This window comes from Argentina anserina, chromosome 7 (assembly GCF_933775445.1).
Source record: "Argentina anserina chromosome 7, drPotAnse1.1, whole genome shotgun sequence".
In the NCBI taxonomy this organism is placed as follows: Eukaryota; Viridiplantae; Streptophyta; class Magnoliopsida; order Rosales; family Rosaceae; genus Argentina; species Argentina anserina.
Genome location: NC_065878.1, coordinates 22,498,071 through 22,632,636, shown reverse-complemented (window position 1 = coordinate 22,632,636; position 134,566 = coordinate 22,498,071). Strand labels below are relative to the sequence as shown.

The following is a 134,566-nucleotide window of genomic DNA, read 5'->3' as shown; positions in this document are numbered from 1 at the left end:
TATGTTTTGGACTTTTAAATACACTCACAACTACTGAGTAACATAATTGATCTAAGGAAGACCGGAAGGGAACAATTAGAGTACATGGTTTTAAAAGACATAAGTGAAACAAGAGTAGTTGGCTACTGACATATTAAAAGAATGGTAAAAGAATTAAAGAACTTTCTAATTGAGGGGCTTCTATATTCATGTACTATAGTATGTTTTAAAAAAATCTTGATCAAGTATCCTTTTCCTTCATTATTAGAGGCTTGCTTATATGACATTGTGATAGTCAAAAGAGCAGTACTCAGAGCTGCATGCTGACCATAAATCAGCTTGGTCTGTATGATAGTAGTCTCTTGAGTCTTTTTTCCACCAGATTGTTTCATTTCTTGGATATACTCTTTTGAGAAATTTTCTATAGAATGACTTATTCTTGGTGATACCACATGATTGTGATGCTGTTTCATTTTTGTAATTGCTTTGGGCGGATTGGGGATATTGGGGGGTGGGGAGTCTTAATGTTTGTGTGGTAGTTCAAACTTTGCAGTATCAGTGCTTATCTCTTTTGATTGCTGACTAAGTTTTCTTATATTTGTTTGCAACTAGATGAAGTCTTACATCTGGCTACAAACTGCTGATGGGTCAATCCAACAAGTAGAAGAAGAGGTTGCTATGTTTTGTCCCATGATATGCCGTGAAATACTTCAGACAGGCATGGGATCTTCCAAAAACTATGCGATATCACTTCCTCAACGAGTTAATCCTGCTGTTTTGGGTTTGATACTTGATTACTGCCGGTTTCATCAAGTACCAGGTCGCTCTAATAAGGTCTAATATCTGACTGTGGCAGTTAGTTTCTTTTGCTTTCCTTGCATGATATTATTCCCCACTTGGAAAGAGAGCTCCTGATGTTCTTACTATGGTGGAGTTGAAATTAATAAGATGACAAAATATCTTAGTAGTCTATTTGATAGCATCATTATCTGTAGGAACGCAAAACTTTTGATGAGAAATTTATTCGGATGGATACTAAGAAGTTATGCGAGTTGACATCTGCTGCTGACAGCCTACAATTGAAGCCGTTGGTTGATCTCACCAGCCGAGCACTTGCGCGAATTATTGAAGGAAAAACACCTGAAGAAATACGGGAGACATTTCATTTACCTGATGACCTCACTGAGGTATGTGATCCATCTAAACTTACTGGTATACAGTTGCCAGCATCTGTGACATTTACTGATATAAGGTATTATTCAGGAGGAGAAGTTGGAACCATTAAGAAACATAACAGATGATCCACGTATCCGGCTTCTTAATCGTTTATACGCAAGAAAGAGGAAAGAATTGAAGGAGAGAGAGAAACTGAAGGTGCTTACTTTTTCTCGAAGAGTTTGAAGCCTTTACCATATGTTAAAATGCGATAATTGTGGTAATTTTATATTTCATAACATTTATCTATTTGATTATTAAAAAAAATTATCTATATGAATTGTATGCAAAGTATGTCCAGTATAAATATGTAGAAGCACTAGCATCAGACCTGCACTGACATGCTCGTGTTACTAGAAAGTCATTTCTTTTTTTATGTTTCAGAATGTTGAGATGGAGGAGGACCGTGTTGATCAGCGTTCCGTCGATGATCTCTTGACATTCATTAATGGTGGAAATGAAGGTATAATCCATAAATCTGCGATGATAGTCCTGATTGTAGATTGTTTCCCTTTATTCTTTCACATTGAGTTTCAACTTTTCGAAGCTCCTGTATCTGTATGAACTTGTTGTTATGTTTGAGTGTGTTATTACTCATTAGTGGTAAGTAAAATGTCATAGGTTGACGCCACTAGCTATTGAGTTTACTTCCAAAAAACCACCTTGTACAAGTTGACTTGCATCTGTCTTGTAGCTTCAAGGACATGGAGCAGAAACCTGTACTTAGATTTTGGTAGATGCTTCAATCCATAGATCACTTCTATCTTTTTGTCACATCACTAATATTAAATAAGTATCAAAATTTGTCACCTTCATATCATTCTATCGATTGTAATATTGAGAGTTGTCGCATGCTTACATATCTTAAATTCTTATATCTCCTCTGCAAAAACTTTTGGTATAATGGATATTCTCTTCAGATTCAAAGGGAGTTAAAACCAATAAGAGTAAGAAGAAAAATCGAAGAAGAAAAGATCCCACAAAAGATTCTTCAAACAATGTCAATGGGGACCATAATAAGGTTGGAGTCTCTCTCTCTCTCTCTCTCGCAGGCACACATCCACACACATACAAACACACACACACACACATGCTTGCACAAGTCTCTTGTGACTTTTTCTCAAGTGTTTACACACTTCGTGTTTACTATCTACTTTTTGTAGGAATTGGAATCTCTTTCTTCCGCTTTCCATGATCAATCCTATCCTTCTAGCTCGTCCAACTTGCAAGATTGTACAGCTATTGAGTTTGATGACGGTGATGTTGACGACGATTTAGATCCTGCCATGAAGGAGCAGCTTGACAGGTAACAAGAATGCCTCAGATAGGAATAATGACATTCAGAAATTCTCACATCTATCATGAAATCATATAGGTTCTTGAATTTCCCAACTGTTTATTTCAGGTCCACTCGTTTTCCCCTATTAACATCTTCATGCTTGTTCAGTAGAATATATATGTTGCCTAATGGCTTATTCCTATGCCTTGCTTCATATAGGGAAGTAGAGGATTTTGCACGAAGATTGAATTCAGATTGGCCAGAAAGGATGCAAGAAATTTTATCCTTAGGCCAAGAAGGGAGATTTACACCAATAAATGCGAATGGAAATGGTTCTGCACGTAGATATACAAGTATGTTCCCTCTTTCCCTCTTGTTTTCCTTCTGCTGTGTGTTGCTTCTTGTGTGGCATACTTTTCTTTTTCTTTCTGAAACTTCTGGAAGAATATATGTAATCCCTTTGTTCAAGGATACTGTTGGGGACTTCTTGAGGCATTTCATATCGTCTTCCGTTGTGATTTAAGGCTTCATGCCACCACCACCATCATCATCATTATAATAATAATAATAATAATAATTATTATTATTATTAAATTGTCTGTATACCCAATATCTTTATGTTATGAGTGAGAAAGTTGAGCAAAATTGTAGTTAGGCTGACAGATTCGGCGGCTGATTGGCTGTTGATTGCAGGTTTGGATTAGAGATAATGGTTCCATGATAAAGTGTGTTACTTGATGTCAATCAGCTACCAGATCAATTGGATCGGATGCTACTAGAGAATATTCTTCTGCAGAAGCCAGAAGAGTGATCACTGTTTTTGGTGTTGAGAGCACGTGAGTATATTTGTTTGTTTTTTCCATCACCAAATGCAATTGTCATTCTGTGGGCATCTTTGTATGTTGAAGATGAAAAAGAACAAGGTGTTTAAATCTAAAGGGAAAAAAAAGGAACTTGGAGCCTTCAATTGGCGCATAAATTTCTCATTCTCTCGAGCTTCTTCTCGTTTTGTGGATGTTAAACCTTCAGCTCATCACTGGCCCTCTCTTGTACACTCGACTTGATGCTCAATTTAGAAATGTTCTTATTCTTTTATCGGTTTAAAGGCCCCATTTGGTATGAAAAGGTCTTGCAGGAAGTTGTAAGTGCTTAGTTTACGTAATGAAATTGGAAGGAGAAGCAAGTTATTCTCTGTTTCTTTCCCTTTGTACAGTTTGATCTTTTCAATAAATTGCGACAAGCTATTTAAACAGGTTAAACTCGTGGTATTGAGCTTCCATTTGGCCAATCCCTGTTGTCCTCTGTAGAAGAAAAATTCTCAACTTCGAGCAGTATGTTAGCAGAATATTCCGTAAACTTGTTTATATATAGGAACTCAGTATTTGTAAAATGTAATCTAGCAGCTCGGTTTCAAGTAATGTATCTAAAAATTCTCAACCCTATTATTATTTAGGGGAAATGACCATTTGATCAATCAACTCAAAACTTGTTATGGATTTTCCTATGAAATATCCACAGAAGAAAATCCAACAGAGGAGTTTCATTATTGCTTAAAAAACATGATTTGATGACAGAACAACTACCATAGTTATATAAGAACATGAAAATTTGACAGAAATTGGGTGTTATTTGAGTGGAAAATTCATGATTCTGGGCTAGTCGGTACTACTTATACAAACCCACAAACAAAAGAACATGCTATTGCCATACAGAGGAAAAGACCTAGGTAACAAGAAAAAAATGGATCTCTTATTCATCTCTTTGCTTACAAGACTCAGATTGACAAACAAGAACAGATACATATGGCGACACACATTTCAAAATTCTTTCACTTTATGTGTGGAGTAATATTTCTTGAAAGCTCTAGGAAGATATACCGGCAATAAGAAACCAAAAAGATTGAAGCTCCAAAAAGCCATGTTAGCAATAGCAAGAGCTCTGCCGAGGTATAATCTCTTAGCCGATCCACCATAATCTTCGTAGTTTTTTGAGAACTCACTTGAGAGCCACTCCACAATAGTGAAAATCCTCCTCGAGTTGTAGAAAACCGGCACGAAAACACGTATTGGTGTCGAAAACTGGTCACTGAAAGCCAACCCTTCCATGAAAACTTGGCTTGCAAGAAGGAAAACATGCGGCGAGGCTGCGCTGATTCCTTGCTTGTCACCCTCGAAAATTCCCTCAAAGATGTAAGCTATAGGGAGCAGCAGGCCTATGATGGCGCCTACGAGGACATAGAGGCGTAGGATCTTGTTCTGGGGGCTGAAGACTGTAGGGTCTTTGATGGAAGATTGGATGGGGAAAGCAACTTTTGAGATGAAGTACATGTAGGCAACGGAGAAGAGAACAAAGGCTAGGTCTTGAGGGCTTACCATGCCACTGGCGGAGAGGACAATGATGACGGCGAGGGCATTGAGCTGCCGGAAGGAGAACGAACCCGGTTTCCGGTTAGTGGCGCTGTGTAGGGCTTGGCTGGTCTTTTGAGATTTGGGGCTGAGTTTAGAGGAAGAAACAGGGTCATGGTGTTCCTTGAACTCCTGTTCTTGTTCTTTGGGAAGGCTAATGTCACTAGTTGGACCAACTCCACCTGACATTGAATGTTTTGTGTGAGAAAAACAGTGAGGAAGAGATAGAGAAATGAGTGAGAAGCTTAAAGGTTTTGGTTCCCTTGGTAGTGATCCAGAAGTTGTTGAAGATTGAGAGGAGAAATGGAAATGGATTAAGAAAAAGTCTCGAATGAGAAATTAGAAAAAATTTAAGATGGGGGGAGGAGGAAGATAGGATTGAGCATAAGGTTAAAGGTGAGTAGGGAGGACATGTGGCTGTGTTATAGGAATTTAAGGTGGAAGTGAGCAAAATAGGGTCATGTGGACATTGTTTTGTTCCTCAGTTTTTGGACGAGTCAAACTTGTTAAGTTTATCTTTCTTCCTTCTAGGTCTTTGTTCTTAATTTTCAAGATTGAAACTATACGAACTTATATGTCTGAGGTACTTAAGAGGCCATGGAATTGGTTGAAACTTTGATGAGAGTAAACCGTGGGTCTATCTGAATGGAAGTGTTTGTCCTACTAATGGTATTTTCATCTCCACTTATTCTACTGAGGAATAATTAGATTGGTTATATCAAACATTATGTACACAATAGTAGTAACATAAGGTAGCTAAGAACACAAGAACTAATACATGATACATATACCAATATATTAATTAGAATCCCCTCAAACCCAACTCCTTAATCTGTTTTGGCTGCAGCATAATATTTCCTGAAAGCTCTAGGAAGATATACAGGCAACATGAAGAAGAAAAGATCATAAGTCCAAAACACCAAGTTAACAATAGCAAGAACTCTCCCAAGAAACAGTCTCCTCTCACTTGCAGATCCACCAAACTCTTGATCATCAGCTTTTGAAAACTCTCTCTTAACCCAATCCACAAGGGTGAAAATCCTCTTTGAATTATAGAAAACCGGCACGAAAACCCTTATGGGGGTCGAAAACCTGTCACTAAAAGCCACTCCATCCATGAAGACTTGGCTCGCAAGAAGGAAAACATGGGGCGCGGCAGCCCTGATTCCTTCTTTGTCTCCCTCTATAAACCCTTCAAATATGTAAGCAATTGGTATGGCAATGCCTATGACGCCACCGAAGAGAGGACCAAGCCGAACCAGATAGCTTTCGGGGTTGAATACCGGGGGCTCTTCCATAGGATCAGTGAGCTTGGGGAAAGCGAACTTCGACAGGAAGAAGAGATAGATGATGGAGAAGACAACAAAGGCAAAGTCTTGAAGGCTAACTAAGCCACTGGCGGAGAGGACTACCATAACCATGAGGCTGTTGAGCTGCCAAAAGGATATGTAGTTGGCTTTGTGGACAGTTCTGAAGGTTTGGCCCCTTTGGGGGCCGAGTTTGAAGGTCGAAGTAACCGGATCTTCGCTTTGTTTGAGTTCATTGTACTCTTGCTCTGTGATTTGAGAGTCAGTGGCTTCATTACCAGATGACATTGTGTAGTTTTGAGTTGGGACTTTGTTGCACAGGAAACTGATCGAGGATGAGAGAGAGAGAAGCTAGGTCAAGTTATAACAGACTATCGGTGGCAAAGTGATAGGATGAGCATGCATGGCCCGGACAAGTGGCGATGTGTTTGAGCTTTGAGGTTTTACCTGTATTTTATGTAACCGATTGCGAAGGTCTCGACCTTATCTTTGTTTCTCTGGGACATTGTGTTATTAAGTTTATCAGAAATGTACTTACAGACAACTAGGGTTTCAGTGCATGACAGAGGCTTGCTATGCAATGTGGGCAAGTGTCATATCGATTCAACTTTTAATTAATTTCTGGTGTTTTTTTACTTCTTTCCCAGCTCTACTCGATAAATTCTTGGATTTCTAGCTACAGTATTCTGGAAAAGTTTGAATTTAAGAGTTTTTTTAGTTGTTAGATTAGAGTGAATAATGATGATGATGGTTATAAGTTGCCTGTATCATTTTTAATGGTTATACGGATTCAAAGTATATCCGCATAGCCAAATGATCTGCTTGAACTTTCCATTTTCCAATAAAAAATGTAGATTATAACACACAGTTCAGAGCTAAAACTTCATCTTCTGAATCTGTCACCAGAGCTTCTCGATTTCTTAGCATGAGCTTATGACATTCCAAAGCTAATGAACCTCAAAATTATTAGTGTTCATAATTTACTCTGCGCTATTGTTTTTGATCCATTCTTACCCACAATCATGAACTAGCACACATTTTTCGGGTTGAAATAACATGAATAAAGGTTTCCAAAATCTTCCCACATTCTTAAAACACTTCCTGAACTGAGGCTCAAATCCTGATTCATTGATAGCTTACAAAAGCAAATAAGAAAATTAAAAAACTTCATACTGTTCTAAATCGTGATCTACCAACATGAAGCTTATGTTTGGGAACATTTTCGAGAGAATAATTGTGAAAATAATTGTGATCTACAAGAGCAGCTAGAAACCTGTAAAAGAGGATCTGTCTCACAAGGACAAAGAATATAGAAGCAAATGGGACCTTTCAAATAACTAAAACCAAATTTATTACAGAAACTTTTGACAATTGAAACAAAGAAAAGAGAAAACCTCACTAATCAATCTGGTATGGCAAGAAAAGCAAAAAGGAAAGAGCTATATCACTCATCTTCCAAAACCTTTTCTTCACTTTCTGACAGAAGACCACTGGAAAAACTGGAACCCTCTGCTATGAATATAATCGCTGGCTAAACTGTGCACATTGTATAACCAAAAAAAAAAAAAACAATCTGTTTCTCTCTATAACTAGGTAATGGTGTTCTGTTTGGGTATATATTTTATCTTCACACCCTTTTCAGGCTTCTTTGACCTATACTTGACTTTACCAGCTCCCGCAACTGGAGACTCGACTACCTCCACATTCACCAACCGGTTTTCTGCATTCCTAAGAATGCTGCGTTTAAACCTTAATGAATGAGTTACTGCTACTTCACTGTCACTATCCGGGCAACTAGGAGATTCAGAACCTTGGGAAAGAACCAATTCTACATGGTCTCCGGCTATAGCCTCTTTCCACCCTGTGAACAAAATAGTTGTTATTCTAAAGTACAACTTAAGCCATTAGGACTAGCTAGGAGGATGCATGTGTACACAGGAATAAAGAGCACAGCATCTTTTCAATGAAATAATGTTTAGAAGAAAATAAAGCACAGTAGATCGAACTTACTCTGTGCAAGAAAATCTTTTGCAGCACGAGCAGAGAAACCCATGCTTCCAGCTAGAGTTGATCCATTGCCACTGACATCATTTGGATATTTTCCGTTGCCCATGGTGCGACCGTTTGTCTTTTCGGCTACGACATCAGTTTCAGATTCTCTGCAGCTATTATGAACTGGCAAAGGAGGTCCCTTTGTTCCATTCCGGCTCACTGGCCTCCAAAGTTTCAATGTTGATCGGTTTGTGCTAGTCTGAACCGAATCAGGTTTATTGGTTTTGTCCTGAAGGTTGTTCTTAGGCACTTGCTGCTCCAAAAGGCAATCATCACAAGCACCAGCCAAATTGTTACTTTCTTGGCAAGAATTTCTAAGATTGACTGATATAGATCCAATCAAAACCTCGTTATTCTTGATTTCATCAGGCTCAGTTGCATCCTTTTGTACTCCTGCTTTCAAACTTCCCCCACCATTTTGTGGTTTCGGCTTTCGACTCCAAACTTTATTGCTGCTAGACACAGCTCTTGAATCCCGGTAGTTCCCATGATTTGGGATGGATGGAAGGTTTAATGTTTGAGAACTCTGACCTGCATGAACTCCATTAGCCACACCCCGCTGTGATTTCGGCAACACCTGCCATCGAGCAACTGCACGCCGAGAACCACCTCGTTGCACTGTCCGCCGTTCCACATTTGTACCAATCAGAGGATCAGCTTGTCCAAAGCCAATTCCAGTCTGAGATTCAGGATTCACATTTTCATTAGTGCTTGAGTCTTGAAATGCTTCAACAGAGTGTGCATGATCTAGCACGTCTGGAATGGGTGAGTCAGAATCAATGGTTGTTGAATGACTTGATGTTTCTTCCAGAGCTTCATCAATGCTCTCTTTACCATTCACAATCTCTTTGTCCTTTGCCTTTAGTTCTTTCTGCCTAAGCTTCTTCTGCCTTTTTCTTTCCACGAGTTCAGCTTGCCTACAGAATCAAAGAAAAAAAAATCAGAAATCAAACATGCAGCTGTAACTATTCGAATCCACAATCAAACCCATTATCCCAAACAACAAGAACCAACTAACTGATTTAAGCAAAAGGATAAGACACTAGCTGTTTAATCAATTGAATTGTTTGGGTACCTTTTTTGAGCTGCTTCTTCTTCTTCCACCAGTAGCTTTTGTAACCTCAAAGCTTCGGCATCCTTGTAAGCATGCCAAGCTTTAACCTGAGCAACAGAAGCACAAAATACAGGTCATTATCTCCAAGCATTTGAGGGTGGCAGGCACAAGTGAAAGTAAAGAGTTTCTTATCAGGTTAAAATAAGATTATATACCAATTTTTGTTCTACTAAGAAGCTGGTGCAGGCAACAAGATTCTTTGTTTCAAGGCCAGCCTTTCCAGCATCCCCGTCAAAAATATATCGTTGCATTGATGCAGCTGTACCAGACAAGAATGTTTTCTCACTTGCATCATCAAGTATACTGAATAACTCCTGGGAAGATATTGGGAACCTGGACGGTCTAGCTTGGACAATATCCTGCATAACATACAATACAGATAAATCACATCCATTGAGTCAGGAGATCACCATTTACTTCTATAAAAGCTGATGCTCAAGAAGAGTGATCTCTTACCAGGAGGGCAGAACCAGCCTTCAAATAAATGTGGGGCAGAGAAGTGAATCCAGGTTTCCGTAGTGTTGTCAAGGCCTTTATGATTGAAGACCCTGCAACTTCCTAGAAACTATAACAAATTAGAAACTTGAAGAATTACCTAACTTATAATAAGATAAAGGTTAAAGGTATCATGGAACAATAAAGATTTGTAATGAAATTGTAATATAACTATTCCCTTCAACTGGTTGCAACAAAATAAGATACTTTTAATAAATATAAAAATTTGTGACGCAGAGCCAAAACAAGTACAACGAGACATATCGATAGCACAAATATCACCCAAGCATGAGATAGCTCTATCATACCATCAAACCTACAAGAAAGAACACGAGATATAAAAATTACCTCCAAATTCACATTCTTGAATGATACAGATTCTTTTGCCTCTTCAGTGGAGAGCTAGAGAAAATAAAATGATGGAATGCAGTGAGCACAAATACTTAAAAGGCACCATTAATGTCAATAATGCAATGAAAAATTTACCTTATCCCAAAACTCTCCAAGAAGATCCCTATTTTTACTAGAATCCTACAAGATATAAACAACATCAAGCATTTAGGATCTATAAGCAAAACATCTTAGTTAAAACAATTAAGAAAAAATTGAATGGAGACAGTCATAAGTATTGTATAGTAGTAAGAAACCTTATCAAGCTTTTTTACTCGATGGTGCACGCGAGTGTGCCTTCTGTAGTTGATGGGTGAACAAAATTCTCGGGGGCATTTGTCACATTTTTGCATTTGAACTTTAATGGGAGAGTGCAAGGGCCAACCTGGAAGCTCTGCCAAAAGTAAAAATTTGTCTTCAGACTTCTGTTAAGTTAACATTGGCCGTAACAAAGGCAATAACATCAGAATGCTTCCCCACTTCTAACTCAGAACAAAAGTTAGCAGGTACCTTGTTGATCTAAGGCATGAAGTAGTTGAATCCATGGAACTGCGCTATCACCCACCCTAGAGAAAGATATAGAAGGCTCTTTTGCAACTTGTCTTATGATAGTGTCAAGGGAGTCATTTCCTTCTTCCAATTTCATAGCATCAGTGTTCGAGGTCTTCAGCTTAGCAATTGGCATCTGACCAACACACATAAAGTCTCGAAATCATTAGGTGCCTTTGTGCAGAGTAGAAAAGAAATGACATAAATCTTTTCACATATATGACCGAATGTAGAAAAGAAATGACATAAAATTTTAAATATAAACAACCTTCTTGATTCTATATAATCCATATCCAATAACAATGCAAACAAATTACATGTACACGTTGTTTATGTCGCAAAAAAGTAACTCCTCGAGATTACTAAATCAGTCACATTAACAGCCAAACTCTTCTACAAATTGAGTAATCAAAAATGGAAACTTATGCTTCCAAACCAGGCCATCATAGTTAACAAAAATCCTACATCCTAAGAATCTCTACAGATACAGATCTACCGCGAATAGCTAAACCGCCTCTGCCTCCGCCGCAACGAATATCCATGGATTCCGTGCAACCTCCTCACAGAAACAACTCCACATTACACCACAAACCAATGTCGAATCAAAACCTACACTATAAAGCTCTTCTAGGTCTCTCCTACAAAATCTAACAGTAAAAAAATGCAAAACTAACATCTCAAACAGCATAAACAAGCAATCAAATTAAACTAATCACCTCTCAACTAAACGGATATCTAATCAGAAAATCAATTCTCCCATTTCAATGAACCAGCTATATAATAAGAACAGCAGGAATTGAAATCGAAAGAAATTAAAAGAGAGCATAAAGTGGATGAGAAAACGAAGCTTCGCGAAGGCTTTGAGAAGCGTGATCTAGAATCGGTAAGCGATGGTGGTGAGTGTGATTGATTGGTAGAGAAGAAGAGAGAGGGAGTAAAGGAGTAATCGGGGGGTACGTACCAGAGGAGGTGGATCGGCGGCGAGGAGAGAGATAGGCTCCGGCGATCTGAGGGATTCCGAGCAGGCGGGAATGAGATTCGGAGTGTTCGGCGGGAACGAAAATCGGCGAGAGAGAGAGAGTGAGTGAAGAGAGAGTTCGGAGAGAGAAAATATAAAGGCGAGAACTTGAGTACTAAGAAAAGAGAAAAGGGGAAAAGGAATTTGGAGATAAATATTTCCGGATTTGTGTCGAAATGCCTTATTTATGATGTCATATTATGATGTCATATTTTTCAATTTTGTGATTTTATGATTCATTAAAATAATTACTAATAAAAGATTTATTTTGTTAGTTAAAGATTTATCTCATCAACTAAACATACATATTATACAAAATTACTGTTTTTTTTGTGTTGTTAAATCTCCAAGTGTATGAGTTTTTTTTTCGAATAAATTATATGTCTATATTTTTAGTTACATGCATGATGTCAGTGTATGAATTTTCTGTTTGTTTCTTTAAAATTGAAAACAGTTGTTTATGGATAAGTGTTTATATATATTCTCATTTTCTGTATCCCTTCCGTAAGGTTGGCCTTGTTCGTATGTGTCTGAAATCAGTGAAATGTATAATTGATGATTGAGTGGTGTTGCACAGGTAAATCAGATAAGAAGTGATTACTATTCGCTTTCAACCACTAAATGTTGACGTCTAAATCTTCATAATCAAATCAAGGGATTCACTAATGGTTACTGTGGTATAAATATTGAATGGTCGAATCACAATAAAATAGTACATGTAGCAAACTAGACATGCAAGAATCGACTACTGTAGCTGCCACTGATGAATTGCATACTGAAGCGCATGATTGGGAAGGAGATTGCAGTGTTCAAGCTCAAGATTTGTCATTGGAGAGGTACTGTGTCCGCTTTTGAACCATCCTCGAATTGCATCTTCTTCATATGTGTAACCATCTGCTGCTATATGCGGATCTGTCATGACTTCCTGCAAATGCAAAATAAAAGAGCCATGGTGAGGAGAAATAAATTTGGAACAGAATCCCAGTCGCCCATCACTATCCAAATGCACGCAGTTCGTGTTCAAGTTTCAGGCTCTATCAGTATCAAATGAATGATTGTACAGTAATTGAATTATATGTAGAACAGTACATGTAGGTTACCTGAAAAATGGGGCAGACAAAATGGGATGGTGTACGGAGAAGCTTCTTTGAAATCGAACACGATCCAGAGGCAGCACATGAAGTTCTCATTACCTCATGGGCGACAGATAGGTCCATCCGATTCAACCTGTTCTTCTCACAGCACCTCATTGCTAAGAGAGCCAACTCCTTTGCTTGCTCTACTGGCCAGTCTCCAGCTGAAACGTCCAACAAACCACTGATGCTGTCATTCTCTAGTGCGCATTTTACATCTTTCACTATCCCAGAAAGTGGTCTTGCAGTTAAAAGCCTTAATAATATAATCCCAAATGAGTAAACATCTGATTCTTGTGTAAGCTTTCCTGTCTCAAGATAATCTGGATCCATATATACAGAAGTTCCATTTGGATCATTACATATTTTGGGGATGTCGGCTGGATCTTCATTTAGAGGGATCAAGGAAACAATTCCCAAATCACCAAGTTTGCTCACAAAGTCTGCATCCAAGAATATATTACTTGGTTTTAGATTCCCATGGACAATACGAGGGATGTTCGAGTGAAGGAAGATAAGGGCAGAGCATATTTCAGTAGCAATGCATGTCCGAATTTGCCATGGAAGAGGTGGGGATTTGTCTTTGCCTGCAAGGTGGTCCTCAAGGCAGCCATTTTTAAGGTATTCATACACAAGTGACCTAGATTCGGGACACACTCCAATTAGTGACACCAGGTTTGGATGCCTTACTCTGCTCAAGACCTCTACCTGATGAAAATCCAACCATATTAAAGAATACATTGCTGCATTGTCAGTTCTCCAACAGAGCGTACAATAAAAAAGGTCATAAATTTACCTCATTTTGGAAGTCTAATTGCTTCTTAGAACCATAAGAGGGCAACATCTTTATTGCAACATGCATGTGGCGAAGAATCCCTTTATAAACACTTCCAAACCTTCCTTCTCCAATCTTCTGGGATGGGTCAAAATTCTGAGTTGCCTCGTTGATCTCCATAAAAGAGAACATGGGGAATTCCACATGAGAAATGCTTGCAGCTTTCCCTAATGTGCTTAGCTGTCTAACTTTTCCTATTGCATTTCTATGCTCTATTTGCATGTTATCCCGTTTTTCTCTAAAACTAATTAAGAGATCCACTGCAGATACGATCTTCTCGTCCAACTCCTTTTCTGTACATCGTGACTCTGCTAGTTGGTCTTGCAGCACTAAGTTTTTGTTCCGGACTGTCCTGACTTGTTCTATACATTTATCACATTCATCCTTTACACCTTCTGCTTCCTGCCTTACTGTAGCGATCAATTCTTCCAGATCTTTTTTTTTTGCCATCTCCTTAGTGCATAAGCTTTCAAATGCTTTGGCCTGTAAGGAGGTCGGATAGACAAAGCTTTTTTGGTGAAATTGAGAAAAACTCTACTATTAGATCAAAACGCATAAGTAACGGAAACAAGGATACTTGAATAGTAGTGTATACCCACATCTTAAGAAAAGCAGAAGCTTATGCTTTCATGCTTGAGTCATAAATTCTTAAAATGGAAATAATAAAGTTTAACTCAACTCATTAGGCAAGCATGATGCCCAATATAGGGGAGCACAATTTTTTTCCTCTTCTTTTATTTTTGTCCTCGTCAAAGAGCAGAGCTTACTAGGTCCACAAAGATACACACTGCCCTTAGGGTTTGGGTGAAGTGGGGAGGAAAATTGGTTACGGGAATATGATAGGTCAAGGATTCCGCTTCCAGTCTAGCCCCACAAAAATTAATGACTAAGGAAAAGAGTAAACAAAATTGAGATGCTAATAGAGAAGAGCAGCATCTCCGCCAAAACCAATACCAATAGAGAAAGAGATTAGCAAATGATCATTTTTACCCTGCATTTGGCCACCATGGCATCATCTTCGACTTTCCACTTCATCGTTGTATCTTTAAATTCCCTTTGTTTTGAGTTCTTTCTGTCCAACACAGCTTGTGTTACTTTATCATAACTTTCACCAGCTGCTTCTTCCTCCTGAGAAGATGCGGCATCAAAGATTAAATGCCATCAAAGCTGTAGATGATCAGCAATGAAAATCATCTAACAATAAAAACTTTTCTTTCACCTCTTCTATCATTAATGTGGTCAACCTCCACGACAAATCTTCCACTTCATCGATATCCTCCTCAGCATCTGCACATCTCTGTAACAATGTCACTTGTCTAGTAGTCTTACATTAAAACCAATGTCATCTGTAACAAAATTTGTCTGGATAGTATGCCTACCTAGATTTCTCAACCAAAGAATTGACTCTGTACTTAAGTGCTCTGGCTCTTCAGTTCCAGAAGCCGAATTTAGCAGAAGCAAAGGAGGGGTAATCTCTATTTCAGAATTATCTTCTCTATTTCCCCTGTCATCACATGTTTCATATAAGAGGCAATCACACATAGAATGTAACTATATAGCACTACAAATTACGGATGAAAACTTGAACTTAAACAGGAAATCTACTAATTTCTTGGGACAATTGGATAAACAACAATGTGAGTTGATCTGCGAAAGAAACTAATAGTACCTCGTATATATAAGATGACCCTCACAAACAAACCAAATATGACAGGAACTAGCAGCCTTTTGACATACAAAAACAGCCTTATTGGACCGTATCTCCGCCAATCTCCTGAAATTTTCCAAGTATCAGTCACTCGACTTAAATCAAACTACCAAAAGCACACATTCTCACTGAATTTTCAACTAATCCGCGAACACCAACACTAATCTTTTATCTACTAAAGTTTCCACTCCAATGAAAGTTTATATCTTCAAAAAGCATAATCACTAGTACATACTCGGAATAGCATTCATCTGCAGCTGCCCCCATGACAAGCCACCTAATATCATGCCGAGCGATCAATTCGACAATCCCCTCCTCAACATTGTCCATCTCAATCCACACTTCATTAGCCTCCACCTACATTGATAAGCAAATCACACCACAAATCACTCGAAATGTACACGAAAACATGCTGATCAAAACTAAAGGGGATTGAATACTCACTCCAGCTCCGATCAGAATCAGTAGGTATTCATCTAGAAGCTTCCGTAATTCTGCTAAACTATTTTCTTCATCTACGAAAAATTAGAAATGATAATTACGATTATGAACTGGAAATTAGGAACAGAATTGACACAGAATTTGAACCAGAACAATTAGAACTCACGGGGAGAAGGTTGTTGAACATGGAGGAGGCATATTTGCTTGCCGACGAAGTTCTTGACGGCCCAAAACAGCGTCGTTTCGCTCTGCTTCACGCCGCTCCCCACCGCAACAAAGATGGTCTCTTCCACATCCCACACCCGCTCTTCTTCGACGCTCCCCATCTGCTAAATCCCGGGTTTTGGGGAATTAAGGGAATTGGTGTGATGAGTTTGAAGTCGGAGAGTGGGACTGAGTCATCACCGAGTCACAGACCAGCTGAAAATTCTGGTAAACTGCTTTTGGCAGTGGTTTGGTGTGCCTGCTTTTGGTTTTTAAGAGTTTGGGCTTGGGGATCTCTCCCTTTGGATTTTCAGATTCTCATAAAAAGTTCTCAATAAACTTTTGATTTTCTTTTAGAAGCTCCACACTTAAAAATAGCTCAAATACTATAGTTTCAGGTACAAGAATTACTAATGGCAGTAAAAAAAATATAAGGTAAAATCATCATAATTTTAGTTAATCAGTACCATAAATAAAAAATAAAAAATTTCTAATATTTTCATCACCACCGGCTGTTTTTATTGTTATTTTTAACTCACGAGCTAATAATTTTGTAATGCAGATTTATTAGAAAAGGATATGGAGTGTAGTTGGTACTGTGATGTTGAATATTCACTGAGCATTGACAAGGTCATCCTTGATGTTGATATACAATTCGCCTAAGCAATTACGTTTGCAACCATGACAATTAGATGCAAAGTAGCAACAATGTAATGACAATATCTGATTACCAAAACTTGGACCTTTGTCTATTAAAGAAAAGAAAACGACACCAATATCTATGTCTTTTTCTTTAAAGGCAAAAGTCTTTCATGACGCTTCTTCAAACTCGAAAATAAAAGTAAATTAATTGACCAAACACTAAATGGTAATTAAAATATTCTACTGATATTCTAGTTAGCATTAGCCATTTATATATTTGGACCACCTTACATGTATTAAGAAGTTTCTAACTAGTGATTGTGTCGTGTATTTACACGTCGTCTATTGAAGTGTTGTCGGGATTTGATTAGGGGTAAGATTGGGCCGGGTTCAACAAAGCCCAAAAGTTAGTTAGTCCACCAGTCCGCGCGCCAAAATCGTAGGACGCTTTCCCTCACCTGACTCTCCCATTTCGAGTTTGACCGGTAGCTCTGAAACTCTCTCTTCACTCTTTCTTCACTATGATCCCTAATCATTTTATACTCTACCGAATATGGAAACCGAAACCCAAATCAAAGGCCCAGATTCGCCGACCGCCACAGACACCTCCGATCATGATCATCTCCTCCGCGCCGAGCTCGAGTCCCTCCGCCACTCTCACCGGAGCCTCCAGCAGAAGACGGCGGCGATGGAGGAACGCCACAGCCGAATCCAGACAGAAAGAGACGACGCGGCGGCGAGAAACTCCGAGTTGACCAGAGCCGTCGGAGAAGCCTCCGGCGAGAGGGACGCGCTCCGGGAGGAGGTGAAGAAGCTGGAGGCGGACTCGAGGGAGAGGGAAGACGAGTGGGCGATGAAGATCGACGAGGAGGTGAGGAGGAAGAAGAGTCTGGAAGATGAGGTGAGGTTGTGTAGAGAGAGAATCGAGAAGTTGGAGATGGAGGAGAGAGAAAGAGATGAGCTTCTGATGAAGTGTAGCGATTCGATTGGGCCGATCAGGGAGGAGCTGGTTGGCATTATTGAAGGATTGTGTGACGAACAGTGTAGAATAGAATCCGAGGCCGAGTCCGAATCAGGCCTAGGATCAGAGGAAGAAGGAGGAGTTTGGGGGGAGATAATGGGAATTAAGAAGCTAGTGGAGGCGGCCGGAGCGAGAGTGGAGGAGTACAAGGAGATAAGGCATAATGAGAGGAGGCAGTTAGGGAACAGTGTGGTGAGTTTGACGGAGGAGAATAGGGATATTAGTGCATTGTTGAGGATAGCTTTGGTGGAGAAGGAGGCAGTGGAGAAGAGGCTGAAGGGCGGCGAGACGAAGAGGGTGGCGATTTTGCAGAGAGTTGGGTTAGGGGGTTTCGGGTTTTTGATGGGGAGTGGTGGCAGTGAGCAGGGATTGGAGGGTAAGGTGGTGGAGGGGATGGGGTCTGGGGCGAGTAGCAAGTCGGATAGTAGTGAGTGTGAGGAGGAGGTTGTTAGTCTGGTGAGTCATGCTTCTTTTGTTTTGGGTTCCTGATTGGGTTTAGCTTGGTTATTTTTACTAATTTAGAAGATTGGAAGAAGATATTGTTTAGTAGTTATACTGTTAGCTGCATTATTGCTTTGATTGCTTAAACTTTTCGATGGAATGTGGCGCATTGAATCTTCCATTGCGGCTTGGAAGTTGCAACTGTGATTTAGTGCAATAGGTAGCAGTTTACAAAAGCTTGCAGATTTCCTGCATAGTGTTTCTTGCCAATTTTGTAGTGCTTTATGAGGAGAGTTCTGGCTTTGAGAAGTAGATAATGCACTGCTCAAAAGAAGGTTGGAAGAAGATGTTGCTAATAGTTATACTGTTAGCTTTGAAGGCTTAAACTTTTTCATGGAATGTGGTGCAGTGGTGCACTGAATTTTCTGTGGCGGATTGAAAGTTGCAACTGTGATTTAGTGCAAACAAGTAGCAGTTTATAAATAGTTTGCAGATTTCTTGCATGGTGTTTATGATCATTGTGATTTAGTTATGGGTTTGAGATGTAGATAATGTATGTACTGCTCAAATATTAGTGTAAGCTAATCACGTTCTAGTTGACGGATAATAATGTATTGTGTCTGTCACTATTCTTATCAGGCATCTACTGTGGAGAAGATCATGAAAAACCTACGCCTGGAGATCACTCAATTGAGAAGATCTTTGGAAGAATCTAGGTAAACCTTTCATCAAGTCGTATGCCTTCTTCACATCTCTGTTTTGTAATTAGGTTGTGAAATTGCATCTATATAAGAGTTATGCTTTAGAAGAGAGTGTTTCTCCAACGTTGTTTCCAGAAGTAATGAATATCGATACGTACTTCTTAGTCAAGAGATTGGTTCAGACAGACATGTATGATTAAAATTCCTGGTACTAGGCCATAAAAGTTTGTCCATTAGTGAAGGTTTGTATACTTATCAATTACTGCAAGATTTAACTAGTCTAGTAGTCTACAGATGTCGAATATCATTGCTTTTCAAGTGTGGATTACTTACTATCATTTCTATGCCAGGTCAGACACTGAGCGCCTACAGACTCTCACAGAGAAACAAACTCAACAAATTGCGGAAAACATGTTGTACATCAAGGAGTTAGAAGACAGAGAGAGGGTGTTAACCGAAAATGTAATTGGTAGCTCTATAGAAGAAATTACAGTCATTTTTGTTGTACCTACATGAAGCATGCTGACTTCTCCATTGTTTTATGGATGTAAGGTTGAGGCACACATGAGTGAAATGAAGGATGCTGAAGCAGAGGTTGCCAGGTGGAGAGAAGCTTGTGAGTTGGAAGTTGAAGCTGGGAAAAATGAGATTGAAGAACGCGAAAAATTGGTAACTATAGTCACTTCTTGCAAAAGATAATTTCTTTATGAATCATTTCTTCCTTTCTTTCTCTCTCATTCTTGAAGTTCTTTATGGTTTCCTGCTTCTGCGGTTCTGTCTATAAAAATGTCCTGTCTTGGATAGTATCCTCTCACGCAATCGCAAGTACTCACTTTAGTTTATATCATTATTGTCTTTAGATTGCCATACTGAAGAAAGAATTGGAGAAAACAAGGGCTGCTTTGGACATATCAAATGGCAAATTAAAGCTGAAAGAAGAACTTGCAGCTAATGCCATGGCTGCTCATGCAGCAGCAGAGAAGTCCCTCCAGCTGGCTGACAGTAGGGCTGCAGGACTCCGTAACCGTATAGAGGAACTATCAAGACAGCTAGAAGAAGCAGAAAGCAGAGAGCGCCATAGTCGAAGGGTTAGACATATATGTTGGCCATGGCGAGCCCTCAAAGTTAACCCAGCGAACAATTCACATGTACGACGATTGCTACCAGAAATGCAGGCAATGCTTAATTATAATGGGTGATGCGTCGGGTAACATGTTTTCACTTTGCTTTAGGTCAGTGGTAATTTATTTTCATGTTCTTTCATAACTTTTAAACCCCTGTGCAGGTTGTCTCCTCTGTTGTATTATATGATAATGCACTTGCCGTCTGTCTCCTTTGTTGTAATATCAATGGGTGATGAGTCAGTAAAAAATTTGATTACTTTCATGAACGCTAGGGTTGGAAATGAGACTCGATGCTGTCTGATACAATATCATATAAAAGAATGAGCAGAATGTATGATCATTGGTTAACACGGAGATGAACAGGTATACCATTACAACAAAGCAAGTTACAAGAAATTGCAAGGCAATTTTATATTGCCATATCAAGTTTTGTTCTTCTGGTACATAACTCTACAGACTAAAACAAAAATGCACTCATTATATGGTGATTCTCGAAAACATGACTAATTAAAAAGCATCTCTCCTGCGTTCTTCATTAAGTTCTTAACCTGCGTACATTAAAACCAGAAATACTGAGTTCAGTTCAATGACCTCACATAAATGGCGAAGATTCATAGAGCCGTGCTCAACTTAGGTTTGAAAACAAGGAGGTACCTGCTTCACTGAAAGTCCAATACTTTGTAGATCATCAAGCTGAAAAGATACAGGGCATTCGTTTTAATTAGTGACCATGAAGCTTAACTGCTATTGTTTGAGTTACTAAGTACTTACGCTCTTGAAGGGTTCAGGAGATTCTTCACGGCAACTCAGTATATACGTTGCTCTTTTCTCTCCAATTCCCTGTACCACAAATCTTGAGTAACTTAAAATGGACACAGGGTTGCAAATACACATTATAATAACGGAGCAGAACTGGTGCTCACCTTTAATCTTATCAAATCTTCCCTATTTAGACGAAGGAAATTAAAAAAATAAACGGTTAGGCTTAAAGAGTGAGAACATAAAGCATATCAAGCTATGAGAGAAAAAGAAGTACATGGGAGGACTGGATACTACAGGCCTTGATGTAGAATCATGGAGCGTTCCATTTAAAAGAATAAAATAAGTACAATACTGATCAGTAGAAACTTAGTGTACATAAACTTACTTGCTAGCGGTGTTTAAGAAGCTAAGATATTCTTGAACAAGAGATTGCTGCAATAACAACATTGAATTTGAAACAAAATCAGGGAGTAGACTGGGCGAAGAGAACATAACGTTAGAATCATACCTTGACACCAGTACTGCGGACACTCAGCGTTTCCCAAGGGCTGTTGACATTTGCAGCCTCCCATCTGTCATTGTATGTTATATCCTGTTTGGCAGCTGGAGTCCGTGGTTCCGTAATGTTGTTGGCATTCGCAAGCTCCCAACTATCATTGTGGCTTATATCCAGATTGGAAACTAGGGCATTTGGTTCTGCAGCGTCAGTGCAGAAGAAGTTATCGGATAAAGTATCTTTCTCCTCTGGCACCTTCATGCACAATGGAGTTGAAGAACAAAGTGATTTCATTTTTAATGCTAATTCCTGTAACCTTGCACTGATTGGAGGCGATGCATTTTCATTGTTTGGGATGTTATTGTTCTCCTTCTCTATGCCATGCACTGTCGGAAAAGAATATAGAAGAAATTTATAAGATTGTATTGATGCAGAGAGTTCATATGGTGATTCATATTATGGGCAAATGGGACCTACCTTCGTCAACTAAAGCCAATGCATATCTGCTGCTGGTATCTTCACTAGGGTTAACTTCTTCAGTAGAGCAATCATCATTCACAGAAGCATCCTGGAATAATTGACTAATTTAATATGCCACATATGCAAGCCATGATGTTTTGTTGGCTCTACTGTTGATTACCTTTTCTGCAATTGAATTATCTTCAACATGCTTTAGACCATCCAGTAGTAGATAATCCTGCACAGAATGTTGATCAACATCACACTACTTTTCTCTGTTGTATGCTTATATGAATTAAAATCTAACACTACATCTCATTCTGCATGTCCTGCTGGTTCAATTTTTGTACCTTTTCTTCATTCAAAGAAAGTTCCGCATGCTTTGGATCATCTGATAACTCATCCTGCAAAAAATGTCTGTCAAATGACCTCTTTCAACCTTAAGCATGTCGCAGCTTATATTACCAAAGACACTAGCTACTAGGCAGTTTAAACTTATTCATCACCTTTTCCATAATAGCAATAGGTTCTACTGGATTAAAAGCAACTGATGATGGATTCTCCTACATAGATACAAGCTAACATCCGTCACAGATTCCAAAGCTATTATCATATAACGGTATAAGAATACAAATAAAAGGTAGATTACAGATTTAAGCTGCTCGGTTCCTTCAGTAACAGTTGAAATGGTATCTTCCTGCACATATGCAAAGGCATTCGGTAAATAGGAATACAAAGATAACAGCAAGAAGTGTACTTACTTCTTAAAAAGTTAAAACAAATCATGGGAGCAAGTAGTTCAGGAAAACCTACCTTCTCAGCTACACAAGCTTCTATGGTTGAGACAATATCTGAGATAGCATTTGCCTGCATTCAAATTTAGAAAGCTAAAGTGCAGGTTGAACAATGATTATATATCTAATAATAAAAGCAGATGACTTCATATCATCAAGAAATTGGGTACCTTCATTGATTTGGTCAAATGACTTCTTTCATCAAATAGTTTCCTAAAAAAGAGGGAAAAAAGAAGAAGCAAAAACAGAACATGTTAGGTCAGTGCATTGGAATGGGTATTCACTATTCAATCATAACTCACAATACGAGAAGGACCTTAATAACATACCTTCCTTTCACTGCGGAAGTCATACTACTATTTTCTTTCTTAGAAGAAAGAGGTCTGTTGAGTTTCTTCTCAGAGAGTGGCAATCGGGAGACAGTTTGTTTTTTTTCTATAGCAGAAGTGGTCATAGATATATGGCCCTTATGTGATGAACGCACTTCTGATCTTGTCAGACCTTTAATTTTCTTTGTTGAGCCTGTGACAGGCTGATTGGTGTTTTGAGAAGAGCGAGACAGCAAGCTTACCATGTAAATGGAATCTTGACAAAATGATGGTTTCTACAGTGAAATGGGGAAGATACAGATAGTTAAGGTAATCCAAGAAAGCTAAACATCAGGAAACCAGAAATGGAAAACTCGTATTGAGGCCTTACCAAGCAAGTGATCGTCAGAACTCTACTCATCCCTCCCAGGGAGTCTTGCAATAAGTGTGTGAGTTTGCTTTCCCGATAAGGCACATGGTTTCCATTGGAACTCACTGCATTAACAACATTGATCATCGCATAGACTGACTTATTGATTTTACTGCTCTCAACATGATTAACACAATCAATGCTCTTCCTTCTTGTATCTTCATAACCTGTTACAGACAGTTTCAAACAAAGTTCTATAAACATTATCAAAAGAACCCAAAAACAACTGAAAAAGTTTATGAGCCTGTGGTTCAGGATGTACAACCTGCTAAGTCAATAAAGTTTAACTTGCTGACTTGAAGGGTATCAGAATTTTCTCCTTGAGATGATACATATACTATCAATCCCTTGTGGCGCCTAAGAGAAAGTTCAGCTGGCCCCTTTGGTGCTTGTTTACGGGTAGTACACCCACTAACATACAATTTGCTGAACTCTGACATGGACTTCACAGGCACCTGCAAAAGATAAGATGAAATGTGAGCAATAGTTCACATGAATACAAATCCACTCAACTACCATAGAGTGAAAACACCAAATAACTTGCCTGAGAAAGCCCTTTAAGTCGAATTTTTCCTTGAGCGTCTCCCAGTACCAAAACTTCTGTACGTGATGGATCCAATATATCATAAACGTGGTCCTGATAAACCTCATACGAGGATACAGTAATTGAACATCCCTTTTTCTCAGCCATTGACATAATTTCATCGACTGCCAGCATCGCCAAACCTGGTTTCTCACTCGAACCCTTCAAAAACCAAGTGGTTCAACAGATTACTCCACAATCACAAAACCTTTTTCCTGCGAAAAATAAAGTAAAAGCTGATCCTTGTGAGCATACCTGAATTAAGCTAGTCTTTCCACTACCTCTAGCTCCCAAAGCAATGACAGTAGCATTACAACCCTCAAAAACTCCTGGAATCAAAGACTTCACTTCTCGAATAAATATCAGACCATTATCCTCATTTTGGTCATAGCAAGAGTCCAATTCATACGACTCTTTACGGCTGCAAGAACAATACAGAATATCTTATCAACCAAACTCTTATTAACCTATCGCTAATTCATACATATAAAAACTAAATTTAACTTCAAATTATACGCAATCCTATATATACAGACCAGAAATCACAACTTGTTCTTCAACTAAGCAAACCTCAATTCAATTTGGTCCTCCATAGCTTAAAAAAAACACATAATCGTATCGAAAATCCAACTCTTTTGCTTCAATTATGCTCTAATCCAACACATAATCTTATGCTATTATGTAAATTCAATCATCCTGAGCTAAAATCAAGAAGATAAATCCAACAGTAAAACCCGACCCGAAAAATCAAAACTTACCTTGCAGACTCGTCTCTGAAGGAGAGAGTGACACTCTCCGAAGCGTCTCTGTTCACCGAGATCCACGACGCTCCGACGGAAGGCTCCGCCGCAGGATCTGGAGCGCCGCCGATCTTCGCCACGAGTCGGACCCTTGGCGATGTGTTGGAGCGGCGTTTGGGGGCTTTGGTGAGGTCGGGGTTGTTGGAAGCCATGTGAATTAGATCTGAGAACAAATTAGGGTTCGGATTGGAATTTGAGAGAGAGAGAGAGAGAGAGGGTTGGAGGTCTCTCACTGGTTTTGGTAGCCGTTTGCAATTTGGGAGGTTAATTTTCAAATTTCTAAAGCTTACGTGGTAACGCTCCCTCTTCTCTTGCAAAAAGGAATTAAATCAATAAACCAATACATTATATACTTTGTTTTAAACATTCTGATATATTACCGATATTAAGAAAACGATACGATATCCTAAATATCATTTTAAATTATCGTTGACCGATAATTTCACGGTCAAAATCTGATATATCGGGTCAACTCGATTTTAACCTGATATATCTGACCTTTTTTATTTTATTTTAAATAAAAATGTTATCATTTTACTTTTACGAATAAATAAAAAATGACAAAATCTAAAATTGAGACAATACGTTTTAAATCAGTTAAAAAATTCATCTTCTTCGAACACAAAAACTTCATATTAATATTCAAAAGTAATTTCGAACGCCGATATCTTAATCAGGAAAGCTGAAAACATCATCAGGCGAAACTTCTAACTTCATATGTGGAGTCAAACCACTGTCTATCAGCCTCAAATTCAAAAAATCCTTATTTAGACACTTGTTTTTATTATTTGAAATCATTTGTGTATTTTTATTGATACTTGGTTGTAGTAAAATTCATAAATATAATAAATTTAATTAAAAATATCAAATACGATAAATCTGATATAATCCGATATATCTCTGTTATATCATATTTTACAAAACCGATACGATGCCAATAATTGCTATTTAGATCATTGATATATATAATGCAATGTTATTATGGCTAGGGGTGATAATTTGGTAGATTAATGAGCGGGTTAGAATATCTGTTTTAGTACGGCTTCATTGAAATGAACGAGTTAAGATTACGACACATCATCAGGCCTTACAATCGTTCGTTGAGAATTTCAGTGACCTTTCAGAGTGATCGTTGGGGCTTGGAAACAATGGTGGTGTTCTTCAATTTTTTGTCGATCTGATATTGGGTGTTTGTTGAATGTCTAACAAGAATTACAAGATAGTCACATTCTTAGTAACTTGGTCTTACTAAAATGTTCATTTGATTAGTAATTAAATTTGTTTATACTAACTCAACTTTTCCTCCATTTACATTTGATTGTGGTTGGACATAACTGTTAAGTGAACATTATTGTTGTCTTGACAAAGTTACTGATCCATTCACGAGCCATGTTTGCAGTGGTGGAACCTCTTGGAGGTCAAAGGGGTGCATGGCCCCTCCGGTGAAAAAAAAATTCTCCCTTAATTAGTTGTTAATATCATAATTAAATGGTACATTTAGTGTAAATTGCCCCTCCGACATAATTAATGGTACATTTAATGTATATTGGCCCCTTCGAAATCTTGTCTCAGGTTCCGCCACTGCATGTTTGTAGTGGAGTTACTAAAGTATCTTCTTCACTTCATGGTGTTTAGTTCACATTCATAGTCTAACACGATACTCATTTATGTAGTAATTTCGTCTTACCAGAAATGTTCATTCGATCAGTAATTACATTATTTATACTCGTAAAAAATAAAACAACTCAATTTGAGAATAATTTTTTCCTCCGTTTACATTTGATTGTGGTTGGGCACTTGAGCATAATATTTGTGGTGAATAATTCGCGAGCCATGTTTGTGGTGATTTTACTAAAATAGCTACATAAGCCAATTGGAGCTTGACCCAATGCCATATATGAAACGCTGCGTTTGATCAAGGTCTCCTTGATAAACCTTCTAAACCAGTAGTCTCGCTCTCATTGTACAAGTTCTTCAAGCTTTGGCACCGATCGTAAATAATGGACGACAAGGCGTCGGAGACCAAGAGCAACGAGGCGAAGAAGATAGTGTCTGCCTGCGATGTTGAGGCCCTGAAGAAATGCTTGGAGGAGAACAAGGGCGACTACGTCAAGTGTCAATCTCAGATCGATGCGTTTAAGTCTTCTTGTGCTGTGAAGAAACCAAGCACATCCTAGAGTCTGTACCTTAAAGATCAATTTTGATTCTGATGTTCATCTTTCATTTACTTGAATAATAAGAACACTTACCCATCTGGGTTTTTAATACTTGCTACTGATTTTACTCTTGCACATAGTAATTGTTTGCTAAGTTTTGTATCTGAATTGAAACACAGAAAATATATAAGAAACATATCTACGTTGAAATCTTTATTCATCAGTGTGGATTTTGTTGAACTGGTACTATTCATCAGCAGTTCAGCATACATTACAACTCTTCCTGCATGTACCTTAGTAATCATCCGAGCCGATCATGAATACAGGGTTCCTTTGACACTCCCCAATGTCTGCCCACCTGGGACAGCTATCGTCTTCGTCAGTGCAGTCGCTGTTATCCGAATTGGATGAGGAATGTTCCTGAGGAATGGCTTTTGCATGAAAGAACTTTGTAGCGCACCACATTTCGCCTTCCAGTACAGGGCATCTGGCATGGGAACTGGTCTTGTCGACAGATGCATTAGGATGGAGACTGAAAAACAAAATTGCATTTCCTTTGGTTGGTCTCGAGATGGTGTTACCTTTTCCACAACTAGACCAGGCCTTACTTTTCAGCTGCAAAAGATTCAAATTCACATGTAGTTAGTATACAAGACTAAATTATAAGCCTCTTAAGTATGCAAGTAAAGCTTGTGTTTCACTCTCACCTCTGAATCAGGGAATAGAATCTCACCACCACGAGTTACGTTTGAGAGATAAAGAATAACTGTTGCTAACAACGGCTCACTTTCTTCTAATGTGGATTTGTTGCCAAAATAGTTGTAATTCTTCTCCGCATCCTCAAAATTGTAATGCAAAACCTGTAAATGCCTGCTGTTTTCTGAAAGGGTAATCATGAACAAATTCTATGTAAGCATGTAAACCAAAACATCCAGTTCTAGTAGTAAAATACTACAACAACAAGCCAACACCAAGCGAAACTACCTTTAGGAAGGAAAGTCCAGGCTAATATCTTTTCCTCGATCCTTGAAACTATACCATCCTGGAAACCAAAAGACTGTTACTAATAGAAGTGAGATTGGAACAAGCTCTAGCATTTTGGCATAAAATGATTAGCAACATACACTATTAAGAATCAGTTGTCTAGTATATTCAGAATCCATATGACAATATTGAGCCAAGCAAAACATAAAACCTTACCTCCATGTTCAATGGAAGTTCTAAGCTTTTAAGCCTTCTATTTGTATTGCTGTTTCCGGGTTCATCATAATCTGTAGAAGACTTCGCTTCTCCACCATTTGCCTAAGCCCAAACCACAATTTCAAAACTAATAAGCAATCTCTATCAATCAATATACTGATAGTCCCCAATGAACAAGTCGACAATATACCAAAGAAATAAGGTGATCACACTCCTCATCAGACAGAAATCCTTCATACATAAACACCCTATTACACAAACAATGAAGTCAGACAAGTAAAGCAACCCGCGAGCCTGTAAGCTTCATAAAAACTCCTAACATAAGAAATTCATCAATGTACCTGACCTTGGTCGCCAAGAAAGTTGAACAACCCGCGACGGATCAATTCTGTCGTAATCAACCAAATGCTCCAACCGTATCAATGCTTCCTGGTTGAATTCCTTACTCCTTAACTCCTTCCTGCTACTGTAACAGGATCATGGCAACAACAAAAAAATATCAATACCAAAGGCAACACCAAACCAACAGTTCAGAGTAAAATGAAACATATAGATATACATACACACATACATACACATAACACTTAAGAAACTTAACCAGCTAAATTGCAAGCAAATGTTAACTCCTTCCTGCTACTGTAACAGGATCATGGCAACAACAAAAAAATATCAATACCAAAAGCAACACCAAACCAACAGTTCAGAGTAAAATGAAACATATAGATATACATACACACACATATATACACATAACACTAAGAAACTTAACCAGCTAAATTGCAAGCAAATGTTAACTCAATCCAATCCACACTATCAAACCATGGAACACATGTACATGCAAAACAAACTAGAAAATCATTAACACCCAGAAATGCAAACCCAGGAAGGCTAAGCATTACAAAAGTAGAAATGTGAGGATCAGGAAACTAGTGAATGCAAAATTTAGTGACAATCAGATATGGACGGCAATAAAGGGTTGGATGATTCAATGAACAAGGGTAGAAAAGGAAAATCAGGGAGAAGTTGCTTACATGTCGGCAGAGGAGGAGGTGGAGAAGATCGCCAGAAGAAGAAAGATTGAGAGAAGCGGCGAAGCCATTGAAAGAACTTCAGAGCTCAATTTTTCAGAACAGAAACTTGTTATGCGTGAAACGCAGAAGAAACCGGGCTTCATTATCGGGGCGGGGCGGGTCGGTTTACTAAGCCCAAATAGCCCAATACTATGCACCGGTTCGCCTAGTTACTAGTATAATTGAGATCCTTATCTCAAGTTTTTTTTTTTTAAACATTGCAAAAGACTTCGGTACAATTGAGATCAAGTCAATAGATGAAGCAGAGTTCGGGGAATTATCACATACAATTAGAGTAACGATTTGAATGGAAGATATGAGTGGAGATTTGCAGTAACAAATGTTGGATAAGAAGGCTTTTTCAAATGTAGAACACTATCTTTCACTATCTATTTCTCATTATTCAAGTTTTAATGACATTGTTTGGGGCTCAAGAACAAATAAATGAATGCAGCTTGTTGCCAACTCACGGTATATGTAAAAAAGGACTAACATCAATATGAATTGGTCAATCATCATATGTACAACAACAAAAAATGACCTCTCTTTTACTTTCACTGTTTTCTCTTCAAAACCGCTCTACAAATGTCTTGCTTTTCTTAGTTGAGCCGAAGGACGATTCCCCGCTTGATCCATAAGAGTGGTCCTCCTCTTCCCGCTCGTCAAAAGTTCCGTATGGTGATGGTGAGTATGCATGAGGCACGGCCAATGTGACAGCCCTCTGTAATGCAGCCTTATACTCCTCGGTGTGTTCTTTCACTATAGTCTCTTGCCGCTCCATTCTTTGCTTTGGTGGGATCTCCATACCCTGAGCTCTCTCCAACATTAACTGAAATCCGAGAAATTCACACCACAGTAGATTTTTAGTTACAACAACTTATTGTGAGCTGCAGAGTTGTTTCCAGCAAAAGTAAACCAATTTCTTTGACCCTTTTTCATCTTAAACTTACATCTAGAGCCCTTTGAGCTTCTCTTTCTATCCATATGATGGCATGATCCGAAGTGGCATTACAAGAGAGAACTATATGCTCAAACCTCCCATCTACAGGTACTGCTGTCTTGACAACTGGGGGAAACCTTCCTAACCTGCAAAAAAAAAAACATACCGATAGCAGACAGTTTTAACAGCATCAACTAAACAGCTGTTATCTTACTACTACTCCCCAATCATAAAGTATCTGCGTAACAGAAGCTTAATTTCAAGTTGGATGTGGCAAATTTTACCAAAACCAGGGTGTAGCACTGTATAACATCCCTAAAAATGCATTTATAATACTACATGGTAGATTACAGCCTAATATAAACACATTTTCTAATGACAAGTACAAGAATGATACAATGGAATCTCGTTCTTAAGTATTGACATCTAGGGTTTCTGGATTTAGTTTAGGGAGATATTTGACAATACCTGCAGGGCTTTCTCTCAACAATATGATAGAGGCGGCCAGGCGCATACAGCCTCCTTGGATCTTTGATCATCTTCTCCTCAGGTATACATGTGTCCCGCATACATTGTAAGCATAGCAGGCAAGGTAAACTGTAAAATCACACCACATGTCATGATTTGTCATCTTTAATATAATTCCACACATTATAATCTGCACACTCCTTAAACGAGTTTAAATCCTACTTTTCATCTTGTTCTGTACTCTAGTAGTACCTTTATTATCAAGTAAAAGTTGAAGACAACTGAAAAGAGGTAAATCCTACCAGAAAAGTGACTTGAAAATGTCTTCCAAGGGTGTGGCTGTCCGTGGTAAAAAGTCATCCTGGTTCAGCATAATGATCACAGTCAAATGTAAGAAATGTGCAGGAAGCATCCGACTAATCTAATTTATAGTTGTGGAAAACATCTGAGTAAAATAAACTTCTATCTCTCATTAGCACTTCAACCTTATAAGAGGTACTTTTAAACTGATAAATTTACGCTATTAAGGAAATAGAACACACCAATAAGTCTAAAATATAAGGTTCCTGAGGCCACGTTAAACTAATTGCAAATTTTTTTACTGATACCAGAGTGAAAGGAAAAGACTAAGACTTGCCTGAAGCACAACAGAATTGATAACGTCTGCATATCTGACAGCTAAGTTCAATGACATACACCTCGCTGGTGCCATCGCAAATCCCCTAACCCTCTTCCGCTCAATGTCTCCCAATTTATCCCTATTCTGCACCACCAGCATTGTTAACAATGCTGCTACACCCGAACCTAGGGAGTGTCCTGCAAAAGTCAATGTATATTTTGGATACTTTTCCACCAAATCTTTCAATGTCCCACATTCTTCATCAAGAACCCATCCAGCAGCGTTCAATAGCCCATTGTGAACATATCCACCATCGAACTTCCTCTTCCCCAGCTTATTGTCCAATAAAACTGCATAGTCACTCTCTCTTGCCAAATTAAGGCCTCTAAATGCAAGAACTATATCGGCATGATTATGATCAAGATACAATATATACGGAGGAGCTTGGCCTTGGGTATCCACATATGTTTTTTTCGAAATCAACCAATCCGGGTTAATTCCATACCCACCAGGGGGTTCCCAAAGGGGTTGCCTAAGGTCATCCTCATAGACAGCTAGAATGTAGCGGCAGATGCGAGGAACAGGCTCAAATTCTTCAGCACTGGAAAGGCCCCAAGTCTCACTGTCATGGCCTGCTGTGTGGAGGCATCGCTTATAAGCCCACCGAGTACAGGCCAGACAGTAAACACACTCAATGAGAGGGCAGCCGCATAGGATCGACATTGAGGCCTACAGTCTAAGCAACATACACAACAGATCAAAACTCACACATTCAGGGATTCAACAAGATTATAACAGCCAAGTACATTTGATCACAACATACATAAGATAAAAGGACTTGATTGAACTATAAATTGGGTTTTCATAAACAAGATCACATCTTTAAATAGAACAGTGTAGCATTGAATAATGTCAGACCAACTCAAATGGACTAAACAGATTATAAAAGCAGAACAATAATACGGGATAACTATAGGGTATATAGATTTTGCTAAATACTCTACAATAAATTGACTAGAATGATTGGCATTAAAATCAAGGGTACCTTTAGCCCGAGCTTGATGATCAAAATTAGGATCAGAAATGTTGTTTTGAGCACCGAGAAGCTGAGATTTCATAATGAACTGAACTGGGTCTCAACCATAACTCTATTTCTATGCACTAGAAGAAGTTTCAGAATCACAGCAAACAGGGACAAAAAGAAGAAAGCAACAGAAACCCAGTACCATGAATAAGGGAATCTGACGACACAACACGAGATTATTAGGTGGATTTCACATGGAACCGAAGATTAATAAGGCATGGACTTCGTTCTCAACATGAAACTCAAGAAGTGGTTCTGTTTTTTTTTAATGGTGAATTGAGTAAAGGGATGGAGTTGTTTAAAAATGTGTTAAAGGGGATTAAGGTTTAAAGGGGAAGGTGAAGGGTGGTGTGTACCTGCAAGTCAAAGCCCATATGAGTTTGCCTCTTGACACTTGAAGACGACGAAGTGGAAAGAAACATGAAAGTGCACTAGTGCAGTGCTCGGTAAAAGCCAATAATGATTGGCAAAGCCAACCAGTTGCATTTGTTGTCCTTTTAATTCATCTCGCGGGCCACATACACCTTTCAATTAGTTCTATATTTTACAACCGACTAATTAAAAGATTTGGTTAAGATTTTTGTCTTCTTTTTGGGATCAAAGGTAAGACACTAAGACTTATGAAATTATCGTGATTAACGCACGAGATAAATAGAGAACAGAAAATGTTGATACATAAGAATATGGGCAATGTCTTTACGAGTTACATGATGTACTCGGACTCAGTTACATGATCTACTCGGACTCAAACGTGTTAGTAATTTAATGATCGTTTTTATCATAACTAGTTAGAAGTTTGAATATTATTTATGAATGTCCCTCTAATCAAAGTACATTGATAAACAACGAAGAAGCATATAACATAGGAAAAGAAGTAAGAATGATCTAATGTACTATCATGGCCAAATCTTAAGAGAAGAAAATTATGGTAAAACGGCTTTATTTTGAATTATGAAATGAATCAAATGATACACCGTTTTTGTATTGAAGATGTTGATAATTACTTCAAAGAATGGAAGTTATGGGTATATGTTGGAGAGACTAGTGTGTATGTCCCTCTGCCCGTTTGGTATGTTTGTCCATCCGGTCTGTCTATTCGTCTTGTCTGTCTGTCTGTCTATTTGGTATGTCTATCTGGTCGTCTGTCTGTCTGCCCATCTGCTCTATATATCTGTTATGTCTGTCTGGCCCGTATGCTCTGTCTATCCGTTATGTTTGTCTGGTCAGTCAGTTTGTCTGTCTAGTCTGTTTATCCGTTTGGTTTGCCCATCTGTCAGTCTAGTTTGTCCATCTGTCTTGTTCGTCTTGTTTGTCCTTCTGTCTACTCATTTTTCAGTATGATCTGTCCATCTGTCTGCTCGTTTGGTCTGTCGGTCTCTCTATCTGGTATGTATGATTGTCTGGTCAGTCTGTCCCTCTACCCGTTTGGTCTGTCCGTTTGTCTGGTTTGTCTATCTGTCTGGTCTGTTTATCTGTTTGTCCATCTGTCTGCCCGTCTGGTCTATCTATCTGTTTGTCCGTCTCTTTGTCTTTCTGTCTGGTCAGTCTGTTTATTTGGTCTATCTGTTTGTCCATCTCTCTGGTCAGTCTGTCCCTATGCCCATCTGGTATGTATGTCTGTATGTCTGTCTTTCTTTATGTCTATCCATATGTCTGATATATTTGTCCGTATGTTTGATCTGTATGTCTGTCTGTCTTGTTTTTTCGTCCATCTGGTCTATCTGTCTATCCGTTTGGTCAGTTTGTCCCTCTGCCCGTCTGGTATGTTTGTCCGTCTATCTGTTTGTTTGTTTGTCTGATCTGTCTGTCAGTCAGTATGTCTGGTCAGTCTGTCCCTATGCCCGTCTGGTATGTATATCTGTCTAACCGTCTGTCCGTCTGGTATGTTTGTCATGTCTCTCCATCTATATGTCTGGTCTGTCTGTCTGGCCCATCTGTTATATCTATCTGTTATATTTGTATGGTTTATCCGTCTGGTCTATTTGTCTGTTTGTCAATATGTCTGTACGGTCTGTCTATCCGTCTGTTCTGCCCATATGTCAGTCTTGTCTATCAGTATAGTTTATCCATCTGTCTTGTTCGTCTGGTATGTCCCTCTTTTTGGTTTGTCTATCCGTTTGCCCATTTGCCCACCTGGTCTGTTTGTCGTCTGGTTAGTCTGTCCTTTTTGTATGTTTATATGTCCGTGTTTCTGGTCAATCTGCCAGTCTAGTCAGTCTGGTCTATCTGTATGTCTGTTTGTCTTATCTATCCATTTGTCTGGTCTGTCTGTTAGTATATCTGATCAGTCTGTCTCTCTGCCCGTCTGGTATGTCTGTCCGTCTGGTATGTTTGTCTGTCTGTCTTGCATGTTTGTTTGTCAGTCTATCTGTCTGGTCGTCTGTCCATCTGGTCTATCTGCTCGGTCTAGTCGTATGTCTGGCCCGTTTGCTCTGTCTATCTGTTATGTTTGTCTAGTTTATCCGCATGTTCTGTTTGTATGTCAGTCAATCTGTCAGTCTGGTCTGTCTATCCGTCTGTTCTGCCCATATGTCAGTTTGTCCGTCTGTCTTATTCGTCTGGTTTGTCTATTTGTCTGCCCCTCTGCCTGTCTGGTTTGTCCATCTATTTGCCTGTCTGGTCTGTCTGTATGTCTCTCTGTTTGTTTATCTGTATGTATGTATGTATGTATGTACGTATGTATGTATGCATGTATGTCTGGTACGTGTGTCTGGTGTGTATGTGCGTATGTATGGCCGTCTATCTGTATGTCTGTCTGTCTGACTATCCGCCGGATCTGTCTGACTATCCGTCCGATCTGTTTGTCTATCTGTCCGTTAGCCCATCTGCCCGTATGGTTATGTTTGTTTATTTGTCCGTCCGTTTGGTATGTATGTTTATATGTATATATGTATGTCTAGTTTATATATCCGTCTGCCTATCAGGTCTGTCTGGTTCGTCGGGTCTATCTATCTATCTGTCTCTCTGGTCTGTGTGTCTGTCTATCTGTCTGTCTGCTCGTCTGATCTGTCTGGTCTATCTGTTTGTCCCTCTGCCCGTCTAGTATGTCTGTCTGTCTACCCGTCTAGTATATTCGTCTGTATTTATGTCTGTTTGTCCGTCCGTCTCTCCGTCTGCCCGTCTGGTTTGTCTGTCTGTTTTTCCGTCTAGTTTGTATGTCCGTCTGTATGTCTGTCTGTTTGGTATGTATGTATGTCCGTCTATATTTATGTATGTCCGTCTGTCTATTATGTTTGCCTGTCTGTCCGTGTATTTGTCTAATCTTAACCAATTTTACTATATATTAGACGCGTTGTAGGCCGTAAGTTGTTCACAAGCATTCTCTATGAGAGCCCATATTTTCGAGATGATGATTTACGTGACTGTCATGGGATGGGTTTCCTTTTGGGTAATGTGTAAATCATACAATGACCAAACTACCCTTCATACTTGCAGCATCGTCATTCACATATAAAAGCAAAGCTCTGAGCCAAAACCCTAGTCCTTTTTATTGCTCCGTATCCGTCTCACAGAGCTTCTCCAACTCTGACCGATCCACAGGTAAAACCCTAGCTCCTCTTCTCCTCTCATTCCATACTGCATAAGCTTTTTTCCTACCTATTTCCACAGATTAGATTCAATTTCCAGAAGTGTTTTAAGTTTTTCAAATCAAACAAATCTGTAATTTTTTTTCTTCAGATTTCTATGCTTGTTTTAACAAATATGTAGCTGGAATTTTTACATTTTGGAATCGAGATACTGAATTTGTTTATAAAAATGCGTTCTTGATGATGCTGATAGGTTCTGTATTGTTGTTGTTGTTGAAATCTTTGAGATCCTATCTTTTGGTTTTGAATTTATTGTTGTTGTTGAATTATGGATGTTGATTTGTGGGTGTTTGTTGAAGCAGGTAATGGCTCCAGCTCAGCCGAAAACCGGCCTCTTTGTGGGGTTGAACAAAGGGCATGTAACCACCAAGAAGGAATTGGCTCCACGCCCGTCTGATCGCAAAGGAGTAAGTTGATTTTGCAGTCCATAGTTTTGCACACGCAATCTCTCGTATATTTGCGGCCGTTCATTAGCTGTCGAGTTTACTAGGTTGCTTATGTATCGTAAAACTAAGCACTGATTGTCGAGTTTGCTAGTTTGTATTGGCAATGCTACATATCGCTATGGTCATTCGTTAATGGTTGAGTTCACTAGGCATCAGTGTTTATCATAAAACTTGGACATTTGAAGTTTAAGGCCGATAGCAGTTAAGTTTAGGTTCTAGTGATGTAGGTGATGTTAAGTATTGGACCGAGGTCATTTGTAGTTACGGTACGGTTAGGCTGAATGTGCCAGGTTGACATTAAGTATAGGGTGAGACATGGAATTTATGGTGCTTGTTTGCTTTGGCAGAAAACCAGTAAGAGGGTTCACTTTGTCAGGAACTTGATCCGTGAAGTTGCTGGGTTTGCACCATATGAGAAGAGAATCACTGAGCTTTTGAAGGTTGGCAAGGACAAGCGTGCACTGAAGGTAGCTAAAAGAAAGTTGGGAACCCACAAGAGGGCCAAGAAGAAGCGTGAGGAGATGTCTAATGTTCTTCGCAAGATGAGGTAATCATCGATTCAGCATTCTATTTCTTATAGTAAAGAAGAATCTAAAGGAATACTCGGTATTTTGGAGTTTGAGGTCTGAAAGCTTTTGAGAATTTGTATTAATAGTTGCTTATTTATTTTATGCAGGTCTGGAGGTGGAGCTACTGAGAAGAAGAAATGAGGAGAATCATTGATGTTTTCATAGTTTTGTTTAGAAATTCACCTATGCTATGTGTTTCCTAGTATCGAAACTTGAAGTTCTGATTTTACAATTTGTGTTCCATGTTGAATGTTGACGCCGAAAGTGGGACAAGCTGCTTGCCTATTTTGTTGACCCTCTTTTGTTTACCTTAATGCCAGCAACAGTTTTGCAATCTTTTTCGGTTGATGACATCTTGAGAGGTTATTCGATTCTTCTCTAACATGGCATTCTTTCATGTCAATGACATCTCCCTAATCCAACTCTTCCCCACATGGAATTGTCCATCAGACTCTCAAATGCTAACACTAGTGTATTTGCGACACCTCTCACTAAGGCAATAACTATGCGTCTAAACCAAACTCTTTTAAATAAGATCCCAAAAAGTGATGAATTCTTTGCCAGATGAAGCTGTTCTACTTCATCTGCTCTATAAAGCATGTTATTATTTATGTTCCTCTTCTGCTTCACATGTATGAAGGTATACTTGTACAGGCATATAATTGCCATTAATACAACAAAGGGAGAATCACAGCCGCAAAATTTTTAGGACAAAACAGTGATATCATGTCTTGAACCTTTGGGTGAGTTTCTCCACTCCTTCCCTACAATCATCTGCGACGCGCTTAACACCTTCTTTGACAACCAAGCGGTATTCTACTGTGTTATGCTGCAACTCTTGTGCTGATCTGTTCACCTTTGAGATGGCTGTGTCTTTAAGGTCTCCTGCCCTTTCTCCAGCTCTGAAAACCCATTCCTTCAAATTTGATACAAGCAAGGCTATCTTTTGAATGATTTTAACAATTACATCTTTGCTTCTTCCTTTTATATCCATTGCCATCGCCTTGAGTCTGTCCATCAAACTCTCGGCTCTGCTAACAGTCCCTTCAACTGAGAACTGCTTACCAGCATCAACCCACGTAGCTTCTCCCAATGCTTCTTCACGAAGGTCATTGTCAACAACTACTTTGATGCCATGCCTCTCCCAGCGATCTCTAGCCTCCTCTAGTGATTGCGCTTGTTCTCTTGCTCTTTTAGCCTCATCTTCAGCCCACGCCCTGGACATAGAACAGGTTAAAAGTCTCATAAAAACAAGTTACTAGATGCTAACACTCAGTTATAAGCTTGAAAAGCATGAGCTTTAGGTAAGTCATAGTAATTACCTGGCCATGGACAAGGCTTTCCGTTCAACCTCTAGATCATACTGTAAACGAGCAATCTCCTGGCTCTCATTTTCTGCATCTTTCCTAAGTTTGGTGACTCTTTCCTTTTCAAATGATATCTCTACTTTGTTACTCATTAGGTTCTCTAATTGCTTCTCCACCTCATGCCTCAACCTTGCTAAAACTTCCATTTCTGATTCAACAGCAGCACGGTCCTTCATGAGGGCAATATTATCTTTCTCTCTCTCAGCCCTCAACATTTCCAATTCTTGCTTTGCTTCTTCAGCCATTTTCTCCACAGCATCAATTTTTTCCCTCTCAAGAAAAAGATCCTTCTCAAAAGTTGCATTCACATCCCTTTCAACCTGGGCTACTAAAGCATTATGTGCATCAACAGCCTTTTCAGCCATTGTTTCTGCTTCAATGCGTGCAAGCTCCTCGTTAACAACATCAGCATACTCGCCAGTTGCAAGAGCAATAGCAGCCTGGGCTTTTGTTACTGGCTTATTTGGCTGAAAAAGTCTGGTGTAACCTTGAACAGGAAAGGGTAAAGGAAAGGAAGTGTTGATTATCAAACTCGTAAAATCGTGTGAAAAGGTAAAACCGTAGTTGATTTGTTAGATTAGTACTTACCAAAAGCAAGAGCAACAATACCCTGTTCCCCAGATAGGTCAGCAACAAGTGCAGGACATGCATCTGGGTGTATCTTGTCAGTATCAATGAATCCTGATATTCGATGGAGGACCTGTCAAAGTGCACAATAATAAGTACTAAGTATGGAATTCATAACTCACAAATTAAAAGCACAAGCTAGAGTTCTCAATCAACGACCTTCCTGTCAGCTTCTGGGAGATGCCTTTTCTCTAGGGCCATCTTCCAACTTACAAGATCTTGACGTGACAGAGGACTGCAGTAAGGAGTTTCAGGCAAAAAAATCACAAACAGTGCTAAAGAGATCATCATATGAAACAAGGACGTCAACGCCCTCTCCCTTTAAATGCCAGGTTATGCTAAGTGAGATCAGTGTATAATGTGTGAAGGTGATAAAAAAAAATGAATAGAAACATAATTGATGGCAAAGTGATTCACGGCTGCAAAATCTACACAGACACTATTTCAAGAGATTTATTACATCACCTTTCAGGAGAGAAGTAGAATGGACCCTCGTCCTCATCCAAGGAAGGATCCATATCACGTCTAGAGAGCTTACTTGAGATAAGTCCAGATTCAGCCAAACCTGATGGATGCAAATAAATTTCCATGAGAAAAGAAACGCAATCACACTGACTTTCTCTATAACCCAAACACCTTAAATGGCAAAGTGGCAAACCTTGAATGGAAGGGAAATCGGGGTCTTCAGGTGTAATATCATCAAATGCCAACTCAGAAATATTTTCAATATACATTGCAGGATATACTTTAGATACTGAGTTCCTACAAGTGGCAAGAAATCATAACTTTCAATATGAGTCTAACTATATAATTCATCAACAGATAGTAGTTGTGAAGATTTATAATGATTTATAACTTATCCATCAGAATGAAAGGAAATTTTTATACCTCGAAAGTGCACTACTTGCAGATACCAACCATCGAGCATACTCACGACGTGTACACAAATCACCAGGCTGAACATCACCCTCTACAACCTGAAAACAGTTGCCATGTACAAATTAAAGAACACAAAAGGCTTCTTATAAATAAATTTCCAGTTCAAAAATCTTTGAGAATACAAATATAAATAGATATTATGACTAAATTTTATGCAATCTATGATGTAAGGCAAGTACCTTCAACACTTGCAAAGCAGCTACTGCCTGCCCCTGAACCTGATCAACAACTGCAGGTACCAAAACCTTTCCAGGAAGCACCTGTACAGCTGCAGAAACCATAGTTGGAGCAGGTATACCAGCAGAAGAGAAGGAATTCCGAGGACTTGGTAATTGTGATTTTCTTGTATTCGTATCATTAGAATAATTTGTGTATTGTTCATTTTCATTTGGATAGCCTTGTTCTGACACAGATATTGCAGATGACCCACTTTCAACTATGGTATGCACTTCCAGGGAGGAACTAATTTCCTCAGCCAAGACCAGTACTGTTTCCCTTGGCTCAAGGTTTTCCTTGGTTGAAGACGAGGCCACAACACCTAGGTTATCTTTAGACAGATTTAAAGGTTCTGAAAGAATGCTAGATTCTGAAGAAACTGAAACATCCAGAGCTATAGGTTCATTGTGTTCATGTGCATTAGCTGTAGACGACTCGGATGAGGAAGTTTGATTTTTACTTGACCCAGGAATTTCATCCAGGGATTCAATGCTACGGTTTGAATTGATAGCATCAGAGACTGGCAACTTGATTGGTTCGACGCTAACGGGATTCTCTTTAAGTTCAGAAGTCAAATCTCCTGTACCTACAGTGAGGTTACTATTAGAATCCTCAGGCCCAGAGGCAACTAAAGAGTCATTGCCATGATCAGCTTCAGGCAGATCAACCTGCCTTGTTAACATATCAAGCTTGACTGACTTTTCAATAGAAGTTGATTCATGTTGCAAATCCTCTTGCATGAAAGCGCCGTTGATGGCTTCAGAACCAACATTACTGGATGCATACTCTTGTACTGACAACTCCCCTACATCATTATCATTACCAACTCTATATAAACTCGGAGACTCATCAATTTCTCGAGATGAAGAATTGTCCTTTTTAGTACCTGCCTTTTCTTCCGGACTCCCACCATCTTGCTTCATGCCACTCTGCTCCTCCACATCTTCCGCATTTCCATCATCATTCACCAATATCACCTCCTGCTCTGTCGTCAATGGCTCCATCTGCGGCTTTGGTCCTGTACACGGCGGAACATTTCTAAACAAGATAACCAATAGAAATGCAAAACCATGACGCAAATTTCAACCCTTAAAATGAAATAAAAATTAAGAGTTACTCACTTGTACTGACTTTGTTTCCTGAAGACAATGTCGCGATCGCAACCCCTGCAACAAGAATGACTCCGGCAACTCCAGCTCCGATAAGCCCTGAGAGATAACCACTCACATTGTTAAGCCAGCCACACACATTGCCAATATCGAAAACCTGATCAACAAGTTCAAGCATATTTTTTTTTACCTCCAGACCATTTCTTCTTCTGCGAGTCGTCTTCATTAACGGAACCAGACCACCCGGAGAAGCCATCGCCGGCCGACGACTTCGACTCCACCCAAGAACTCCCATTGCGACCCCGCTGCAGACCGTTGTTTCTGTCCGGAGCAGCACAGAGCACTCGAACGCGGCGCATATTCACCGTAACCGGTGACGGTTGGCGGCAATTGAGAGCCCAACGGAGCTGGAGCGAGCTCGGAGACCATGTTGCAGTCACATTGGCCATGGCACTTCACTGGACTGAGGTTATTGGATCAAAATTGAAGAGCAGAGATGGTGAAGATTCAATTGCGGAAGTCAAATAGGGTTTTCAATTTGAGAGAGGAGGATCTGGATCGAATTGCAGAGAATTGATCGAATTGGATTGAGATTTTTAGGGTTTGTTTTATTGAAGAGAGGATGTGTTCTTATCCCAAATTGATGAAAATGACGAGGGTATTTATTTAGATATTTGCTTTTGGTAAGTTTTGGTATTTACATGCATAACGATTTTTTACCGCCTACTTTATACGAGAAAAAAAAATTCACCAACTGTCACTGAACTCTTAAGACACTGTCTGTTAGATCTCTGACATTTAAAATTGATCAAATTGATCCTCAACTCGTTTTTTGCTATCAATAAGATTCCTCCATCCAATTTACATCATTATACCGCTAATTTCATGACGCATATGTGGATCCCATAAAAGAGGGCAAACGACGTTTGTAACCCTCGCTCTCAATTAGAATCAACTTTTCGCCAAGTTTGGAGTTAACTAAACGAGTTTAAGTTTGAGAAAATAAGAATTTAGTTATGAGTAATATTGAGTGGAAACGACTTTAGTTTTTCACTTTTCAGTAAAATGTCTCATTTGTCATTTTGTGTGCGACCCACACATGAGCTAGATCATGAAATTAATGGAATAGTGACGAAAATTGAATTGAGGAATCTGGTTGATAGCAAAATACAAGTTGAGAGATCAATTTGATTGATTTTAAAGATCACGGATCAAATTAATCGTGTCTCTTGTTACATGACTGTTGGTGAATTTTTCTCGAGTAAGCGTTTGACAATATTCTAATGACAGAGGGTAATAAGGGAAAATTAATTGATTTGGTGTTTCCTGGTATTCTTGGGAAAATTAAGATGGGCAAAAAACGAAAATGAATTCATTTCATTTCCTTTTCCCATGAACTACTAAATCCGTGGTGTATTAGAATTCCTACTCCCAAAACAATTAGGGGAATTTAGGGTTGGAGATGGCTTGTATAGATATATAAATACCAGTTCGACTTGTGAATAATCTCCAGAGATCGGGAAGCTCGATCGATGGAGACGGTGCCCATTAGTATAAGGCAGTTTACAGGTGTACGTGGAGCAAGAACGCCCACCAGCAATATATTTTATGGCGTGCACTGATAGGACTCTAGTCAAAATTCGATTTCACAGTGCAATCTACGACCGCCGTGGCCGTGATGGCCCATTGGAACTGCATTCAAGACAGGCATATCACTGCATCAAGCATTACACTGACCTGGAAGATACCAAGGAGAATCCATCCCCCTTCCGCTCATGTAGAAATTCATGCTGAGGTTTCAAACTCAAGTGTGTTGATTCATTCAAAAATGTTCACAAACAACACGGTTTACAGCATTTATACAAGAGAAAAACAAAGTCTCTAAAAGTTCCTCACAACATGGACTAGTGTTGTTCCTCACAACATGGATCAGTGTTCCCTAATTGACAAGCAGAAAAAACTAATCAACTCTATTGCCATAAAACAAGGAGGAAATGACTGGGAGGATGAACGTGCAGAGCACGTAACACTGTTCCAAGCTGCATGACAGAACAACAACACTTATCTCAATACTCCCCCTCAAGCTGGATTAAGAGAAAAACTTAATCCAAGCTTGGAAAGAAGACGTTCAAACTGTGCAGAGGAAAGGATCTTGGTAAAGAGATCGGCAAGTTGATCACAGGACCGGGTATACACAGTCTCGATAACCTTGGCTTGAACTTGATTTCTAATGAAGTGACAATCCACTTCAATGTGTTTGGTGCGTTCATGAAACACTGGATTGGCAGCAATATGCATGGCTGCTTGATTATCACAGTACAACATGATAGGATAAGGATGTGAGATACCGAGTTCAAGCAATAAAGCTTTCAGCCAAATGAGTTCACAAGCTACAGATGCCATAGCTCGATATTCTGCTTCAGCACTGCTCCTTGCCATAACTGATTGCTTCTTGCTCTTCCATGTAACAAGATTGCCTCCAACAAATGTGCAATAACATGTGGTTGATTTTCTATCCAGTGCATTTCCTGCCCAATCTGAATCTGAATATGCAATAATCTGATAATTATCATTCTTGTTCATTGTGATGCCTCTACTCACAGTACCCTTCAAATAGCGCAAGATTCTCTTAACCATATTGAAATGAAAAGAGTTAGGAGAATGCATAAATTGGCTAACCAGGCTCACTGCATAAGTGATATCAGGCCTTGTGATAGTAAGGTATATCAGCTTGCCTACAAGGCGTTGATATAAGCTGATATCATCAAGGATTGTGCCTGGGGTGTCCAAATCAATTTTGCTGCATAAAGGGGTTCGTGCAGGCTTGCAATTTGACATTTCAGCTTCATGTAGAAGATCAACAACATACTTTCGTTGATTTAAGAACAGGCCAGTAGAGGTATGATGCATCTCAATTCCCAAAAAATAACTTAGAGAACCAAGATCCTTGATTGCAAATGCATTATGAAGAACATCCTTTAAGCTATGGATTTCACTTTCATTATTTCCTGCAACAATAAGATCATCAACATAGACAAGAACCACAAGTTTTCCAGAAGTACAGTTTTTCACAAATAATGATGAATCAGAATGACTTATTTGGAACCCTGATGAGATGAGAACATAACTTAGTTTGGAATACCAAGCCCGAGGTGATTGTTTTAATCCATACAAGGCTTTGTGGAGCTTACAGACCATACCAACTTCATTCTCTCTTGGATGACCTGGAGGAATTTTTATATATACATCTTCTTCAAGGTCTCCATGTAGAAAGGCATTTTTGATATCCATCTGAGATAGAAACCAACCAGAATTTATAGCAATAGATAAAAGAACTCTTACTGTGTTCATCTTGGCTACTGGTCCAAAGGTTTCTTTATAGTCAACTCCAATGGTCTGCGTGAATCCCCTAGCTACTAATCGAGCTTTATGCCTTTCAAGAGAACCATCCGAGTTGTATTTGAGCTTATAAATCCATCTAGCACCTACCAGCTTCTGACCTTTGGGAAGAGGGACAATACTCCATGTCTTGTTTTCATCTAGAGCCTGAAGTTCATCTTGCATATCTTTCTGCCATTCAGGGTACTGTATTGCATCAGAAAAACTTCATGGCTCATGATTTGCAAGAATTTTACTAAGGAAGGCACACTGAGCTGTATCAAGCCTATCAAGGCCAAGATTCACTGGATGTTTTGTGGTATATGTAACAAAATCTTTCAGCCTTGTAGGAGGATTTCTCCTAGGAACAATGGGATATGATGAACTAGGTAAGTCACTTCTAGTTGAAGTAGGAGAGAGCTGAGTAGAATCTTCTACATCGATGACTGCAGCCGGTTCTCTATGATCATTCTCAGTGACAGGAGAATGAAGTTCTTGAGTTGTTGTATCATCTTCCTCAGTCTCATTAAATTCTGAATGCATTGAAGAAGGAAATAAATCCCTGAGATACTCCCCCTGAGACTGAACATTAGTAGCACAATAGAAAGGAAGATTTTCATGAAATTGCACATCTCTGGATACAACTATTTTTCTGGTTACAGGATTGTAACACTTGTATCCTTTCTGTGTACATGAATATCCAAGGAACATACATTTTACTGCTCTCGGATCAAATTTATCTCTTTTATTAGCTTGAACATGCACAAAACAAATGCAGCCAAAAGTTCTGAGATGGCTAATGTCAATTTTCCTTCCCTTAAGTACCTCCAATGGAGATTTAAAATCAAGAACACTGCTAGGTAGCCTATTTATCAAGTATGCAGCAGTTTGAACAACATGAGACCAAAATCTTTTTGGAACTTGATTTTGAAGCAGTAAAGCCCTAGCTTTTTCCAGTAAATCTCGATTTTTTCTTTCTGCAATTCCATTTTGTTGTGGTGTGCCAACACAACTGGTTTGATGTATAATGCCATGTTCACTTAGATAATTAGCCATGGTATTAGAAGTGTACTCAGTTCCATTATCAGATCTCAGAATAGATATTGAAGAGTTAAAATGATTTTTAACAAGATTATGAAAATCCTGAAAACTCTTAAAAACTTCACTTTTGTATTTCAACAAATAAATAAAAGTAGAACGAGTGTAATCATCAATGAAAGTCACATAGAAACTATATCCATCATATGAATTTACTGAGGCAGGACCCCATACATCAGAGTGAATAAGCTCAAAAGGCTTGGTTGCTCGAGAGTGTGAAATAGGAAAGGGAGATCTAGTCTGTTTTGACAAATGACAAATTTCACACTCATGAGCAACCTTACAGAAATTGTTTCGGAATATCTTAGACAAAACATGACATGATGGATGACCAAGTCGATTGTGCCACAAAAGTTGCTGAGAAGTTGACTCGGAAGAGGAAAGAAAGCATTCTGAAAAACTGGATGATCTTGGATTTGTGAGGATATAATACAGACCATTCAAAAAGAATCCCTCACCAATCTTCATCTTGGTTACTTGGTCCTGAAAAATGATATTATTAGATGAAAAAATGGCAAGACAATTTAGTAACCGAGTTGATTTTCCAACTGAGAGAAATTTAAAAGGGAAAGATGGCACAAACAAAACATCTGACTTAACATTTTTTGAAAAAAGCTGTAATTTTCCTTTACCATAGATAGGAACTGAATTTCCATTTGCAATGGAGATATGAGAAGGTTTTTTTAATTTTTCAAAAAACATCAGATTTGAAGAATCATTTGTAATATGTTCTGAGGCTCCTGAGTCCACTATCCAAACATCACCAATCTTGCTGATATCTAAGGCAGTTGATAAAGCAACAATAATACCTGGAATATTGTTTTCTGGAGCAAGATCAGATTTTTCTAAATAGCCTGCAAATTTGCCAAGTAATGCGGTTGTATTTTCACTGCTACATAATCCTCCTTGCTTGCTGTTAATGAAGTTGGCAAACTCGTTGATAAGAGTTATTGGATTAGAGGTGAAGTTCACAATTGGCTCTGTGGCACTGCACATATTTGCCTTGAGAGTAGACTTATGGCCTTTATGGTTTTCATTCCACTTAGGTTTTAATTCGGGATGAAGAATCCAACATGATTCCCTCAGATGACCAATTCCAGCTCTCCCAATGGATTTACAGTGAGCAAGACAATTCAGGTCTTTTCCCTTTGTACACTCGAGCAGCAGGCTGGCTTGCAGTAAAGGCTCTAGCATCAGCACTTCTTGATCCTACTTCTACATTCATGACTTTTCTTCGAGTTTCTTCACTGTGTATGACATTAGTAACTGTGGAGAGCTTTGGAAATTCTGCACTCATCAAGAGATGGCTCCTTAAATCCTCATTTTCTGGTCCAAGACTGGCTAGAAGTTGAAAGACTTTGTCTTCATCAGCTCTTTTCTTCAATATAGCTCCATCAGTTGTAAAAGGTCTGAAAATATCAATCTCATTCCATTTAGATTTTAAGATACCAAGATGTTGAACAAAGGAATTGGTACCTTGTTGAAGGTCAAATAACTCTCTCTGCAGCTGAAAAACTCTTGCAGCATTATTGACACTTCCATAAAGTTCCTTTAATGCTTCCCACATTTCAAATGCAGACTCATGATAGTTGAACACTTCTGCAATACTTAGTTCCATAGAGTTGAGGATCCATGCTCGAACCTGCTGATCCTTGCTCAATTCTTTATCATGACTTTCAACACCAGCTGCTGAAATCTTGTTTTCTTTAATGTAGCTCATCCTAGATCTTCCTCCAATGGCAAGCTCCATGTTTCTCGACCAATTCAAGTAGTTAAACTGATTGAGTCTGGTGGCCACAATGCTCTGATTCGAACCTCCATCAACATACTCAGTTCTTATTGGTGAAGGATCAAAGGAAAAGATTTCAGAACTACTACTAGGACCTTGATTTTGATGTGCCATGATTGGCTAAGAGGATGAGATAATGGATGGAAGAGCAGAAACAGGTCCTATGAGGATCACTGCTCTGATACCATGTAGAAATTCATGATGAGGTTTCAAACTCAAGTGTGTTGATTCATTCAAAAATGTTCACAAACAACACGGTTTACAGCATTTATACAAGAGAAAAACAAAGTCTCTAAAAGTTCCTCACAACATGGACTAGTGTTGTTCCTCACAACATGGATCAGTGTTCCCTAATTGACAAGCAGACAAAACTAATCAACTCTATTGCCATAAAACAAGGAGGAAATGACTGGGAGGATGAACGTGCAGAGCACGTAACACTGTTCCAAGCTGCATGACAGAACAGCAACAACTTATCTCAATAGCTCACATTGTGAATGTTTTTTCGGAGGCCTTATTACCAAGGGAGATGAATGGATTGATATCCCGAAAGAAGCACAAGACAAGGGAGTGCGCAAGTTGTTCCAGGCTATTGACGAGGCTGTCAATCCCAATCGGCCGATTCATTTGGAGATGTGGGAGATCACTGTGCGTACTTGGGAGGCATTTCCGAGGATCAATTTTGTTCCTGCGACCAGTGATTCAATTCAAGGCTTGGAAAGATTGAGGTTGTTGTTACTAGGTTGCCCTGCTCACACTATTTTCATGCAGATTGCATTGTGCTGTGGCTGCACACCCATCACTTGCGTCCCTTGTGCCGACTCGCAATGCCGTCGGACTGAACAAAACCTCCGAGTATGAACCTCTTTTAAGTTGTTTCTCTGCTGTTGTTTTAGTTTCTTTCTGCCGAATAATGAGTTAGTTTAGCTTTCATTTCTCACTGGCGCATAGTCTTCAAACTCATCTCGACTAGGTTTGATGTTCAGCAAGGGTACTGTCTGTGTTTCCATTTTGGTAGCAAGGAAATTGAGATCAGCTGGGATTGAGCGATAGTAGAGACTATAGTCGTATGATCTGTCTTGAGATTAGTACAACTCTTAACTTATACTACAAGGTAAGTTCTTTACGTAGCTACATTTAATATAACAAAGCAAACAACGCGTAGTTGGGTCTGAAGATCTCAGATCTCACAGCAACAGGTCCCATATATAATATCTGTCTAAAGTATTAACTATCGACATGTGCCATTCTAGACCCCAAAGATGCTTGAATAAGAATCTTCCATTACCAGAAGTACATATTTTTTTCCGTGCGACCTAGTATATAACAAAATATGATAATATACTTGCTGATTGTAAATCTAATATAAAGGAATGAAATATTAGCATGAGATCCCACAAGAAGGTTATGCAGGCCCCAACATCTTTGCAATTGTCATTATTTAGGTACATAATTATTGAAGTGCTGATTATTCAGTACAGAATTATGTTCATACAAATATAGAATTAGATTTCTACATTCTTCACATAATCGGTCGCTACTCAAGGCTGCCCTTTTTTATTTGATCACGACATAAACGAGTATTGGAGAAAAACACACCTGAGTTTTCTTCAATCACAAGTTCGTAAGGAAGCTTATAATATTATCAGCAAGTTCTTATTTCTTGGCTTGTCCACTTCTTTATGCGCTTCGTTCTTTGCTCCACCTGAAATATCCAAAAATAGAATGATAAGTTGAACAACAATAATGCAAAGGAGGGAAAATGTAGATGAGATTAGAGAAAGTTGATTTACCTCATTGTACTCGAGTTGGTTGTGTAAGTCAAAAATAATAGGAATTGGATATCGAGCGCACTTCCACTTATATGCTACCATGCAGTCCCCCTAGTTATAGAATTCACAGTTATGCAGAAAATGGAATGATATGCAAAACATGGTTTGTAGAGGACGATCGTCTACAGAATTAGTACCATTGGACCCAAGTATACTCTAAGGCCAAGAAAAATTGCTAGTGGGAGTTACATATTTGGAAAGGCAGCTAAAATATAAACTCGGATATACAGTTAAACTAGTACACATACTTGGAAGGCTCGGTATTATTTGCGATTGAAACATGGGTTTACGAGCTTGTATATATGCTTCCATGAATGAACTGTTAGAGCAATTTTTTTTTCTTTGGCAATTATGATCGATGCATGACATGAACCATGCATGTGTCCTCCTTTCGTGCATATAATCAGAATGGAGAGCTATGGTATTAAGCAAACAAGAAAAGAGCATAGCTGTGACTAGCTAAAAGATGTGACCTATCTTCATGTAACAGACCATTAAAATTTCATTACAAAAGCGCACAAAACTGAACGACATTCTTCTGGACGCTAAGAACCCGTAACAATCTCAATGATAGGTATTCGTCACCTGTAATTAATGGTTGACATACCAACTTATTGAGGATACAATTTGAGCGCATGTCGTAAGAACTGCAAGTAGAGACAAGACACTTACTGGAAGGCATTGAGTTGAACATCAGTAACATTTGCAATCATATCACTGAAAAGGAGGATAAGGAGGGCACACTCTACTGCAATACCAATAAATGTAAACACGGTATCAGTACAGCCAGGAAGTAAAGAAATCAGATACCGGCAAAAACTGTATTGATCAACCAATCAAACTTCACTCAAAATGCTTCAATGTAGAAAAATTCAGGGACAGTGGCAGATTATAGATTGCTCATACGGTAAATGCAAAGTATACACAACTAAACCAGCAGGTCACGCTACAATACACTTTTGCATTGGTTCTAACTGTTGGATGTGTTTGAGCATAACAGTAAGTGAGATCTTAGTGACGAGAAAAAGTTTGTCATGGCAATAACTCATAAATTAAATCTTAGGAAAGATGTGAAACACCAAATTCACCTCAGATAGGCAACAAATGCACCTGAAAAATTAAGGCGACCGAATTGTGCCCCAGGCTCAGATTTAACAGTCCAATAGAGACCCCATTCAGAATGCTAAACCCCGTAAAGTACTTTGACTATCTTCATCTTCTGATTCTACTTAAAGTACTATGTGGTAAACTAATTGTGTTGATTGGACAACAATAGACTGAATGAATGCCGGTTCTTTGGGTTTAGACAACAATATTATCTCTTATGTTTCAAAGTAAACTATTTTCTTCATATGTTATATGAGAGCCTTTTGTGCCATGCAACTAATCTAGATGATCGGTAAATAATTTATTCTTGGTTGACGGATTACAGTGACATTGACAACCCAGCGATTGTTTCTTCTGGCACAGTGATGAGAGATGGCTCTTCTCAATAGTCAATACCGGCAGCCTATCAAGTTTCTTGAGACTATGTCATAGTTGAGAGGATACAGCCTCTAGTCCTCCTAGTGTAGATGTGATTTTTCCTACGGCCATTAGGGAAAGTGTTTGGTAAAGAGGTTTCATGACCTCTTTCTAGAATTGGTTGTTGGAGTGGGTACAAGCTTATTTTCCCATAGATAAGAGAGTTTTTTTCACCAACAGTCCCTCAATTCTGGTGTACCTACCAATGTGATACCTCAACTCTTAATCGTACCAATGTGATACCCAGACTCTAGTATTGCTATCATTGAAGTACTTCCGTTAGTTTTTTTAAACTTTTCCGTTATTTTGGTGACGTGACAGGTACGTGAGGCCCACAAAGAGGGTTAAAAGACAAAATTAACCTCATCTGAGAGGAGCAATGTTTTTCCCGCCCTTTACCTTGAGAAAGACACCCAACAATTCCAATTTTGGCGCCAATTTTCCCTCTTTACTCCTTAATTTGTGTCTCTTATCTAAACTAAAGAACTACCGCCAACCAGTCGACCACAATCTGATAAAACCTAGATCAATCTCATTTTCTATTTTTACCCTAGCACTTGTTAAACTAACAGAATAAATATATAAATTTATATGGAACATCTCATTTCCACAATCTCATAAGAATATAAAAACACATAACTTAACGAAATTCAAATACATGTTTAAGTACCATTAGTTGCCACCTTTTATGTTGATCTGCCATGATTTTTGCTTGTAAGAACTAATGGTACATGTAGTTGAATTTCGTTAAGTTATGTGTTTCTATATTCTTATGAGATTGTGGAAATGAGATGTTCCATATAAATTTATATATTTATTCTGTTAGTTTAACAAGTGCTAGGGTAAAAATAGAAAATGAGATTGATCTAGGTTTTATCAGATTGTGGTCGACTGGTTGGCGGTAGTTCTTTAGTTTAGATATTAGACACAAATTAAGGAGTATGGAGTGAAAATTGGCGCCAAAATTGGAATTGTTGGGTGTCTTTCTCAAGGTAAAGGGCGGGAAAAACATTGCTCCTCTCAGATGAGGTTAATTTTGTCTTTTAACCCTCTTTGTGGGCCTCACGTACCTGCCACGTCACCAAGATAACGGAAAAGTTTAAAAAAACTGACGGAAGTACTTCAATGATAGCAATACTAGAGTCTGGGTATCACATTGGTACGATTAAGAGTTGAGGTATCACATTGGTAGGTACACCAGAGTTGAGGGACTGTTAGTGAAAAAAACTCTAGATAAGATGGCTGACCTTCTGAGAATTTTATAAAGATGCAGGCATGGTAGATATCAGCAGCCATGATGCGACCAACATTCCCAAAAAAGAAAAGAAAATCTATGGTCAACATCACTATATGTCACCAAATACATCACTTCATCTATTACACTTATATATATTAAAGCTCACCATCTCTCATTTCTTTGTCACCTTTCTCATACTTAATTTAATCAGCCAAGAAAACCACTCACCATGCAAACCTGGCTCCTCCTTCTCACCATCCTCCTCATCTCTCTCCTCATCAGACCAACTCTCTCCCTCCTGAAAACCAAGAAGCTCCCACCGGGACCAACCACCATCCCCATAATCAGCAGCCTTATATGGCTCCGGAAACCCTTCTCCGAACTCGAGCCAGTCATTCGAAACCTCCAGGCCCGCTATGGTCCAATCATCACCCTCCAAATCGGTTTCCGCCCTTGCATATTCATCTCCAACCGCTCCCTCGCTCACCGGGCTCTCATTCAAAACGGCGCCGTCTTCGCCGACCGCCCCCCTGCCTTAGCCACCACCAGACTCACAACCAGCAACCAGCACAACATCAACTCCGCCTTCTACGGCCCCACGTGGCGCCTCCTCCGCCGTAACCTCACTTCCGAAATCCTCCACCCTTCCCGCGTCAAAGCCTACGGCGCTGCCCGCAAGTGGGTACTTGACACACTCTCCAACCGCCTGACTGAATCTCAATCCAAATCCGACGTAGGAGTCAAAGTTATCGACCATCTCCGGTACGCCATGTTCGGCTTGTTAGTGCTCATGTGCTTTGGAGACAAACTCGACGAGAAACAGATCAACAAAATCGAAGAGGTCCAAAGGGGGTCGCGGGTGTTGCTTAGTTTAAGCCGGTTCGGCATACTCAATTTCTGGCCTTCATTAACAAAAATCATACTCAAGAAGAAGTGGGCCGAGTTCTTTCAACTCCGAAAAGACCAAGCAGATGTGTTCCTTCCTCTCATCCGAGCACGAAAGGAGGTAAAGCTAAACGAGGATGATAGTTATGTGCTTTCTTATGTTGATACGCTCTGGGATTTAGAGCTTCCCGACGAGAAGAGGAAGCTGACGGAAGACGAGATCATTAGCCTGTGTGTAGAGTTTCTTGATGCCGGAATTGATACTACTACAGCCGCGTTGCAGTGGATCATGGCCAACATAGTGAAGTATCCAACTGTGCAGGAGAGGCTTTTGGCTGAGATTAAAGGAGTTATGGGTGAAACAGATGAGGAGGTGAAAGAGGAGGACTTGCAGAAGATGCCTTATTTAAAAGCTGTGATCTTGGAGGGTCTAAGGCGTCACCCTCCAGTGCATTTCGTCGTGCCGCATTCGGTTACGCACGACGTCGTTTTGGATGGTCATTTGGTGCCGAAGAACGGGACGGTGAACTTCATGGTGGCGAGTATGGGTTGGGACCCTGAAGTGTGGGAGGACCCTATGGCTTTCAAGCCAGAGAGGTTTTTGAATAAGGGAGAAGGAGAAGGGGTTGACATAACTGGGAGTCGGGAGATTAAAATGATGCCTTTTGGGGTTGGGAGGAGGATTTGTCCTGGACTTGGTTTGGGTGTGCTTCATCTCGAGTATTTCGTGGCGAATTTGGTTTGGAAATTCGAGTGGAGAGGTGTCAAGGGAGAGGATGTTGATTTTGCGGAGAAGCAAGAGTTCGCTATGGTCATGAAAAATCCATTGAAGGCTCATATTTCACCAAGAGTTATGAAATGATCGGAACACTCTAAGGTTCTGGGTACTGTACGTGTGATCACTAATTCACTATGAGTGAAAATTTATAAGAGTGCGGTTTGTGAATCGTGCCTTATGTTTGTGAACGTATGTAGAGCAAGTAGATTTGTTTACAAATTGCTAGTATCATTAATTGTTTAATTCCATTGTGAAGTCGATCTGATAGTTTTGATTCAACAATATGCGAAATCACATTACTGTGGTATAGATCGGGGGACTATGAATGAGCTGAAGTTAATTGTTGTTGAGCATGTGTTTTGCTTATGTATAGCTGATTGGAGTGCCCTTCTGTGTTGTATATACAAAGAAAGCATTTTTGATTACGTAGATTAGAACGTGCATGTCTAGTCATTTAACCTCTTTTGCTTATGTTACAATTCCTAACATTAAATATGAATAAAAAAAACTCAACTAACGAATTATATAGGAGTCCGGGAGAGTGTATACAAACCTCTCGTTATGTTATCACTTATCACAACATTTTTTTTTGCGGTTGAAGATAAAATAAGAACATTCAAATTATAAAGCATGGTAAATTTGCTTATGTCCTCGGTTTTGATGGTTTCGTTTGATATGAGATTAATAATGACTCATTAGATGACATTAAAAGTTTCATAAACCCAAGGTACCTTCTATTCTCACATACTTCTTGTTTGTTTATTCACTATAATTATGGTATGAATAGTTATTTTTGTCTTGATTATTCATTATTAATATTGTCTAAATAGTGAAGTTTTTAATGATTTTGTTTAGGTTCACTAAGGAATAACTTGAGGACATAGACATGAAGGCTCAAATTTCATACACACTTGATGGTGGTGTGGTTGCATAAAATGATCATTTCTCCACTGATGCAATAGTTGTATAATTTTCTCTTTTCCCCACTGATACAATGGTTGCAATTATTGTCACTAATGTGTGGTTGCATACTTTGCTCGTTTCGTTGTTCATCCATTGGCTGGAAATCGCTCATTTCACCGGTATGCTAGATGTTATTCTCATGTTATTCTTTAGGCTTAACTGTGAGTATGATTAAAGTTGCATCGAATTTGCAAATTCAGCTATGATTTGTGTCGATAAAACTGTCTGATTTTATCATAAATTTTCATTGTTCCTACTTACAATTCAGGTTTTGTGTCTTTGTAGTAAATGATTGTTTACAAATTGTTAGTATCATTACATGTTTGGTGAACCATTGTCTGGTTGGTAAGGTAACTTAACTAACAACATTAAGGTCATGAATTCAAACTTCACCGGCATATATAAGGTAGTGTGAGTTATTATAAAAAAAAGTATCATATATTGTTCGATTCAAATTTGAAGTCTCAGTGTTGATTTAATAATATGTGAAATATACATGGCTTAATTTGTCAGTCTTTAATTTTTATTGTGTGTGCATACACAGTTTAATTAACAACATTGAGGTCATGAGTTCAAACTTCACTAACATATATAAGGTTGTGTGAGTTGTTTAATAAAATATATAAAAAGTATCATATATTGTTCAATTTGAATGGGAAGTCTGATAGTGTTGTTTCAATAATATGTGAAATATGCATGACTCTTTACCTTTTATTATCTGTGCATACACATTTTAAATTACTCATGATAAGTTGAACCCTAAACAACTACCTTTACACGTACCACCATGAGTCCACGAGAGTGAATAAAAACTTGTCGTGATGACATAATAACATTCAAACTATAAAGCATAAAAGAACGGACAAAGCTATTGATTTCTTTTGAGAAGTATGACTAGAAAACTAGAAATACTGGAAAGATAAATTCAATAGTAAATTAGAAATACTTGAAGAATGATATTCTGAATACCACTTAGACCTAAGACATATTGTGCGTGAGAAATAATAGTAGTTGTAACCAGATTATTGGAGTGATGTATAACACACATTTTAATTGATTGTGATGCGATTACTCAAAAATAGAAATGGATGAAAATGTTAAGTACCGGGTAGAGCCAGCTGTGGCGGTGTTTTTTGTGGCTTTCGTGGCTCTTTTCTTGGGGCATTTGCTTCTAATTTTAATATTCCTAGTATGTTTGGTCAAGGCAGAAGTCATGGCTAGATTGTTATTGAATGGTTGGAAATATGCATGTTTCGTATATCTCTATATGGTTTTGTAAACAATTTTCAACGCAAGCACTTGTCATAAAGTGAACTAGTCAAAACTACGACTCTTCCAAAGACACATAGAAACTTAATCTTCTAGCTTTACCAATTATCAAGTTTCTTGAAACCATGGCGCCCTGGTTCTTCCTCATAGTAACTCCCATGTTCACCTCCTTCCTTGTCAAAACTATTCTCAATCTAGTCTAAAAATTGCATAGAACATGAGAACTTAAAAAATAAGCTGATTCACCAAATACTTTTTACCAACTTAAATTATGAAATAAACCCATAATCTATCAAAAACTCGGGGACAAATTGGACCTTAGTCAAGTGCTAATACAAGAAAGATTTAGAATCTTTTGTGACAACGGATAACGTTTAAAGCAAGGATAAAAATGTGTCCGCAGTCTATTGATATTTGGCTTGATTTCAAGTCTAATAATAAAAATGTTAAGATTTGAATAATACATCTGTAGCAACAGCAGTAGATGACAGCTACACTTCGATGAAAGGAGGCAAATAATCAAATAGAGTTGCTCAATTATGGAAGTGATATAGTGATGTTGACTATGGATTTTTTTTTTTTGGGAATGTTGGTCGTATCCGGAAAGTTCTCACGTTGTAAATAAATGGGTCTTTCCTAAACTCTAAAGTAAATAAAAGTGCGAGTACAGATAGTCCCTTATCATGTAAAAGTCCTCACATGCTGGACCGTCGATCAAAATTTGCTGCGAACCAGCACCACCACCCTGCAAAATAGACATGCTTGTTCAAGTCAGGCTTTACATCCTTTAAGCCATGCATTAAATGGCTGTTGTAGCCTGAAAATCTAGTATAAATGTATGTGTTGTGCCACCTTATGGCTTGCATCCCCAATCTTGCGAATTGTGACATGTTCACCACATCGCAAAGCCCCACCAGCGATTTCAACCTGTCAATCAAGGTCATCGAGCTCAATAGTTTTCAGAATACTAATTCCAAGAGATTTAGCTTGGATCTGGGCTTAAAAACACGAGTTTGAAATTATTTGTTATTACTGACAAAAAAAATGCCTGAAAATGGTACCTGGACCCCTTTATCAGCAAGAAATTGCTTGAAATCGGCCAATTTCAGGTCACCAACTAGGATTGGTTTATGTGGTGGAGCTGGAGTTGAGCAGGGTATTAAAGACAGCATTTCATCTTCTGTCTTCCCTACATCAGAATCGAACCAAGCTATTTCATTCTCTCCAAGCTGTAAATTTACACCAAATTTGTTAGGATGGATCAAACATAGATAACACAGTACATCAAAAATAGTTAGAAAGGATTAAGATAAATCTTGATGCTTGAATGCTTACCTTCTTAAAGATAATGTTACTCATGAGCCTCTCGGACAGTTGAACCTGAATTACACAACATGAGAAATGAAGAAAATTTTGATTTTTGAGTAATGGATCAACAAATAAATTAGGAATTTCTGGGAGTACCTTATAAGCACATAAATCGGATGTGACATCAATTGTTTCTTCAAGTTGAGGAGCATAGACATGAGGGCATACGTGTTTCAAGCAGTGTTGCTTCAAATGTTCAGTGGCCTCAGCTGTTCCATGAACCAATACCTACAAGAAAAAAAGTATATACCATAACTGTTGATTTACAATATCAAAAAGAGAAACCAAAAACTTTGAAAAAACAAAAAACTTATTAAAAGAGTTTCTGAAACTAACTTAACGACACTGTGATTATCATAGCCCCTCATATTTCTATTTAAGCAGAAGACACAAAATGTCTCAATCCATTCTAAAGAAAGTTCGGTGCAAAGAAAAAAGTAAAACACAGGGAAGACTTATCATACAAGCTTTAGAGGAGCCATATGGGAAAGAATCGATTTAACAGATCTCGCATCAGAACGGCCCTCAAAGTCCATATATATCAGTAAGCACTTCACAGGCACCTGCATTCAATGGGGGGAAAAAAGCCAATATACAACTTAGTTTCAGAAAGTATCAAGACTATTAAACTATTAACTAATTTAACAAGCTTGAACTTACAGTCAATTCACTCGACACAACTTTCGAAGGCCTTGAGTCAAGAATTAAGCTAGCAGAGGCTTCATCAAATTTTCCATCCATATCACCTCCCACCTGAGATGGATGATGACATTTAAATATATGCACACATACATAAACTATAGACTGAATCTTAAAGATCTATGTTTCACAATTTAAGGAACATTTGTCATGAAGAAACTTGCATCTTTTGAAAAATCAAAATATATGGAAAAAAGGATATCACATGCTGACTTGGACTAATTACTTGAAAGACTCAAGAAGAAACTAGCTATAGGTAAATATCACACACTCTCGACTCCCAACATAAAACTGTTGTTCTATATAAATCCTCAAGAGATTAACAAAGATGGCCAACACTTAATATCAATCATCCAATTAAAAAGTAAATAAATAAATATAATAAAGAATCAAACTTCAGAAATATAAACTCACAAGCATTGCTCCTTGGTTCATGTCTTCATCCTTGATAACATAATCGTCTGGATTTATGACTTCCCCAAAGTCATCCCACTCGGAATTATTTTCGTAGAAGGGAAACATAGGAGCAACACTGGTAGAAGGAGGAGTAAATCCGACGATTAAGATGTCTCTGCATCCTCCACCACGTGGACCCACTGCCATAACATAAAATCAGAAAAGCTCATTATATAAACCAAACATGAGATGTGATGTGCAATTTAGAACATTTATAAATAAAGAATGGCTTCTTGAGTACTTACAAATATCTTTCTAAAAGTTAGCTGATCAACAATATAAGTTTGAAACAACTATCATTTTTAACATACCGTCTGGCAAAGACTTCGCATTGTTTGTATCAATAACCATTGGATCACTCATGCTGACATCAGGCCCATGAGAAGCTTTTAACTCCTCCTCTTTAATCAGACTAGCCTTTAGAGCTTCCTCCTTTTTAATTCGGTTTTGCTCTTCTTCATAAGCAATCAGCTCCTCTCCAACCAAAGGGATCCTCTTGGACATGGTGACCTTAACAGCTTTTGGAGGTGGGTCTGCCTGAAGCATACGAGCTAATGTGCCGAACTACATAGGCAGCGGAAAGTGTCAATGTACGTATAGACATCAATGCAGAAAGATACACATAGAATAGCAATTCTAATCATCGGGTAGATGAAAAACGCAGAATGCTTCACGGGGATTTAACACATTGTACCTGAGCTCGTTCTGCAAAAAGTATAAGATTTTTGGAATCAGTTGCCCACTCGACAAATATATCGTGAGAAAAACCCGCTTCCAGACTAGCCATGGATGCTAAAACAACCTGCATAGAAATGCACTTGTCATTCAAACAGGTACCATCATAGATATACATATATAATGCATAAAGTATATGTGGTACACCTTTGGGCCTTCTGGGGCATTGTCAAGTTCACTTTTGTTAACAAGAAGCTTCACACGCCTGCAAGCATTGGCATTTATACATAATAAGTGGGTGTTTAGGTCCAGCAACAGTTATTTTTTTATTACATAAAACTAGCAATTCAAAATTTCAAACTGTCAAGAGGTGCAGATGTACTGTATATAAGACCACCTACTTCAAAATAAAAGCATTGTCTCTAGTTGTCTCAAAGGACTTGGCCATTGCATCACTCATCCACTCGAGGAAACTTTTGACATAATCAATTGTGCTAGAAGCAACGTACGTTAGGAAGTAGATGGGAAAAGGCAAACTTTCCTCATTCCAACACTGCAATCATTAGGAAGAACCGATATAAGAAATTGAAATATTTGATGACTCAGGCCAAATAACTGTACTGTCAACAAAAACTAAACTGCCACAATATTCTCCCCTACTAACAGATTCCAATATTTGAAGAAGTTCTAAAACTCGCCCAGCAGTATCAACAGGCAGTAGCACATTTCCTTGAGATCTTAGAGTCTTCTTTATAGTCTCTGAAAAAAAAATCAGAGAAAGGTTAATACATGCATTGAAACTGTATATAATCTTCTGCATCTGTAAGCACATACTCGCTGTTCATTACATGCATGTTTTTCAGCAACAGGAAGAAGGGAATGACGACGGCAAGACAGTTTGCAAACATAAAAAAGATTCTAGAGAACGATTTTCAAGACAAAACACACAATGTGCCTAAAATTCCTCATCAGTTGGGAGCTCAAAATACCTGTAAATTCTCTGTCCTTCTGGCGTCTATAAGGCTGATTGTTCAAAGCATTATAGGCATCTGTTATCAGAACAGCAGGCCGCACAAATGATGACTGATTGATTCCGTTCAAATGCCTAACAAAATCCACAGCCGGAAGCATTTTCAACGACTTTACATACTGTCATGACTAAACTACATACACATTAATACAAAATTGATATGCGGCAGGTAATCAAAGGTAGAACACGGACATACTTCTCTTTCCGATGATTGAAATCGACAGCATATATGACATCCTCCCCATCCTTAGTTATCTTCCACACAGTACCTCCCAACAAATGCCCAGCCACATGCGGCGAGATAACAATTCCCTCTCCTTTACCTACAAAACCACACACATTTAACACATATCAACACAAAAACACACACACATTCCCAGTCGAAAACTCCGAAAACCTTACCGGTGAGATGATGATGCTGAGCATTGGTCAGCCTGGTGACATTTTGGAAAGCAGAATCAATATCATCCAGAGTAAACAAATCGAACTCGGAAACTTGCTGCATCACACACAAAAAAAAAAAAAAAAACCTCACTCATTACTCACAACTAACGCCTAGACAGAGTTGAGTCATAACAGTTCGAAGCCGGAAACCCTACCTTGCGAGAGAGGTACTGATCGTACATGGTGAGAAGGCCGAGGCGGTAAACCGGCTCGGTGGAGAAGACCGGCGCGGCGAGGCCGAGGTGCTTGGCGGCGTAGGGAAGCGCGCCGAGGTGGAGAGTGTCGGGATGTGAGAGCAGGACGGCGTCGACGGTGGAGGCGACTCTGTTAGAGAGAGAAGAGTTGGAATTAGGTCAGTGAGAAATTGAGAGAGAGAGGAGAGAGAGGGAAGGACCTGGAGAGAGGTTGAAGGAGGGAGGGGTCGAAGTGGTCGTTCCAGCCACAGTCGATGAGGAAGTTGAAGCCGTCAATGGAGACGAGATAGGAGAGTGGATTCTCATTGTAGACTCCGCACAGCGGCGTCACCTGAACCGAAGTTCCCATCTTCTCTCTCACTCTCTGTGTGTGTGCAAATTCTGAAGGAGGAAGAAGGAGCAATCCGACGTCGTTTTACTTCCTTAACGGCTTACTTTCAATTTTACCGTCCTTAAACTACTTACACTGTCTAAAAGTGTTTTGTTGCATAATTTGATTTGTCGTGTATTCTTATTTTTGAAAGCTCATTTTTTTAATATAATTACGTTATTTATGAAAGATAGTTTTAGTAAAATATATTAGTGAAACATTTGTATTTCACATAATTGTCATTCTGTCTATGTGTGTGAGAATAAAATTAAAAAATGATAAAATTAGTAATTCACAATTTAATGAAATTTTTGATTGCTGACTTTATAATAATAAAGATTACTGCTCAATAACCAAAGACGCCAAGGTGGGTGTTTCACGGCTTCAGTAGCTAGTTTAGGCTAGTTGTTGATCCCTTATTGTCAATAATATTGCGCCAATTTGTATGTCATTACTTAAACAAGAGAGGTAGAATTTGATTTTGACCAATCAATTAATTACTTACCCCGTGCTGGGTCACTTACACGGCCAATGCAGTGAAAGAATTTTCTGACCAATAAGTAATTTTAACATTCTAGTATCCCGCCACCAAGGTCAAGTTTTTATGGAGCTGTTGCAACAATTGTTGTTTTCACTTTGAAGAATTGGTAAATTGCAGCCACCGGTTAACAGACCAAAATCATAATAATGCTCATCTTCTGGTTGTATTTGATACATTGCTGTATTCTATGGATGCTTATCTTCAATGTGTAGTAGCAAGAAAAGAAAGTATGGTTTCTTATTTCAAACAGTATAGAGTATGACAGTTCTCAGGGGCCGAATTTCTAAGGGCAATTTATGAAGCAAGTTCAGACTTCAGATAGTATTCAATAAACATTGATTGCCAATTTTACTCAGAGTTTTCAAGTAGGATTAAGACTTCTTCAAGTCAATGTACAATTTTCAATTTCCTCAGCAGAGCAAAGCAAAGCACCGAGGTTGTAAGACCGAATTGGCTCATACTTCAATCTGGTGAACTTTATCATTGAAGCTTGGCAAAGGCCCGTCCCAAAATTCGGCTAGTTCCTTCCTTATCCAAGAGATGACGATGATTGGTCCTAGTGTTGAGGGCACCTACATTTATAAATAGCACAAGTTAGAAGTGTGGTCGATAGCTGCAACCCAATCTTCTGTGATATCAAATATAAAACAAAGGAGCCAATGTAGACTCTTCTGGTAAGATGTTAACCCAAATGCAGTGAAAGCAAGCTAGAAAGATTCTAATACAGTTATACCATACAAAAAATGGAAGAATATAAGAAGAAACATCCATCAATCCCACAAGAGAGTAGGAGACAGTACCAGTGAACTTTTAAAACACCCAAACGGCTTACCAAATAGAGAAGAGCAGGTTGGGGCGACTGCGTCAAAACTCCAGCTGCTAAAGCTGTGACCAGTCCAATGGCATATCCAGGAAGGGCATACCAAATATATTTATGCCCCTTTGAGGAATGCAAATCTATCAAACTTACTGTGTTACTGCTCTTTCTATAATCGAAACATAGGACTAATGCGAGAAGCATGCCAGGAATTGCCTGCAATAGTAGATAAAGCAGATATAGTTAGGAAGTGCTTGATTCTATGATTGAAATAACTAACCAGAACAAAAGTGGCAGAATATGCTGTGTGTGATGATAATGTCAAAACAATACAATAACATGAGTTGTCAATGCTTGCCATTATGAAGTTCTAGTCTGCTAACTCTAAAACCAATTGATCCCACTTGCATACATAGTAGACAAAAAATAACGGCAGACAAATTATCCATTGTTTTAGATGATATAATACAATATGCTCAATATAACTGAAACATTCAAAATGCTAAATTGCATTTGTTTGGCCATCCTCTTATTAAAGTGGAATCACTGATGAGAAGCTATAGATCTAGGGCATGATGCAGCAGATATTGTGCAACAGTATAAGTTTAACATGATATTAAAAGTACAATGACAACCACATTGCTCTGTGGGACTGATAAGATCAAAACACCTTCAGCAGCTAGCATAGGTTACAGTAGTAACATACATGGAGAAATATGTCATACCATGTCACCCAGACCGAGCATCATGAAGTCGCTGGTACTTCCTCCTGGAGTCACTCCACCAAATAAGTTTCTGGGGAAGACAATCTTCACAGGCAACTCCAACTTCTTTGTCACCATTTGCAGCCCAGGAAGACTCAAACTATTTGCCACCGTGTGAACAGGGTTTGAGGCCTTTTGTGTTGCTACCGATACCATGACATTTTCCCCAAAAAATCTCTCAGAGAAGAAGACCCAGAATATGTCATATATGAACAGACAGACAAGGAGCATTGCACAAACTTTGATGTTGGGAAGACGTACATGACTCACAAAGGCAATACATATGGAAATGCCCAACAAGTTGTTCAGAATCCAGTGTCCAGTAACAAGCCAAAACGCAACCGTACCAATGCATAAAACCAGTAATGATCCTTGGGTGCGCGTAAATGACTTGGAACAACATCTCGACACATAAGGGTCGGCCAAACCAAGTTGTGACTTCAAATAGGCTACTGAAGGTGATAGGCAGAAAAACAAGGAGGAGACGGATGCAATGGCTGTGAATACAGTCAGGAGTTGGGCAACCGAAGTGAAGAGGTAGAACATCAAAATCAGGCTTAGGGAGCTCATTACAGGGATCATGAGGGCTTGGGACCTATCTAACATAATCGATGCTTCTGAAAAGTCACGATTCCGCTCCATTTCTTTTCCATAGTTGAGAGCACGAAAGGCAGACCCAAATGTAACACTTACTGCCGTTAGTATTAGAGTAATAGGTGCAGGCTCCAGCAAATACAAAAGATTCCATATAGACCCCATCGCTAAATGGATCAGCAATCTATTCTACTCTTCTGTTATCTCAAATTCACACAGAAACTAACAAAGAACAAATATGATCACAACATGTGCATCCAAAGCTGCAATGTCTCTCCCTTTAAACTATGGGCAGAGAAATCCATGCAACCTGTAAAACATTATGACCAGAGAAAAAAATGTAAGAGCTCCACGTGTTTCCTTATGCAACATTTAACTGAAACCCGACGCCAACTCACATCAAGTACACCAAACTGTACCAATGGAATAAAGAAAAACATCTCATAATCTAAAACTGTTGGATTTTCATCTCTTTCTGACAGTATTCTAATTCAGCTCTACTTGAACTGACAACTTCCATCAATTGCATTAGAACCATAAATCAATCTCAGAAAAAGTTTCAAACTTTAACATTACCTATTCTCCTTTTCCCTAATTTCTCATCCTCATGGCTCTAAATGTCAAGAAATCATTCCCTTTCATACTTTTTCCCCTATGCCCTAATCAAAAACTCAACAGAAACACTAACATCAATAAGTTTGCAAACCCAATTATCTGGGATTGAAAGAAAAATTGAACAAATTTGAACCCAATAGATAGAATTACATGACAAACAGATATAGATAAAAGATCTGAGATATTAAGAGGACTGAGATTAGAAAGTAATGAAACAGATGAGTCTTGAGGACTAACCTTGGACTTTGAGGAGTTTGAAAAACGTTGTTGTGATTCAAGTGTGTCTGGTTCAGTGTTCTGTAGGAGCTCTTTATACAATCGGGAACAGCTCTTTCGTAGTTTGCACTTTGGCCCCTGCACTTTAGCTCTTTCCTACGTTATTGCCTAGTTTGCATAGTGTTTGGTAGTTTGACCCAACTCAAGTTTTGTCTTTTTATTCTTTCTATTGTATCTTCAATCTTCTCGGCTTATCCCTTTTCCCCCTTTGTGCATGCGATCGACTGATCGAGACGAACATATTGAAGTAGGTCTAGTGGAATCCTGGTAATATGATGGCTGCGTTTGGTAGGGTTTATCGCCTCTGGTGATTATAAGCTAAGTTCTCCATCAAACTTAAATGAAATTTTCAAAATCTCATTGGGTACCTTAGCAATGTGATAGAATTACATGATGTATCCAACCTCGAAACTCTCTCTTCCTCCACCAGTGTCGTATGTGATGAAACTCCGAAAAGCCATAACCAAGCGCCTCCTCTATATTTCTCTCTCGCTCGCCTCTGTGATCCGCCGCTCTGACGACGCATTTGCCGGAATCGAGGATCTGAAATCCCACCGAGATTAGATCCGTACCAGGAACTAACAGTCCAGCCGACCCGATCAGATCCTGCTTGGTATACACCTCCCTCCCACATATTCCAAATTTCTCTCTTCTCTTTCTTCTCCGATCACTCATCAGATTGTTGTTGTTTTTGTTACGCAATTGCGCAGCCTTTAACCGGAGCACTCGTCGATTTCCGGCGTTTGCATCCAAACAATGACCTGTGCGTTTCTGATTTTAGGCTTCGGGTATTTGATCATGTATTGATATGGTGTCTTTGACAGTGGGTTGTTCTTGCTTATTCATTTGCTTTGACTCATTCGTTTTGTAGCTTCTGATTCTTATGGGAATGAATCTTAACACAGTCCTTTGGTTTTTTATTAAATGTGAGGGATTAATTATGTGATTTGAACGATCTGAGAAAGCCGTGAAGTCCTGTGGACGTTTTGGAGAAGAGGAGGCTACTGATTTGAGATCATTTTATCATGTTGAGCGTTGATAAAATGTTATTGTATTGGTGTTGTTTTGGTCATGGAAGAAAATGGCAGCATGAAAAGATTGGCAATGATTTTTTAAAAAGAAGACTTGGTAAGGACCCCTTTCAGTTCTATTGGTTGTATTGGTTGAGAAGAAAAAACAAATTTAATTGAATTTATTTTCATGCTTACAATGTGTGTTAAGAGACTTGGATATATTGTGCTTATTTTGGTCTTGGTTTAGTGAATGATCTTAATCATTGTAGTTTGAAACAATGATTATGAAAGTATAAAACTGAAACTTGAATACAAATTGTAATACTTGAAGTATGTGGGAAGATGACTGAATGAGAAATTGATTCATGTCGTTTACTTTGGATTTGGTTTATTTGGGAATAACATGAATGAAATTATATTAATAAGACTTGAGTGGCTTTTTGGTTTTCGTATATGCAAGTGTTATATATGTATGCCTGCAAAGATAAATGATTGTGATTGCCATAGCATAAATGAACTTCTTTACTTGCAACAATCTTCTTACTATGATTGTACATTGTTCTATATTTCAACGTAGGTGGCTGATTTATTTCTTAATGTTTAATGTTTGGTTTTCAGGGAAGCTTGAAAGAGTCTTTAGGGAGTGAGGTTCAAAACAAACATTGGCATTGTTATGCTTCCCATTGCTGGCATGTACCTCTGTAAAGTAAGATTTCTAATTGGAGAATTCCATTTTAGTTGTTCATTGACATAATTTGACTAGATTCCATTACTGGAACTAGATTGATTAAATGTAGTCAACAGAACATGCTGCATAACGCAGACACTGTTATTAATAATAAATATTTTTACCAATTCTGTTATTTAGCTGGTTTTATTTTTCTCACTGGCCTTTTATTTCACCCTAAACAATGCATGTGCTTTCTGTTGTCAATCCTTAAGTTGAGACAAAGCTTCGATGGATATTTTCAAGTGCTTATGAGGTATGTTGCTGGCGCGTGTGCTTATGGTTAATTTATGTGCTATGAAACTTTATCTATTTGGTTTTGCTTTGGACAAGAATGTATCACTGATAGTTTTATCTTATTGGGTTATAATCCTAAAATAGTTGTGCAGCTCGATGCATTAATACAAGGGTATGGAAGCATACAATAATCCAGTATTTAAAAATCGATAGCGGTGTGCATATGGAGATAGGCTCTGCATTTCTATAACTCTAACTCAAGTTAAAGTTTCCTTATTGATTAGTTTACTCTAAAAAGTTTGTCCAGCTTTAGACAAATTGTTGCACTGTGTATAGATATTAATAGAACAAACTGTATTCTCTTTGAAAATGCTGAGATAAACTAAAGGGAAGTATTTTAGGTAGTCTATCATCCAAAACTATATCTAGGATTAACTCATGTGTACTAAACTACCTGAATTATTTTCCCTCATGTGAAACTGATGATGGCAATTCTCTACCATTGCAGGCCTAGAATACTAGTGCAACAAATGAGTCAATTCCAAAGGTGGCTTTGGATTATGGCATGGCCTCCAATGTTGTATTACAATCGTGTTGTAGTTTGCCTGAAAATTGGTGATGCATCTGTGGTGAAGATCATTGAGCTGAAAGACTAACATGGTTTTGCATAACTTTTGTGATTATCTCAAGACTTTGACATAGATTAGATGTCTTGAGCTAGACTTTTGTGAACGTTCTTGTTGTTTGTCTAAGTGGAATATTCCATATGTAATTGCTACTCTTATTTATAATAAAAGGTCATTATTTTCTCAAAGCCTCAAATTGATTTTATTTATTGGATTGGAATTTAATAATTAATTTACAAAAAAGCATGTTTAATTGCCAAAATAGCTTTTAGAATGTGCGTGTTTGAATATTTATGTATTTACATTAACTTAATCAAAATCAAGTTATAAATATAAGATTATGTTTATGTAAGATACATTTAAAACTATCTAATTTTAAAGTCATATTTTCAAGTATTGTTTTAAACTAAAATTGATCCAAAATTATCTTACATGTCTAAATTGGTCATTTGACAATTTAAAAGCATAAGCCAGTTTGAGTTTATCAAACGCTTTGTCATTGTTTCTGCCACTAATAACAACTTATAAAAGTCAGTTTACCAAACACTTAGTTACTTAACTTATCAGCCACTTATTCTCATAAATAAGCATAAACCAGCTTTTTTATAAGCCCAGCTGCACCAAACACAGTCGATGTCTCCGGTTCGATCACGAGTTACACCTAAATTGGGGCGATAGCTTATTATGTATTCGTTTAATAAAAATTTCGATACATAATTCATTGTTGTACAAATGATTGATAAAAGAGAGTTCCTATCATTTAACAATGTTTTTATGTAATTAAAGTATTTACTGAGAAATTTTTTATTTTAGGTGAATGAATAACTTCATTAGGCTTTAAGCCAATAACGACCGAGTAATACTAGGTCAAGCAGGAGCAAGATCCAATACAATGTACTAGAACAAACTCTTTATTGCTACACTATGAAAACCAAACTGAAAACCACCTAAAAAGTCCGAACTAAAAACAAAAGAAAAGCAAATAACTTGCACGTACAAGTAAAGACTTGCTACAAAATCATCATGTTTGCACCCAAGGTGTACCTTTCAGTTCAAGTAACAAGTGGAACCCTTACTTGCAAATGTAGAGGTCTGGAGGTCTGATAAATATCATATTACTCTGGTTTTGGAACACCATCCTCTTCGTAGGTTGGAACAAGAACCTCCAACCCATTTGATGCATTTGCCTCTAGTTCAAAAGCCTAAGTCTGAATAGTGAATTGGAACCCCGATCAAGGCCTAACAACATGTGCAGCCTTCTACCACAACTGAGTCACCTACATCAACTCCGGCGACCACCCATCATATCTGATCCAAAACGGTGACCTTTCCAAAGGCCAACCTTGACGCCAAGCAGCCCATACAATAGCCACCACCGCTAGCCCAAGCGATGCCACATCAACCGGCACCAAATCCCAGCAAACCAAAGGCCAAGAGCTTGTAACACCAACACGGGCATGAAGAACTGACCTGGATACGACACCAACAGAAAGGTGTCACTGCCTTGCTTCGTGAAACTAGGGTTTCACTTATGCAGCTCCGAAAAAGATGGAGCCATTTTACTTATTTTTTAATTCTCTCACGCGTTGGTTATTTACTCAGAAAGATTCATCATAACATATATGACAAAACACTAACTAATGTTTCAACATATCATATGAAAAGATGTTGAATATTTCTGAAAACCTATTGAATCAGAGATTTTAAGTATTTGGTGACACTAACCACACCTAGATTGGCCCTAATTTTCTTACAAATATTCACTTTTCAAACATATCATATGAAAAGATGTTGAATATTTCTGAAAACCTATTGAATCAGAGATTTTAAGTATTTGGTGACACTAACCACACCTAGATTGGCCCTAATTTTCTTACAAATATTCACTTTTCAAACTACATGCTAAGTTGCTAACTATTAGTCCCTGAAATAATAGTATTTTAGACCCCAAATTGTCACAACAATTGGCGTTTGTTTGACTTGATTGACACATGGGGGGCCTATATGGTTGAAGTTAAGCTCCAACACCTAACTAAATACCATATTGGAGAACAAGGCAAAAGCTTTCACTCAATCAGTCCAAAGTCATATGGCAATTTTTACGGATTAACTAACTAAGGAAGACAAGTTTCAAGTTCATACATTAATCATGAATGTTAAGACAACAAATTGTAGATTAGATTATTATAAACAACTATATATGAGCAACCACACATATTGTCCATCATACGGTGCTCTTTGATCTTGAAATTTTTTGGTAGCTATGCCCGTCATATTTTTCCACAAGGCAAAAGAGATTGTAAATAAAGTCTCTTCAAGAGATGTCAATAAATGGTTGATAGTGAAAATTCTCATCATATGGTAGATGTTAGTGAACCAAATCACTTGAGAGTTGAGAGCATATTTGGAGTGGTTCATTACACCCTCTAATATTGTCATTGTCATTGTCTTTGCATTAATCATAAATGATTTCATGATTAGAGTGATTATCTGCTTCTTTCACCTCTAATCTGGTCCTTATCACTGCATTAATCACAGTCCAGGCCCAATCACTATCATCCTCGCTGCGGGCCCCATAGAACCCAATCCAGTTCATCACCACCATATAAGAGAGAAACCTTCCTCCTCCTCGACAACACGACAAAGCAGTTCGCTTCGTTTCCGGCCAAACCAAATCATCTCCAACTCTCTCTGCTCCTCCTTCCCCAAATCTCAGTTACGTTATTCCTTTCGGTAAATGCATAAATTCTCTCCCAACTGTTTCAACTTTAGAACCATACATAAGTTTCCCACTTATTCTCTCATTTAAGGCCAAGATTAGCTTTTCCTGAACGCAATCTTCTATATCAGCTCAGAATTTCCCCATATATATCTAACACACTGATCCATATGAGCCCCAGAAACCCATGTTCTAAGAGCTAAATGGTCAGTGAAATGAGGACGTCGAGGATGACGAAGAGTGTGAATGCGGCGGCGGCCATCACGGTGGCGCTGCTCATTTGCGCGCCCTGGTGCATTTACTCAGAGCAGCCGCGCCGGCTCATGGTGAACATGACCATCGTCCGGAACGCCTCTTCTCTCGGAGCTTGTAAGTCGATCGTAGCTCTCCGATATCGATGCACTTATATATGTAACAAATATTCGAGTATAAAAGAAAAGAAGAATCGTTACATTTTTTTGCTTGTTAACCTTTTTGGGTTTTTGGCGGCGAATATTCGTGTAGTTTGCTTGGACGGGAGTTTGCCTGCTTATCACATTCACAGGGGGTTCGGCGCCGGAGCAAGAAACTGGCTTTTACAGTTTGAGGTATTATATATTTGATTCTTCTTAATTTTAAATTTAATTATTTTAACACGAAAAAAGGATAGGCTGGTAGGAGGAGACAAAAATGCTCTCTTCTGCATCCATTTGTGTCTTGCCACGTGTCTTGGGGTCATTAGATTTGGACTTGGAGTGGAAACACAGAAATGAGTACGGCGTCGTTTTATTGTCTCATGCTTTGTGTCCCGTGCACGTTACCAGACAATTGGCACTGCCGTGGGTGCGGCTGTGCTGATCTGGTTGGCTCTATTTAGCTCAAGCGCAGGGATGGAGTTTTGTTCTGTTTTGCCAGTTCATGTGCATTTTTAGCGTAGTGTAGGAACATGGTGCAGTCACATTCTGAAAATTTTGTGGGGGAAAAAATAGTAATGAACTATTGAACCTCATGCAGCTTTACTTGGAGCGGTTGGTCCATGCTTTCAAAAGCTTTCAATTTATGACACTATTTTAGTATCTCCCTGAATTACTTTACTTGGTGAGTGGGGTTGCTCAAGTGAAGATTACGCAAAGTTACTTCGATGGTCCAAAAGAGTAGTAACCAATAATATCTGTTAAAATCGGTTAGGTAAGTAGGTGAGTGCAGGGTCCTTAAGTTTTTCACATTCATGGCTCATGATGAGGACTTGAGTATCAATCGATGTGCAACACTTGATCGCAGGGTGGAGGTTGGTGCAATGACATAGAGTCATGCTTGGAGAGGGCCAAAACAAGAAGAGGTTCTACACGCCTCATGAGCAAGTGGGAAGTCTTTTCTGGGATTCTAAGCAATAATGCCTCTCTTAATCCAGGTACCGACTCCATTTTCTTTTTCCATTCTAGTGAATAAGCTTAAAACAGTAGCAGATTGCCTACTGGTCCATGTCAAACACTCGTAAGTCTCAAACCTACACATGCTATGTTTAAAGACCTTAAGGCCTGGCTTCTATTATTGCTTATCAAATTTCTAGTCTGGCCTTGGCTTCCAGCTAAGAAAGATTCTAGTTTTCTTGCCAAGTTGCCATCAATCATCATATTTTACTGTCGATAACAAAGGCCAGTCGGTGCAGCTTAAAGTATAAACATCAGGATAGTGTTATACTGTTATTTACTTTTGATTGTTTCATTAAGAATCTGTAGAAACTAAAACTTCCAGAATTGATGGAGAAGTATGAGAAGATGATCCTATGGCGAGATTTATGTTCCATATAGATATATCTAAACCATAAGAAAAAAATTGCACTGAACGATGTTCTATGTTTGACATGAACTTTTACTTCGCGTCATTGCCTATGGTTTGCGTGTTTAGTTCCCAAATGCTCAAGTTCCGTCTGAAATTCGAGTACTAAAACTTTACATTTCATACTCTAAAATTTTTAATTCTTGAGTAATCCATTAATCACATATCAAGCAACAATTTATCCATATTGTGTTCTAACATATTCAGAATCGAATATATGATAAAATGACACACTCTTCATGTTGAGTGGATCAGTGAGTTTATGTATGTTCTTTCTAGTCACAAGTGTTTCTCAAATTGAAGCTTCAGATCCATCCATCCTTTTCCAGTTTTGTCATTTCCTCGTGTCTTTGATTAAGGAATCTGGACTGTTGTTTTTCCTGGTAGAAGTAAAAATTCACCTAGCATTGCGTGTCACAATGAGTCGGTCCAGTTGGAAGGTTTGTATTTACTTCAACCTACAATGTACAGTAAGTAAGAAGTTTGTTCATTCATGGTCAGGATCTGAATCTACTTCTAACCCTACAAACTTGTTCGTCTGAGCTTCCTGCATCGAATACGAACAAGTTTGATAATGTATTAACCCCCTAGCTTCTATGTTAACAGCTGAAATGTTTGGATTTTGGGTCACCTCTGCAATTCCATTTCACAAAGATGCACGTTATAACTTATAAGAGCTTTATAAGTATATCAAAATAGTGTCTTTGACTCTTTGCACTGAAATGATCCGAGTATTTAACCAAGGAGGCAAGGAAATTGTTCTATGTTCTGATTATAATCTTGATGATGAACCAGATTTTTACAATTGGAACCGTGTGAAGATTCGGTACTGTGATGGAGCTTCATTTGCGGGAGATGCGGTATATATGAATGGGGTACTACTTTACTCTTGAACCATTGTTTCCTTCTAGCTCTATTACTACATTCTTAATCTTCCAAATGTTTTCTCTATATGACAATGAATGGATCTGTAGAAATAAGTCAAATAACTGATCATTTATTTGCATGTATGTGTGAATGCGCGTGTGAAATGAATGACAGACATCGTTGCTCTATTTCAGAGGGCAAAAGATTTGGGAAGCCATTATTCTTGATCTTCTGCCCAAAGGTTTAGGAACGGCGCATAAGGTAGATCAATCTCTGATTTGGCTATGAATATATTGATCTTATACCTGCTATTCAAGTGCTTATTTTTCGATCTCTTTTATAGGCTTTGTTATCAGGCTGCTCTGCCGGGGGGTTAGCAGCATTTTTACATTGCGACGACTTCACGAAGTATGTACCAAGTAATGCCAGTGTAAAATGCTTGAGTGATGCTGGTTTCTTTCTCGATGAGTAAGTTCGTCTTTCAACTGGTACCTTCAAGTTCAAAGTAAATAGAACTCCTGCATCGTGCAGTTTTGTATGTCTTATATTGATCTATCTCTCTCATTTTCACAGAAGAGACATAGCTTTGAATCACACAATGAGGTCTTTCTACAAAGACCTTGTCTCTCTACAGGTACTTTTTTCGGACATCACCAAGTGAGGGAATCTGTGCTTGGTTGTGTATCTGCATATTGCTTATAAATATGTACTCATATGTTAGATATGCATGTCAGGGTGTACAAAAGAATCTGGATAAGAACTGCACCGGATCCCATCCTTTACCTGAGTTGGTAATTGTTTTCTCTACACACCAGTTAATTGCTGATGTACTAGTCTTGCAATCACATAGTTTTGACATTTGCCTTGGTTTGATGCAGTGTATTTTCCCACAATATGCATTGAGATTCATCACCCCGCCATTTTTCATCTTGAACTCGGGTTATGATGTTTACCAGGTATAAAACTCTTTGCCTTGTGAAATTTGAGGTTTCACACTGTATCCTCCTTGTTTAAGTAAAGCTTCATTTGTTTCCAGTTCCATCATGGATTGGTGCCGCCTTCAGCGGATCCGCGTGGACACTGGAACCGTTGTAAACTGGATCCAGCAGCATGCAATCCTTCCCAGTTAAATGTATTGCAAGGTTGTTCTTCAATCCATGTGATACTATTTGCATTCTTTACCCTCTTCGTGTATCATCAGCTAAATCGTCTCTCTTTTCCTTTGTGGCGGTCAGGTTTCAGGCGCGACATGCTTGTTGCTTTGGCATTGTTCTACAAGTACTCGGCGAGAGGAGGCATGTACATCAACTCATGCTTTGCTCACTGCCAAAGTGAGTCCCAGGACACATGGTTTGGGGTTGATTCTCCAAGAATACACAACAAGGTTGGTCAAATCGACTGTTACAGATAACTTAAACTTGTGTACACTACAATTAGTATAATCCAGATTGTGTTTTTGACAGACCATTGCAGAAGCAGTAGGTGACTGGTACTTCAGCAGAAGGCTAACTAATAAGGAAGTTGACTGTGCATACCCTTGTGACACTACCTGCCATAACCTCATACCAGCAAACACAAGCTCAGGTATTTCCTTCATGAATTTTAACATTCTACATATACTATTGTTAGTGGAGGAATTGATCTGACTCCAGAAGATATGTATTGCAGAGGATTTGCATTTAAAGGAAGATTGATACACCAAGAGAAAAGCTAGCTCATTGGCAGCTTTGACAACGAGAAGGTCAATGGAACATGAATATAGAATACACATACAAGTTAATACACATTATGTTATGCTAGAAAGATAAAAGGCAAGAGCAAACATTTCCTGTCAATCCAATTCATCAATATAATTACATCATTCTTATTTTCAGACGAACAATTCAAAGAGCGAAAAAAATTTAAAAAATGAATACCATTAGTATTTTCTCGAGTAAAACCAAAATCGCAATAGTCACAATTCGGCTTTGTTCCATCAAAACTAAGATCAAACCGAGACTTCTGAATCAATGAAGACAAGATTTCAATTTTACAAAATCGAATGAGAAGTTTTCTTCCACGGATATATTTCAATAATATAACAAAATTTAGTTTCAAGTTTTCTTCATGAAAAAGAAAGCGTCTGTTGTCTACATCCATGCAAAGGTCAAATAAGTCAATCCCCACAACCTGCACCACACCCAACCACGCCCTTCCACCTAACCCCTTTCCATGTGTCCCCAACCACCCGCACCCTCCCTCAGCTAATCACCTCCCCGCCACTGCCGCTCTCCTCACTCCCAAAATTACCAAACCACCCCTCATTTAAAAACACCCCACAATGCAAAACGTCGTATTATTCAAATTGACTCTCCATTTCTAATCATTAGACCCAAAAGGCCGTGCGGAGCTAGAAGACGACCGAAAAGACCGACGGAGCTGAGCGAGAGTAGTAGTTGTAGTAGTGGCGTTAGGGTTAGGGCAATGCCTTGCTCTGCGATCCGCGGCGGTGGTAGTGACGCGAATGGTTCTCTCCGTAATTTCAAGCTCAACGAGTCCACGTTCTTAGCCTCGCTCATGCCGAAGAAGGAGATCGCCGCCGATCGGTTCATCGAGGCTCATCCCAACTACGACGGCCGCGGCGTCGTCATCGCCATCTTCGGTACCTCATTAACACTTCAATTTTCCTTGTTGTTTGGTTGAAAATCCAGGAGAGGAATAGAAATCGTGACGATCGTTGAAGCTTTTTGTGTTTTCTTTTGATTCATGCTTGTTTGATGAGAGCTGAGATAATCAATTTAGGTTTGATTTAGGAAATTTAGTAGTGATGAAATTGAAGTGAAAACTGTGGATCAGATTCTGGAGTGGATCCAGCTGCTGCTGGATTACAGGTGACGTCAGACGGGAAGCCGAAAATTCTAGATGTTCTTGACTGGTGAGTGTGTAGAATTATAGTTCAGCTTGGATTTGGTGGTTTGGTTTAGAGTGATTGGTTGTAGTCTGATCGGTTAGTCTTTGTTAAGCTCTGGGAGTGGAGATGTTGATACTTCGAAGGTGGTGAAGGCCGACGAGAACTGTTGCATAACTGGAGCCTCAGGTGAATTTCTTACTATATGTGTATCAAAATTTCTGACAATTTTCTGCAAGCTGTTTAGCCCTGTGTTTTAGCCTGTGAAGTATGTAGGTAAGGCTCGTCTATAGCGAATGCGATATCTACTTGCGTGCTAAGGTTTGTTTTGCAAGTGCCAAATTTGGTATTTAATGTATTGTTTCATACAGGGGCATCTCTGCTTGTCAACTCGTCATGGAAAAATCCATCAGGTGAATGGCATGTGGGTTATAAGTTGGTTTATGAGCTATTTACTAATACATTGACGTCGCGCTTGAAGGTATATATGGTCCATAGGTTGTTTATGTGCATGTTGTATGTGCAGTGTTCCTTCAGATGATAATTAATGAATTTCTCTTTTCCCCTTACGTTCATTGACAGAAAGAAAGAAGGAAAAAATGGGACAAACATAACCAAGAGGAAATTGCTAAGGATGTTAAGCATCTTCATGAATTTGACCAGGTTGTTGCATATGGAACTTCTTCATTTCTTGCATGGACATGCATCTGATTCTGAAACACAATGTACTCGTTACTTTCTGCTGTGTTGTAAATCTTGATTTCAAGCAAGGTGGCATCATTGATGTTGAAATTTCAGAAACACTAAACGGATGACTGCTTTGTTCAAACAAACTTAATATCACTTCCTTTATGTAGTCCTGTCTTCCTCTTTCAGACATTATGAGCTTTACTAGTATGACAGATGTATGAGTATATTCTTCTCATTGAGGCTTATCTTATTTTATTCTCATGGCGGAGTCATGGGGTTCCAGTTTCTCATTGTATTCCGTTTATGTCCTCCTGTTTAGAAATCACACTGTAGTTCTGATCATATGTAGATGAGGGTATGTATTCAATTGTTTATATTCTTCATGGAATTGTATATATGGTCTTTGAATAACCGCGTTGAATTACCCGACATAGTGAAGTATCTTTTGATCTGACTAATTTACATAATGAATATGCTTGCAAGCTTTCCTGCTGTGTCCTAATTGTGTGCCTTTCTATGTTACCGCATGCCCAGAAACACAGTAGAGTGGAGGACGCTAACTTAAAAAGGGCTCGGGAGGACCTGCAAAATAGAGTTGATTACCTACAAAAGCAAGCTGAGGTGAGTGCCAACCATTTCTTCTTTGTTCTTAATTTTGTGTACAACTCTGAAAGGTAACAATCTTGTATTTTTCTAGAGCTATGATGACAAAGGGCCTGTCATAGATGCTGTTGTATGGCATGATGGAGAAGTATGGAGGGTTGCCATTGACACACAGACTCTTGAGGATGACCCTGATTGTGGAAAACTCGCTGGCTTTGTGCCCCTAACGAATTATAGGTATGCTTTACTTGGTTTCTAGTAGCAGGACATGACAGTACTATTGACCACCAAAATGCCTCCAAATTCTATGCCAACTAAACCTCGGATAGATTCTTTTCTCTCTTGATTTTAGCATTTGATGAGCATCTCCAAAATTTGTTTCCTGCGTGGTTATATACAATTACTTTTTGCTTATTTGGAAATCTCTCAGTTGTATATTGCTGGTTGGTTTAACTAGAAGCACTTATGATGCTCTGAACCGAACAGTTTTTTTTTTGTTCTGGAAATTTCCTATTTGATTTGATATATTTTAATTAAGTTAATGATATTTGGTGTTCTAATTGCCATTATGGTGTTCTTGATGATGGACATATCATATAGAATGATCATAGTTTTGTATCAACTCTGTACAGGGTAGAACGGAAGTATGGCGTTTTCAGCAAATTAGATGCCTGTACGTTTGTTGTCAATGTTTATGATGAAGGGAATATATTGAGTATCGTAACAGATTGCTCTCCCCATGGCACACATGTTGCTGGTATTGCTACTGCTTTCCATGCAAAGGTACTATTGGATAACTTTATTACTCTGCAACAGTTTGGTAGTAAGACAATATATTTATGATACTCGTTGTTCTTAGGAGCCCCTGTTGAATGGAGTTGCACCTGGAGCACAAGTTATATCTTGTAAAATTGGGGACGCACGCTTAGGTTTGATGGAGACAGGAACTGGGCTCACTCGAGCATTGATTGCTGCTGTGGAGGTGCTGGGAACTTCAGTTTTTTTTTTTTTTATGAAATCTCTACGATATAAAAATACCAGCATATGGAATATATATATCAGTATATTAGCGGCCATAATACATTTTTTTTGCAGCATAAATGTGATCTTATTAACATGAGTTACGGAGAACCAGCGTTATTGCCAGACTATGGGCGCTTTGTTGACCTCGTCAATGAAGTATGATTTCTACAGTAGTTATGTGTTTCTTTTGTTGCGGTACTATTATCTTCTTCATTTTTTCCTTATCTTTCGTGCAATATGTTACAATCTCTTTGTTGATGCTATTTAGGCTGTGAACAAGCACCGTCTGGTATTTGTAAGCAGTGCTGGCAATAGTGGCCCTGCATTGAGCACCGTTGGAGCACCTGGTGGTACCACATCAAGCATTATAGGAGTTGGTGCTTATGTCTCTCCTGCAATGGCTGCTGGTGCTCATTGTGTGGTTGAAGCCCCCGGTGAAGGGATTGAATACACTTGGTATATTAACTTTTCTTACTCATTTCAGTCATTTGTAAACATAAATTCTTCACCCGACAAAGCTGGTTTCTTCGGTACTGGTTTCATCACATTTTGATTCTATCTGCAGGTCTAGCCGAGGACCAACTGCAGATGGAGATCTTGGTGTCTGTATAAGTGCTCCTGGGGCAGCTGTTGCTCCTGTTCCTACATGGACTCTTCAACGACGGATGCTCATGAATGGAACATCAATGGCGTCCCCATCTGCTTGTGGTGGAATCGCACTACTTATAAGTGCATTGAAGGTACTTCTGTTCTGAGTAGTCTTATTTTATCCCTTTTGAATACCTTCAATATTTAATTTCTTTATGCAATTTTAAGTCTGTTGCTTTTTGTAGGCTGAGGGTATTCCTGTGAGTCCGTATAGTGTAAGAAAGGCTCTCGAAAATACCTCTGTTCCTGTTGGCAGTTTCCCAGAAGATAAATTAACGACTGGTCAAGGACTTATGCAAGTTGAAAAGTAATACTTTTTAGATACTCACCCTACTTTCAATAGCTTTCGTGCAATTTTGAGACACGTCATGGTTCTTTATTGGTTATCAGGGCACATGAATACCTAAAGCAGTCCAGGGATGTACCATCTGTCTGGTATCAAATAAAGATAAACCAATCTGGTAAAACAAGTAAGTTTAGCTGCATTTCCTTTACCTTTCAGTTTTCAATGACATTACAACCTTGCCAGGATCCAACTATTATATGCGCATTTTCCTAAAGTTAAGCATGATATTTCCTATTTATATATAGTAGAAGAACAGTGTCCCTGCAAATTTCTTTATGAAAGTTATTAATAGTAAACTATTTTCTATTGAAAAGCACTGACTGTGTCAAACTTTTAGTAGATTGGGGTAATGCCCTTTTGTTTGTTAGACTCAGTCTCTTATAGCATGTGCCCTTCTGGTTCTCTACGCAGGTTTCATTTTATTAGTAGTTATTAAGCATTTGGTGATCATTCCATGTCTAAACGTTCTTAAACCCAGGTTATGTTGGTGCCCTGACTTTATTATATGTGATGCATTTTGATTTCAGCTCCTACATCACGAGGTATTTACTTAAGGGATGCTAGTGCTTGCCAACAATCTACCGAGGTGAATACACTTTAAACTTCATAGTTCATAATTAATGAAGTTGCTAAATTTTCATAGATAAGATTTATAACTTAAGCCATACATAGTTTTGTTACTCTTAGCTTAATATTTGTGACGCTATTTCAGAGGTCTTAAAGCATATGGTCACACAGTACTTCAAATATATTTGTAATAGTGTGTTCCGATATCTAAAGTAGTTTTGTTAACAGTGGACGGTGCAAGTTGAACCAAAATTTCATGAAGGTGCAAGCAATTTAGATGAATTGGTTCCTTTTGAGGAGTGTATTGAGTTACATTCCACTGACAACGCGGTGGTGAGGGTTCCTGAGTTTCTCCTTCTTACTCATAATGGCCGTAGCATCAAGTTAGTTAGCTCTACTTCTCTTCGCCTTTATTATTTTATTAATTCTTATATGCATTCAAATTATACTGGTCACTTTATTTATTTATTTGTTTTTCTTCATAGATGAAATGGACATGCAGCTATGTTGTTGCATGCATGCATGCATTTAAGCTCTTCTCTTGTCAACATACTTTTGAGTTTTGACCATAGTTCCTGGAGCTGACCTTCATTTTCATATAACTTTTGGAAATATGTATGTGACACTTGTGCATGCGCATGTAACAGAGTAATAAAGTTTGGTTTGTTAGATTTTGAACGTTTCTGACTTGTTAGATTCTCTACACTGGCGAGCTTTACATATAATATCCTTTTGACTTTTGTACCTAAGGTCAAGTTGTGTTACCTTATTGAAAATATTAAGTTACATGTTTACCTTCTCTTCTTTCAGCATAATTGTGGATCCCACCAACCTTAGTGAAGGTCTGCACTATTATGAACTATATGGTGTTGATTGCAAAGCACCTTGGCGCGGCCCTATATTCAGAATCCCAATCACTATTACAAAGCCAATCACTGTCATAAGTCGGCCTCCACTATATTCATTCTCAAGGATGTCTTTTTTGCCAGGTATGTCATGCCTTTAATCCCCTCTCTTCTCTGTTTCCTGTTAGTTGTGACCAAAGTTGGACTTTATTTTGAACTGGGCCATACGGTAGACATTTATCTTATGAGCAGGTGTTTGCAAATTTTCTCTTATCTTGATGGTGAAATGCTGCTCTTGTAGGCCACATAGAAAGGAGATTTATTGAAGTACCTCATGGTGCCACATGGGTTGAAGCAACCATGCAAACATCAGGATTTGATACGACACGAAGATTCTTTGTTGACTCTGTTCAGGTAAAGTATGCAGTTTAACTAATATTAGATTGTGTACGCTTGCTTTTTTGTTGTTGTTTTGTTAAGAAGCCTGCTTCTGGCATGTTTTCAATGTACAGCTTTGTCCTCTACAAAGACCTCGTAAGTGGGAAAGTGTTGTAACATTCTCTTCGCCAGCCGCCAAAAGCTTTTCTTTTCCTATTGTGGGTGGTCAGACAATGGAATTAGCTATAGCTCAGTTTTGGTCAAGTGGCATAGGAAGCAATGAAACAACTATTGTGGATTTTGAGGTACTCTGTTTATATCTAGGCTTATATCTTATATCCAGATACCTTTAACCTTTACTTTTCATTATTACTTAGCTGCTTACATTCACTGAAGATGCCATGAATTTTCGCGTGGCTAACATTCTGGACAAGTCAATTAGTACCAGTTTGATTGGCCACGAGTTCACTCCTATGATATTTAACTTTCTACTGTGTTGTTGAAAATATACTTGATTCTCATTTTATTTGTGGAGTTGTACTTGGCAAATAGTTAATTTCGATTTGAATATAAATAAACATCCTTCTTTAGTGATCTTTTTTCCTGTACATTTTTGTAAGGTCCAAATCTGAGTGAGACATAAGCAAACAAATTTAGTCTAGATGAAAATCAAGTTTGGAATCATGAAAACTCCATGTAAGATCAACTTGATTGGAGAACCTAATATGGGCATTATAAACATGTTCAGATTGTGTTTCATGGGATTAATGTTGATAAAGAGGAATTAGTGCTTGATGGAAGTGAAGCACCAGTAAGAATTGAAGCTGAAGCCCTACTAGCATCTGAGAAACTTGCACCTGCTGCTACCCTAAGCAAGGTGAAGTTGGTCCCCTAGTATATGATGGTTGATATGTACTCTATCTTTTTATATCTTTGTGTTCTTAAATGGTTTGTGTTCCCTTTGAATTTCAATATGCAGATCAGAATCCCATATCGACCAGTTGCAGCTGAACTTTGTTCTCTTCCAACTGATCGTGACAAATTACCTTCAGGAAAACGTATTTTGGCATTGACTTTAACGTGAGTTATGGAGTTGTATTTTAATTTGGCTGCATCTTATGTTTTATAGAAGTAGACCCTTAATTCTTTTGGTTCCTCAGTTACAAATTCAAATTGGAAGATGGAGCTGAAATAAAACCTCAAGTTCCATTACTTAATGATCGCATTTATGATACTAAGTTCGAGTCTCAGTTTTATATGATCTCTGATGCAAACAAGGTAATTTTGAATTGTTTAATATTTGGGAGTTGGGAATGTTGTTGTGCATCTCAAATAATAATTGGTGGTTGTAGTAAATGTATACCTCAACTATACTGTATTTCCTCATGATTTCTTACTCTCTTTGCTTCCCAATAACAGCGTGTATATGCAACGGGTGAGGCTTATCCAAGCTCTTCAAAACTGCCCAAAGGCGAATATTCTTTACAGTTATATCTTAGGTATGGCTGATTTCATGAATCCACATGTTCCATTTTATGTTTTCTTCTTGCTGCAAATTGTTGTCTGTTGCTACCAAGATTAAATGTCACAACTTGGTTATGAAGTTATCTAAGTAAAATTCTCTGTGCATAAGAGAAATTTATGCTATTCTAACGTCATCTTAACTTTATCTCAAATCTCAGGCATGACAACATGCAATATCTGGAAAAATTGAAGCAGCTGGTTTTGTTCATCGAAAGAAAATTGGAAGATAAGGTAAAATATCACTCTTGGATTTGGAGATTATGTAGTCTAGTAGATATTTTCCTCTATAGTCCTAGACCTGATTGTATATTAAATTGGTTTGCATGATGCATCTTTCTCATTGTCCCTTGTATAGATATGATACCCATTCCCTTGAATAACATCAATTTATCACCATTTTGACTTATTGAAACCTGCCTTGTTTCAACCAGGATGTAATGCGCTTGAGTTTTTTCTCCCAACCAGATGGCCCTGTGATGGGAAATGGTGCTTATAAGTCTTCAAGTTTAGTTCCAGGGTATGCAGCCGAGTAATGTGTTTCTATGCTATTATGAAGGTATTTTCTAATAATATCTAACGTCCAATGGATTTTGGGTAGGAAAAAAGAAGCTATCTATTTGGGCCCACCGTCCAAAGACAAGCTCCCAAAGGTACTATATTGTTCTATATTGTTTGCGTCTTGTAGCTAATTTTATATTTATTAATGTGATGCTAATGCCGGAAGTGTTTAACAATTACACCGATAATTTTTCTGCAGTTTTCTCTGCAAGGATCTGTTTTACTTGGAGCTATCTCCTATGGGAAGCTATCATATGTTGAAAAAGGAGAAGGGAAAGATCCACAAAAGAACCCTGTGTCTTATCAGATTTCTTATATTGTGCCACCGAATAAGGTAAATAGCCAAAAAAAAATGAATGGAATTTTTTTATATATTATTTCTATTGGTAATTAAATTTATAAAAATGTGATAAATAGTTTTTGTCTCAATACTTGTACAGATGGATGATGACAAAGGAAAAATTTCTTCTACTTCCACCAAAACTGTCTCTGAACGTTTAGAAGAAGAGGTGAGTAAGGCACATAAATAATACTTCGTCCTGATGAATTTTTGTGCAACCCACAGTACCTAAACTATGCAAGTTATGATTTTTTAAAATAAATGAAATTGATAACGTTTGCTCATTTCCATCTCTGATCTGTACTAAATCAGTGTTGTCATCTCATTTGATGATGATTTTGTAAGATCTTTTATTAAATCACTCGTTGACTTATCTAAGTGACAGGTACAGGGAATGCTATTTAGTAATAGGGTTCCCTTTATTATGCATATTTTACATTGTCACTCTTGCATGTGGCTATTCGACTAGTGGATCATATACAAGAGTCAATTTTATAATTGTGTGTGTTAGTAATATACACCGGTGACACTAATATTTCCATGTCAGAATGGTGGTGTTTGAAAACCGCAATATATGTGGCAATTGTTCTAAAACATAAGTACACACAGATGCTTACACATAGTTATGGATTTTAAAGTGGGTTGCAGATAACCCCATCAAGTCCTCGTATTATTCTATGACTGGCAGTTCTATTATTAGACATTTAAACCTCATGCTAATTAACACTTCAAATTATAAGGTTTGTAGATCTTATACCTGAAGTACTGAACTTACTTTTGGGAATTTGTATCAGGTTCGAGATGCTAAGATTAAAGTTCTTACAAGCCTCAAACAAGACAATGATGAAGAACGCTCAGAGTGGAACAAATTATCTACCTCTCTTAAGGTTAAAGATCATAGAGTCAACTGGTCATGTCATATATAAGATAGTATAGAAGGCTTCTAATGAGAAATGGACTATTTTAGATTTTTTAATAACAACAAAGACACACGGATTGAAGTCGTTTCATGTATTGTAGACATGGTAGGTTTATTTCAACCGGCATCGGAAAATGAGTTTAATTACCTCATATTTCACTTCACTTGTGCACTTTTGGTGTTTTGACTGCATAACCGACCAGTGTTTTACATGTGCACCAATTTTATTTGATATATGTCTCTTTGCAGTCTGACTATCCACAATACACCCCACTGCTTGCAAAGGTTTTGGAAGGTTTGCTTACTCGAAACAATATCAAGGACAAAGTCTGTCATGACAAAGAGGTAATCTAGCACAACTGCATAATCAAGAATAATATTCTGCACACTACCGAGTGTACCATAAGAATACTGTTTTAAATTTATTTTTTTAATTGTTGTGGTTAAGGATAAAAGAGGAACTTTGACTTCTTCAAGAACTTTAATTATGAAAATAAATAAAACAGTTATAAAGAAAGAAACTCGTCTACAAGTCCTGATCAGTATCTAAAATACGTGTGGGTAGTTCAAAATTAATTTGTTGTGGGCCACAACTAGGTGTTTTGGATCTGTAAGTGTCTGGGGTGGGTTTTTCAAAAGGTCTATCAAAGTCGAATCATAACATGTTCTTGTATATACAGTAAACAGCAGATTTACTTTAGGTCTCCAAAGTTTCTGATACGGTTTGATTCAAACATGATGTAACCATGATTAGTAACGTTATTTGTGGAAGTATTGCATTGAAGTTTAAAACGTTGAAAACAAGCTAATATTTTCATAATTAAAGTTTAAAACGTTGAAAATAAGCTAATATTTTCATAATTAAAGTTTAAAACGTTGAAAACAAGCTAATAGGCTACATGCAAATGGATATGATCACGTGCATAATATCCTTCGTACTCACTTCTTCAAGATACAGTATGATGGTCTAGTTACTTGTACCATTATATGCATGTAAGCGGTGTATATAATTTGCAACCTTGACATATGTTTAATATGTGATCTTAAGTATTGATTTGCAGGTTATTGATGCAGCAACTGAGGTAGTTGATAGCATTGACAGAGATGAGCTAGCAAAATTTTTTTCACTTAGAAGTGATCCCGAAGATGAGGAGGCAGAGGTGTGTGGTTAGCTGAAATTAGTTTGAGAGGATGAACAACTATTAAAACCCTACTTTGAATTTATTCTCTATATTATGATAACTAGTATTAATAATTTTTGTTAGAAAATGAAAAAGAAGATGGAGATCACTCGTGATCAGTTAGCAGAGGCGTTATACCAAAAAGGACTAGCACTGGCAGACATTTTGTCTTTGCAGGTTGGAGAAATTTTCTCTTATTGGTTCATATTTTGGTAAAGTCTAAAATTTGAAAGACATGTACTACAAGTATAAGAAAAGCCTGTGAAAGTTGCCTTCCAGATTTGATTTTCTGAAGTTCTGCTTTGATGGTTGTACAGTGAGTAATGAAATAAACATGTTTTAAAAAAAGGGGTGAAATAAATATGCTTTGTATATTTGAGAAATGGTTATTGATAATTTGATATCATCCCCCATGTACTATTTGGTCAATACATACTTCACTTTTAACTTTTAACAATTAATGGAGCACCGCTGCCATCATCATTATTGATGCAGGGTGATAAGCCTTCGGCGACGGAAGTAACTGAAGGTTCAAAAGAGGCAGATAAGACTGTTGATTCTGGACCAGGCTCTGGTGTCCTGTTTGAACGCTTTGAAGATACTTTTAAAGAACTTCAGAAGTGGGTTGAAGTGAAATCCTCCAAGTATGGAATCCTCTCAGTAACACGCGAGAAACATCATGGAAGGCTTGGAACAGCACTGAAGGTATATTCTGTTCCCTTTAATCCTCCAAGTATATGAAGTGGATTTTCCATTGTCAGTTGCAGTTTTGAAGTTTGTATTGAAGTTTTAATTCTTTCATCCATTTGATCTCCTTCGCATCCAGGTTCTGAATGACATGATTCAAGAGAGTGCAGAGCTTCCAAAGAAGAAGCTGTACGAAGAAAAGCTAGTACTGCTTGAAGAGATTGGGTGGCAGCACTTGGTGACATATGAGAGACAATGGATGCATGTGCGCTTTCCACCAAGTTTACCTCTCTTTTAGAATTGCTCAACTTCAATTTTTTAGATGTTCAACATATCAATAAGGAAAAGCGTGATCAATAAAGAAGGGATCAAAATTGACAGAAATCTGCATAGCCTTGTTTAATAGGATAGCTATATACGTGTAATTGTTTCCAGTCAAATAATGATTGTGACTGTTATTTTCCTGTTCTGCACTCTGCAGTAGTTTAATTCGTTTCACACGCCCGTCTCAGTTTTTGAATATCTCTATTCAGTCTTCAGTTTCCCATCTTAAATAAATAGGCAGCGTCCGTTTAGTCTACGTGTTCTTTTCAATTCAACTCGAGAAAAAGAATGAAGAAGAAGAATCATTGTCTCCATATTACAGGGATATTTATTGCTAGTTGGAGTTGCAGATTCGCAGTTACCGTCTCGGATCTGGATATTGTTTTTGACTTGAAAACTAAATCGCATGACTGAACCTTGGTATTGTTATTGCATTATGGTTTTGGTATTATTTTTTTTATTTTTTGTGGATAATATGATTTTGGTACTAGGCGTGAACACATTAGGGTTTACAATCTATCATATGGAATTTGCCAATTCATTTTCCAGGTTGTAACAAGTGGAACCAAATTTCCAATCGCACTGTTGTTTGGTACAGATTTCCGTCCATTAAGGCCTTGTACAGGTTGAGAGGAGGATCTATGGTACTAAAAACAACCGAAGTTTCTATTGCATTTTAAGTTGACTCAGATGAGAATGAACGGAAGTGTTGCCCTATATGTTGGGGGATAGTCAGACTTCTCCACCACTATAACTGGATGTCCTCAATTGGTATTAATAGTTTCACCAATAAATTGAAATTCCAATAACATCTATAGAATATAATTTTTTTTAATTTTTAAATTAGTTTGTGATAGATCAATGATGGTTAATATGGTAAAAATGCAACAAATAAAAATAAATGAAATAAAATTAATGGGAGATAATTGTGGAAAAGAAAAAATTAGATTATAAATCATATTGATAAATCAACCACATTATTTGTTCTAAAATAATTATGTAAAGTCCGTACATGGATACATACTAGTCTTAAATAGGCAGCGTCCATTTAGTCTACGTATTCTTTTCAATTCAACTCAAGAAAAATAATGAATAAGAAGAATCATTGTCTCCATATTATAGGGATATTTATTGCTAGTTGGAGTTGCAGATTCGCACTTACCGTCTCGGAATCTCGGATCTGGATATTGTTTTTGACTTGAAAACTAAACCGCATGACTGAGACCTAGGTATTTTTGGGTGATGACATAATTATTGTATTATGGTTTTGGTATTATTATTATTTTTTTGGATGATATGATTTTGGTACTAGGCGTGAACACATGAGGGTTTACAATCTATCATATGGATTGTGCCAAATTCATTCTTCCAGATTGTAACAAGTGGAACCAAATTTCCAATCGCACTGTTGTTTGATGGTATCTACTAAGGCCTTGTACAGGTTGAGAGGAGGATCTATGGTAACCAAAGCTTCTATTGCATTTTAAGTTGATTCAGATGAGAATGAATGGAAGTGTTGCCCTATTTGTTGGGGGATAGTCGACTAATTACTCTTGCTGCTAGGAAGGTGATCTTCCAACTCATAACACTACTTGCAAGATTTGAAATATGGAATGATGTATTTGGGCATAATGACTTAATGGGTGACGTGAAGATAGAGTGGCTCAGAGTCTCATATCACCTCAAATCATAGACCTCTTTCGGCGATGCAAGAAATTCATTCGAGATATTCTCATTAATTTTCTTCCAATGGAAGATTTAGTACAACACCAAGACTCATTCATCAATGAGTTTAAATGAAATAAATTTAATAAAAATTATTAAGCAAAAGTCTCTAAAGTCTAAACTTTTGCTTTATAGCCCAAAATAAGTACACCCTATACACAACGTAAGAGGTGCACATCACAACGCTAGCACTTGTTAGATATTAGCGAATTCGAATTGCTGTATCTGTCACCATAGCTAGTTAAGGGGATGGAGAACTATAGGCAAGCCATTGCAAGGTCTCAGAGAGAGGGCAATAGAAGGAGCATGAGTGTAAGTAGGCGAAATCGTGAGAGAAAACCTAGAAAGAATTAGGGTTAGCACAATCTTGTACTCCAAAAATGTCAAGTTCCTACCAATGCACATCCGACCTCCGAACCCGAACGGCAAGTAACCCATCTTGTGCTTGCACCCGCCATGAATATCATCCTTGAACCTCTCTGGCTTGAACTCATGCACATCTTCACCCCATAGCTCAGGGTCATGGTGCATACCAACAATGTCGATCCACATATTGGTTCCCTTAGGGATCGTTAGGTCTTCACTCACTTGAATATCATCTTTTGCTTGCCTCTGCGCATTTGGCGCCGAAGGGTACAATCGTAAAACCTCATTCATCACCCATCCCATCTGGATTAAGCAAGACATAAAAAAATTAATTAAAAACAGCTTAACACTCCAATATAGAAACAAACTGCCGCTAATTCAGATTAAGAAACTTCCCGGTGGCATCTAAAAAGTGCTACTTTGTTATTGTTTGTGAGGTATTCCTTCAGGATTAGAAATTTAGAACCCATTAATTATGAATTAACATGACTAATGTATTTGAACGCGCCTAATATTTTACCAGTGTGCTTTGAACATTGACCAGACCCACAAGGACATGACCAAAGACCAAAGTTGAAAATACCTTGTTCATAAACACGTAATTTTTTTACGGCCTCCGTACACATGCAGCTACTTTATGTTTCAACTAATTGAATTCGTATCATGTAGAGGACCATGCAACTTAACTAACCAAACATGCAGTAAACCCTAACAAAAAAAAATACAAGAAGACCATGGATTCACATGTGCTTTCTTCTCCATTATATTTTGATGACTAGAACTATAGACTTTATCTGTATATAAGATAAGTAGTACCATGCTGGTATAAGTTTATAACACTAACACATGCATGATTCGATATAACGTGGTTGCATCGAGTTATTACCTTCTTTAGTCCAGCAAGTTTATTGGCATCAATTTCTTTATCTCCCACAACTTCTTTGATCTCCTCCCTCAATTGATCTTGCCAATCTTGATGGGTAGCCAGAAGTAGCATCGTCCATGTGATCGCCAATGCCGTTGTCTCGTGGCCGCCGAAGAAAAATGTCTTGCACTCATCCACCAGTTCCTGTGTGGTCAGAGACGTTGAGAAGTTGCCTGGTTTATCGCTCTCTTTGAGCAGCATTCCGAGAAGGTCGTGTTGCGGAGATTCTGATCTAATTGATTTCTTTCGTTCGCTGATGATGGACAGAAAGAGCTGGTTGATTTCTTCCCCGAGTCTTCGGGCCTCAAGGGTTTTCATGGGGTACATGTATCTGCCAAAAGGAACTCCCACAAAACGGTTTGTCTTGAAGAGGGTCATTTGTAGTGCTCTTAATTTTTTGAACACTTCGCGACCAGCCTGGTAACTAATACCGAAGCTGGTCTTCGCGATGATCTCCCCAGCTGTTGCCGAAATTGAACTCTCTACTTCGATTTCTTGGGTGCCGGAAGTGTTGATCTGAGTAGCCCAGTTGTCTAGCATTGTTGTTGCGGTTTCCACCATTAAGTTAGCCATTGCCTGTACATAGTCGGATATAATATAACTGAGCTAGGCATTACATAAAAGGGAAACTTGTATACTTTTCATATATGTATACAAGTTATTAACAAAATTTGGAGTACCTGTCGTTGTTTAACTATACTGTTATACAAGTTATTAACAAAAGCTTCATTAAGTTTAAGAAGAGAGAGATATAAGTACCTTCAAGTTGGTAGGGTTAAATGCAGGAGTGATAACATGGCGGTGACGAGCCCAATCATCCCCTTCGGACATGACAAGGCCATTGCCAAACATGGGAGCTCTATCCCGTCGAAACACTGCCGGCTTTCCCCAATTCTTTGCGCTAACCTCCGAAGACAGTTTTTTCAGCAAGGCTGCATCTGCTACGTATAGGAATGGCTCTGTGCCTAACCAGTAAACGAACATTTTCCCTGGACCAACATAATAAAAAGTTAAAAACACATTGATCAACATGTAAAAACTATGTTTCATAAGTACATTCTTAAATACGAGCATACACGACATGGAATTTAACGATTATCTGTTGATTAAGGCCGGTTTTTACCGTAGGCTTTCTGCCAGCGAGCAAAGTAGGGAAAGAGAGTTGAGTGTATGTCATGCGTAGAAGAAGAAGAGATTTGACTATCCTTCTTCTTCATCTCGCTTAGGTTTCCTAAAGGAAAGCTCGGCGTCGGACCCGTTAAACCATTTTTCTTAAGCTTTCTGAAACTCAGAACAGGGAAAACCCAGCAAGATAGTAACAATCTGCAGAGTACGTACAGAACGACGAGAATGAAGAATACCATTGTTGAGAGCCCGATGAACCCCATATCTTTCTAATATTTCAAAACGTACGCAATAATTAGAAGAAGTAAGAGAACCCAGGCTTGTGCTGCGTATGCGTTTGTGAATAAACGAAGAGAATAAGCCGAGTATTTATAGAGGGGCCATGGGCGGAAAGTAGGAGAGAGAAATACACGGTGCAAGACTGATTACCAAAACTCGATCGAAGTTTGACGAAGACTTCTAGTGACGTGGCGTCGTTAGGAAATGGGAGGCCTCGCCTTTTGAATTGAATAGGTTATTTTTCAAACATTAGAAAGTAGAAACGATTTTGCCATAACAAATTACTTTCTTTTTCCATTTTTGTCACTGATGAATCTTTTTTGCGGCTGCTGTATCTCCGACCATAGATAGATCAGAGAAACAATCATTGCAGCTGAGAGATATACAGTAGACGGTGAAGGTGTGGACGACGACGCTGACTGACGTGACTCACCGTCCGTTAAACGGTTCGTCGGAGGACGGTCAACACCCACGCACAAATTGAGGAACTTGAAAATCAATTTCTAGAATTGTTCTTCAGCCATGCAGTAGTTGATCTACAAAAAATGGATTTATATTTAATATATCATGTAAACAGGATTCATCTTATTCGGGTAATTGAGAGGGTTGAATTGAAAATAAAGAGTAGAATCATAAGAACTGAATGTACAAATTGCACTACATCCTAACCACATCATATTATAACAATACGGGTTTAGTATCACCACCTAATTAAGTTCGCTAATCTTTGCAAATTATGTGAACGCAAATATAATCCTCAATTCTAGAATTTAGATTCAACATTAATAAATTATTAGCAATACAAATATTGTGTGTAGCAGTTTAATCACTATATGAAGTTAATATATTACTATAACATTAATTTGATAACCAGGATATTCAGAAGTTTATTCAATACAAGCTTTCTTAAAATTATTAATGCATAACATGTAAATAAAGTAATATACAACTTAATGTGAATGGTTAAAATCCATGATTTTAATATAGATGCATAATAGTCAAAATTAACATACAAATAGCTAAAACTGCATTACGTAATTTGGATGCCATGCATACAAGAATATCTTATCATGCATATATAGATCATTGGTTTTGATTGCTCTTCTTTAATTGTAATCAGAAATCTTTAACCATTACATTGAAGTTGATCCTTCATTGGCTTTTCCCTACATAATTAAGAATTGTTCATATATAGACTTCTTCTTCTTCTTCTTTTTTCTGTTTTTTCTCTACCTGAAAGTTGTATGGACTTCTTCTTCTGAGAAGAAGTTGGTTGGACTTCAAGCATGCATTATAGATTATAAAACTTTTTACCGGAAGAATTTACATGCTCATTCACATTGATGCACACAGCACACTGTATGGACTTCCGGCAAATATAGGGATTGACGAAGTAAAGGAATGCTTATCAAAGTTTCTTTCTATGTCTTTGTTAAAACATGATCTTGCTACTTGCTAGATATCGATCGAATATTCCACAGGACCAGACTCAATATATAGCCATAGCGGACGGGTCAGGTTTGGATTGCTTTTCATGTTATATATTAATCAAATATCCAATTTAACCTACCCATATATACGTACACACAATAAAGTATATATACTTATATATATTTCTTATACATACATTACTTCAGAGCCAAATCTTAACGAGTCAACTACGACCTCTCTCTCTCATTGATTTAGAACCAAACACTAATATGTTTCTAATGACTACCCAAGCTGCCAAGCATGCAGCGAGGGTTTCGTGATCTGAAATCCTTGCAGCCTAATTAGTGGCTTCAAAAGGAATTTATATATGCACATGTCCGAAATCACATTTTAGTTTGTATTGAGATGTTTGATCAATTTGTATTGAGATAGTTTGTGTTTCATTGAATTCCGATCCGAGAATATTATAATAGAGCACACGGGAGGCCCTGAGAACTTCAAGCTAATCCCTACACATAGCCTTGAATGCAGTTCTAGTTATATACGGTATTTAGCTTAACTGATGAGTTTTGCGAAGTGTGGCAGAGCCGCAGAGACTTTGCCAACTCTAACGTACGAACAATTTGTTGCATATGAAGAAACTATAGTTCCATTTACTTTATCAAGTATAGTTATTACTTCTTGGTCATGATTAGCAGTTTAAACACAGTTGGCTGGAAATGAGTTGGATGGTGATCATTGTATTAATTACTGAAATTTGAAGACAAACATATTCAATATCTTTTACATTTTCTCGCCGAATTGAAAGGAAAAAAAATTCATGAGCAATGCAGTGTGCTAGCTAGTACATCGTAATGGAGTAATTAAATATAAACACCACATACATTACTGAGACAGACAAGTTGTAGCGTATACAATTAGATGTTGCTATTTGGTTAAGCAACTAAATGTTTGAACTTTCAACCATGCTTGGCCTTGAATTAATAGAACTTAATGCATTAGAAATTTTTAGAACAAATTTTTAGTGAGAATGTAGAATGTGTAGTGCAAGTCCAATACATAAGTCTATTTCTATAATTTTGATTATATACCATGAGCGCCGATCATAAACGTACATCTTTTGTTTTCTCAGCCAACATAATTCGGTGTCGGTGCTCCTCTTGCCGGATGGTGTCTAGGCCTCTACCTTGAGCGTTCTTGACGGTGAAGCCGCCAATTACCAATTTGTGATTAACCTTTGACATATTTGAAGTTTCACTTAGAGTTACTATTCAGAACCTTCAAACCCGATCTTCTTGGCCTTCATCCTCTGGGTAAAGAGGTCGGGGAGGCTTCTTTTGTTCGTCTGATAAGAGAGGTGCCGTCGTCGAACTATGATGGCTGATGTCCGCACTTTAGGGGAGTTGCGGACATCGGTTTGTGATCGGCTCTCTATACCATTATGCAAGTGTGTGTGTATATATAATATGCATAATTAAACAAATCATAACGATTAGAGATGGGATATAAATAAATGAAATCAGTTAAGATGGAAGCTCGTTTTTGGAAAATCATAATGTATATAATATATATATATATATACATATGGCCGAATTCGCTTAATTAATGAATTATCTTTTCTGTGTATGACCGTTTACTAAAAAAATGTTGCTTTTGTAGGCTGGGCTACACTATATAGACTTAGTAAATCAAATATTTTTCCAATATTACATAATTAAGTCGTAGTTTGGTTACTTTGGTTAAGATTGAAACATTACTTTTGATTCTTTGTGTCAACTCTCTTATTGTTGATCCGTTTTCGACATCATTAGAGAATCATGATCGATGCGAAAGGATTAAGGGATAAATGTTGATCGATTTCCTGCTGCAGCTTAATTTATATTAATTATATGAGAGACTATAAATAAAGATACAATTGATATTTATAGTACTAATATGCACTCATGATACTAATTTATTATAAGAAATATTGAAATATTGTCGAGTTTTGAATATTTCGTAGTTCGTCATTCTAGATATCTAGATTACTCAACTTATTTATTTTAAGCTATCTAAAAATGTAAGTTTAACATACTAAATATTTTGTTATAACAATACTCTAAACTCTTATATTTTGAACTTGGACCCCTTCAAATCTAAATCCTAGTTCCGCTACTACTTGCTCAATTACAAGTGAAGAGTCATAATCGAAAAGTAAGAGACAAAATGTCTATTTTTTATCTTCGTAATTTGGATCGTTTGGATCGATCTCCATGGATCTTATGTGATCCATAATCACACACACTCGTTTAAGAGATCAGATCACCATATATGAATTGCATTGAGGATGCCCAATTCAAATTCGTTATATAAACATAGATGATCGACGTACGTAAAAGATCGATGGTGGCCGGAAAGAACTATTTTATAATCAGTAAAAACAATTTGTTGGTAATGATTAAGAATTGTTTCATGGCACGAAGAAGTACTTCTACGGATAAAATACTAAAACATTCAAAGGCAAACAAAGTTTGAATGTGAATAGTGTATGTAATCATCTACTCCCGATCCTGAGACTTATATATATATAGGGTTTCTCGGCTGTGGACGTCCGCATTATTTGGTGATCATTAAGGCTTTCAAAATTGTGTTTTTCTGTTAAAAACATGAACGGTTCATGTTTGACATAATTCAGTCAATCAATTTGTCATCGGTCAAATTTTTCACATCATATATATATATATACAGATTTTCTCACATAAGGGACTCATTTTGTAACCAAGAACGCCTATATATATACAACCCCTTCTAATGAGGGACTCATTTTTTTTAAATGGATAGCTCATCCACCAACTTTTCGATTACATTTTCACATCTCCACCGTTCAATTTTTATAGTCTAATGTGTAGATCACTCCTATAAAATTTCAGCAAAATTGGTAATCGTTAAGGTATCAAATTTGGTGAAAGCAATGAATGCACCAAATCTGTCAAACCTGAACCATTCATGTTTATAAGTTCAATTTCTAATCTTGAATGTCTTAAACACCTAAATTTTAGTTGAAATTTTACAAATGTGATCTACACATTAGACTCTAAAAGTTGAATTATGGAGATGTCAAAATGTAATCGAAAAATTAGTGAATAAGCTATATATTTTTTAAACAAAAAAAATGGATCCCTCACTATATATATGGTCATAGCTAATTGCTTCTCTTTTCTCTTTTTTTTTTGTGGGATAGGAACTCGATTGCATTTAAACATGTTGACTTACAGAACACAAAGCAGCTTAGCCCTCGCTATACATATGGTCATAGCTAATTGCTTCTCTTTTCTTTTTTTTTGTGGGATAGGAACTCGATTGCATTTAAACATGTTGACTTAGCAGTTTAGAAAGATAATTATATGTCAATTGTCAACAACTAGACAATAAGAAATGAAGTTGACATTTCGATACAATCTTAGTTAACTAATTAAGGACACCAGATTGGACATTTACCTGGGACGCAATCGGTATAGTATGTTGGATTTGTAAATCTTGTTTACATGTATACTTGGAGCCCCTTGACTATAAAGTACGTCTGATAGTATTTATTTGTTTAAGCCACAAGAGCCGCACTCAATTAGTTCATATATGTAGAGTTCGTCAACTTTAATTAAACAATCGCATTAGTCATAATCTTTCTTTTACTATTCCAATTACTGGATGATGACAATCTGTCAAACACTCGAATGTTCTGTAAACATGTTCTGTAAACGGCTAAAATTTCCTTTGGCTTTGTGTTTTTTTTTTTAAATTAGCAAGCTAGGTACGTGTAGACCCTATTATTGAGAAGTACTATTGCACTGAGTTGAGAACTACTAGACTGCATTTCTGGACAAGTAGCTGGGTACGCAATACTATTGCACTGAGTACGTACGTACTAGCGAGTTGCCAAGCTAGAAGTCTATAAACGATCAAGTGCTGATCGAGCAAAAGGGCAAAGCCAATGGAAGTTTAAAAACGACTTAAACATTGTCTGTTTGGTTCTAGCTAGCTAGGGCTGCCTTCGTCAAATTGGAAATTGAGTAGTAGTCGTATTGGATTCGGAATGAACCACAAACATGCATTAATCATTGCAAACGTTTGATTTAATCTTAGCTTCTTCTTTTTTCACCTCTACATTCTGAGGTAGAGAAGCCGTGTCAAAATGTACCTATACTTTTTCAGGGGAAGAATGATAAAAGTTGTTGAACACTAGGCATGCACATACTATTGTTCATAAATTGAAAGTTTAATCTATACAGATCGAGGAATTCTGGTTGCATTTTTTCATGAATAGTTTTCTTTGATTTTAGTTTTGCATGATGAGTTTGTTACAAGTTTGTTTAGAATCGATGAGAGCGTCTCCATAGTTTTCAAGTTACCCATGCCTCTAGGTTGTACACTGCAATGTAATGCATAAAATCAAGGAGACTTTTGATCGGATGAATACATATAATACTATAACGAATGTTTTGTTAGTTGAATTCACAACCTTCCACTTACTAAAATGAGACTATGACACTCGTTGTTAATCACCTGTTGGTCAAACAGTAATCAAACAGTCAGGTCGGACAGCTGTTGAGCGCCACCTGATGCTCAATAGCTGACCAGGTGATCAACACCACTATGGCACTAGCTTGACCAAGTGATAATAAGTCATTGAGCAATTTTAACTAGAATTATAAGACACACGATTTCACGATTTTCTGACTGTTATACTGTAGATAATAATATCCTAATACATTATGTTTCAAAGATGTATTTTAAATATCTCAAGGTCGGATTGCTACATAGTTGGTCGGTTGTTAATAAGTTTATGGAAGTGCACTTATGTATTAGGGCATCTCCAATAAGGTGACCTAAAACCCTTATTCAGACCCAAATTTTGGGTCACCCAAACTCACACTGATTGTCTATCTCCAACAAGGGTGACCTAAACTCATACCCATTTTTATATTATAACTATTTTATATTTTATATCATTATATTTTAACCATCTTATATATCATATATGAAATTAGATGATTTGTTATTGGTGCTGTGAAATTTGAAATATAAGTATATAACCCTTATGTGTGCATAGCAACCGTTGTTCTTTTCCATTAAAAAATGGCGGGGACCTAACCAAACAATAACCACTCCATCACCCCTTCTCAAATCAGGCGCGTATGTTAATTTTCTCTCCATTTTTAGCGTTTTGAGTGCCTGGTAAATAGTAGCTCAATGTGCAAATTAGAGAACGTGGGCTATGGGTCCCAGTTATAGTTTTGAGTTTTCCTCCTTAGCAATAGACCCATTTTGGGCGGTGATATAGGCAGTGACCCAAAACTCATTTTGAGTTTCACCGTTGGAGATGAATTTATTGCAACAGTCTGCCTATTTTGGGTATAGGCGGGCATTGTTGGAGATGTCTTTAGAGCATACAACATAACCTCTTTTACTATTTTCTTTTCTTTATTTTTTTTGGGATATCCGTTATTGTTCATTATCTTCAAAACGCTAATAGGAACCGATAACAAAAGAAACTAAGGAATTACCAACACTTGATGGTTCAAGTGGAAATGAGTTTGTTCCCCTTAAGTAAAGTCTCGAGTTCGAGCATTGTGAATGGAGAAATCAGTATTGGGAGAACTTCCCCGTCATAACCCGGCGGTCCGACGCGGCTCGAAAGTATATCATCCCCCCAAAAGACAATGTATTTCCTGGGAAACCAGAAAAAAAAAAAAAAGCTAAGGAATTCATTGTGCTTTGTTTGTAGTGGGGTTTCTAGTTCACAGCACGCGACCAGCTAATTACCAGACCGAAGTTTGGACCCATGAAAATCATTCTTCCATGTGTATGAATTGTATACAAAAAAGACCACGCCCACGATATTTTACTCGTTTATAAATACAATAGTATCCATGCAATTAGGCTGATTCATTTATTTATTCAAGCGTACTTGTCTTCAATAATGAATTTGATTCCTCATTCCTCTAAATCTTTGATATTAGAGACCGTCCAGCCCGGCCAGACCTGATCGAGAGATATATATATATACACATGGACGTCTGCACAATTCGTACGGTGCGGATTCGCCGATCCGGTCACGGGCAACGTGCAACGACGACACCGACCAACACATCCGCACTCCCCTTCTTCTGGCTGTTCTGTTTGTGCCGGCCGGAGCTGCGCAGCTTCGGCCTACGGCGGCCGGAATCTCGAAATCTCCACACGGTGCCCATAAATTTAAAATTTCGAGATTTCGGCCTACCCACACAGGTGCTGCAGCTCTTGCCGGCACAGACAGGAGCGCCGGGAGGAGGGAAGTGCGGGTGTACTAGTCGACGCCGTCGTTGCGCGTCGTCGGTGACCAGAATTGTCGAATCCGCACCGTGCAAACGTCCGCAACTAAGAAGCTCTGTTTGTATATATATATATATATATACATATATATATATATATATATATATATGCGGAGCTTTTCAGGTGTGGAGGTATGTACATTAAGCTAAGGTACGGATTTTCATTTTTGACCAAGTTTTCGATCGAGTTTTCACATCTCCACCGTCTAATATATATGTTATAATGTATAGATCATCTCCACAAAATTTCAGCCGATTTCATGATCGTTAAGGTATCAAACTAATCAAAACCAATGGACGTATTGAATTTTCCGAACCTGAACCGTTCATATTGTGAGTAGAAAATCGAAGTTATAAGTGCCTTAAAGGTGATGGGAATCGGGTGAAATTTTGTGGAGATGATCTATATGTTATAGCATAGATATTGGACGGTGGAGATGTGAAAAATCGATCGAAAAGTTGGTAAAAAATGAAAATCCGTACTTTAAGCTAAGATAAGGGCCTCCTTACCTGAAAAGCCCCATATATATGACGTAAATCCTGCGGTATATAACCGTCGGAAAAAAAAGGTCCCACAATTTATATTTAGGAGATTCTATAAAACTGGATCGAGAAACACAAAGTTAAGTTCAAGAAGTGATTGATAAACTCATAAGGGGCCATTCACTGCCACATGATCGAGGCTTGGAATTCGTTGACGGTGGTCAAGTCTATCTATTGGATAAAAAAAACACAGCGGCCGTGCTATGACCGATGAGCAGTTTTTGCAAATTATGTAAACTAATGATAGAATTTAGGATTTATTGAATTGAAATACAAATCAAGAAAATAAATAGAGCAACAATGTTTTGGAGGCTACATTGTGTTCATTCTCATTGATTAGAAAATGAGACTACAACAATTACATATATGACTTAAGATATAAAATGACAATTATGCCCTTGTGATATGATTGTTATAAACCTAATATATTTCTAACAACTAATAATTGAGAAGCTATTTATCTATACTTCTACCATTAGAACGGAGGACTCTGTGAACTAAAACACATGTGAAAATGTATAAGTATATTTGCATTATATATTATTATAAAATTAAATTGTATATAATTCATGGACTAAAATGTAAATATCAAAATTAAAAAATATATAAAAAAATTATTTCAAATAACTTCCCCCGCATAACTTCTCAAATTATAGATTAACTAGGTATTATCCTACAAATCCATCTAACTTCTCTCTACGGTTAAATTTTCAAAAAAAAAAACAAAACATAATAGATTTTCTACACACACCATGTGTGTGGGCTAATGCTAGTATTAATTGTTAATACGTACGTGCAGCCGTGTAGGGCGTGGGGGACTATGTACGTACTTATTAGGGATATCAACTATACTACTATAGTGAGATCGATCAATCGATCTAGGTTTGACCCGAAGCTGTGCACAATGCTGAAGTGAGTACTCATGCATATTTTGATATTAATTTGTGATAAACTTAGGTTATTTAGTAGTTAAAACTTATAACAAAACTTAAGCATATGGTTGTCGATCTACTGTGCTTGTGTTAAAATTAGTGTTTCACCTTTTTCCATTATATTAATTCGAATTGCTAGGAGTAGGTTTGGCAACCATCTTTTCTATCACTATCGATCAGTTTTCATTTCATAGCATCTTGAAAACACTAGATGGAGATATCAATCTATTAATCAAATTATAAGAATCAACAGAAATGAGAACACCATTTCCACCACAATGAAATCTTCTTCAAGGCAAAACACTGTGGGACGTTTGCGTAGTCCACACGATCAATCAATTCACTATATGATAATCGAAATACAAACTTGTTCAAGTAGTGTAGTTATAAACTCACACTTTACAGACCAACAAAGTCTACTTGTTCAATACGTTTGATATCAAACAACAACCATAAGAAGAAGCTAGATCTAGTAACACCACATTGTGTATCAATAACTATAGCCTATAATATGCAGACGCACTCCTCAAGCTATGCTATTGCAGAAGACTCAACACAGTTGACTAGTAAGGACAACTCTTTCATAAAGCACTAAGGCACAAGAGATGCCACCTTTGCACATGAACGCACTGCTTATATAGGAGCTCTCACCCATAATCACTGCACAAATCAAGACATATCAAATCGTCCAATATATAGAAAGTTGACAACCAGAAAACACATTTAACTAGATCCATACATCAAACAGATGTAAAAGGAAACGAGAATCACAATAAACAGTAATAACACAACTAAAACAACTTAGCTTATTTTGTTTCTCCTAGATAATATAGGAAATCACATCTCCAGCTTTCGAAAAATTAAAGGAGCATCCGGAGGTAAGCGATTAGATGGCCTCGTGGAAATCTGAAATTCTGAATAGAAATAGGAGATATAGTCAGAGAAAACGTAGAAAGAAGAGTAAATATTTTGTATACTTGTCACACCAATCATATTACGTCATGGTATAATTAAGGACCATAGTATAAGAACCAATAAGAAACAATTACTGTAAAAAATGGACCAATAATATTAATAGAGTACGCCACGTGAGATATATGGCTGGTATATATAATAATTTCTCTTAGATCCCATGGTATAGAACTATGGTAGTTGATATTCTTTTTACTTTCGTGGTGATAGTTGAACACGGGAAAATATGCGAATTCGACTCATGACAAACTATTGTATTCCATGTGTTTATCAATTGAGCCTAATGTTATTTATTTAATTTTTAATTTTTAATTTGCAACTGAGCCTAAAATGTTTCGACGGGTATACAAGACTACAAGTGTTGAACGCAAAGTGGTAGCTTTCCATAGAAGTTGTGTCAATCAGAGCTACGGAAGACCCAAAATCGAAACGTGTTGAGTGCAGAAAGCCACACATGACAACAACAGCGCCACCGCCACCGCCACATGGAGCAATCCCACCCCAAAACCCTAAGACCCAGAACCAGGCCGACGTCAAGAAACGAAATCTTTCCAACACCAACATGGAGAAAGACTCCCCCTACTTCAAAATCCGCGCGCTCCTTCAGCAACTTCGTCCCCACTTTATTGAGGTTACAATTCCAATGGCTTAATTGGTCTGTGTATTTGTATTACTAAAACTTAAGCACACGCACTCCATGTGTTTGTTGTTATGCACAAGTCATGTCTAGCCTTGTGCGCCCTTGTTGTTTGAGTACTACCAAGCCTAGTTGGTCTGGGTTTGTCCATTGGATTGCACTAGGGTAACCTCTATACTTGTCGCCTACCATTTTTGTTATAATCGAAACTTGTTCTAGGGGTCATATAAATCAGTTAACTACAGTTGCATATATATGCAGAGTTTTAGTTTATGGGGATATTTTCATATGGGGATTGTATGCTGAGAAACTACTACAATATATATCTAGTTGGGGTTACGAGTGTATGAATACCTATTTGGAAATTTGAAATATAGACATGAATCACATGATAGAGATTGAAGTGAAAGTCTTGGCATTACAATGCATACCTAATAGAAATCAATTTCTTGATACGATGCCTAAAAGAAATCTGTGCTTAGGGGAGTATGTTGATGTTCTTGGTTGGTAAATGCTTTGTTACCATATCTGACTACTGTTGAAGAAGATTTGGGTGATCAGTTATTAGTTTGTTGTTACGATATCTTTGCCATTCTGGGTTTTGAACTCTCTATTTAGTGTCTACTTTAATATTTTATACTCTTTGAAGTATCACTGTCGATATGCAGGTTCTTCAAACACCTGATTTTCGGAATTGTAAAGCAGCTGATGAGATTCAGAAACGTGAGTTCTTTTTTATGATAATTCAATCGCATGCTTGCATGAACGTGAAAGAATGGCATACAAGGTTAATGATTTACTTGGTGCTTTGATATTCGCCTATGATCCATGCTTGGACTCACATTCTAGTATACATATCTCGTGGGTTTAATCGGATGATATCTCTTTATCAGAAAATCCACTTGTAACTAACCTTTAACTGACATTTATTTGACAACATCTAGCATGAAGTAGGATTGCTCGGTTTGCCTGTTTCTATGGCGAGTCAACTGAAAGCTTTCAGTGTCATTCATGAAGCATGTCTAATATATTACATGTTACATGCAACTTGCAGAGGTGAAGCTTCTCATGGCGCTAAACAAACAGATGACCATGACTACGGGAACAAAGAAGAAGTTTGCATCAGAACATAAGCAGCATTCGTCCCATAACAGGGTGCCTGCGGAAGAAAACAAAGATAAGTTGTCAATACATCCGATTCAACCTAGATGCACTCATTTTATCCCAGAGAAAAAATCATTTGTTAGCAGCGAGCTACCGCGAAGCTACATGGTGGGCGGTTCGGTTTTTGGTTGGAACTTCGTCACATTTTCTGGCGGTAAACCACTGTATTATGGTGTAACAAAAGAGGCATATCGAAGCAGCCACACAGGTGATGCTTCTATGCTTTCAAGTTTCAACTGATGAATCTTCTGAGGAGGGAGATAATCTATGGTAAGTTGGTAACCTAACGGATTCAGGAGCAAAGAAATCTGACACTAAAGGCCATGCATTTCTTTTTGTCACAAGGATCCAATCTGCTGAGATAAGTCGTAAGAGTGTAATTTCATTCCATCTGAGAGGGCATTTTGGTTGTCTGAAGAGAATTTTCTTGACAAAGCTAGTGTAATTTTTGACACACTCAGTTTGGCATTCTACCCTTTTGTCTCTGCAAAACCATTCAAACATTTCTGTGGAAAGGTAGTCTTTATCAATTTGGAAAATCTCTTGTGCCGATATGTATGGTCGGTAAAGGAATTGCGTGCCTTACAGGAAATGTGCAATGCTAGGGGCACTAAATTATTATACCAAGTTGAATCCCAAATGACATGACAATTGCCGCATAATTATACCAATTTTCCAATGTGTAAAAAATTGATGTTCCAATTGTCCACAGATTCTTACGACTCAATGAAGCTTTCACTCTGGCCCTACAACTTCGAAGTCCTCAACTTAAATAATGATGCGTATATACCAACATTTATGAAATTTCAAAGAGCCCTTGTGCTCGGTGAAGAAAAGTCAGAATACAAATGAGATCAATATATTGATTGAGAAGTGATCTTGTCAATGAGGAAATTACATGCCCTCTGTTTATACGAAGTGGCAATAAATTTGCATCAACAAGTTCTGACTAACTAAATCAGAAGTCATGGAAGAGCATGAGAGCATCATCAAGCTTCACGAGGGATAATCCCATGATTTTCCTGACTGCTATAAAGCGGTTGGCTTTTTTCTCTAACTCACCAACACGTTTCTCCTTCTGGACACTCATAATCTGCAACATGGATCTGTTAGGTCCAAGGGTAGTGCAGAATTTGTGGAAGCAGTAAAACAACCAGACATTGCCATCAGAATGAATTTGGTATTTAGCAACAAAAAGATATAAGCCCATAAGAATTTTGTAAGGAAAAGGCACCAACAGACCTCCATATTCTCTTCCCTCTCAAGATCATATCGCTTGATCAAATTGAACGCCGCATGGTACATCTCATCTAAAACATGTTCCCAAACAATGGACTTGTGTACCTTCCATACCATGACTTGTGATTGTTTAGCTCCTGTCAATGATAATTTCTGCAGGTAGATGGATATTGTCACACAGAAAGAAAGAGAAATCTTAATGATAATCAATATGACTTCTACACATGATAAGTCAACAAAGTCTGATTGTGTAACTGACAAACAAAGTGGAACCATCACAGCAGAACACTAAATACAGTGCCACATGCGCATAAAGAAAAGAAGATAAATGGAGTACCTCCATATGAACGTAGTCATCCTTCCAGAGCTTATAGAGAATCTTGGGTGTTTCCTTTTTATCAACAAGGGCCATTTCTGATAACTATAATAAACCAAGTAAATGAGTTACGAGAAACACCACTTGAGCACGTCATATTTGATCATATAAGGTCTCATGTTAAAGTAATACACTACAGTAAACGAAGAGCAGAATACTGACAAGTTGTTACCCATATATTAAAATTTCCTGGTTGCCAATAGAGACACCAATAAAGAGATAACTACATAGTATGCAGTAACAATCTTATGTCATACAAGAGTACACGACTACTGTTGACAATGTGGTTACTGGCTAGCCTCCTATTTTTTCACACAGTACTATATTATGAAAAACAGAGAGCAACGTATTAACAAGGGCTATACTGGATCTAGAAAACTTAATGGATTGGAAAAGTGGCACACATGACAACGTTATTACCTTATCTGTCTCAAAAAACCGACCAGCATTTGACTGATTTGTCAGTAACCTAAATATTCTATAGGCATCCATTCCAAATCGTTTCAAAACAATCGACTCCACCTGCAGGATAGCAAATATACTTAGGTTCTATCTTGGTGACCTAATGATAGACATCATATAAATGAACAGAAATTAGATAAACCTCATCATGCTGAGCAGTTCTACGATTTTTTTCAAGTCTGATGAGAAAAAAGAAAAGAGACATTTTGTCAATCGCAACTCAGCACAAACCATCCATAAGAAGATAAAGGATGGTCCAATTTCCACTGTGCAATTGAATGAGAAAAATGGCATCGTACCAACGCTCTATGGCACATCGTCATCCTCATTTTCATCCTCATATCCTCTTGTTACAAGAGGTGCACCACACAACAAGCTGAGGTAAGCTCTGGCACATTCCTGCGTCAAAGTACCGGCTTCACTATCCATTACCTCACCATGAATGGCTTCCATCTTTAGAGGAACTATAAATATTATCAACACAACAATTGGTTAAGGTGGAATGACAATATGAGGTATAAAGTTCCATGATTTCACATTATTTTCGTATTACTTACAATTCCTCTTTAGCAAAAAATGCGAACACGTGTTTAAAGAAAAAAAATCCCAACCCAAATAACGCTAAAAAGTCATAGAGCTAGGTATTTGATCCTACCAACTTTCAAATGATCACAAGACAAACCAGCTCAATGTGGCATACAGATTGAAAAGTGAAAACCATACTACAGGAGGTGGTGACAACTTAAATGTTTGAATCAGAAGGGCAAACACAAAGAATAGTTAATTGTAACGATGATATGTGTAAAAACAAATCAGTTAAAGCAACAACTTTTGACTTATAAGTATCTTGTATTGTTATAACAAGACAAAGACCACAAACATCATCGTACCTAAAGTTCTACTGTTTGAATGAGACAACCATTTGTGAGGACAGAAGATATATTCATCATATATGAATGGGAGAACTATCAACAAATATTAAATTTGAATAACTAGTTCATTATTTGCTGGTTGACGAGACCAATATAGATAATTCTATCCTATAGTCCTAGACTTCAGCACATGTAGTTAACTGTGTAAGACCAACTCAGCTTACCTGAATAATCTGTTTTCACTTTAGTCTCTTGAGTTCTAGTTGCCTTCAGCATTGCTCTTAACACAACCACAGCTCCATCATCATGCCGTGCTTTAACATTCTCGACACAATCCTAAACCCCACCGATCAAATATCAAAGTGCAATCAGTTTTGTTGTTGATCCTTGATTTAATGAAAGATGACACATTTACTTACAGGAGAAGCATACCTGAAAAACAAGGAATGCAGAGAATTCATCTAATATTTAATTAATTAATTACTTCTAAAAGAATCTCATATTTAATTAACAAAGGTATAGTAATAGAACCCATTATGCACTACAGAAAAAGAACTTCAGTAATGTTTATACCTTCCATATGATTGTCTGGTATACACCACCTTTTTAGTTACATCAACTAAAGAACGAATATGCATTATAAGGTCAAGTGCATTCAATTCCAAGGTCCATTTTAAAAAACCACATATTACCATATCCACAGCTGATAAAATGCATGTAAATTTGACCGTATCTGCTACTAGATTGTCTTACACAGCATACAAAGCATGTAAGCACATGTACTTTAGATTAAATCATGCATAAGCAATCTCAAGTAGTAAAAGAAACCAGTTTCCCCTATTAACATGAATTGATAATTATAAATTAACTGAAAAATCGAACAGAAAACCAATCTTATGCCTTAGACAACGAATCAACTGCTCAAAATTAGCACGCCAGAGAATCACTTCCTTATCATTAGGCCCATGTTCTTCACCATGCTTGCGCTGTAATCAAATCAGAAACCTGTAAGTTAAAACATAACTAGACTTCAAAACTTTACATACTACAAAACAGTAATCCATGTACCAACCTTTTCCCCAACACACATACTAGAGTTATTCTCACTTTCTTGTGGCAGATCATCAGTTTCCGCATCTGACATGATTAAAAATCTTATTGCTTCCATAGGCCTTGCTGCTGCTAGAACACGTTGTTCTATGGTCTCTGGTACTTGAGCCATCTGCAAGGGTTAAATTGACATGTTGATTTTAGTCGATTTACAGTTTTACTTCACGCACTAATTTAAGACAGATTAAACCAGGAGAGGTGTTCAATCACATAATAATCATGATAAAATTGTCCAGTACTTAACCTGAACCCAAAATAACAATACTCAAACACAGATACAACTCAATCTCTGTCAACATATGTAACAGAAGCTTTACTTATCAAAAGCTCCTCATCAAATAGGCCTACCTGGAACACAAAATATATCATATTTGCCGCAACAAGAAATTGCATTTGCATTTACCTTAGCAAATTTTCCACGTGGCCTCTTTGGATCTTGTTGTTCAGGTGGCTCTTCAAGAAATGGTTCATGAGCCGGGCAGCGTTCAACAAAACGAGCATTCACGAGACAAAGTTACCTTCAGCACTCTGAACTGCAGAGATGAAAAACCACAGAAACATCCCCAATTAAAAAATAACACGTATCTCCATAACGAGCCCACGAAAAGGCACATTTAGTCACAACAAAACAACATTAACAAACTCATCACTTTGTGATATCAAATAGATAGCAATATACCTTGACTACTACTTGATTTGGACTTCTGATTGGCTCGGTCCATCAACTGCTGCTGTGTAAGTCTACCCATGCTCAAGTAAACCAGCAAGAAGTTGTTTACACTAGCACAACAAACCAAATGTCATTCACACACTAATCAAAATTTCAACCCCTAAAAAGTCAACACAAACAGAAAAATTGAACTAACATCATCATCAAGCTCCTGAGCTACAACAGCCTTAAATTTCGCAAACCGAAAACGATGGAGTATGTTATCATACACAGCAATGTACTGAACTCCAAGCACAGCCTCTGCCCAAAAACAACAATTTCACAAAAAAGCAATGAACTTTAGTCAAATTGAGCCAATTCAAAACTAGGGTTTAAAAAAACAGATTGAAAAAATCAAAAGCCCCAAAAAAAATTGAGAGAAGGAGAAGACTTACTGGACTCTTCAGTGAAGAGCTGGACGCAATTGTGCTGGATTAGAATGAGGAGGGAGTTCTTGACTTGCAGGGGAGTGAGCGCCGTCGATTTGATTACGGCCGGGAGGTTTAACGGTCCGGATTTGAGTAGGGTTTCGCATACTTTCTGCAGAGATTGGGAAAAGTTAGGAAGTGAAAATTTAGAGGGAGAAATTAGAGAGAGAGTTACGGCGACGAGGTTGCCGAAGTTTTTGGTGATGATCTGAACGGCGTATTGGATGCCGCTGTTGGTCACCGTCATCGTCTTCTTCTTCTTCTTCACTGAGAGAGAGAGAGAGAGAGAGAGAGAGAGAGAGAGAGAGACGCGGGAAATAAAAGGTGGGAGTGGCAAAGCCCTAAACCCAGCTATGACCCGGTTTGGAGGATTTGGCATTAACCGACCCGGCCCACACATACATTCAAGTAGCCCGAATGCTAGATTAGGTTAGTTTTGTGAGACAATAGGCATGCATATAAATACGTACGAATTGCGTTAAGTATTGCATTATGAGAATTTAGAGTTAAGAGTCTAAAGTGAGACAACATGGACATGACGCATTTTGCTTGTAGTATTGTCTTCTTTAACTCTAACTATGGCAAAGATGGAATTCGATGTATGCATGCATGCAAATGTAAGTGATATGATTTAACAACTGTAATTAGAAGGCTAAGTAGCAAGGGATTAGCATTGAATGAAATTTTGGGTACACAAGCCTAATAGATGAATACTTATTTTGTGTACCCGGAACACCACGTGATAATGTCACGTGGTTTACCCAACCAATCATATTATTAGAGGAGGCCGGGAAGGAATGTGTCACTGTCTGAAAGGGAACAATGCTGAGTTTCTTGGCAGCAAGGACCGCTGTTTGATTGCAACACTTCCTGCCAATCTTATAATATACCATATGCACAATGCAAGTGCCCCCATTCTATTATTTGACGTTTGGTCCCTCATACAACTGACATGTGCCAGGATCTGAGATTGAACACATCAAACGATTTAATGTCGATCGTAGGCCAGTTGATTTTGCCATTCTTTGTTACTCCCGAAAGGATCCGCCCACATAAACATGCTTAAAACAAAACTTTGGAAAATGACCTAATATGGTATGGCCGGGTTTTAATCAGCTTCGTGTGCTTGATTAGCTACTTTAGTCATTGTTATTTTAGGATGATTTTAGCTACCAATTAATAAAGTTGAGAATTATCAAAATGCACGAGTCATGAGTGAGCAATACCCTTTTGATAGAGGGAGACAGCTAGAAGAAGCATATCTTTCATGACTTGAGTGTATTTATATATGTATGCAAGCTAAAGTTCCTCAATCACACCAGATGCGTGAACAAATTAAAGAAGCCAAAAGCAGCCAACCTTCTCTCTGTTGCTCTATAATTCAAGAACCAACCCAGAACCAGTGCATATAATTTTCTTTTTTCAAACATTGTAATTTCGTTTTGAATCATTACTCATTAGTTCATTACCAAGATCCATAGATCGGGAGTTTTGGGACCTGCATTTCTGGCTTGAGAGTGTTTTGATGATCAAAGTACGTACGTGCCTAAGCTTACTGTATGCTTCTTCACTAATTAGTGCAGGTGGAGGCTTCCAAAGGGATCGCATTGATCTAATTCTTGGACATCAATAACATCGACACTTATTGGTGTTGATTGGATCATGCGATCCTTTCGGAAGTTTCCATCATCAACTAGTTCGGAATCAAAGAGATTGATGAAACAGGTAATTAGTTAAGTAAGAAATCAAGAGATGCAAAAAATTTGGTCAATTTTAATTATCAGCTTTTGTTTTATGTAGTTATAATGGATACAGATTGGTTTAGAAAAGATGACATGCAGAAATTAGTGTAGATTATATGGTTCGTTATTTACTTATATCAGTACGTAGATCTTGAAAGGAAGATAATACAATTTCACTCCTGTACTAATACTACTTCTTTTACTTAAGATCGTGTGGTGTTCTTCTATATATGTATTCTAACAATTTCCAGGTTCTTGATCAGTTGATCAATCAGTACGTCCAAGATAATAGGGAAGCATCAAGCATGCACAAGATCGATAAGGGTACATGCATTAAGTTGGATGTGTTAGTACTATCGAGCAAATTAAACGTACATCATCAGTTTCTTTAATGGAGACACTCCTTGATAGAAGTGTGATCGAAAAGCATATGTGGTAGTCTGGTAGATATAAATGGCTTCCCCGTCTCCAACTCGCTCATCTTGAACTTGACTACGGAGAACAAATATTCAGATCGATCCAGAGGCTCAAAGTCCAAACTGACGTCTGTGTCTGACTTTATTGATTATTAGAAGCTCTAAGCCGTAGTCCAGCATAATTGCAAAGATAATCTATTCCATTAACCCGCAAACCACGGTGGAGAACGTACAATTGATGAAAATCTCACTGCAGATTTCTTCGCACGCCTACCAAACTTCAGCATTAGAAGTCTAAATAGATGCCGGTCCTCGTTTTAACTTCCAATTAATTTTCTTGATCGAACAGTAGTTTTTATTTTTGTTTTTGTTTTTGTGTTTAATTAGTTTCTTCGTCTTTTTCTTCTTTGATTGAAGCATGCCATGTACGGCTTAGACTAAGCAGCTTAGTTTGGGAGATTAGGAACTATATATCTGAAAGGATGACAAGAACCATCCCAGAAAGTTGGAACTTGGAAACAACAAAAATTATGATGTTCGATCAATGGCCTTATGTGCCAAAGGTCACTGAATAGTCTGAATGATATGGACTCGCTAGCCGACTAGCAATAACTCTACTGTGTGCAATTTCGTGTATAACTCTCTTGGTTATGGGTTTCTAAATCGGGAAGAGGGTTATTGTTTGCATTTTGAGATGAACTGAGTAAGAAATATGAGTTATATAAATGCTTCGTATGGAATTTTGCTAATTGCTAAAAATGTATGTTTGATAATTGCTATAAATTTGAGTTTGGTTCTGATGTGACTATCTTTCGATGGAAAAGACTACAGTTCAATTCAATAATTATTTAGCTAGGTAATATAATCCTGGTATTATTAGTTCAACAAGCCCTAAGGAATATATTCAATTTGGACTAAAGCTAGAAAGGTAACTCACTACCTCTCTCTCTTTTTTGGTTGATAAACTCACTACTTATCTAGTACTAATGAAGTACTAACCAGTTCAAGAAATTAACGGTAGCAAACCCAGAGTTTATGGAATGAAAAAAAAACCCCATTTCCTCCGACTTAAGGTACTCTAATTCATGCACTTAACACTTCTATATAGTTATAATATTTTCTGTCCATACAGATATTATGGCGCATATCTTTTTAAATCGTAGGCGTAAACATCCGTAGATAACTTCAATTTTTTTGGTTCTCAAGCCTCTAATGGACCAACCACACCAACGAGGGTCGGCGAATTATTGGACCAGCCTCTAGTTACAACGAAATTACAATTTCAAATTTTCAACTTGCTCACTAGTAACTATATATATACATGTCCTCCTCTACTTGACTTGGATACAATAGAGATTATACCAAAGAATCAAGTGCAAATAAAAAAAGGTACGCAACAGGATGGAGAGTGGTACCCAACTACCCATGCAATATTCTAAAGTTAGGCAGATTGCTAATTATTAGTTAACTGATTAGTTAATTCGCAGTTAAGAAAAGAATAAGAATAATACTTGGGGCGAGGGTTTGGACACGTATATTCAGAATTTCGACATGGAAACTTGTAATATTTATCAGTTTTTTTTTTCAGTTCCATAGATCGTTTCACCCACATTTTAATGTTTTACGGTTTTACCTGTCATGATTGGGCTCTAATGAACTTCAATCCAGTAGAGTTCTTCAACACAATCATTGCTCTTTGATTTAATTAGCATTTCTAATGATCTGGTGGATTAGTTTGATTCTTATGGTTTTGAACCGAACTCACAAAGAAATAGTGCGTAACCAGTGATTAGGCTCAAGAATAAGAACTCTAATCTGTTTCTAGAACGATGACCAAATAATTAACGAATCGAACCAGCAAAACAGTTATAGGAAGATGATTAAGGCAGCACACGTACTCTGTCGTGATTACCGGACCAAATTAATTAAATTATGCAAGCTTTCAAATTAACGGAGACTTCTATTTCGGTCCTGAATGGTTTGTAAACACCCATACGTATATACGCATACATCTACGCCATTGATAGCGGGCAGACTTGTGTATTGGTCTAATGTCAAGTACGTTAGTATTAGGGTCGTATAAAGCTATCGAACACGGCTCTAGCGCGCTTAGCTCTCATATTTATTAAATTGCAGGCCGGCTGGGTAATTTTATTCTTCATCTCCCACTAAAATTTAAAGTACGGTTCGTGTCCAATTTTTAAAATTCAAAGTCTAACATCTCCTAACTAATTAGACTGGCCTTTCCAAATGCTACAGTTAGCATGGAATTCGAAACAACTATAAATGGAGTTCCCCCCACCCATGCATCCCTCACAACCCAAAATACGTACAAGTTCCTTCCTAGCTAGTGAGGACAAGGGGAGAGTTTCTGCCATTACCAGAAACCCTAGCTTACCTTCGGTGGTTGCAACATTCGATCAGCTAGCTGTGATTATGGCTTCTAACTACGGCTTCATGACCCTTGCAGTCCTCGCTCTTGCCCTTGCCGTTTGCGTGCAAGCCACTCTTGGTTCGTGATCTATCTCTTTTCATGTTTAATGCAGCGAAACATTTTTTTCTTCTCTTCAATCGTCTAACATGTTATGTTATGTTATGAGACTGTCAATGCGAAACTAATTAATTCGGTTTACAGGGGAAGTGACATGTGAGAATCTAGACGAAAGCACTTGTGCATTTGCGGTGTCGTCATCGTCCAAACGTTGTGTGCTTGAGAAGCACGTAAAGAGGAGCGGAGAGGAAGCATACACATGCCGCACTTCAGAAATTGAAGCGGACAAATTTAAGGACTGGATCGAGAGCGAGCAGTGCATTAAATCTTGCGGCCTAGACCGCAAGTCCTACGGAATTTCATCCGACTCTCTCCTCGAGTCTCGCTTCACACAGAAGCTTTGCTCTCCTCAGTGCTACGGCAGTTGCCCCAACATTGTCGACCTCTACTTCAACCTCGCAGCTGGTGAAGGTATGTATGCAAATACGCCGTGTAACGGTATACTTTAGTGTACGTACGTTAACATGTTAATGACATAAATTTCGTTGATCCTGTTATAGGGGTGTTTCTTCCAAAAATATGTGAAGCACAGGGAGCAAATGCTCGAAGGGAAATGTCCGAGATCCGAAGTTCTGGATTTGTTGCCCCAGGACCAGTGAAATCGGCTAACTTGGTGGCAGAGGCACCAGTAAGCTACATGAACTTGGAAGCGGAGCAGTATGTTGCTCCAGCACAAACACCCGGTTACTAAACTTGGTCACAGAAGTACCCCATATCGATCTTCTACATCATTTAGGGCCTGTGTGTTATTCTAGTCATTATGATATATGTGTGTCAAATTAGAATTAGTATATTGTTCTATACTCCATAGAGTAGTTATGTTTTCTATGTGAGAAACGGGTGTGTTGTGGCAATAGTCATCTAGCTTTGTATGCTTAAATGCACCCAGAATAAAGCCATGATAAAGTCTGGTCTATGTTATATACATTTTGGTTTGGCAATCGAACACTTCTGCACTCTTGCCCTGATGAGTTTGTCCGAAGCATTCATCGGCCGAGTTCAAGAACCAATACAGAAAACTGGAGAAGTTAGACAACGATATATCAACAACACCAAGACTCGAAGAGCATTCAACCATAACTATCACAATCTTTACTGAACACCAGAGTCATGATAGACGCCACATCTTAGTAAACCAACCATATTTTCAGACCACTACCTAAATAACTACAATAAAAACCAAGCATGCGATAACGGCCAACCCAACAATCCAATCGCCAAACAAGATTTTAAGAACAAATCCAGATTAAAATTCACAACATAACCCAACAGGAAAGGAGCGGACGAGAAGATCAAAGATCAAGCCTCCTCCTGAACTTCCTCCTCATCTTCATAGTCATACCCTTCCTCGTCTGCAGTAGCATCCTGGTACTGCTGGTACTCTGAGACAAGGTCATTCATGTTGCTCTCTGCCTCGGTAAACTCCATCTCATCCATACCCTCTCCTGTGTACCAATGCAAGAAAGCCTTTCTACGGAACATAGCAGTGAACTGCTCACTCACCCTCCGGAACATTTCTTGAATGGAAGTGGAGTTACCAATGAACGTTGAAGCCATCTTCAGACCGGTTGGGGGAATGTCACAAACAGTGGACTTGACATTGTTGGGGATCCACTCAACAAAGTAAGATGAATTCTTGTTTTGGACGTTGATCATCTGTTCATCAACTTCCTTGGTGCTCATCTTACCACGGAACATTGCTGAAGCAGTCAAATAGCGCCCATGACGAGGATCAGCAGCACACATCATGTTCTTGGCATCCCACATCTGTTGAGTAAGCTCTGGAACAGTGAGTGCCCTGTATTGCTGGGATCCACGAGATGTAAGTGGGGCAAACCCAACCATGAAGAAGTGCAATCGGGGGAATGGAATCAAGTTAACAGCAAGCTTGCGGAGATCAGAGTTGAGTTGTCCAGGGAAACGAAGACAGCAAGTTACACCGCTCATGGTAGCCGAAATCAGGTGATTCAGATCACCAACTGCATCAAGTAGAATCATTAGTTAGCTTCAGGCATATATCATAATACAAACAACTAGTGAAGAAACTTAAACCATATTTTTTCTTCAAACAAGATCAACAAGTCATGTAAGAACCAATTGTACACACTGCGTAAAAATATAAGATAACACCTGCTACAAAGACAGCCTAGTTTGGTAGTACAATTTTAACCACACCAATAACTAGCTTCACAAGTCAAATTTTCAATACCTTATTTCACAATGAAAGCATATGAATTCCAAGATTTTAAGCAAACTAAAAGCAAGCAACACATTTTTCTAAATCGAGCTAGAAACTATACTTATGATTTAACAATCCAGAAGACCAAAAGGTGTATATACTCACAGCTCGGAGTAGTGAGCTTCAATGTTCGGAAGCAAATGTCATAGAGAGCTTCGTTGTCCAAAACCATACACTCATCGGCATTCTCAACAAGCTGGTGAACCGAGAGGGTCGCATTGTACGGCTCAACCACAGTGTCCGACACCTTCGGGGATGGGAACACAGAGAAAGTGAGCATCATTCGGTCCGGATACTCCTCTCTGATCTTGGAAATGAGAAGTGTCCCCATTCCAGAACCAGTACCACCTCCCAGAGAGTGGCAAACTTGAAACCCTGCGAATAATTCAGCGAAACAGTTACATCAATTCATCATTAGTACACTCATCAACCTACAAAATCAACTAAAACGACGCTATTCTAGTAGATAACTGGAATTAAAAGACTATTTCTACGAATTTTCTCATACTCCTCGATAAATTCAAACGCGGAGGAAGTAAATTGTTGAAGCTAAGCAGTATATCAAAATGTACATGAATCTATCCGATTATCGAGTTAGAGTAAGCATAGATCTAAGCCATCTAACACTAAATTGAACTTGTAAACGAAATTCCGTAGCGAAATTACACGAAAAACTTGCGAAAAATCAGAAACTGAGGCTTGAATTATACCTTGCAAGCAGTCACAGTTCTCAGCCTCCTTCCTCACAACGTCGAGAACCGAGTCAATCAACTCAGCGCCTTCAGTGTAGTGACCTTTCGCCCAATTGTTGCCGGCGCCGGACTGTCCAAAGACGAAGTTATCCGGACGGAAGATCTGGCCGTACGGACCAGATCTGACGCTGTCCATGGTGCCAGGCTCCAGATCCATGAGCACGGCGCGTGGGACAAACCTCCCGCAACTGGCCTCGTTGTAGTAGACATTGACGCGCTCGAGCTGGAGCTCGTTGTCGCCGCCGTACCGGCCGGTGGAGTCGATGCCGTGCTCGGCGCAGACGACCTCCCAGAACTTGGCTCCGATCTGGTTGCCGCACTGGCCTCCCTGGATGTGAAGAATCTCACGCATTTTTGAATCGGATTGAAAAAGCTAGGGCTTCAGAACGAAGACGACGAAGGCTCTCAAATTCTCAGAGAGAGAGAAAATGAGAGAGGTGAGTTGGGAAGACGAAGAGTGAGGGAGTGAGTTGGGGGGTTTTATAGAGGGGGGGAGATGACGGTGGAGTTTGACGGCGCCGTGAATTTGAGGTGGGAATTTAAATTTTGAAAAGCTAAACCGGTTGGTTTAGGAACCGATTAAGGCGGGATCGGTTACGGTGTCAGCAGGGGATGGGTTGGATCTGAAGCGTGTGATGTATTGACTGGATGAGTATCTATTTGGATGGACGGTTAGATTCTGGGGTGTAAGGAAGGATGGTGTGAGTGTAATTGATGCGCTAACTGACGCTTTTGAAACGGTTTGGATATTATCGAGGGCACGCGCTTTGTGGATGGGTGGGAGCTACGCGATGGGGCTCAGCGGTGGAGTGGTTACTGTGGATTTGGATGAGTCCGCAGGCCTGCACATGCGGTCGGACCAGGTAAGCACGTGACAAACGAATTGCACTGCAAACAAATTTATATATATTTTTCTAATATAAATATCAACGACGACGACGATAAGCTCATGCCTCACTTGGTAGCTTGGTGATGTCACTTCCTTTCTGTGCGGACTTACATAGGAGCAAACCCAATTCCAGCCCGGTAGGTTTCAAAAGCCTATATTGGAAAAAAAAATATAGCCCAGTAATTAGAAATAGCAGACCCAGTGAGGCAGTGACCCACTTAAACCTTGGATCCGCCACTGCTTCCTTTCCGTTAGAAGTCGCTGGTTCCGTCTCCTCTGTGTCCCATTGCCACAATTGTGGTGGCTGAGACATAAAAGAATCCTTGGTTTTTACCATTGTAATCGAAAAACAACCTGCTCTGATGTAATCTATATAGATGCTAGAATTAGTCATGTTGCGATGGTTGTTATTCGTGTGTTTTATTTTTGTTCTCTTGTCCCCATCCATATTTTCTATATTTCGTTCATCTCATCTTAATGGTGCTTCGTTGTTAAAATTGAAATAAGTGTTCAGATGAATTCTTTTATTGATAATAATTGCGTGCTTATAATGAGCATGTAAAATGTGTTTCGTCACAAAGTTATCAAATAGGATTTTTATGGATGGAGCTGGAAATTAGTTGTGACATATATATGATCTTTATAACTTTTAAGACCTCCTTGTTGGCCTACCAATTGTCAATTGTAAGCTAAACAAACATGACATGCCAACCGTACTTAATCGAGCACTGAGATTATTGAAGAGGCCGGACCCCATGGCTCAGAAGATGAACAAAAGCAGAAAGAGACCAATGTTATCATCACCTCGATTGAGAGCAAGTGTAGCCATCCCTCAAGTCTTGCTCCCAAAGCTAACATTTACTGGTAAACTACCAAGTTCAGCTTTACAAAACCAAGCTCAAAACTATGATTGCATTCCCATTCCAGAGTCTAACATATTTTAGTTCTTGATTGATTGGCCAAAGTGAAGCAAAGGTCTGACATGTAAGGGTGCCATAAGCTTACGCTTTTGGGTTGCGGGCATTGCAAGCAAATTGAATTTGGAGAAGTGTCATCGGGTATTTTGACCTTGTTCTGGTGGGGAGGGAGGTGTCAGATGAGGTGAGAAATGCATATATAGCTCATTCAGTCTTTCTCGTGTGGACAAAATGTGACGGGTAACATTTTTTCCGCCTTAAGAAAGGCATTAATTTTATTTACAAGGCTTCAAAATTGGAAACGTCTTCACCCCTAGCTCATTTCAGCCTTTCACATGTGTCCACAATATGTCATGTGATATTTTGTTGCCTTAAGAAAAGGTAATGAAAGATATAACATCTTATATTATTGTTGCTTATGCATCTGATGGAATTATTTGACTATGGAGTCCACAATATAATTGGAACACACAAAGAGCTAACAAATCGTTTAAACAGACATAACTGTTATTGACCACATTAGTGTAAAAAGAAATTAATGTGGACAAAGTGTGAGGGATAACATTTTGTCATCAAGGCGGGACCTTGCAACATGATACAGAGGCTATAGTTTCAGATTATATACACACATACATATATATATATATATATATATATATATATATATATTAAATAAAGGCTTTCAGATGCTCATAGATAATGTGAGGGCTAACATTTTGTTAGAGGTGGGCATAAACCGAATTAAACAAGTAAAACCGACCGAACCGGACTGAAAATATGATTCGGATAACCGAAATCGGTTTAAACGGTTTGAAAATGATTTACGTGATTAAACCAACCGATTTAAAACCGAACCGACCGAATTTAATTTAATGATTTAAAAAATAATAAATAATGGTATTAGTACAAAAAATAACATAACATAACATCAAAGGTTGTTTAGTGCAGTTGGTATAGCGCATGGTTGTTATATTATAGGTCAGAAGTTTGAATCTCAACATTGACATTTTGATGTTTTATTGAAAATATCTATCAAATGAGAAAAATATAATCTTTACATAGTTATTAATGAGAAGTGTGTGTGATGTTGTGATATGTGACATCATCTTTGGGTATAAGTTCGAGTCTCACCTCTTGAAAAATTAAAAAAATTACATACGAGGTGTGAACCGAAATCAAATCGAAACCGAACTGAATTTCAGTTAAACCGATTGTTTCAGTTCAGATTAATTCGATTCGGTAAATAGTTTGAGTTTTTAAAAAACCGATTAAAATGGTTCGGTTTCAATTTGTATAAAAAACCGAACCGAACTGAACCGAACCGATATATGCCCAGCCATACATTTTGTCCGCCTTAAGAAAATGTAATGAGAGATTTAACATTAGATGCTTATGTAAGATGCTCTAGTGGAATTATTTGACTCTGGAGGAGCAAAATTGAGATACACTAAGACAGGCTTAGAAACTATTTTGACAGTTATTTACTTATTTTTCCTCACAAGTGTTACTGAAAACTCAAAAAGAAATGAAGGTGGACAGATTGTGAGGGGTAACATTTTGTCGCCCGGGAATTAGACTTTTACATGCTCAGTATTCGTTGGTAATATAATAGCCGTTGATTGTCATTCAACGGATGAGATTAAATGAAAATACGGCTTAGAATCCAAATGTTAATTTCACCCAAGTAAACTACAGTGTTCCTCACCGCAGCTGATCGCCCAACTTCTTGAACCCTCAAAACCCTCTCAACTCAAACTCTCACATCCTCCTGTCTGCAAAACATGGCGAACAAAAGACAGAGAGAAGCTCGCAAGAGATTCAGAGCAGAGCACCCAGAGCTGGTTAAAACCCCAGAGCCAACTCCCCCAAAAGACCCAAACAAGAAGAAGAAGGTAAAGAAACCCAGTTTCAAGCGCAAGAGATCAGACTCTGGAGCACCCAATGGAGCCGCCAAGAAGTCTCGGAGTAAACACCCGCTTAGAGTCCCGGGTATGAAGCCCGGAGATAGCTGCTTCATTTGTAAAGGCACTGACCATATTGCCAAGCTTTGTCCTGAGAAAGCTGAGTGGGATAGGCACAAGGTATAGTGATTCTTGTACCCAGTTCTGGTTTAGTTTCAGTTTTCTCTATCTGGGTTTATGTGGGTTGTGTATGAATGATGGAGAAGATAAAGATTGGTAGAAGGAAATATGGATTATAAATGTGTGTATAGGATTTAGTAATGTAATAACTTGAGTTTGATAGGTCTGTGTTTATCTGATGCTTTGCAGATATGCTTGTTTTGTCGACAACGGGGACATAGTCTGAAGAATTGTCAAAAGAAGAATGAGAATGATATGGAGGCCAAGTTGTGTTATAATTGTGGGGAAACTGGGCATTCGCTTTCTAGATGCTCCTTGCCTCTTCAAGATGGTAAGTTAGTCTTGCTGTTAGATTACAGTTTCGAACTCAGGTGATGTTTGCGATTAATGTCTCAGGAGGTTAGGATTTAGTGTGTTTAGGTAGTGATGTTGGAGATCTCTGATGAACTGATTATAGTTCGTCATGAATAGGGTGCATTTGGTGCTTAGAAGGCTACATTATTGAATTGAAATGGTATGCCTTTACTGAATTGTCTAATCCTCTCTGGCGGAATTGGCTTTACTATTGGTAAGTTATTCTAGGTATATGCGATGAAGTGAATTTTGGGGTTTGAAAGGAACTTCTATAAGAAACTGAACTCGCCTACTTACTATCTAGGAGGTTTTGAATTCATATTGTTATATCTTGAAATGTATATTACAGAAATCACAAATTTAGGAGATTGTTTTCCCCCTCTGCTTCACCCTTGATATCTGAGTATGTATTCTTAATTCTACTGGTTAGTACTTATGACTCAAATAATCATAAAGAGATATATGTTTGGTGATTTTCAAGTGACTGGTTATATAATTTGATTTATAACCTGTATATGGTACTTACTATCATTAACTACATGCTCAACCAGGGGTTTGTTTAATGCTTGTTATCTTAGCTCTGAACTAATGAATTGAAATTGAGCTAACCTGAGGGTGATCTGATCACACATGCGCTTCTGTCAATCTGGCGATGTTCTTGCAATAATGTTTATTTCATTGTTATGTTTTTCATACTTGTTCATCTGGTACTGCAGGAGGAACAAAATTTGCCAAGTGCTTTGTCTGTAATGAGACTGGCCACCTGAGCAAGGACTGTCCTAAAAACTCTCATGGGATTTATCCGAAGGTAAAATGACTTACATGTGTGATTTTCAATTTATAATGTCATGGATACTATATTCTCAAACTTAACTGAGAATAAGCTTTTAGGATATAGAAGATATTGATCTCATGCATGTGCTATTTTGTTTCTTAGGGTGGTTCTTGTAAAATATGTGGAGGTGTAACACATTTGGCACGAGACTGTCCTAACAAGGACAGCAGAAATTCAATGGGTGCTGGCATTTCTAAACCCAAATGTAAGTAACATGATAATGTGTAGCACTCATTTATCTCAATTTGTTTATCATAAGGTTACGACTCATTATTTCAGTTGGTTTGTAAAAGGTGCTCTTATCAGTTAAGTGAGTTGGCATTCCTCTAAGTTTGGTTCTCCTCGTTTTGTTGTTATTTGCAGGGAATGAACCAAGAGGAAAGCTTACCAAATTTACGAGTGGAGATGATCTGGAGGATGATTTCAGTTTCATAGGTGAGAAGATTGTTGCCAAAACAAAAGACGAGCCTGCTGTTGTAGTTGGTTCTGTTTCTCTTCCACAAGAGAGTAATGTAAAATCAAAGAAGAAACAGGGTCCAAAAGTAGTAAATTTTGTTGGATAATGTTTCATTTCATATCCATTTCTCTGCCTTCTTACGCCATCCACGATTTTGCCATAGTGGAAACTATTATGCCAGAGCTTAGTTTTTTGTCTTAATGTAATGTTATCTTCAATGGTCCTAAGAAGATTCTTAATGTAATGTTCACATTCTGATTTCTACCATTATGTATTTTTGGTGTTGCCTTTTCTTTGCCCTCATGATTAGAACATTGTGCTCGCTCGTTTTCTCTATATTTTTTACTTGTGTATTCTCTTAAACCTTTAATTTAGATCACATTGGAGTTGTGGACATGATCAGCCGTAAAAGCTTAGAGAATTCTCAACCCTTGTTTCTCCTTAAATTTCTCTTCTTTCCCGCATATTTCTCATCCCTCTTGCCTCCCCAAAATAAGGATCTCTCCCTCTGCTATACTCCCATCTTTCTCTTTCTTCTTCTTCTTCTTCTTCATTTCACATAATACTTCCTTTCTCTTTCCGACGACAAAATGGTACGTCTGAACTTTCTTATTATCAGTTTCTTCTCTAACAACTATACACCAGTGAATGAACAATTGAACATGGCAAAGGTGCATGCATGCTTTGAGCAAATTATATATTTTTATGGTTATGTGATAGAAATGTTTTTGTTTTGTTTCTCTTGTTTGCTTAAAACCGAATGTTGGGGTACCTAGGCTTCGTCGTCTGGCTTTTCTGTGTCTGGCCTGGACGTGAATGATGAGTGCAAGCAGAAGTTCTTGGAGCTAAAAGCCAAGAGAAACCATCGTTTCATTATATTCAAGATTGACAAGCAAGAAGTGGTTGTAGAGAAACTTGGAGAGCCAGATGAAACTTACGATGATTTCACAGCATCACTGCCAGCGGATGAATGCCGCTACGCTGTGTTTGATCTTGATTTCACCACCGTTGAAAATTGCCAGAAGAGCAAGATATACTTCATTGCATGGTAAACATATCAGTTGGTCAATTTTACTTGTTTGGGTTGATAATAAGTCCTACATATGCAATGAAGCTTGATCTATTTCATTCTCAAAAATTATAGGTCGCCTGATATATCAAAGGTGAGAATGAAGATGGTGTATGCTAGCTCCAAAGAGAGAATCAAGAGAGAATTGGATGGCATTCAAGTTGAGTTGCAAGCAACTGATCCAAGTGAATTGAGCTTTGACATTATTAAATCTCGAGCTCTTTAAGCAGCAACTTATCCATCCTAATCTCCTTAACGATCAAAATTTATCAGTTGATTTCTTTTCATCTTCTATATATTTGTTTATGTGGGTTGCATATATACTAATGATGTAGCTTAATGTAATATTATGAATGCTTTTATCAATTTGAAAACTTCTTTCTCTAAAGCACAACTGCAATCAAATTGCAATGCATATATCTAGTGGAAAATATTTCTGCTGATTACAAGTCAGAATAACTCGTGGTTCTGTATACATAGATGTCTAGAAGTATAGAAACCTTTCTATGTTTGATTATTTTGATTTTCCCAGTAGCTCTTCTCCCATGTTTCTACCTGTCGTATAGAATTTGATTTTCTCCTAAGCACTGAAAAATGAGATGGAGGGTCATATGGTGGAGGCATGGTACATGGGCTAGTGACTGCAGGACCCTTCACCAGTGATTCCATCATAAACTTCTTCTCTAATCCTTGTGCTTGGCATGCCATTGCCTCTGAGCAGAGTTCAACAGCTTTTCCAGGTATGGTGGGCTTGAATTGTAAAAGCTTTGAATATTCGCTTAAAAGATGGAACATGTAGTCATATACATAGTCCATCTTCAAATCATCTTGAATTAGGTTCCTTGCTGCCTTTCCTATGGCTTGTGCCTAAAAAACCACGAAAAGGAATGCAGTATGAGATAATGAACATCCATGAATGATAATTAGTTAAGTACACTTGCCTTTTGCTTGTGGCTGTTTCCCCAATCTACAGCGTACTTAATAGACCTGCACTTGTCATCATCCTTGATGGGCCAGTAGTGGTGCACCGGCATCAATTCTCTCGTGAAGAAGTCATAGTATCGGGGCTTGACTATTAAGGTAACGGAATCACAAGCAAGAATGTACTTGTTACTCACAGACCAAGCAGACCCTTCTATATAGATCTTATACCTACGATTAGTACCATAGAACAAACAAAGTTACTCCCACATGTTTGGAACATAACAAGAATAAACACTGAATTGTATTCTGGGATTTATGTACCTATGAATACATTGGCTCGCCAAATCCGATTGCTTGAACCCTTCCTTTGATTCACGTGACCAATCCTGCAGACAATGTTCAATTCCATTGTCAGCTTCCACATTGTATACAACTTCATTATTGCCAATGCAGATGAGAGGTACAACATAGAACAGTTAAAAGTGCAATGTCTTTTCTCTTGCCTGAGCATAAACGCGAGCATTCCAATCCTGCTCCTCGGAAACATTACATTTCAGTAGGTCTTGCCTTGTTTCCGCAACGGTCGGATTCCCCTTCCAATAAGCATAAGGCTCTCTGTCCACCCATCTACTCCTCCCGTTCCCTTCCTCTAGCTGCTTCAACAAGTTCTCCCACGGAGCTATATTAATTTCAGGCCTACACAAACACCAAGCCAAGTCATCACCATTACTACCAAAATGTTCATACAACTTACTTACATCGCCACACCATCACTACTGTACATGTTATGTTATTAGACTGTCAATTCCGATCATTAAAACATCAAGAAATTCATCAAATGTAAAAGGTAAATAAATCTTACCATCCCCAAAAGGACCAATCAGGGAAGACTATATCAAGCGAGCTGTCATCCCCGCAGTAACGAAACACCGGTGGCGGGGCAGAGGAATTGGGCCCGGTAAAGAACTTGGATAAAATAACCGGCCAGTCAACGCAGTCAAACATGAGCTCTAGATCAGGCACTTTCCCTGGGTACCTACGCAGCAACTGTAGGATCCCCCACAGCGTAAAAGTGTCTCGGCTCTGAAACGACTTGCGGTATCTCTCCATATACGCCTTGCCGTTTTTAATCACCAGCTTAAAATTCGCCGTACGCCTCGCCTTCTGAAAAGTCTCCCTTGTGATCCCCGTGTGGGCCCATGGCCTGAGGTCCTCGTGAATCCAACGGAAGTAATCTGGACACGTGGGCGGGGGTGGACGGTTGGGATCTCGGTCAGGGGAGGAGGTGGTGGGGTAGTTTGAGGGGCAGGTTCCGGTGTGGTCGAAAGCAGTGCAGTTGAGTGGGATTTCGAGTATTTTTGGGGGCTTTAAGGGTAGAACAGGGCTTTGTGGAGGGTATAATTGGGATACCCGCGTATTTAGTATTGAATCTTGGGCTGAGCTACCAAGTACGGTCTCTGTCTGCTACAACACAAAGCACATAAGTACATTTCAATGATGGTCCAAATAAATTGCACACAAAAAAAAGAAGGTAAAAATGAAAGTTTACTATGTTCCCGTAGGAACTAGGAAGCACATAGTTGTCATAGCATATACCACATCTATTGACTATTGCAATAGTAAATACGACTATTACAATAGTAAATACACATCTATTGACTATTGCAATAGTAAATAGTTTCCTAGTTCATCAAATGTATTTCTATCATGTCACTCTTATTCATGCCATTGACATAGAGAGACAGATGGCTAATTACTTAACTATCAATTCTATAGTCACAAAGGTGACAAAGCCTACAAAGCAATTTAATCGATCTCAGCAACTGTTATAGTAGTCGACGCTTTTAAGAAAAGTTTGTAGGTGTGAATTGGAGCATACACGTTTCCTTCTAAATTTTCATTTAGTTGATTACCACAAGTTATGTGTATTTTCATCACCAAAAATAAAGTTATGTGTATTTTCACTACTTAATATCAGTTACACGCGATTTCAACCAGCTGATCAGAAGTCTTCCATTTGTAGGTATGAGGCTTTAACTTAAGGTAACTAGTATTTTAAGGACACATGGTAAACATGAAAAAGATAAATGCGTATAGGGGTGGTATATGGTTCCTTAACATATACAATTCTACAGCGTATATACTACCCTAGGGCTGCGGAGTCTCTACCGCAGGCCGCGTGTCCCATAACTACGGTGAAAGCACGTATTACGTCCCTAAGTTCCTGAGTCCTGACAACGTGCCTACGACGTCTAAGATACCATTAGGACAGATGTCGTTTATTATTTTCTAAACTTCGTCACCGGAAACTAAGACGGTAAAAACTAGAAAAAGAACAGTAGTAGTAGTAGTAGTGTCGGCCTGTCGGGAAGTGGTAGAATCTTACAGTGGAGTTGAGGAGGCGCGTGCAGACAAACGCGCCGATGAAGAAGAGGAGGAAGAAAACCAACGCGGCCAAGGAAGAGATCGCAGGAGACTTCATAAGTGTGCGCAGGAACGAGATGGACTCCGACAAATGACTATTAAGCCCCCACCTTCTGCTGTCTCTCATGCCTCTGCAGCATTCATTTCAGCTCACTCTTTGCCGGTTCTATTGTTGCTCTGACATTTGCAGCCTTCAGAGACCAAATTCCATAGATATCAGGAACTGGGTACCTGGAAATGGCTGTTTCTTGAAATGGGTTTGATTCAGTTTTGGCTGGTTGAGGCTACATTAATTCTGTTTGGAGCTCATAAAGTTAATTTCTACCTTTGGTGTTTGTAATAAAAGATGGAATCTTTGAGATATGAATCCAGATCAGGAAGAGAGGGTTTGCCAAATTAGAAAATGACCATAAGGTAGAAAACAAAGAGAGAAAGAGAAAGGTCGGAAATTTTAGAGAAAAGTTGGATCCAAAACAGATCGAGAACCAGGAGGAACCGAGAGAGAGAGAGGGGAGTGAAAGCCTAAAAGCCTAAAAGGGAACTATAGTGTGATTTAACAGTACACAAATTATAAGCAAAACATAAGTAGGTATTACTCCAAAGTAGACTTTTTGAAATGTTCAATCTCGTGGCAATGTAGCCCTCATTTCTCCACTAGTTTATATCATATCTCTCCAGTATTTGCTCTGTTTTGTTTACAATTTCGTTTTAGGTTTTCATTTTGGAGTGGACAAATTTTGTTTTGAAACTGACATCTTTATACAGAAGCAGAAGTACGACATGTATGCCAGAAATTGAGCCTCTCATATGCCACGTGGCAAACTGATCCGTAAAAGATTCGTCGACATGAAAAGTTACAGGGAGGGTTTGGAAGCTAGCAGGGTTTGGAAGCTACCCGATGGTCGACGTGCTCAATTACATTTGACACTCTTAGAAGTAATTATTTTATGTACCCGTCACACTACATTGTATTATTATATTACATTATAGTATAATTAACATGCATACAGTGAAAATGTTAAAAGTTTATTTACATATAAAAACTAATCAGAAATAATCATAGTAAAAAATATATCATAACATTAAGGGGGTACGCCACGTGAGATATATGACGGTTATATATAATAATTTCTCCATCTGTCAATTACAGGCAAATTCACGTGGAAATAGCTAAACCATCGGGCTGAGTTGTCAAAAATAACTCAATACCGGAGATGCTCTAACAGTTGCATTATAAATTAATGTAAATGTTACATAATTAAGAGAAATATAGAGTTTTGAAAAGAAAACCACCCATTTGGTTTGATGAAAAGTTGGAGTAGAAGAACCTGTTATTGTAAAAGAGTACTGATAATGTCATTATACTTTTATGATGCAAAAATGGTAAGCCTTTTTTCCAATGATTATACTGCAAAAATTTGATGTAACTAAAGTTGGAACTTGGAAGCAAATAAGTAATCATTTTTCAAAAGGTTAGAGGTCTACTTTTACATCTCATATCCTGATTAACTAAATTTGTTTTTCTCATCTCGTGGAAATCTTTCATGCTAATTACAAGTTTACAACTCAGAATAACACATGTATACATTGATGTTTAGAAGTATAGAAACTTTTCTATGATTGCTTGTTTTGATGTTCCCAGTAACTCTTCTCCAATTTTTCTACCCGTTTAAGTATATTTGATTGTTTCCGAAGTATTGAAAAAAGAGATGGAGGATCATATGGAGGAGGCATGGTACATGGGTCAGTGACCGCAGGACCCTTCACCAGGGATTCCATCATAAACTTCTTCTCTAGTCCTTCTGCTTGGCACGCCATTGTCTCCGAGCAAAGTTCAATAGCTTCTGGAGGTATCGTGGGCTTGAATTGCAAGAGCTTTGCATATTCTCTTAGAAGATGAAACATGTAGTCATATACATAGTCCATCTTCAAATCCTCTTGAATTAGATTACTTGCTGCCTTTCCTATGGCTTGTGCCTGAAGAATCCAAGCAATGCAGTATGAGAAAATGAGCATTCAGGAATACTGAATTAGAGTTCACTATTCACAAGAACCTCAAAGCCAACACTTGCCTTATCATGGTGGCTGTTTCCCCAGTCTACTGCATACTTGATAGATCTGCACTTGTCATCAGCCTTGATGGGCCAGTAGTGGTGAACGGGCATTAAACCTCTCATGAAGAAGTCGTAGTATCGGGGCGTTACTAGTAAGGTAACGGAATCACAAGCAAGAATGTATTTGTTACTCACAGACCAAGCAGACCCTTCTATATAGATCTTATACCTGCAATTAGTATTATTTGTGCGAAGAACAAACCAAGTTACTTCTTCAAGTGTGGAAAAAAGCAAATGATCACTGGAATGTATTGTGGGACTTTTGTACCTATGAATGCATTGGCTTGCCAAATCCGATTTCTTGAACCCGTCCTTTTCTTCTTTAGTCCAATTCTGCAGTCGATTTTCAAGATCATTGTCAAGCTTCCACAATCCATATTGTGCTTAAAATGTGTACAAACCAGAGCAGAGGTACAGATGGAACAGTTAAAAGAGTAAGAGCTTGAGTCTTGCATGCCTGAGCATAAACTCTAGCATTCCATTCGTGTTCCTCGGAAACATTACACTTAATGAGGTCCTGCCTTGTTTCAGCGACCTCCGGATTGCCTTTCCAATAAGCATAAGGTTGTCTGTCCACCCATCTACTTCGACTGTTACCTTCCTCTAGTTGCTTCAACAAGTCCTCCCATGGAGCTATATTAATTTCAGGCCTACACATACATCAAGCCAAGTCATTAGCATTACTCCTAACATGCATAGTCACACAACTATCACAGTACATGTTATGTTACTACATTATCAATTCGAAATGGTAACATTGAACTAATGAAACATTGTAGTAATTGAAAGATGTAGTTGAGAATACTTACCATCCCCAAAAAGACCAGTCGGGAAAGACGATGTCGAGTGTGTTGTTATCCCCACAGTAACGAAACAACGGTGGCGGGGCAGTAGAATTGGGACCGGAATAGGAGCTTGAAGAAATGACCGGCCAATCAACACAGTCAAACATGAGCTCCAAGTCAGGAACTTTCCCTGGGTATCTACGCAGTAACTGTAGGATCCCCCACAACGTAAAAGTATCTCTGCTTTGAAACGCCTTAACGTATCTCTGCATGTACGCCTTGCCGTTAACGATGACCAGCTTGAACGCCGCCGTACGGTTCGCCTGCTCAAACGTGTCCCTTGATATCCCAGTGTGGGCCCACGGCTTCAGGTCCTCGTGTATCCAACGGAAGTACTCAGGACACGTGGGAGGGGATTGACGGTTAGGATCTTGGTCTCGTGAAGAGGTGGTAGGGTAGTTTGAGGGGCAGGTTCCGGTGAAGTTGTAGGCAATGCAGTCGAGTGGGATATCTAGTGGCTTTGGGGGTGTTTTGGGAAGAACTGGGGTTTTCTGAGGGTATAATTGGGATGCTGTGGTAGTTACTATTGGATCTTGCGCAGAGTTACCAACTAGAGTCTGTGTCTCCTACAAAAAGCACAAGAGTACATTTCAATAACATTTTAGTAACATGATCAACATGATCCCCATAGCAACTAGGAAAGCATAACATAAGAAACCAAGTGCATTTCTACAATATTAGTCTACATAATGTATGTGGAGTAATAGTGTAGAAATGCACTTTTACTCTACAAACATTATGTATAATGTAACTGACCTAAAGACAGTTTATTTAACTAGGGGTTTTTTTATGGTGTATCGCAAAAGTTTTCAGAGCAGTTCCATCCATTTTAGTTTTTGTTAAGGTTTACAACATTTAACATAAGCATCAGAGAAATATGTTTGTGTATGTTAATGTTCAGTGCTCGTTATGACGTTAACATATTTAAATTGTACATGCGTAGGTTGGAGCATACATGTAAAATATAACAAGTATATACGACGTTGGAAAATCCATCAAAAAGCATTACCGGAGAACGGCAGCACTGATCTCGGAGAGTGATTGAAACTTACGGAGTTGAGGAGGAGGCGCGTAAATACGAACGCGCCGACGAAGAAGAGAAGGAGGGAGGCAAACGCGGCCGAAGAAGATCTCGCAGGACACTCCATATATCAATGGGCGGAGGAACACGACCAATGGACTCAGAAAAATGACACCTTCTGATGTTTCTCGTGCCTCTGCAGCATTCATTTCAATTCATTCTTTGCCCTTTCTAGCATTCACAAACCATCTTCCATGGATTTCAGGAACTGATGGGTATCTGGAAATCCTTGTTTCCTGACATGGGTTTGTTTCATTTTTGGCTGGCTGAGCCTACGTTCTATTTGGAGCTCGTAAAGATTCATATCCTTTGGTGTTTATGATAAAGATTGAATATTTGAGATGAACAAGTTTCATAAGGAGAGAGCTTCTCTTAATTAGAAAATGACCATAAGTAGAAAACAAAGAGGTCGGAGATCTCCGACAAATGTTAGATCCAAAAGGAACTAGTAGCTAGGAACCGAGAGAAAGATGGAAGTGAAGTTACAATTAGCCAAAAATAGGTTTTTTTTTAAATACAAATGGCATTTAGTATAATAGTTTGTATGGACAAGAACATGAACTTGGTTCTGCACGTTCTAAGAATCTTAGTTCTGTGGCTTTGGATACTGGCACTTTTAGGTTTTTCTTATTGTAAACCAATTCCTAATTGGATTAAAGGCATTTTGCAATGATTTTTGAAACAACAGGGTACTTAAAGTTGGAACTTGCAAAGGATCATTATGCTTCCAAATAAGGCGTTACAAATTATGAAAATGTTTGCTATGCCAAGGAAATAAGCAAAGTTAAAACCCTTTCATTGGTTTTGAATAGACACAAGAGATAAGAAAATACTAACCTCATGTAATCTGTAATAGATAGTTGTTAATTTATTATATATCCGTCTTATTATACAAGTTTTTTAATGTTTTTGAGTATTGAAATTATCTAATACGCTATATTTTTTTCAACTAATATCCAGTTATTCATTCTCCCGCCTATTTAAAAGCTTTTTTTTTTGGTAACTTTCTATTTTAAAGCTGTGGATACTGAGATTCAGTAAAGTTGTGTCCAAAGGGAAAATAAAGAAACATATATTTCCTTTTTCTTAAAAAAAGAAAAGGAAAATAAAGAAACAAAGCATACAGATTCTCGATCAGTATGATAGTATAACCAGTAGCTCCTGTAATGTCCTGCAACTCTTTTCAGAGTGTGATAAAGCTGATGCAGCTCTTTTCAAACCTTGGAGACAGAACAACAAAAGCCACTGATCAACTTCAGAGAATCCACAGCCAATTCTGGAGACCTTGATGTGTATAACTCACAAGTAAAAGCCTTGCTCTCTTTTGATAAAGAGACACTCATAATAACAAGTTTTTATCCCCCGGACCAGGTTTACTGTGTTGCTAAACTAATTAACAAGAATTACGTACTATGCATGCTACCATGCTTGTTGGACCTCCTGGTTAATAAGTATTATTAATCACAAGCTCCTGCCCTACATGTCAATATGGTTTTACTGCTTTGTAAGGTGAGAGTGAGTGACATTCATCATTTCATTTTCGCAAAATTACTAAAATACAATCTAAATTTGGCTGAAATTGTCAATTTACACCCCTAATTTGCATTTAAGTTAATTTACATTTTAAATTTGTTAAAAATTACCGATTTGCACCTCATCCGTTAAATTTAACCATTTATATCTAATTTTGTGTCACATGTCATGCACATGAGGGGTAATATTGTCATATTCTATTTATATTTTTCTTAAAAATAAATAAAAATATTCTTTAAAAGGAGGATTATTTTTAATCAAATTATTTATTACATCTTTTTTCTACATACTTAACCATATTTCGAATTATATATTCAACATACACACTTATTCAAATATAGTGTGTTGTGTGTATATATATATATATATGTACACATTCATTTTTATTGTTATATGTATTTATTTATATTTTTCTAATATCTTTTAACATAACAGATCACGTAAAATAATAAATATATAAATCAATAACATGTTTAAAAAAAAAAATAAAAAAACATAGTAGCAAGTGTTTCTCTTAAGTAATTTTATTAATTTATTTCATTATTAAATATGAATAAATATATAATGACAATACTGCCCCTAAAATGCATGACATGTAACTTAAAAATTGATGGAAAATATTAAATTTAACAGATAATGTGCAAATCGGCATTTTTTACCAAGTTTGAGAGATAAATTGACTTAAATGTAAATTCGGAATGCAAACTGATAATTATGGCCAAATTTAGAGTACAAATTAGCATTTTTGCCTTACATTTTTCAAGACGGTGTGATACTGGCAATGGAAAATATATAGCACAGTAGGGCATAGGCTAAAGTGAAGCAGAAGGATTAAGAGGATTAGCTTTGGGTGTTGAGCACAATCCAGTGAATCCACGCGTGATGTGAAGCCTCTCTCAGATTTCAAAATCAAAGAACCTCTTTCTCTTTCTGAGCTCTCTAGCTCCTATATATAATACTCCTACTGGTTCTCTCATTTCCTTAACTCACTAGCTTATTTTCCATTTCATAAGCACGTACCGTTTCTCTGTATTCTGCTTAGTTTAGGTTTGAAATTTTAATCTGCATATAAACATGTCTGTAAGTTTCTTCTTCTCTCTCCCTCTTTTAGTGAAACACATAATTAATTATGTACTGAATGCAGTACTTTATTAAGATGCTAGGGTTTTTACTGATGTGCGTGATTTCTGCAGATGGTGGAGGTGAGAGTTCCAAATCTCGACTGTGAGGGATGTGCTTCCAAGTTAAAGAAAGCTCTATTCAAGCTCAAAGGTACATCTACATCTCTGTTCGATCATTTCGACTAATTAATTCTTCAAGTTTCAATGATCGAACTGCAATATTTCTCAACATGCTTAGTGGAAATGATTATTTTTGTGTATACATGCAGGAGTTGAAGTAGTGGAAATAGAGATGGAGATCCAGAAAATAAGCGTGAGAGGGTATGCATTGGAGGAAAGGAAAGTGCTAAAGGCGATTAAACGAGCTGGAAAAGCAATAGAGCCATGGCCATTTCCCGGTTACTCACATTATGCCTCATTTTACAAGTACCCTACGTACATTAAGAACCATTACTATGACACCTACAGAAACGAAACCACCAATGGTGTACACACCTTTTTCCACACTCCGACAGCTTATTCCGTCGCCGTGGCATCCGATGAGGCCGTCGCTTCACTCTTTAGTGATGACAATCCACATGCTTGCACTATTATGTGACCTTCCTAATTTTTTTTCCGCAATAATCAATTTGGATTTTGTGTTCTTTGGTTTGTCATCCAAGCTTTCGGCTTCTTTTCCATGTTGTGTATTAAGCTTTCAATTGTTTGAGAAGTTCATCTTCTACACTATTGTTCAAGATCGATCAAGTTTTGCATTTTGTTGATCTAGCATTTCTGGCTTCACGTCACATTTGGGCGTCCTAATTTTACATATAACTCATCTTAACCACCTTTAAATCAGTTGGATTTACATTGAAAGATGATTTTTTTTAATCCAAAAGGTGATCGATCTGGTGATTTTGGTCTCATTAGTGACCAGGTGAACACTACTACTGCAGCCACCTTCTCAACAAATATTTCTCTAATGTGCTCTGCTGTCGTTGTGTCTACATGTGAGAGATCAAATTTCCAACCACCTAATTGAAACTGTCTGCCTTTATAATGTGTCCGATGAGTAGGTCTACTATACCGGCTTTAAATTTGAAGCTGTTAAATCAACTTATTTCCTAAATTCACAAACTTCAATACAACTTTTAAGTAGATTATGAAAAATCTAAATTAGAGATTTTAAAATTGTTGCTGATTAAATCTGCATATGCATATTTTTTTCAATCGAAACTCGGGACCAATGCATATTTTTTCAATCGAAACTCGGGACCAAACTGGGCCCAAGTCTAATAAAAGCCATTTGACATGTCTCCCCGTGTACGATCAAAAGAATACAATTTGCATTTGAGATCGAATCTGGTGACATTGTAGCCTTGTAAAGATATATGTCATCTCATTTTTCAAACCATCTAGTATGGTTTAGACTTGGAAATGGAGGAAGGCGTATGACTGAGTTTTCTTTCGTTTTCCTGCCTTTAACTTTGGTTAATGGATTCATCAGGGTCACAACGAAATTCTCATCTATAGTTACTAACCATCCTTTTGAAAACCCACTAAGTCGTTTGTTTGGCAATTCCAATTGCACATCCAGAACCTTGTCTTGGCTCATGTCGCATAAACACCATGTCTCATCTTTGTCTGTGTACGCCAATAAGAATGGATGACTTGTTCTACTGTGTCTGGTTATGAATTTCTTTTCCACAGAATTCCATGACGTACAACTGATACGAGTAACACTGAAGTGCACATAGGCCGGTGTCCGTAATCTCTTTAGAACTGAAACTAGTGATCTATAAGTTCTTAAGCCATAGGTCCCCTAAATTCGTTACTGACATATAACAAGAATATCCTTAATATTACTTTGTAAAATGTTTTTCATTGTCATTCTGAATATCCCTAGAGCATGTTATCTTTCTTACAGCATGGACTGAAAAGCAGGGGGCTATAGATGCTACCATAGCAGGAACACTTGTTGTTCCAAAGGAGGGTATCTGTTTAGTACCATAGCAGGGCTTCAATCAAACATTTCCTTGAAACTTAACAATAATTTGGCAGGCAATCAAAGAGTTGGCCTCTCTATTTATTTCCATTCAGCCCCATGCACAACAGGTCTGCTCTCACCTGTGTCGATTCTGAAGGGAAGTGGCATCAAGCTAACTCAGGTTCCACTGAGCAGGTAAACCATGTGTTGCCTCAAGCTAACTCAGGTTCCAATTTGAGGCACTGCACAACAGAGCTGGTTCATTCTTTAATTATTGCACCCCTCTCTTTTCCTTTTCTTTCTCTCAATCTTTCCAGAAACCTTTTCAGCCCTGCGTACGAAAATTCAAAGAGTAATATTTATGAACCGGTAGAGGTTAAGAACTTGTAGTGACCATCTATAGTGG

At 38.2% G+C, this 134,566-nt stretch overlaps 25 protein-coding genes across 31 annotated transcripts in view; 10 read left to right on the top strand and 15 right to left on the bottom strand.

The window, feature by feature from the left end:
- LOC126801967 (SKP1-like protein 21) overlaps nucleotides 1-3,732 on the top strand; it is a 5,499-nt gene extending 1,767 nt beyond the window's left edge. The window contains exons 3-10 of the mRNA XM_050529473.1: nucleotides 592-813; nucleotides 975-1,166; nucleotides 1,243-1,353; nucleotides 1,579-1,657; nucleotides 2,115-2,215; nucleotides 2,358-2,500; nucleotides 2,693-2,826; nucleotides 3,167-3,732. Coding sequence (XP_050385430.1) covers nucleotides 592-813; nucleotides 975-1,166; nucleotides 1,243-1,353; nucleotides 1,579-1,657; nucleotides 2,115-2,215; nucleotides 2,358-2,500; nucleotides 2,693-2,826; nucleotides 3,167-3,177 — 993 coding nt within the window. The 3' untranslated portion in view covers nucleotides 3,178-3,732. The remainder of the gene's footprint in view (nucleotides 1-591; nucleotides 814-974; nucleotides 1,167-1,242; nucleotides 1,354-1,578; nucleotides 1,658-2,114; nucleotides 2,216-2,357; nucleotides 2,501-2,692; nucleotides 2,827-3,166) is intronic.
- A 520-nt stretch (nucleotides 3,733-4,252) lies between these two features.
- Nucleotides 4,253-5,097, bottom strand: LOC126801970 (uncharacterized). Its single transcript, XM_050529475.1, has one exon. The coding sequence runs from the start codon at nucleotides 5,065-5,067 to the stop codon at nucleotides 4,291-4,293; it is 777 nt and encodes a 258-aa protein (XP_050385432.1). The 5' UTR covers nucleotides 5,068-5,097; the 3' UTR covers nucleotides 4,253-4,290.
- Nucleotides 5,098-5,705: 608 nt separating this feature from the next.
- LOC126803844 (uncharacterized) lies at nucleotides 5,706-6,473 on the bottom strand. Its single transcript, XM_050531571.1, has one exon. The coding sequence runs from the start codon at nucleotides 6,471-6,473 to the stop codon at nucleotides 5,706-5,708; it is 768 nt and encodes a 255-aa protein (XP_050387528.1).
- A 999-nt stretch (nucleotides 6,474-7,472) lies between these two features.
- LOC126801956 (uncharacterized) lies at nucleotides 7,473-11,869 on the bottom strand. The gene is made up of 10 exons (XM_050529459.1): nucleotides 11,747-11,869; nucleotides 10,747-10,921; nucleotides 10,494-10,630; nucleotides 10,333-10,377; nucleotides 10,195-10,248; nucleotides 9,808-9,909; nucleotides 9,507-9,710; nucleotides 9,313-9,398; nucleotides 8,196-9,154; nucleotides 7,473-8,046 (listed from the first exon to the last, which is right to left on the bottom strand). Exons 2-10 carry the CDS (start codon nucleotides 10,919-10,921, stop codon nucleotides 7,775-7,777), a joined length of 2,034 nt encoding a protein of 677 aa, XP_050385416.1. The 5' UTR covers nucleotides 11,747-11,869; the 3' UTR covers nucleotides 7,473-7,774.
- A 592-nt stretch (nucleotides 11,870-12,461) lies between these two features.
- LOC126801954 (U-box domain-containing protein 32) lies at nucleotides 12,462-16,419 on the bottom strand. Its single transcript, XM_050529456.1, has 10 exons — nucleotides 16,087-16,419; nucleotides 15,924-15,994; nucleotides 15,715-15,836; nucleotides 15,441-15,545; nucleotides 15,151-15,275; nucleotides 14,991-15,058; nucleotides 14,762-14,899; nucleotides 13,733-14,254; nucleotides 12,904-13,644; nucleotides 12,462-12,728 (listed from the first exon to the last, which is right to left on the bottom strand). Exons 1-10 carry the CDS (start codon nucleotides 16,244-16,246, stop codon nucleotides 12,549-12,551), a joined length of 2,232 nt encoding a protein of 743 aa, XP_050385413.1. The 5' UTR covers nucleotides 16,247-16,419; the 3' UTR covers nucleotides 12,462-12,548.
- An 860-nt stretch (nucleotides 16,420-17,279) lies between these two features.
- LOC126801958 (uncharacterized protein At3g49055) lies at nucleotides 17,280-20,364 on the top strand. 2 transcript variants are annotated; one of them, XM_050529463.1, is made up of 6 exons: nucleotides 17,280-18,243; nucleotides 18,868-18,944; nucleotides 19,280-19,391; nucleotides 19,482-19,598; nucleotides 19,790-20,136; nucleotides 20,215-20,364. In XM_050529463.1, the coding sequence occupies exons 1-5, from the start codon at nucleotides 17,320-17,322 to the stop codon at nucleotides 20,126-20,128; spliced, it is 1,569 nt and encodes a 522-aa protein (XP_050385420.1). In that variant the 5' UTR covers nucleotides 17,280-17,319; the 3' UTR covers nucleotides 20,129-20,136; nucleotides 20,215-20,364. The 2 variants fall into 2 exon arrangements, with proteins under 2 accessions (XP_050385420.1, XP_050385419.1); XM_050529462.1 differs by having other exon boundaries at nucleotides 19,790-20,256.
- Nucleotides 20,365-20,434: 70 nt separating this feature from the next.
- Nucleotides 20,435-24,895, bottom strand: LOC126801974 (kinesin-like protein KIN-10C). Its single transcript, XM_050529480.1, has 19 exons — nucleotides 24,644-24,895; nucleotides 24,141-24,306; nucleotides 23,847-24,047; nucleotides 23,568-23,757; nucleotides 23,264-23,469; nucleotides 22,894-23,168; nucleotides 22,735-22,777; nucleotides 22,584-22,637; nucleotides 22,420-22,467; nucleotides 22,277-22,333; nucleotides 22,121-22,174; nucleotides 21,952-22,008; nucleotides 21,789-21,879; nucleotides 21,324-21,697; nucleotides 21,201-21,247; nucleotides 20,977-20,998; nucleotides 20,825-20,893; nucleotides 20,708-20,746; nucleotides 20,435-20,601 (listed from the first exon to the last, which is right to left on the bottom strand). Exons 1-19 carry the CDS (start codon nucleotides 24,835-24,837, stop codon nucleotides 20,557-20,559), a joined length of 2,232 nt encoding a protein of 743 aa, XP_050385437.1. The 5' UTR covers nucleotides 24,838-24,895; the 3' UTR covers nucleotides 20,435-20,556.
- Nucleotides 24,896-27,102: 2,207 nt separating this feature from the next.
- Nucleotides 27,103-29,214, bottom strand: LOC126801976 (probable prolyl 4-hydroxylase 12). The gene is given in 7 exon segments (XM_050529482.1): nucleotides 27,103-27,456; nucleotides 27,549-27,721; nucleotides 27,826-27,883; nucleotides 28,042-28,143; nucleotides 28,232-28,289; nucleotides 28,388-28,507; nucleotides 29,073-29,214. Coding segments are annotated over 7 exon segments (933 nt in total). The 5' UTR covers nucleotides 29,141-29,214.
- A 369-nt stretch (nucleotides 29,215-29,583) lies between these two features.
- On the bottom strand, nucleotides 29,584-32,675 carry LOC126801964 (uncharacterized). 2 transcript variants are annotated; one of them, XM_050529470.1, is made up of 7 exons: nucleotides 32,579-32,675; nucleotides 32,184-32,379; nucleotides 31,157-31,874; nucleotides 30,822-30,880; nucleotides 30,520-30,648; nucleotides 30,062-30,197; nucleotides 29,584-29,940 (listed from the first exon to the last, which is right to left on the bottom strand). In XM_050529470.1, exons 3-7 carry the CDS (start codon nucleotides 31,859-31,861, stop codon nucleotides 29,680-29,682), a joined length of 1,290 nt encoding a protein of 429 aa, XP_050385427.1. In that variant the 5' UTR covers nucleotides 31,862-31,874; nucleotides 32,184-32,379; nucleotides 32,579-32,675; the 3' UTR covers nucleotides 29,584-29,679. The 2 variants fall into 2 exon arrangements, with proteins under 2 accessions (XP_050385427.1, XP_050385426.1); XM_050529469.1 differs by lacking the exon at nucleotides 32,579-32,675 and having other exon boundaries at nucleotides 32,184-32,572.
- A 2,990-nt stretch (nucleotides 32,676-35,665) lies between these two features.
- Nucleotides 35,666-37,158, top strand: LOC126801973 (60S ribosomal protein L36-2-like). Its single transcript, XM_050529479.1, has 4 exons — nucleotides 35,666-35,762; nucleotides 36,112-36,216; nucleotides 36,603-36,802; nucleotides 36,932-37,158. Exons 2-4 carry the CDS (start codon nucleotides 36,115-36,117, stop codon nucleotides 36,963-36,965), a joined length of 336 nt encoding a protein of 111 aa, XP_050385436.1. The 5' UTR covers nucleotides 35,666-35,762; nucleotides 36,112-36,114; the 3' UTR covers nucleotides 36,966-37,158.
- Nucleotides 37,159-37,370: 212 nt separating this feature from the next.
- LOC126801951 (uncharacterized) lies at nucleotides 37,371-41,694 on the bottom strand. 3 transcript variants are annotated; one of them, XM_050529452.1, is made up of 11 exons: nucleotides 41,273-41,694; nucleotides 41,095-41,181; nucleotides 40,860-40,991; nucleotides 39,937-40,778; nucleotides 39,707-39,795; nucleotides 39,477-39,580; nucleotides 39,284-39,383; nucleotides 38,978-39,053; nucleotides 38,780-38,891; nucleotides 38,147-38,678; nucleotides 37,371-38,041 (listed from the first exon to the last, which is right to left on the bottom strand). In XM_050529452.1, the coding sequence occupies exons 1-11, from the start codon at nucleotides 41,529-41,531 to the stop codon at nucleotides 37,549-37,551; spliced, it is 2,826 nt and encodes a 941-aa protein (XP_050385409.1). In that variant the 5' UTR covers nucleotides 41,532-41,694; the 3' UTR covers nucleotides 37,371-37,548. The 3 variants fall into 3 exon arrangements, with proteins under 3 accessions (XP_050385409.1, XP_050385410.1, XP_050385408.1); XM_050529453.1 differs by having other exon boundaries at nucleotides 39,937-40,025; XM_050529451.1 differs by having other exon boundaries at nucleotides 39,937-40,991.
- Nucleotides 41,695-52,153: 10,459 nt separating this feature from the next.
- LOC126801959 (cytochrome P450 89A2-like) lies at nucleotides 52,154-53,687 on the top strand. Its single transcript, XM_050529464.1, has one exon. It carries the CDS (start codon nucleotides 52,170-52,172, stop codon nucleotides 53,685-53,687), a length of 1,518 nt encoding a protein of 505 aa, XP_050385421.1. The 5' UTR covers nucleotides 52,154-52,169.
- A 2,521-nt stretch (nucleotides 53,688-56,208) lies between these two features.
- Nucleotides 56,209-61,051, bottom strand: LOC126801955 (cleavage and polyadenylation specificity factor subunit 2). Its single transcript, XM_050529458.1, has 18 exons — nucleotides 60,902-61,051; nucleotides 60,663-60,831; nucleotides 60,466-60,562; nucleotides 60,260-60,386; nucleotides 60,023-60,138; nucleotides 59,698-59,792; nucleotides 59,435-59,586; nucleotides 59,241-59,298; nucleotides 59,053-59,160; nucleotides 58,670-58,922; nucleotides 58,317-58,498; nucleotides 57,864-57,956; nucleotides 57,668-57,766; nucleotides 57,300-57,431; nucleotides 57,171-57,215; nucleotides 56,897-57,064; nucleotides 56,688-56,762; nucleotides 56,209-56,580 (listed from the first exon to the last, which is right to left on the bottom strand). The coding sequence occupies exons 1-18, from the start codon at nucleotides 61,048-61,050 to the stop codon at nucleotides 56,479-56,481; spliced, it is 2,220 nt and encodes a 739-aa protein (XP_050385415.1). The 5' UTR covers nucleotide 61,051; the 3' UTR covers nucleotides 56,209-56,478.
- Nucleotides 61,052-61,821: 770 nt separating this feature from the next.
- On the bottom strand, nucleotides 61,822-64,701 carry LOC126801965 (signal peptide peptidase-like 1). The gene is made up of 4 exons (XM_050529471.1): nucleotides 64,640-64,701; nucleotides 63,155-64,097; nucleotides 62,445-62,645; nucleotides 61,822-62,184 (listed from the first exon to the last, which is right to left on the bottom strand). The coding sequence occupies exons 2-4, from the start codon at nucleotides 63,950-63,952 to the stop codon at nucleotides 62,068-62,070; spliced, it is 1,116 nt and encodes a 371-aa protein (XP_050385428.1). The 5' UTR covers nucleotides 63,953-64,097; nucleotides 64,640-64,701; the 3' UTR covers nucleotides 61,822-62,067.
- Nucleotides 64,702-69,977: 5,276 nt separating this feature from the next.
- On the top strand, nucleotides 69,978-74,331 carry LOC126803843 (pectin acetylesterase 9). Its single transcript, XM_050531570.1, has 12 exons — nucleotides 69,978-70,369; nucleotides 70,505-70,587; nucleotides 71,261-71,390; nucleotides 72,614-72,693; nucleotides 72,860-72,946; nucleotides 73,029-73,153; nucleotides 73,259-73,319; nucleotides 73,420-73,476; nucleotides 73,564-73,641; nucleotides 73,722-73,827; nucleotides 73,921-74,069; nucleotides 74,149-74,331. Exons 1-12 carry the CDS (start codon nucleotides 70,204-70,206, stop codon nucleotides 74,329-74,331), a joined length of 1,305 nt encoding a protein of 434 aa, XP_050387527.1. The 5' UTR covers nucleotides 69,978-70,203.
- A 670-nt stretch (nucleotides 74,332-75,001) lies between these two features.
- LOC126803842 (tripeptidyl-peptidase 2) lies at nucleotides 75,002-86,385 on the top strand (the record flags this gene model as incomplete). Its single annotated transcript, XM_050531569.1, has 34 exons — nucleotides 75,002-75,326; nucleotides 75,521-75,599; nucleotides 75,688-75,761; nucleotides 75,944-76,053; nucleotides 76,155-76,235; nucleotides 76,797-76,883; nucleotides 76,960-77,102; nucleotides 77,498-77,648; nucleotides 77,725-77,847; nucleotides 77,961-78,044; nucleotides 78,157-78,344; nucleotides 78,454-78,628; nucleotides 78,722-78,843; nucleotides 78,927-79,006; nucleotides 79,410-79,468; nucleotides 79,678-79,832; nucleotides 80,260-80,438; nucleotides 80,596-80,708; nucleotides 80,807-80,977; nucleotides 81,421-81,549; nucleotides 81,652-81,752; nucleotides 81,833-81,950; nucleotides 82,092-82,171; nucleotides 82,355-82,427; nucleotides 82,628-82,713; nucleotides 82,795-82,846; nucleotides 82,954-83,088; nucleotides 83,195-83,263; nucleotides 83,889-83,981; nucleotides 84,263-84,358; nucleotides 85,075-85,173; nucleotides 85,279-85,371; nucleotides 85,690-85,899; nucleotides 86,021-86,385. Coding segments are annotated over 34 exons (4,092 nt in total), but the record flags the coding sequence as incomplete, so codon positions are not given.
- A 1,702-nt stretch (nucleotides 86,386-88,087) lies between these two features.
- LOC126803072 (cytokinin hydroxylase) lies at nucleotides 88,088-90,609 on the bottom strand. Its single transcript, XM_050530821.1, has 4 exons — nucleotides 90,345-90,609; nucleotides 89,981-90,210; nucleotides 89,183-89,797; nucleotides 88,088-88,599 (listed from the first exon to the last, which is right to left on the bottom strand). Exons 1-4 carry the CDS (start codon nucleotides 90,607-90,609, stop codon nucleotides 88,168-88,170), a joined length of 1,542 nt encoding a protein of 513 aa, XP_050386778.1. The 3' UTR covers nucleotides 88,088-88,167.
- A 10,695-nt stretch (nucleotides 90,610-101,304) lies between these two features.
- Nucleotides 101,305-103,075, top strand: LOC126803841 (uncharacterized). The gene is made up of 3 exons (XM_050531568.1): nucleotides 101,305-101,481; nucleotides 102,156-102,210; nucleotides 102,542-103,075. The coding sequence occupies exons 1-3, from the start codon at nucleotides 101,305-101,307 to the stop codon at nucleotides 102,889-102,891; spliced, it is 582 nt and encodes a 193-aa protein (XP_050387525.1). The 3' UTR covers nucleotides 102,892-103,075.
- A 424-nt stretch (nucleotides 103,076-103,499) lies between these two features.
- On the bottom strand, nucleotides 103,500-108,124 carry LOC126803388 (uncharacterized). Its single transcript, XM_050531196.1, is given in 17 exon segments — nucleotides 103,500-103,744; nucleotides 103,894-104,043; nucleotides 104,228-104,311; nucleotides 104,687-104,788; nucleotides 104,871-104,887; nucleotides 104,890-104,907; nucleotides 105,028-105,192; nucleotides 105,825-105,936; nucleotides 106,470-106,586; nucleotides 106,673-106,822; nucleotides 107,114-107,220; nucleotides 107,223-107,243; nucleotides 107,390-107,456; nucleotides 107,458-107,490; nucleotides 107,577-107,680; nucleotides 107,815-107,959; nucleotides 108,023-108,124. Coding segments are annotated over 17 exon segments (1,599 nt in total). The 5' UTR covers nucleotides 108,095-108,124; the 3' UTR covers nucleotides 103,500-103,609.
- A 4,222-nt stretch (nucleotides 108,125-112,346) lies between these two features.
- LOC126803387 (uncharacterized) lies at nucleotides 112,347-113,490 on the top strand. The gene is made up of 3 exons (XM_050531195.1): nucleotides 112,347-112,517; nucleotides 112,641-112,967; nucleotides 113,057-113,490. The coding sequence occupies exons 1-3, from the start codon at nucleotides 112,442-112,444 to the stop codon at nucleotides 113,245-113,247; spliced, it is 594 nt and encodes a 197-aa protein (XP_050387152.1). The 5' UTR covers nucleotides 112,347-112,441; the 3' UTR covers nucleotides 113,248-113,490.
- Nucleotides 113,491-113,597: 107 nt separating this feature from the next.
- On the bottom strand, nucleotides 113,598-115,981 carry LOC126803386 (tubulin beta-1 chain). Its single transcript, XM_050531194.1, has 3 exons — nucleotides 115,506-115,981; nucleotides 114,901-115,170; nucleotides 113,598-114,535 (listed from the first exon to the last, which is right to left on the bottom strand). Exons 1-3 carry the CDS (start codon nucleotides 115,897-115,899, stop codon nucleotides 113,856-113,858), a joined length of 1,344 nt encoding a protein of 447 aa, XP_050387151.1. The 5' UTR covers nucleotides 115,900-115,981; the 3' UTR covers nucleotides 113,598-113,855.
- Nucleotides 115,982-119,122: 3,141 nt separating this feature from the next.
- Nucleotides 119,123-122,375, top strand: LOC126803840 (uncharacterized). Its single transcript, XM_050531567.1, has 7 exons — nucleotides 119,123-119,434; nucleotides 119,624-119,765; nucleotides 120,505-120,596; nucleotides 120,726-120,828; nucleotides 120,987-121,183; nucleotides 121,857-122,128; nucleotides 122,225-122,375. The coding sequence occupies exons 1-7, from the start codon at nucleotides 119,135-119,137 to the stop codon at nucleotides 122,373-122,375; spliced, it is 1,257 nt and encodes a 418-aa protein (XP_050387524.1). The 5' UTR covers nucleotides 119,123-119,134.
- Nucleotides 122,376-122,511: 136 nt separating this feature from the next.
- Nucleotides 122,512-126,000, bottom strand: LOC126801914 (uncharacterized). 2 transcript variants are annotated; one of them, XM_050529406.1, is made up of 6 exons: nucleotides 125,460-126,000; nucleotides 123,936-124,534; nucleotides 123,577-123,769; nucleotides 123,395-123,459; nucleotides 123,091-123,301; nucleotides 122,512-123,016 (listed from the first exon to the last, which is right to left on the bottom strand). In XM_050529406.1, exons 1-6 carry the CDS (start codon nucleotides 125,622-125,624, stop codon nucleotides 122,654-122,656), a joined length of 1,596 nt encoding a protein of 531 aa, XP_050385363.1. In that variant the 5' UTR covers nucleotides 125,625-126,000; the 3' UTR covers nucleotides 122,512-122,653. The 2 variants fall into 2 exon arrangements, with proteins under 2 accessions (XP_050385363.1, XP_050385362.1); XM_050529405.1 differs by having other exon boundaries at nucleotides 122,513-123,016; nucleotides 123,936-124,537.
- Nucleotides 126,001-127,111: 1,111 nt separating this feature from the next.
- On the bottom strand, nucleotides 127,112-129,604 carry LOC126803839 (uncharacterized). Its single transcript, XM_050531566.1, has 6 exons — nucleotides 129,509-129,604; nucleotides 128,421-129,022; nucleotides 128,069-128,261; nucleotides 127,880-127,944; nucleotides 127,570-127,780; nucleotides 127,112-127,474 (listed from the first exon to the last, which is right to left on the bottom strand). The coding sequence occupies exons 1-6, from the start codon at nucleotides 129,602-129,604 to the stop codon at nucleotides 127,112-127,114; spliced, it is 1,530 nt and encodes a 509-aa protein (XP_050387523.1).
- A 2,386-nt stretch (nucleotides 129,605-131,990) lies between these two features.
- Nucleotides 131,991-132,945, top strand: LOC126803086 (heavy metal-associated isoprenylated plant protein 31). Of its 2 annotated transcripts, none has more exons than XM_050530839.1 (3): nucleotides 131,991-132,037; nucleotides 132,264-132,342; nucleotides 132,461-132,945. In XM_050530839.1, the coding sequence occupies exons 2-3, from the start codon at nucleotides 132,264-132,266 to the stop codon at nucleotides 132,787-132,789; spliced, it is 408 nt and encodes a 135-aa protein (XP_050386796.1). In that variant the 5' UTR covers nucleotides 131,991-132,037; the 3' UTR covers nucleotides 132,790-132,945. The 2 variants fall into 2 exon arrangements, with proteins under 2 accessions (XP_050386796.1, XP_050386795.1); XM_050530838.1 differs by having other exon boundaries at nucleotides 132,003-132,150.
- The last annotated feature ends 1,621 nt before the right edge of the window (nucleotides 132,946-134,566 follow it).

Bases quoted from the DNA above. Each gene is read 5' to 3' on its own strand.
- LOC126801970 (XM_050529475.1), bottom strand. From the start codon at position 5,067: ATGTCAGGTGGAGTTGGTCCAACTAGTGACATTAGCCTTCCCAAAGAA.
- LOC126803844 (XM_050531571.1), bottom strand. From the start codon at position 6,473: ATGTCATCTGGTAATGAAGCCACTGACTCTCAAATCACAGAGCAAGAG.
- LOC126801956 (XM_050529459.1), bottom strand. From the start codon at position 10,921: ATGCCAATTGCTAAGCTGAAGACCTCGAACACTGATGCTATGAAATTG. The intron at 10,378-10,493 runs GTTTCTTACTAC...TATATCTTGTAG, and splicing joins GAGTAAAAAAGCTTGATAAG to GATTCTAGTAAAAATAGGGA. The intron at 8,047-8,195 runs GTAAGTTCGATC...TTTTGTTCACAG, and splicing joins AAAAGATTTTCTTGCACAGA to GGTGGAAAGAGGCTATAGCC.
- LOC126801954 (XM_050529456.1), bottom strand. From the start codon at position 16,246: ATGGGGAGCGTCGAAGAAGAGCGGGTGTGGGATGTGGAAGAGACCATC. The intron at 14,900-14,990 runs GTGAAAGAAAAG...GCATCTTCTCAG, and splicing joins CCACATTAATGATAGAAGAG to GAGGAAGAAGCAGCTGGTGA. The intron at 13,645-13,732 runs GTAAATTTATGA...GATTTTCATCAG, and splicing joins AATTAGACTTCCAAAATGAG to GTAGAGGTCTTGAGCAGAGT.
- LOC126801958 (XM_050529463.1), top strand. From the start codon at position 17,320: ATGGAAACCGAAACCCAAATCAAAGGCCCAGATTCGCCGACCGCCACA. The intron at 18,244-18,867 runs GTGAGTCATGCT...TATTCTTATCAG, and splicing joins AGGAGGAGGTTGTTAGTCTG to GCATCTACTGTGGAGAAGAT. The intron at 19,599-19,789 runs GTAACTATAGTC...TATTGTCTTTAG, and splicing joins TTGAAGAACGCGAAAAATTG to ATTGCCATACTGAAGAAAGA.
- LOC126801974 (XM_050529480.1), bottom strand. From the start codon at position 24,837: ATGGCTTCCAACAACCCCGACCTCACCAAAGCCCCCAAACGCCGCTCC. The intron at 21,698-21,788 runs GTAGGTCCCATT...CTTTTCCGACAG, and splicing joins ATTGGCTTTAGTTGACGAAG to TGCATGGCATAGAGAAGGAG. The intron at 20,602-20,707 runs GTACCTCCTTGT...TAATGTACGCAG, and splicing joins TTGGACTTTCAGTGAAGCAG to GTTAAGAACTTAATGAAGAA.
- LOC126801964 (XM_050529470.1), bottom strand. From the start codon at position 31,861: ATGTCGATCCTATGCGGCTGCCCTCTCATTGAGTGTGTTTACTGTCTG. The intron at 30,881-31,156 runs GCAAGTCTTAGT...ATGCTGAACCAG, and splicing joins TCAATTCTGTTGTGCTTCAG to GATGACTTTTTACCACGGAC. The intron at 30,649-30,821 runs GTAGGATTTACC...GTGATTTTACAG, and splicing joins ATTTTCAAGTCACTTTTCTG to TTTACCTTGCCTGCTATGCT.
- LOC126801973 (XM_050529479.1), top strand. From the start codon at position 36,115: ATGGCTCCAGCTCAGCCGAAAACCGGCCTCTTTGTGGGGTTGAACAAA. The intron at 36,217-36,602 runs GTAAGTTGATTT...TTGCTTTGGCAG, and splicing joins GCCCGTCTGATCGCAAAGGA to AAAACCAGTAAGAGGGTTCA. The intron at 36,803-36,931 runs GTAATCATCGAT...TATTTTATGCAG, and splicing joins AATGTTCTTCGCAAGATGAG to GTCTGGAGGTGGAGCTACTG.
- LOC126801951 (XM_050529451.1), bottom strand. From the start codon at position 41,531: ATGGCCAATGTGACTGCAACATGGTCTCCGAGCTCGCTCCAGCTCCGT. The intron at 39,384-39,476 runs GTTTGCCACTTT...TGCATCCATCAG, and splicing joins CGATTTCCCTTCCATTCAAG to GTTTGGCTGAATCTGGACTT. The intron at 38,042-38,146 runs GTAATTACTATG...TTCTATGTCCAG, and splicing joins AAAGCCTTGTCCATGGCCAG to GGCGTGGGCTGAAGATGAGG.
- LOC126801959 (XM_050529464.1), top strand. From the start codon at position 52,170: ATGCAAACCTGGCTCCTCCTTCTCACCATCCTCCTCATCTCTCTCCTC.
- LOC126801955 (XM_050529458.1), bottom strand. From the start codon at position 61,050: ATGGGAACTTCGGTTCAGGTGACGCCGCTGTGCGGAGTCTACAATGAG. The intron at 60,832-60,901 runs GTCCTTCCCTCT...TCTCTCTAACAG, and splicing joins CTCCTTCAACCTCTCTCCAG to AGTCGCCTCCACCGTCGACG. The intron at 59,587-59,697 runs GTTAGTAGGGGA...TAATGATTGCAG, and splicing joins TTCTTCAAATATTGGAATCT to TGTTGGAATGAGGAAAGTTT.
- LOC126801965 (XM_050529471.1), bottom strand. From the start codon at position 63,952: ATGGGGTCTATATGGAATCTTTTGTATTTGCTGGAGCCTGCACCTATT. The intron at 62,646-63,154 runs GTATGACATATT...CTACTATTGCAG, and splicing joins TGCTCGGTCTGGGTGACATG to GCAATTCCTGGCATGCTTCT. The intron at 62,185-62,444 runs GTAAGCCGTTTG...TTATAAATGTAG, and splicing joins AACCTGCTCTTCTCTATTTG to GTGCCCTCAACACTAGGACC.
- LOC126803843 (XM_050531570.1), top strand. From the start codon at position 70,204: ATGGTCAGTGAAATGAGGACGTCGAGGATGACGAAGAGTGTGAATGCG. The intron at 71,391-72,613 runs GTACCGACTCCA...ATGATGAACCAG, and splicing joins TAATGCCTCTCTTAATCCAG to ATTTTTACAATTGGAACCGT. The intron at 73,320-73,419 runs GTACTTTTTTCG...TATGCATGTCAG, and splicing joins AAGACCTTGTCTCTCTACAG to GGTGTACAAAAGAATCTGGA.
- LOC126803072 (XM_050530821.1), bottom strand. From the start codon at position 90,609: ATGGGGTTCATCGGGCTCTCAACAATGGTATTCTTCATTCTCGTCGTT. The intron at 89,798-89,980 runs GTACTTATATCT...GACTATGTACAG, and splicing joins TTAACCCTACCAACTTGAAG to GCAATGGCTAACTTAATGGT. The intron at 88,600-89,182 runs GTAATAACTCGA...TGCTTAATCCAG, and splicing joins AACTTGCTGGACTAAAGAAG to ATGGGATGGGTGATGAATGA.
- LOC126803841 (XM_050531568.1), top strand. From the start codon at position 101,305: ATGACAACAACAGCGCCACCGCCACCGCCACATGGAGCAATCCCACCC. The intron at 101,482-102,155 runs GTTACAATTCCA...GTCGATATGCAG, and splicing joins TTCGTCCCCACTTTATTGAG to GTTCTTCAAACACCTGATTT. The intron at 102,211-102,541 runs GTGAGTTCTTTT...TGCAACTTGCAG, and splicing joins AGCTGATGAGATTCAGAAAC to AGGTGAAGCTTCTCATGGCG.
- LOC126803387 (XM_050531195.1), top strand. From the start codon at position 112,442: ATGGCTTCTAACTACGGCTTCATGACCCTTGCAGTCCTCGCTCTTGCC. The intron at 112,518-112,640 runs GTTCGTGATCTA...TTCGGTTTACAG, and splicing joins TTGCGTGCAAGCCACTCTTG to GGGAAGTGACATGTGAGAAT. The intron at 112,968-113,056 runs GTATGTATGCAA...ATCCTGTTATAG, and splicing joins CAACCTCGCAGCTGGTGAAG to GGGTGTTTCTTCCAAAAATA.
- LOC126803386 (XM_050531194.1), bottom strand. From the start codon at position 115,899: ATGCGTGAGATTCTTCACATCCAGGGAGGCCAGTGCGGCAACCAGATC. The intron at 115,171-115,505 runs GTATAATTCAAG...AATTATTCGCAG, and splicing joins GAACTGTGACTGCTTGCAAG to GGTTTCAAGTTTGCCACTCT. The intron at 114,536-114,900 runs GTGAGTATATAC...TACTTGATGCAG, and splicing joins GAAGCTCACTACTCCGAGCT to TTGGTGATCTGAATCACCTG.
- LOC126803840 (XM_050531567.1), top strand. From the start codon at position 119,135: ATGGCGAACAAAAGACAGAGAGAAGCTCGCAAGAGATTCAGAGCAGAG. The intron at 119,435-119,623 runs GTATAGTGATTC...GATGCTTTGCAG, and splicing joins CTGAGTGGGATAGGCACAAG to ATATGCTTGTTTTGTCGACA. The intron at 120,829-120,986 runs GTAAGTAACATG...TGTTATTTGCAG, and splicing joins TGGCATTTCTAAACCCAAAT to GGAATGAACCAAGAGGAAAG.
- LOC126801914 (XM_050529405.1), bottom strand. From the start codon at position 125,624: ATGAGAGACAGCAGAAGGTGGGGGCTTAATAGTCATTTGTCGGAGTCC. The intron at 123,770-123,935 runs GTAAGATTTATT...GTGTTTGTGTAG, and splicing joins GATTGGTCCTTTTGGGGATG to GCCTGAAATTAATATAGCTC. The intron at 123,017-123,090 runs GCAAGTGTACTT...GTGGTTTTTTAG, and splicing joins GAAACAGCCACAAGCAAAAG to GCACAAGCCATAGGAAAGGC.
- LOC126803839 (XM_050531566.1), bottom strand. From the start codon at position 129,604: ATGGAGTGTCCTGCGAGATCTTCTTCGGCCGCGTTTGCCTCCCTCCTT. The intron at 129,023-129,508 runs GTAAGTTTCAAT...TGCTTTTTGTAG, and splicing joins CGCGCCTCCTCCTCAACTCC to GAGACACAGACTCTAGTTGG. The intron at 128,262-128,420 runs GTAAGTATTCTC...ATGTATGTGTAG, and splicing joins GACTGGTCTTTTTGGGGATG to GCCTGAAATTAATATAGCTC.
- LOC126803086 (XM_050530838.1), top strand. The intron at 132,343-132,460 runs GTACATCTACAT...GTATACATGCAG, and splicing joins AGCTCTATTCAAGCTCAAAG to GAGTTGAAGTAGTGGAAATA.